The 121,896-nt window shown below is 49.1% G+C and overlaps 1 protein-coding gene across 2 annotated transcripts; it reads left to right on the forward strand.

Annotated features, from left to right (window-relative positions):
• Positions 1–54,140: 54,140 nt before the first annotated feature.
• ei24 (EI24 autophagy associated transmembrane protein) lies at positions 54,141–121,379 on the forward strand. Of its 2 annotated transcripts, XM_072486764.1 has the most exons (12): positions 54,141–54,222; positions 59,799–59,983; positions 68,346–68,473; positions 71,665–71,813; positions 74,843–74,903; positions 82,989–83,055; positions 86,008–86,132; positions 99,464–99,583; positions 104,784–104,895; positions 108,784–108,895; positions 112,661–112,735; positions 113,424–121,379. In XM_072486764.1, the coding sequence occupies exons 3-12, from the start codon at positions 68,432–68,434 to the stop codon at positions 113,584–113,586; spliced, it is 1,026 nt and encodes a 341-aa protein (XP_072342865.1). In that variant the 5' UTR covers positions 54,141–54,222; positions 59,799–59,983; positions 68,346–68,431; the 3' UTR covers positions 113,587–121,379. The 2 variants fall into 2 exon arrangements, with proteins under 2 accessions (XP_072342865.1, XP_072342864.1); XM_072486763.1 differs by lacking the exon at positions 59,799–59,983 and having other exon boundaries at positions 54,164–54,222.
• Positions 121,380–121,896: the final 517 nt, after the last annotated feature.

Genomic DNA, 121,896 nt, shown 5'->3' on the forward strand with positions numbered 1-121,896 from the left:
ACCACCAGCAAAATTCCGAACGAACACTGGGTCACCGGGCGCAAACTGCTGAATCGGCCGATGACAAGAAAATCCCTGTCCCTGCCGTTCTTGTGTGCGGCGTACTTTTGCGCCAATGTCCGGGAAAACCATACTAAGGCGGGTGCGAAGTCTCCGGCCCATTAGGAGTTCTGCGGCAGCTACCCCAGTCATCGCATGGGGGGTGGTCCTATACGTAAACAAAAAGTGAGCCAGTCTCGTGTCCATTGATCCGGAAGGCTGCTTCTTTAGGCCTCTTTTGAATGTCTCTGCACTGCGCGCTCTGCCAACCCATTTGAAGCCGGGTGGTAAGGGGCAGTGCGGATATGGCGTTCATCTTCGTGAACCTCGCAAACTCCTCACTCGTGACCAGCACCTCGGGGAGGCCATGCGTACTAAACGACAAACGCATCTTTTCAATTGTTGCGCAGGACGTTGTCCCCTGCATCTTATGCACCTCTAGCCATTTGGACTGGGCGTCAATTAGTAGAAGGAACATGGATCGTTGAAAAGGGCCTGCGAAATCTGCATGCAAGCGTGCCCAAGGCCGCCCTGGCCAATCCCAGTGATGTAGGGGCGCGGCCGGCTGAAGCTTCTGATGCTCCTGGCAAATGGAGCAGTTTTGGGCCACCTTCTCAATGTCGGTGTCGAGGCCTGGCCACCAGACATAACTCCGGGCCAACATTTTCATTTTGGTCACACCTGGATGCCCATTGTGCAAGTCTGTTAGTATCAGCTCCTGGCCTTTTTCTGGGACAATCACACGCGTCCCCCACAAGAGGATGCCGTCTTCCACGCTGAATTCTGACAGCTTGGAGGAAAATGCCCGCAACTCGCCTGGGAACTGTCTATGCTGCCCACCATACAGGACTATGTGCCGAACCTTTGACAGGACTGGCTCCATCTGGGTCCACTCACGGATCTGTGATGCCATGACAGGCAAGATGTCCATAAAATTTAGGGTTGCAACCACCTCACCGGTCGTGGGGGTCGACATGGGGCCGGTCGATAAAGACAATCGGCTCAGTGCGTCGGCATTTGCTATCTGCGTACCTGGTTTGTGCTCCAGAGAATACTCGAATGCAGCAAGCAACAAAGCCCAGCGCTGGATCCGTGCGGAAGAAATGGGCGGTATTGGCTTATCCTCTCTGAAAAGTCCCAGCAGAGGCTTATGATCAGTCACGATAGTGAAATGGCGGCCATACACGTACTGGTGGAAGTGTTTCACCGCAAAATCCACTGCCAGGCCCTCCTTCTCGATCTGCGCGTACTTTTTCTCCGCTGCAGTCAATGTGCGGGAGGCGAAAGCTATCGGTCGCTCGGCCCCGTTCTCCATCTTGCGGGACAGGACGGCCCCAATACCATACGGGGATGCATCACATGTGACGAGCAAAGGCTTTCCAGGATCATAGTGGGTTAGTAACCCAGACGACGACAATTGTTGCTTTATCCGCCGGAGAGCGGTTTCTTGCGGCTGACCCCAAACCCAGGTGTGATTTTTCTTTAGCAGAAGGTGCAAAGGGGCCAGCATAGTTACCAGATTGGGAAGGAACTTCCCGTAATAGTTTACGAGACCGAGAAAAGAACGAAGATGCGAAGTGTCAGTCGGGGCGGGGGCATGTTGAATTGCACGCATCTTCTCTGCGACGGGGTGCAAACCTTTGCGGTCCACCCGATAACCTAGGTAGACTACTTCCTTTGCCTGAAATACGCACTTTGTGCGACGTAAACGGACTCCAGCCTCCGAAAGGCGTCTAAGGACAGCCTCCAGATTTTCCAAATGTTCCTGCTCCGACGTCCCTGTAATCAAACGTCATCTCAGTAGACAGCAACACATGGTAAACCTCTTAAAATGCCCTCCATAACACGTTGACAAATTGCGCAGGCAGAGGATACTCCAAAGGGCAACCGTGTATATTCATACAGGCCCCGATGTGTATTAATCGTTACATATGGTCGGGAGGCAGGGTCCAGCTCCAACTGCAGGTAGGCGTGACTCATATCTAATTTTGTGAACGAGAGTCCACCTGCAAGCTTCGCGTAGAGATCCTCTATGCGAGGCATTGGATATCGGTCGATCGGGAAGCCGTATTCACTGTAAGTTTATAGTCGCCACAGAAGCGAACTGTGGCACCTGGCATCATTACAGGTAAAATTGGTGCTGCCCAGTCAGCAAAACAGATGGGCCTGATAATACCCAAACTCTCCAAACGAGTGAGCTCCCCTTCTACCTTCTCGAGCAAGGCGTAAGGCACCGGGCGCGAACGGAAATAGCGCGGCGTGGCTCCTGGTTTGACTTGGATACGGGCTACGGCCCCTTTTATTTTCCCCAAACCAGGCTGGAATACATCTGGGTATCGTCCTAGCACCTCAGTCAACCCTTCAGAAACTGTTTGGAGGATGTGCTGCCATTGCAACCGCAAATGGCACAACTAATCCCGACCCAACAGGCTGGGACCATGGCCGCGCACCACGATAAGTGGGAAACGCCCCTCCTGGCGTGCATAAACAACAGGGGTCATTGTAGTTCCTGCAATGTCCAGTGGTTCCCCCGTGTCGGTGGCCAACCTGGCCTGTGAGTCGGTTAATGTAAGGGTCTGTATACCCTACTTGATGCGGTCGAATGTCCTCTGGGGCGATCACAGAGACCGCTGCGCCAGTGTCCAACTCCATCTCAAGCGGGTGACCATTGACCCGTACTGTCACCTTAATGGGGGCCACACGGGGAGCTGCCACACAATGCAGCTGCAGGCAGTCGTCCTCTGTCTCCACGTCCTCAGGAGTAGTCGCCGCAGGTTCATCCACATGGAAGGTACGGCCCCTGGGCTGGTCCCAGTTACGGCCCCTGGGCTGGTCCCAGTTTCGGTCAGAACGACGGCGCCTCTGGCGCCCCCAGGACCGCCGTCCGCGATGGGGTCGGCGCCTACAAGTCTGACACGGACATGGCTCCTCATCCATTGGTTCTGGAGAAGGCTCCCTTTGGGGAGGAATGTCCGATGGCCACTGGCGTCGGTCCGGACGTTGCCTCGCCCAAGGTACCGCAGGAGTGCGGGGGGACGTTTTCGGACGGAAGGGGTTGCGCCCCAAGACATGCACTTCTATTCCCTGTAGCTCCTGCACTCCTCGTTCTGCGCTCTCTCCGGACAATACTATTTGAATGGCCTGTTGAAAAGTCAATGTTGGCTCAGCTAACAACTTTCTCTGGGTGGCCGCATTGTTAATACCGCAAACCAAACGGTTGCGTAACATTTCTGACAAGGTCTCACCATAGTCACAGTACTCCGCAATCCTGCGTAGCCTGGATAGAAAATCGGCAAGGGATTCTCCAGGGGTCCTCTCAGCGGTATTAAACCGGTAACGCTGGACTATCGTGGACGGGGTTGGGTTAAAATGTTGCCCCACTATATTCACAAGTTCATCAAACGTTTTGGTGTCCGGCGCAGCTGGGTACGTAAGGCTCCTAATCACCCCAAACGTATGCGGGCCGCAGGCGGTGAGCAATATGACCGCCTGGCGCTCGTTTTCGGTGATATTGTTTGCCCGGAAATAGTAACGCATCCGTTGTGTGTACTGGTTCCAGCTTTCCAGCGCAGCATCAAAAACATCCAAACGTCCGTACAGAGGCATGGTATAATAGAAAACAACTTCCAACCTGTATCCAACAAAAATCCAGGGAGGTGGCTTCAGCAGTGTAGACAGCTATTCACTTTAACCTTCATCGCCAGTTTTGTGAGGGCCACGAACAATCCAGCACGAGTTTTAAGGATACAAAGTAATAACATTTATTTACAATAACATATACATATAACAGCAGCAGCAACTTCCCTTGCTGCACACTCCTTTCTGCTGGTTCCTGAACTGGCCAGCTTTATTTATACTAGGAGTTTACTAATGGTTTCTCCGTCCCCCTCATTGGGGAAGCTCATACTCCCACAGGATTGTGGGATTGTCATTAGTCCCCAGCCAATGGTAAGTAGGCAGGTTATAACAGTTTCATATCTCACTTTCTCTTTGAAATTAATGTTTAATATTATGCCAATTCTTATCTTTCTGAAATTTTCTGATCGAGCCCTTGAGGGAGAAAAAAATTGAATTGTAACCCCTTGAGCAGAAAGGGTGGACAAGCCTGATAGATATGTAGCCTGCGTAGAAAAATGAATTATCTTTGTGGAAAACTGATTTAAGGGAAAATGTGAATAAAGCAAGTGATTGGACGAGGTGTGACATCTTATTGTAAATCAGATGAATAAATTGAAAGAGTGATGGAGTGGTAATGTCACTAGACTAGTAATCCAGAAGCCCAGGCTAATACCCATAGACATGGGCTCAAATCCCACCATAGTAGCCTTTCCCATGTGGGAGAGTCTAGGACCAGAGGGCATAATCTCAGAGTAAGAGATAAGGAGGAATTTATTTCCTCAGAGTGTAGTGCATCTGTGAAATTCTTTACTGCAGAGAGCTGTAGAGGCTGAGTCGTTAAGTATGTTTCAGGCTGACTTCCGGTGGCGTGAGCGAGCAGGGCGGCCGCAATAACAAGAGCTCCCGCCGGTAGCCGCGATTCGCGGCAATTTTGGGGAAATCCCCGAGTCCTCACTCGGTTTAAAAGCCGGCGAAGAACCCCGCGCGGATGTCGGGCGGCGGGGGCTGAGGCGCCGGGCCCGGCAGGTCAGAGCAGCGGGGGCGGAGCTACGCAGAGGCCGAGGCGGCAGGCCCGAGGCCAGTGTGCCATGTAGGGAGGGTGCTCCACGTCGGATGGCTCCCACCTAGGAAGAAGAAGGTTGAAGCCTGGTCCCAGGTGAATGTAGAGGAGAAAGAAAGAAGATTTAAGGAAGTTTGGTGAAAGTTTTTTTCAAAGAAGAATGTCAGATTGATGAAGGGCAGGAGGGTGAAGGGAGAGAGAGGAGAAAGGAAAGAAGATAAAAAACAATCAGCCGCTAAAGGATGCGAAAAGCAACGTCAAAGAAAGGAGGAAACGCGGGTTCGCCGCTCAAGGAGAAGACGAGCAAAAGTGTTGACAGGATGGCGGAAGCCGAACTGCAAGGCAGGGCCACTTACGGTGGGGAAGATGACCGAGGTGATGGTGGTGGAGCTGGAAAAACGTTTGGTGAGGCACATGGAGGTCCTGAGGAAAGCGATGGTGGTTGTGTTGAGGTCATTGTTGGAGGAGGCAATCGGCCCGATGAGGGTGGAGGTGGCAAAGGTATCGGCCGAGGTGAGAGAGCAGGGCGAGAAGATGAAGGAGGTGGAGGAGGCCGTGACACGACACAGCGACCAGGTCACCTCGATGGGGGACGAGCTGCGGAGGGTGGTGGAGGTTAACAGAGGGCTCTGATCAAAGCTGGAAGACTTGGAAAACCGCTCAAGGCGGCACAATATGAGAATTGTGGGCTTGCCCGAAGGGGCAGAGGGCCCAAGGCCAACGCAATACTTTGCTAAGAAGTTGGCAGAGCTGACGGGGGAGGGTGAGAACCCCACCCTGTACGAGCTATCCCGAGCTCATCGGTCATTAAGGCCGAAGCCCAAAGTGAACGATCCGCCAAGGGCAGTAATTATCTGCTTCCATAAGTTTTGCATAAAGGAGAAAGTATTAAGCTGGGCGAAGCAGAAGCGTGAGGTGCTGTGGGATGGTACTGCGGTTCGGATCTACCAGGACTGGACGGTGGAGTTGGCAAAAAGACGAGCGGCGTTTGGGCGAGTGAAGGCGGCTTTGTACAAGGAGGGGGTGCGATTTGGTGTGGTGTACCCGGCGAAGTTGAGAGTAACATAGAACACCAAAGACTTTTATTTTGAGACAGCGGAGGTGGCTGAGGCATTCGTGAGGGCAGAAGGCTTGGGACAGACATGAAGAGCGGAACTGGAAGAGAGACTATGGACTGTGTTTGAGCGGCTGGAAAATGTACAAATGTTACAACTTTCTTTTTACTGATTTGTATTGAAATTTACTTCTCTTTGCATTGTCACAGAGTTCAAGTTAATGGCATTCTGTGTTGCGACGGTTAAATGTTATGTTAGTGAATTGTAGGGGTTGGATTGTTGGGTTTGTTTTGGTGTTTCTTTCTCTGGGACTGGGCGGAAGGGGGCGAGAGGTCTTGGCAGGGGGAGCCACCCGCGCTAGCTAACTAAAGTCAGTTAGTGAACGGGGGTGAGGTGAGAGGAGGACTGCGGACGTTGGAGCCTGGATAGCAGGCTTCAATGGGCCTACGAGGCGAGCAAGAGGGAGTGGAGGGATGGATGTTGGGGGATGTTTTTGTAGGGGGGGTTCTTGGGAGGGGGGGAAGGGGTTCGATGTTAACAATGGACAGGGGCTGGTCAGGCTTATGGGGCAGGGCCCGGTGGTATGGTGATGATGGATAAGAAAGGTGGGGGGGGTGAGAGACCCCCAATAAGGATAATCACGTGGAACGTGAGAGGGCTAGGAGGTCCGGTCAAGAGGTCAAGGGTGCTTGCACATCTTATAAGTTTGAAAGCCGATGTAGCAATGCTGTAGGAGACTCACTTAAGGGTGAAGGACCAGGTGAGACTTAAAAAGGGCTGGGTTAGTCAAGTGTTTCACTCCGGATTTGATGGAAGGGCTTGAGGGGTAGCGGTGCTGGTCAGCAAAAGGGTACGCTTCCAGATGGAGAATGTGGTGGCAGATCAGGGGGGTAGATATGTGATTGTGACAGGGGCATTGGAGGGGAGATTAGTGGCGCTGTTAAGTGTATACGGTCCCAATTGGGACGATGTGGGATTCGCGAGGAAGGTGTTTGGGTCTATTCCCGACTTAGACACGCATGAGCTGATTGTGGGGGGGGACTGGAACTTGGTGCAGGAGCCAAGGTTGGACAGATCACGGCCGCGCTCGCTGGTCCCATCAGGGGGGGGGGCGAAGGTGCTGGCTGGGCTAATGGTGGAAATGGGAGGGGTGGACCCTTGGAGGTTCCTGCACCCAAGGGAACGGGAGTATTCGTTTTTCTCAGCAGTCCATAAGGTATACTCGCGGATCGACTTTTTTGTCGTGGAGAAGGCTTTGCTGGCTGGAGTCAAGGTGTCAGAATACTCTGCAATTGCAGTGTTAGATCACGCTCCACATTGGGTGGATATGGTGCTAGAGAAGGGGGCAGCGCAGAGACCGGGGTGGAAACTGGATGTTGGGCTTTTGGGGAACCAAGTATTCTGTGAGAAAATTGAAAAGGTAATTAAGGAATATGTAGGTTTCAATTGTACGGGTGAGGTGTCGAAGGCAGTCGTCTGGGAGGCTCTAAAGGCGGTGGTGAGAGGTGAGGTAATTTTGTTTAAGGCCAGGGTGGATAAAGAGGAGAGGTTGGAGCGGCAGAGGGTAATAGATGAGATGTTGGAGGTAGATAGGAGGTATGCAGAGGATGGGGACCCAGCGAAGCTGGAAAAGAGGAACTACAGGCTAGCTTCGGCCGACTGTCCACCAGGAAGGCGGTGTGCCAACTGAGACGAGCAAGGGGTGCAGTTTATGAACATGGAGATAAGGTATGTTAGCAGGTCAGCTCCGGAGGGAGACAGTGGCAAGGGAAATTCTTCAGGTGAAGGATAGGGCAGGGAGGTTGGTGGTGGCTCCAGTGCTGATTAACAAGGTTTTTGAGGAGTTTTATGAGAGGTTGTACAAGTCAGAGCCACTCGGGGGAGACCGTGAGATGCAGGAATTTCTCGATGGGTTGGAGTACCAGAGGCTAGGGGAGGGGGACAGGGCTACATTAGAAGGAGCAATAGTGGAGCAGGAGATAAAGGATGCGATTGGGAGGATACAGTCGGGGAAGGTGGCAGGGCCGGATGGGTTTCCGGTGGAATATTATAAAAAGTTTAAGGATAGGTTGGCACCCCTGATGGTGGGGATGTTTGAGGAGGCGATAGGGAAGCGGGTGTTGCCGCAAACCTTGGGGCAAGCATCAATTTCCCTGTTACTAAAAAAAGATAAGGATCCGACGGAGTGTGGGTCGTATCGGCCCATATCACTTCTGAATGTGGACGTAAAAGTGTTGGCGAAGGTACTGGCGGGTAGGCTGGAGGAGTGCCTTCCGAAGGTGATAGGGGAGGATCAGACAGGGTTCGTGAAAGGGAGGCAGCTGTTTTTGAACATTAGGAGGGTTTTGAACGTTGTTATTGCACCGGCGGAAAGGAAACAGAGGTAGTTGTGGCATTGGACGCCGAGAAGGCGTTTGATCGGGTAGAATGGGGGTACCTGATGGCAGTGCTGGAGCGGTTTGGGATTGGACCAAGGTTTGTGAACTGGGTAAAGCTATTATATAAGGAACCGAAGGCGAGTGTCCGCACAATAACATCAGTTCGAGATATTTCTCTCTCCACCGTGGGACGAGACAAGGATGTCCTATGTCCCCCCTGCTGTTTGCACTTGCGATTGAGCCGTTGGCCATCGCATTGAGAAGTTCGGGAGCATGGAAAGGAATAGTGCAGGGGGGGATAGAGCATAGGGTGTCCTTATATGCCGACGACTTGCTGCTGTATGTGTCGGAGCCGAGTGCGTCGATAGGAGGAATACTGTAGCTACTGCGGGTATTTGGGTCTTTCTCGGGGTACAAGTTGAACTTGGACAAGAGTGAGTACTTTGTGGTGTCTCGGCCGGGGGTGGGGGGGCTGCCATTCCGTAGAGCAGGCACTCATTTTAGGTATCTGGGGGTGCAGGTTGCCCGGGGGTGGGGGAGGCTTCGCAGGTACAACATCACTAGTTTGGTGGGGAGAGTGAAAGCCGATCTGGCAAGGTGGGGTGGCCTTCCTCTGTCACTGGTGGGTCGGGTACAGGCGGTTATAATGCGTTGCCGCGATTCCTGTTTATTTTTCAATGCCTACCGATTTTCCTGCCAAAGTCTTTTTTCAGGGAGATTGAGGGAAGGATTACCTCATTCATATGGGGAGGGAAGGTGGCCAGAGTGAGGAAGGTGCTGCTACAGAGGGGAAGGCAGGCAGGGGGCTTGGGTCTCCCGAACCTGTTGTACTACTACTGGGCGGCGAATGTGGAGAAAGTGCGGAGCTGGGTCAGAGGTGTGGATTCTCAGTGGGTCAGAATGGAGGAGAGTTTGTGCAGGGGGTCGGGGCTGAAGGCACTTGCAACAGCGCTGCTCCCGATAGCTCTGGGGAAATATTCAGTGAGTCCGGTAATAATAGCTTCATTGAAAATCTGGAGGCAGTTTCGCCAACACTTCGGGTTATGTTTAAGGTCAAGGGAAATGCCGATTCGGGGGAACCACAGATTTGAGCCAGGGAGGTGGGATGGAAGTTTTCGGAAATGGGAAGAGAAGGGGATTAAGACGCTAAAAGATTTGTTTCTTTGGGGTCGGTTTGCAGGATTGAGGGAGCTGGAAGCGAAGTATGGGCCAGAGCAGGGAGAAGGGTTTAGGTACATGCAGGTTCGGGATTTTGCCAGGAAGGAGATACAGAGCTTCCCAGAGGAACCGGCCGCCACAGTGCTGGAGGAGGTGTTGACGACAAGGGGACTGGAGAAGGGGGCAGTGTCAGCGGTGTACGGAGCTATTTTGGAAGAGGATAAGGCACCACTGGAAGGGATCAAAGCAAAGTGGGAGGAAGAGCTGGGAGAGGTTATAGAGGAGGGGGCATGGTGTGAGGTGCTCCGGAGAGTGAATGCCTCCACCTCATGTGCGAGGTTGGGGCTGATACAGCTGAAGGTGGTATATAGAGCGCACCTCACGAGGGCGAGGATGAGCCGATTTTTTGAAGGAGTAGAGGATGTGTGTGAGCGTTGCGGGCGGGGGGGGGGGGGGGGGGGGGGGGGGCGGCGGCGAATCAGGTTCATATGTTTTGATCCTGTCCAAAGCTAGGGGAGTACTGGAAGGAGGTGTTTAGGGTAATTTCCAAGGTGGTGCATGTGAAACTGGACCCGGGTCCCCAGGAGGCCATATTCGGGGTGTCGGACCAGCCAGGGTTGGAAACGGGAGCGGAGACAGGTATCATAGCCTTCGCCTCATTGATCGCCCGAAGGCGTATTCTGCTGGGATGGAGAGCAGCCTCTCCACCCAGTGCCCTGGCGTGGCGGGGGGAGCTGTTGGAATACTTGACTCTTGAGAAGGTTAAGTTCGAACTGAGGGGAAGCTCGGAGGGGTTCTACAAGTCATGGGCACTATTTATCATGCGCTTTCAAGAACTGGATAACATCGAACATTAGTTTGGGGGGTGGGTGGGGGGGGGAGGGAGCTGTGTAGATTAAGGGTGACTACGGGTAATCCCTGATTCCTTTTTGTCATTTGTTTATGTGAACATGCGGGCTGATGTTTGGGGGTTGGTGGGAGGATGAGATCGTTGTTATTATGGGGATTGACATATCTTGCTGATTATTGTTTATTGTTGATGGGTGTAAATGTGGGAGAAAATGTGACAAAGGAGAATTTTAAAAAATTAATTTAAAAAAAGTATGTTTCAGGCTGAGATAGACTGATTTTTAATGAGTAAGGGAATCGAGAGTTATGGGGATAAGGTGGGAAAGTGGAGTTGAGGATTATCAGATCAGTCAGGATCGTATTGAATGGTGGAGCAGATTCGATGGGTCGAATGGACTACTTCTGCTCTTGCGTCTTACGGTCTTAAATTAGTTAACAACAAACTTAAATATAAAGCTAGTCTCAGTAATGGTGACCATGACAGCTATCATTAATTGTTGTAAAAACCCATCTGGTTCACTAATATCCCTTTTAGGGAAGGAAATCTGCCGACCTTACCCAGTCTGGCCTACATGTGACACCAGACCCACAGCAATATGGTTGACTCTGAACAACCCTCTGTAATGACCGAGCAAGCCGCTCTGTTCAAGGGTAATTAGGGATGGGCACAAATGCTGGTCTTGTCAGCAATACCCACATCTCTGGGTGAGTGCACACCTCTTTAATTACTCCTGTCCCTTTTTCAAAATAAATAATATTTGAATGCAGTTTCCCAGTCCTGTCTGGTGTGCTTTATGCACCCATCCAAATCTATGGCCTGTGCATCATAAGTACTAAAGTGGCAAATTGAATGCTATTACCACCTGAATGAGACAGGCACCCATTCTCAACTACTGCAAACTGGTGTTCACAGAACTCGAGAAATAGCCTGCTGCATTGTGCATATAAGGTTTCTCTTTCATCGATGTGAATGTAATTATGAAGCATCAAGATTTTTTATTTATATGATGGACTGAAAGAAAAAATACCTGAACAGATTATACAATTGCATTATATAACCTGCATATATAATCACGAGATAATGCTGTCAAGTTGATTCACAACATGTTTTTAAGAAAACAAAGAATAAATGCTGAAGTGCATTTGCTTGTTTCTCAAGTTTACTGAAAGCCCAACTCCATGCATAATCGTGATAAATGGAGCACAGGAGATAGGAGTTGGATAAATACATTTATATATATATTTAAGTGTAATTGAATGATATTATGTATCTAAAAAGCAAACAAACTTGTATACTAAGTACATGCAATGCATATGATAAATGATCGATTCATCATCAGTGCAACATTTTGACAATGCAATTGCGTGGAGCGATTGCACTATCTCAGTATTGCTCTTTGGTGTATACAAACCATAAACATGGTAAAAAAATAATAGTCTTGGTAGAAGAAAATGTATCTTTGAGGGTATTCTGACATTTGGAGACTGACTGGCAGAGTGCCTTCTCCGGTAGTGACAAGGCTCCTCTCCGATAAAGCTGGATCGCGAGCCATTGGGCTCCTGAACCAGCTCCTCTGAGACCACTATATTAATCTGACATTTGCCTTTAGAGAGCTTCCTCAGTTCCATATCCCGAGGAATTGGTTAGTGTGTGCACAACTCAAGTTATCGGATCTCTATTTACATATTATGAGTTGTCCAACACCTAACACAGCTAGGCCACTCCAAAAGGAGCCAGATGCATTATATTGATGTGGTGGCAATGCTATCAACTCCATTATGAGGCTGTTGAAACCAGGCAAACACAGTGAATATCCATATCGTATGTCCCTTAAGATAGGACTTAATGAATAAATAGATGTACATTTAGATTTAGATTTATTGTCACATGTACCGAGCTACAGTGAAACGTATTGTTCTGCGTATAGTCCAGACAGATCGCTCCATACATGAATACATAGAACATATTATAAATACACAATGTAAATACATAAATATAGACATCAGGTGCAGCATACGGAATATAGTTCTACAACTGTAGAGAAGATGCGTAGAAAGATCAGTTCAGTCCATAAGAGGGCCATTCAGGAGTCTGGTAACAATGGGGAAGAAGCTGTTGTTGAATCTATTGGTGCATGTTCTCAAACTTTTGTATCTTCTGCCCGATGGAAGAGGTTGGAAGAGAGAATACCCGTGTGGGAGGGGTCTTTGATTATGCTGCCCGCTTTCCAAAGGCAGCGGGAGGTACAGACAGAGTCAATGGATTGGAGGCAGGCTTTTTATGTCATTGAAGATCTTGATCAACTATTTTTAAAAATAAAGGTAGGAAAAGTCTCAGTTATAAAACACTGGGCTAAACTAAGTAAGGCATTTAATTCCACCCCCCCTCACTTATAAAGAAGAGAATTTTTGGTTCTTTACCTCTTTATAATTTTCTATCTGTGGTGACCATTTTTGATTTTTCAGTAACTGGTTCGAAGTAGATTACGGAGAAATTGCACAATTGCTTTACACAGTATTGACGCATAGTTCAGAGCTGGGGAACACAGTTCCTCACCATGGCTCAACATTTGTTTAAGACAGCATCAGATGTACTTGATGTCAGTCCCTTACAGCAGATGGAGGGGTGGTGTGGGGAGGAGTCGGGAATGGTAGGGGAGTTGAGGAATATTTTCTTACATCAGGATTGAAGCAATATTCAGACCGAGGTTCTAAACTCTGCTAACACACTCACAGTCTCTATGGGCAGAATGTTTTGGCCCCATCGTGGGGGGACACAGAAAATGTGACGAGCTGAACAAAAGCTGACTGACAACCGATGCTGCTGGCGGGATTGGCCATAAAATTCCGCCCAGTGGCTCTGTTACAATTCAAAACTAGATTATTCTATTTTGTGAGCTCAGGTTCTTCACAATTAGATTTCACCAACAAAACTCAAAATGCTATTTTCCTATGCAGAATAAAAAGAAGCCAGAGGATAGGAACAAAACAGCACTGAGGGGAGAGGTAGTGAAAAATAAACCTGTGCATTATGTCCTCATAAATTGCAGAGCAAATCCGTGGGATTCATTAGCTCCCCTCATTTTAAATATTCAGTTTATAGCCAGCTATAAACACTTCCAACGTTTATAAAAGTACTTGTGAGATCATATGATAAATACATTTGTGTGTGTGGAAAATATATTGATTCTAAATAATCCGTTAGGTGTATAAGGAAATGTTTTGAAGGTTGATCATTTGTATTATTGTGGATGTAAGTATTAATGAAGGGTAGATATGGCAAGCACTAATTAAACCAGAGGACCAGAGCCTTTAACACATCAGGGGCCAGAGAAATGACAACATCACGTCTCAGTAAGCATGCAATGGAAATCCCTTCCCTTCCCTGGTTGGCAACAGCAGTATGAAAAAGCAGAAAGAATTACTTTTATTGATGGCCTGTTAGTCTATAAATTGCAATATTAATTGTCTTCAGAATAAAATAGGTCTGTATTTTTTAGCCAGAGTGAAAGCGGAAGGGCATCCATTCATTTTACAACTTGATACCAAAATTTACAAATGTGAAATGCTTTCTTTTTTAAAAACCTGCTACTTAGTAGTGCCAGGCATATATTTACAGCATGTCTATTCAACAACAGATGCTGAATAACTCAACAAAGAGTTTGAAAAGCCATTTTTAAAATGTGCACCACCAGCTTGACAGTCATATTTGCTCAGATGCAGTGTCGCGCATTTATTATATTTTACTGAGCGCCAGGCGGAACAGCATTCCATAGAATCCCTACATTGCAGAATAAGGCCCATCGAGTCTGCATCGACTCTCTGAAAGAGCACTCTGCATAGGCCCACTCCCCCGCCCTATCTCCATAATCCAGTGAATTGATCATGGCCAATCCACCTAACCTGCACATATTTGGCATGTGGGAGGAAAGCGGAGAACCCGGAGGAAACCCACGCAGACCCGGGGAGAACGTGCAAACTCCACACAGTCACCCAAGGCCGGAATCAAACACCGGTCTTTGGCGCTGTGAGGTGGCAGTGCTAACCACTTGCCACCGTGCTGTCCCTTTGCCCTTGCTAAATTGGTAAGATTTTGAGATAAGCAGTCTGTGCAATAGATCTGGCTTTTTTTCACTTTTAATCGCTATTCATGCTTTTCTTTAAATTAATAATATTTCGGAAAACGTCACATCACATTTTCGAACCTTTTTGTTAATAGCTCAATGCCTTTTGATATTGTTCAATCTGTTTGCTTTGTTGGCGATTGTTGTGTAAACTATGCATTGCTTGTTTAAGCAAATTCAAATAAATCTATACATTTTGATCTCCAAATTTATTTGTATCTGGTTTTATCATCTGCCACCCCTCAATCCTGGTAGAATAATTTTTTCCAAGTCTTCCGCATAGATCTTCCTCCCAGCTGAACCTGCAACCTCTCTTCTTTGAATATTGCCGAGGAGCTTTTTTTGTACATTGACCAGGGAGCCTTCAGTTCAACATTTCTTCTGACGGCCTCGGAGACTCCTTTGTGAATCTCCAGGATTTTTGGACCCCAAAGTCAGAGGAAAAGGTAAAACGAAACTAACATTGGATTCTGATTTTACACAGGGCAGATTTTGTGATGTGTGGAACCCCTGGAGCAGTAAAAGTGCAGCTGTTTTCAAGTTAATGTTCCACATGCCCGGTCAATGTCTGCCATGCCTCCTGTGTCCCAGTCAGTGGACACCGTGGCTTTGAAAACTTGGTAGGAATTGAATAATTCCTCGGGGAGGTAATTTTAACCTAAACTTCCAACACAAAACTGATTGAGTCTGACACCCTGCCCATTAATTTCAATGCAAAGTAAAATCAGACAGGGACTCAACTTTGTTGCTTTCTTGTTCTTCATTTAATGTCACCATTTTGTAGGGGCCAGGAAATCTATTTACATAGACTGGCTTCCACATATCTGTAGAGTTGAACCATGGGAAGGGCTGCTGCTGTGAGGTGACTGGAGTGGTGCAGGCATTGCAATCCCTGCATGCTCCGCAAATAGGTTGAAGGAGCAAGTTCAAATAAACAGATTCACTGCACAAACACCAACATTGGCTAGCAGATGTGTAGCGAACGGTTTCCTATTCACTCATGAAAAGCGTGGGCTTGCAAGCAAGGTGGGCCCTGTTCTGGGGCTACAGAAGTTATTCGCTTAATGCATTCCTGAAAAGTGCAACTTGAAACGTTAATCGAATCAGATATTCCCATTGAACCATGTAAAAGTGGTGGTTAGGTTCTGTGGGATCTTTCTCATGAGAAAAAAAACATTAAAACATTAGACTCTGTAAGCTTAAAAGTTGTACATTACGATATTCGTAAATTAAACAAGTTTAAAAATAAAATTTTAAGGAATTCTTGGACTCACTACGTCTCAGCCTCTCCGGCTCCCTGACTTGCCGACTTAGCAGATACATTAACGGTGTTCAAAAGGCACCTCGACAAATACATGGATGGGTATAGAAGAATATGGCACTAGGAAGTGCTGAGGGTTTTGGCCAAGGGTGGTATCATGACCGATACAGGCTTAGAGGGCCGAAGGTACTGTTCCTATGCTGTGTTGTTCTTTTTTCTTTTGCCACTGGTCATGCTCCCCAACCCTCCTGCTGGCAGACCCTCCCACTCCATAACCCTCTCCCAGGCCCACTCTCCTGCTCTCCTGTTCGCTGTGGCTCAAAGGCTCAGGAGATGAGCGTCAAGGAGCAAGACCTATGGAATGAGAACAACTTTGAGTTGCAAGGCTGTGGAGGTAAGGGACAAAATAGATTGCGAGTGGGAGGGTTAGGGAACCATAGAGGCTGTTTCAAAATGGCAATGATCAAGGCCTTCAACCCTATGTCAGACACGGTTCAAAACAATGATATTGCGAATCCACAACACTAAACATAAATATCGACGGCATTAAAAATACATTAAATTGAAACAATTTAAAATGGGGCAACATAAAGTGAGGATGTAGTGGATTTAAAGGGGCCATTAAAGTAGCTAAGCTGCTTGAGCTCAAGCAAAGTTGGTGGAAGCACTGTGGTGCGTTACTGGAGGAGTTTGGTTTCTGCTGACCTGTCTTGTATATGACATTAGTTGCAGTGCCACTTGCTCTTCGACATGAGCAGAGGGGAGAGAGGGAACTCTGTAAAGAGGGAGCAGGGCTCTTCGTAGAAGGCACACCTGGGTTTTCTGGGATGGGCCAAGAGTAGTACTTCAGGAGCTTCACATTACTAAGGATGCAGTTAGGCAATTGTCACCTCCTTTAGGAAGACCTGGGGTCAGGAAAGCAGGCATGGTCCCTTCAAATAGGGAGAGGTGCCATCAACAACGTACCTGTCAGTTGCCCGCCCACCCCCGCCCTTGCTGCAATTTAACAAACAATGGGAGAGACCTGCGCACAACATGCAGTCTGGCAGGTTTCATTCTTGGGCTTCTGGTTAGTGAAGGGTGGTCGTGAAGCGGGCAGGAGGAAGAAAAAGGATGTTGATGTCACCGTTCTAGGTCTTGTAGCCATTTGAGATGGCCACCTGCAAAGGACCATGGGAATTGTGGCCAACCCAGGACTCGGACAGATACAGAGCTTGTGTGAATTTGCATCCCAGATAGCTAGACCTGATCGAAACTCCTGCTCGTTTGCATTCTAATGGCCCATTCCCCAGAACAATAGGACTGCAATCAAGAAACCGGTACAGCCACAGACTGATCGGCACCACCCCCCTTTACTGAGAGAGCCCAACCGCCAAGGTCAATGACAGCTAAGAACCCGCCCAGCCACCAAGGCAACTGCCCCTTTATTGGCCAAAATCGAAGGCAGTGATCGAAGCCTGTCGAACTATTGGGTCCAAGATTAAGGACCGTCCCAAAGAGCGAGAAACCCCAGAGGGATAAAAAGAGACATAGCCATGTGTTCAGTCCCTTTTGGACCCGGCCTGTGCCAGCCTCTTTTGGATCCGGCCTGTGCCAGCCCAACTGTAGCAGGAACAGCCAGCCAAGTTCAAGACCAACGATCGCTACCTGACGGATGAGCCCAGCAGAGACAGAGCCACTTCTTCAAACCAGCCATGTGAGATCAAGATAAAGGCCTTATCAATCTGCACAGCGCCGGTCGCCCTGAAGTTAAGTATAGGTTATTGTAGTTGATAGGTGAACTTTAACTTGTAGTATATTGTGCTTGCACGTCGAAGTAACCCGTGTGTGGAAATAAACCATCTTTGAACTTCAAATGACGAACTGGTTGTGTGGTCATTTGACCGATATAGGGGAAAGCCTTGTGGTTCAGTAAGAGAAATAGAAACACCCACCGTATTGGCGAAGCTGTTGGGAAATAACATATCATAAATAACGCCTCAACACATTAAAGAGCAACAGTCTGCGTGCCAAAGACTGCCCTCCCCAGTTCTCCCTGCCTACGTCCACTCTCTTCCCTTGCCTTGCCCCCCGACTTGCCTCACAAGGGTCTGCCAGTCTAGCCAATACAAAAGCAAAGGACTGCGGATTTTGGAAATCTGGAAAACAAAAACATAATGGGAGGACTCGGCAAGGCTGGCAGCAGTTTTGGCGAGAGTAACAAAGTTAACATTTCAAGTCGATCAGCTTGTGTCAGAAAGGTTTGATATTAGGGCGGCATGTGGCGCAGTGGATAGCACTGGGACTGTGGCGCTGAGGACCCGGGTTTGAATCCCGGCCCTGGGTCACAGTCCGTGTGGAGTTTGCACATTCTCCCCATGTCTGCGTGGGTTTCACCCCCACAAACCAAAGATGTGCAGGTTAGGTGAATTGGCCACGCTAAATTGCCCCTTAATTGGGAAAAAATAATAATTGGGTACTCTAAATTTATTGAAAAAAAAGAAAGGTTCGATATTTTGATGAAAGATTATCAATCTGGTACATTAATTCTTTCTCTCCACATATGCTTCCTGACATGTTGAATATTTCCAGCATTTTTATGTCTGTTTCAGATCCCTGACTGACCTGGGTTCCAGGGTATCCATGTTTGCCCTTCCTCCCAGGTCGCCTGCAGTACTGGCAGTGGCACAGTTGGTACTGCAGCGGTGACAGCCTCTGATTGGCCGACAGCTCCATGAAAAATAATGGAAGTATCACCTAATAATAATGAAAGACCTGTTGGTTGAAAAATTAAAAGTGGGGTAAGCCGGCCAAGAAAAGGCACGCTCGCCGCCAACATTTGCACTAGGGTGAGGGAAGCCCACCTCATCATAAATTCCAGCCTTTGGACCCTGTTGCTCTTATTAGCCTTAGTTTTATTAGCTCTAATTCTGTCACCTTTACTCACGAGTCGCCAGGTATCTTTCTGATACTGCCACGTGATTCAAGATCTAGTTATGATTAATAAGACAGCACACCACTTAGTAAGAGTTAAAACGATCATTTATTATATCCAGCAATAAATACTTATACAATAATGCTACTTTCTAGACTACCACCTACCACTACTGGCCAATACTTAACTTTTGGGAATGGCCCACCAGGTGAGGGAAACGAATGGCTTATCGAATTGGGTCTGGCCTGCGGGATTCAAAGGCTGATACAGGTCGATGGCTAGGAGTCTCTATCGGGCAGCGATCGCTGGAGTCAAACTTACGGTTGTTGGTCGATGGTTCTTGCGACAGTTGCGAGCAGGAGAAGAAGGGAGAGAAGGGTCGATCTGAACATGGCCCCTATCTTTGTAGGTCCCAAGGGCTTCCCGCCTCTCGGGGCGGACCTTGACCCTGGGTCCAAGTGATTGGACTTGGTCCCAATCACTTGGTTCGATGTGCTCCAATAATGGGGCCGATTCCTTGATCGGGGGGTGGTCGTACACCTTTCTTTGGCTCGGCCACTGCTGGCGCCGAGAGGTCTGGATCGGCATTCAATTGCTAATATGTTGCAATTGTTCCCGGGGATAGCCGATTAAACTGCAGATGTCTGGGTTGATGAGCTGCTAACGGTCGCAGGTATCGATCTGGGCCGACTTCCCCAAAGTCGAATATCCTGTTTTGTCTGCAGCTGTCCGTTTGTGCCCTGTTGGCTGTTTTTCCCATCAGCCTTTTTGGTTAGCCATTTTACATCGGATTTGGCCAAATTAATCGGGAAACAGCCATTTTAGGTGGCTACATTCCCTACTTGTGATCCTAACGCGAAGCGTTACATTCCCTACATGTGATCACCTAAATTTTGTCTTTTCCGTTCCCTGACCGGGGGTGGGAACACCTCCTACATGGCCACTACTCTGACCCTAGCTATGCACAAAAATTGTTTTACCTAAACAATTCTAAGGGCGCTATATCAGGCAGGGGCATGCATCTACAAAAATAAAAACTTGGAACCTCTAATTTTACCTAAATACACTATACTCACCAAACATTGCATTATCCTATCTTCTTAAAACATACAACAACAATCATAACATTCAATATACTCTTTCCTGGCTTGGCAGTCAAGCTCAGGATCATACATTTTTTTTGTATATGGAGGTTTTGTACATCTTTTATTTACAGAAAAACGCAAGTGCAGGTTCTTTATTATTGTATTATAGGTCGCGGGGGTCGGGAGTCTGGTCATACCCGAAATATAGGGGATCGGATCCGATATACCGGGGTTCGAGCGGGGTACGCTCTCCTTCTCCATTTGCGGAGGCACATAGTCTGCACTACACAGCAGAGTATCGCCAACGCTAACAGTGCTTCAATTACGTAAGACAGGGAGTACCAGGTTATGAATCTGGCACACCAGGAGGATGCAGTGTCGCTGGTGACTGGGCTTTGGGTACTGCGGGGCAGTGAAACATTAACGGCAGGGAGGTTTGGGGTGATGGGGTCCGCGTTCCCGCGCAACCAAATGTTCAGTAGAAATATTTTGAGCACGATGAAAGAAGTCCTCATGGCTGTCCTCTTTCTTTGTGTTCTGTTTTCTCCGGTCCTGGAGCTTCTGGAGTTCTGTAAAACAAACATAGTATCTGTAACTACCTTGGTATAATATCCGGTATGTTAGTGTGTCTGTCCTTCGGGGCCAATTATTCCCTTATAATTGGTCACTCTATGTGACTCCCTCATTTTTTGTTTTTCAAAACAAATGTTAGGACACGGCACACTTCCCAATGGTGGACCAGTGCTAAGTTTATCATCCAAATGTTTCTGGATGTAAATAGCATATGGCAGCAACCCAAAGGTCGCCTAAATAAATAAACTGTTTTGAAAGGAAAAGGTCGAATGAGGTGCGTATGGGCCGCGACGGGTAAGATTTGGATGGAGTCCCCGGGTAGGACAGCTACCAATGCCATATCTCCCCTACCCGAGCGTTTTAGACCAAGCGGGGGGGGGGGGGGGGGGTTCCTAGGCAGGGCGGGTCTCACGCCGTTTCTCCACTGCCTGAGCAACCAAAGAAAGAGCAAAAATGTATTCATCGTGGTGGGGTTGATGATGTGCTTCTACCCTCGAACCAGAACGGGCGTCTGGTACCCGATCAGGTATCAGCTAAAGTGTCTGCAGACAAGCTAGTTCCACTGAACAGGCGTCTTGTCTGCTGACCAGGTATCTGCAGATAAGCTAGATCCGCTGAACAAGCGTCTGGTCTGTTGACCAGGTATCTGTGGACAAGTTGGTACCGCTGAACAAGCGTCTGGCCGCGCGCGGTGGGTCTCTGTTGGGAAGAGCTCAAAAGTTTCAGGTGAATGGGTGTGTGACAGTGAGAAAAATTCTCCTGTCGGACGAACAACATAAAACAACCGTACAAACAATATAAAACATCCTACAGGTTCCATCAGGAAGGACAACACTTCTCCCAAGTGTCTCCTTTAAATCATCATGTGGACACCTCAGTTCTCTGTTGCGAACAGGGTCGCAAAGGGGTTGGCGGCTTGGGAGTCAGACCCGAGGTCGTCACCTTTTCCCGGGTGCCAAACTCTGGAGTGAATTAGGGCGGAAAGGGCTGTGTGGTGTGAGTTGGGGTCGTTCTCGTCGTTGCGGACGAGTCTGTAGGAGTTGTCGCGGTGCCAATGCGTATTGTCGAGTTGGGTGGGGACAAAGTCGGGGTCGTCCGTGTGGTTCGGTGGTGTGGTTTATTTAGAAAGGTGATCATGAAGGGATCACTGGAGTCGAAATCGGAGTCGCTGGGTGTGGGTCCGGTTGTATGGGGATAGTAGGGAGGCATGCTGTGGCTATCGTTGGAGTCACAGTCGCTGTCTCTGCTGCTGCAGTCTGTGGGCGTTCCGGGGCGGGTATAGATTTTGGGGGTGGAGTCGGGGGCGAGTCCGTGTCTGGGCTGGACGTGGTGGGGGTTGGTCTGGTTACGTGGGCTGTGGGCGGGGTGTGGTCTGCTGCGTCAAGCATGACGTGGTGGGCGTGGTTTGACTGAGCTCCATAAACCTTCAACTGGTTAATATGAAACCAGGCCGCCTTACCATTTGGGTATTTTATTTTGTATACCGATGGGCTTAATTTATCCATAATGGAGTACGGACCTGAGTATTTTGGAGACAGAAATGTGCTGGGATTGTATACCGACAACATCACTTGCTATCCTATCTCATATTCCGTTGTATGCACTGCCTTATCAAAGCAGGCCTTGCTCGGTTTCTTTTTGGTGCCCAATTTAACTGCGGCTGCTAACTGAGCCGTTTTTACATTATCTACTAATTGCTCCACGCTTTCTCGTGGGTGAGGGCCGTAACTTCAGGGCTGGTGAGGTCTAAACCTAACAAGAATTCTGTCCCTTTCATGGGGCGTCCGGTCATGAGAGTGTGTGGGGTGTAACCTGTGGAGGTGGAAACAGTGTTACGCAGAAACATAAGCGCAAAGGGGAGGACAGAATCCCAAGTGGTGTTGTTCTGCTGGACCATTTTTCGGAGGGTGGTTTTTAGGGTCCGATTCATGCGCTCCACTATACCACTCGACTGTGGGTGGTACGCAATGTGAAATTTTTGGGTTATGCCAAATATCGTGAGGACGTTCTGCATGACCCGTCCCGTAAAGTGAGAACCTTGGTCCGATTCAATACTGCGGGGGAGTCCCCATCTTATAAAGATGTGGTGTGTTAGGATCTTGGCTGTGGTCTTCGCGGTGTTGGTGCGGGCTGGAAATGCTTCCACCCACTTTGTAAAGGTGTCTATGACCACCAGAACATATTTATGGCCATTCCTGCAAGGGGGCAATGGACCTATAAAATCGATCTGGAGGTTAGTTCAGGGGCCGTTAACGGGTCGGGTGTGGCTGAGTTGTGCCTTTTTGGCATATCTATCTGGGTTGTTCTGTGCGCAGATGAGGCAATTCTCAATGTAATGGGATACATATCCCTTGAGATTTGGCCACCAACAAAGCTGTTTGAGGTGGGCTGTGGTGGGATCGATTCCCTGGTGTCCATGACCATCATGGAATAAACAGATTAATTGGCTCCTATCCTGCTCAGGAACTACATAAAGGGTGTCCTTTAGCACCACACCGTCATGTGTGGTTATCGTGTTTCTGTACCTCTCGTATGAGGCTGGAAACTTCCCTTTCATGATCTCAGTGAGAGCGCTATCCTGCTTCTGGGCCTCTACTAGATCCTCGATCCCAGTCTGCGTGACCTGAACTGCACTCACTGGCGCACTCACTGGCGCGCTTTCAGGGGGCTTCCAAAAGTACCCATGCCTGGATCCTGCCTTAGCCAGTGCGTCGGCTTTTACATTTCCAGGGGGGGAGGAACGATGGTGGCTGGGAACTTTTAGAATGCCAAAAGTCCTGTCCTTGGCTTTTTGCAAAATATGGCGGAGTAAGGGGGCTGAGGGGAGGGGTTTCCCATCCGCGGAAACAAATCCTCTTGTTTCCCAGAGGGGCAGAAAGGCGGTGAGGCTGTTGCAGACGTATAGGCTGTCTGAATATATGTCTGCTGGGCTGGGGAAGGAATCTGGGTGGTCTACGATGTAAGCGATGGCCACAAGCTCTGCTGCCTGCGCACCCAAGTGTCCGGGGAGTTTTAAGGCTATCTCCTTGAGGGCGCGTCCCTGCGCGTCCTCAACATAAATCCCGCAACCTGTTATGCGTTGCCCATCCAGGACTGTGGAAGATCCGTCCACATGGATCCTAATGGGGTCACACTTGTCCGGGTGAGAGGGGCTCTGAGATGGAGTGGCTAGTTTTCTGGGGGGTGTTTTAGCTATAAAGGGGCCTGTATTATGATGGGGCGAGATGATTTCACACTCATGGGGGGTTCCGGGGTACTGTAAATTGTCCGCTAAGTATGTGTGAGTCTTTGTCCGTTTGACTGTGATGTCCCGTCCTTGTAAGAGAAAGGTCCACCTAGCTGCGCGGATTTGGCTGACGGTACCGTCTTTAAGTCGTCCGTCCAGTAAAAGTTGGGTGGGGGTGTGCTCGGTCAAAATGGTGATGGGGTTCAGTCCGGTAATGTATGAGAAGTACTGGATTGCCCAGAAAACTGCGAGCAGGTGCCTCTCACAGGCTGATAATCACTTCTCCACAGCATCTAAAATTCGGGAGGCATAAGCCACGGGTCTTAGCTGGTCGTGCCGTTCCTGTAGGAGCACGGCTGAAGGGGTGCGGTCTGTGGTCGCTACCTCTGTTGCGTATGGGGAAAGCGGGTCTGGAACTTGTAGTGCGGGGGCGGCTATGAGTGCCTGTTTTAGTGATTCCACAGCATCCGTATGCTGCGGAAGCCACTCCCAGGGGGCTCCTTTCTTTAAGAGGTCTGAGAGGGGCGCTGCCTTGCTGGCGAAACCGTCAATGTGGTTTCGGCAGTAGCCAACCAGTCCTAAAAATGACCGGAGGGCTGAAACGTTTTGGGGAAGGGGCAATTTAGCGATCGAGTCGATTCTTTTGTGCTCGATCTCGCGTTTGCCGTGTGTGATAATAGTACCCAAATATACCACTTTCTTTTCCAATATCTGGGCCTTTTTGGGGTTTACTTTACAGCCAATGGAATGTAACAATTCCAGGAGTTCGGACAGAAGCTCAATGTGCTCTTCCTTTGTGTCTGTCTGCAGTAGTAGATCATCTACATACTGTACCAGACATTCGGGGCGAGAAAATTTCGCTAGTCCATTTGCCAGCTGTCGGTGGAAAATGGAGGGGGAGTTGTGGAGGCCTTGTGGCAGGCATGTCCACGTGTACTGCTGCGCTCTGAAAGTGAAGGCAAATTTATGCTGGCACGCCTTTGCCAATGGAATGGACCAGAATCCATTACTGACGTCCAAAACCGTGAAATATCGGGCATGGAGTCCCTGTTTGAGCATGGTCTCGGGACTTGTTGCGACGGTGGGGGCTGCTGCGGGGGTGACTTTATTGAGTTCCCGATAATCAATGGTCAGGCGCCATGATCCGTCGGGCTTTCTTACTGGCCAAATCGGGGCATTATTAGTTGAGGCTACCGATCTTAGGATGCCCTGCTCTAATAAGCTCTCTATAACTTTTAGGATTTCTCCCTCTGCTTCTAGGGGGAATCCGTACTGTTTTGTGGGTCTAGGGTCTGGTCCTGTTATTTGTACGGAGCCAGTCATCCGTCCACAGTCGTGCTTGTGGGTCGCGAATGCTGCCCTGTTCTTTTGCAGGACTGCCCTAACCTGTCGGTCCATGCTGAGTGTGGTGGGGTTGATCCAAAACTCGCCTACTGCGCTAATTTTGTTCATGTAGTCCCCTATGGTGAGCGTTGCGGGGGCTCTAGCAGACTTAGCCATCTTCCAGACACACTGGTTGACTGGATCGAATGATAGGTGGTGGGAATTCATAAAGTCGTTTCCCAGGATGTGTTCTGCTGTTTGGGGCAGGTCTACTAAAACTACGGGGTGTTTTGTGCTAATGGTTCCGATCTGGATGGGTACAGGGGCTGTAATGTGTCCTTGCTGTGAGTGGCCTGTAAAGCCGCTGACAGTGATAGTGGCTGTAGTGGGCCACATGTCCTGACAAAGGGTGGAGGAATTTATGGTGGTGCGGGACCCTCCTGTGTCCCAAAGAAACTCGATGGGCTGTCCCCGAATCTTCGCTGCGACTACGGGTCGTCCTGACCTATCCCAAAGGGTATCACAGACCCAACTGGGGGAGCCTGTACACCGTCAGTCCGTTCCGGTCAAGTCTGTCTGATCCGACCGGGCGCTAACGCTATGTATGGGCTCTGCCTTTTTCTTACTGAGAGTGCCTGTCTGTTGGGCTCTCTTTGGCTTTTTTGGGGCATTGCACTCTTTGGCAAAATGTCCCAACTGTCCGCAGTTGTAACATTCTTGCGGTTTTGCTGGGGGGCTGCCCTTTCCCTCGTTTACCCAGGTGGGGTTGTGAAGAGTGATTCTCACAGCCTGTATGTCTGCGGCGGCTTGCTTTTCCTCAGTGGTTTTAGCGGCAGGTTTATTGTGAGCAGACTGTTCCCAAACGCGGGACAATCTTTTTACCACCCACTTCTCATTGTGAGCCTCCTCCGAGGGGTCATAATTACTACAGGCATTCTGTCCTGCTTCTGTGGCATGGGAGATAAGGGTGCGGGTCCATTTGGCTATATTATCTGGGGACAAATGGGCACGGTCTACGTTCCCGAAAACGGCCTCAAAGTGAATCCACAAGCGTCCTGCGAACGCTGTGGGGTGTTCAGGCGTCTTCTGTCTGCACTTATTTAGGCCATCTACGGGTTCACCCCGGTTATACCCGATTGCATCCAGGATCGCGGTATGCATTTCTGCAAGGGTGCCTCCTCCTATGTTCTGTGGGTCGGGAAGGGCTGTTGCTACCGATGGGTCTAAGCTTAGAACCATGAGCTTGACCTGCTCTTTCTCATCCAGGCCGTACAAGGTCGCCTGGTGTTTGACGGTGGCAAAGAAATGGTGTGGGTCTGAAGCGGGGCGGAACGGTGTGATTTTCGCACACGCGTCCCGTAATTGGGTCCCTGTGAGGGGGGTGGAATATAGGAATTCCGCCTCGTCTGATGTGGCTGTGCGGTGGGTTGTTACAGGGTTCATGGGAGCCTGAACTACCTGCTGTGTGGGGGGTGGGGGTGCTTTTCTCCTTTGGGGCTTCCCCTGCGCACATGTTCCCTGAACATATCTCTGCGCTGTCTCCTGTAATTCTTCCCAATCAGGGCCGTCTTCCTGTTCTAAACTTTCCCCAAAGGTTTCTTGGAATCCCTTTTGGACAGAAAGCAGTGATTGCAGGTCTGCAGTTTGCTTTCGGCACTTCGCATGGTCTATGGTACTCTGCCTTTGTTCCGTGGTTGCAGCGTGGAGCGCTCCCAAGGCATGCTTTGAGATCACTACATTGCTTCTATAGCGTCTCCACCTGCTTCTCGGTTTCTTTCTTTACCAGGACTGCACGCTGCGTGTCCTGATAAGCCTTCTCATGCTGGGACTGGAAACTACTCAAATGCGCCAGACAAGACTGGTGACCCCGTTTGGCGTCAGCCACCTCTTCGTCCTTTGCTGCTAATTTTCGTTTTAATTCCAGGTTCTCTTTCTCAACCTCGCATACATCAACTTTACTCATACGATGTAAGCCTTCTATTTCTTTCCGGAGCGTCCTGACAACCTCCTCTGTGCCTCGCAATTGTGCCAGACAGGACACAATTGCCATCGGCTTGCGCGCTTTTGCTAAGCCCTTTTTATGGATCTCACTCAGGTTCTCCCACCAAGTATGCCCTATACTTCCGGGACCTGAATCGTCATTATTGCAGAAATCATTCCACATCCTTTGCCCTGGAGAAATTTCCGAATTTCCACTTCCCAAATGGGACACTGTCCCACTTTAATGCTGCTGATCGCTGCGACCGCAAATTCTTCGGGATTCATGAGGCGTTGCATTGCCTGCATGGCCATCTCTCCTATCTGCTTGCTTTGGTCGAATTTGGAGCAGGGGGTTAAGGTGGTGTCGTAGATGCGGGTTCGGCTTGCGCTAATTTCCGAAAATACAGACATCTGACAGTTTTGATGCAACAAAAATCTATCAGTTTTACCTTATAACCCTGTTAGTTACGCATGCATACACACACTTCCGAATTATGAATTATTAATCAGAACGGCTCGAACACGTGTGTTTTTTTTTGTTTCCAATTGGATTCTATTCAAATTTCTTGGGTTCTCCCGGAGTGGTTTTCCACTTCTAGATCGGGTCCCGGCGGAGTCGCCAATTATGTTGCTCTTATTAGCCTTAGTTTTATTAGCTCTAATTCTGTCACCTTTATTCACGAGTCGCCAGGTATCTTTCTGATACCGCCACGTGGTTCAAGCTCTAGTTATGATTAATAAGACCGCACACCACTTAGTAAGAGTTAAAACGATCATTTATTATATACAGCAATAAATACTTATACAATAATGCTACTTTCTAGACTACCACCTACCACTACTGGCCAATACTTAACTTTTGGGAATGGCCCACCAGGTCAGGGAAACGAATGGCTTATCGAATTGGGTCTGGCCTGCGGGATTCAAAGGCTGATACAGGTCGATGGCTAGGAGTCTCTATCGGGCAGCGATCGCTGGAGTCAAACTTACGGATGCTGGTCGATGGTTCTTGCGACGGTTGCGAGCAGGAGAAGAAGGGAGAGAAGGGTCGATCTGAACTTGGCCCCTATCTTTATAGGTCCCAGGGGCTTCCCGCCTCTCGGGGCGGACCTTGACCCTGGGTCCAAGTGATTGGGCTTGGTCCCAATCACTTGGTTCGATGTGCTCCAATAATGGGGCCGATTCCTTGATCGGGGGTGGTCGTACACCTTTCTTTGTCTCGGCCACTGCTGGCGCCGAGAGGTCTGGATCGGCATTCAATTGCTAATATGTTGCAATTGTTCCCGGGGATAGACGATTAAACTGCAGATGTCTGGGTTGATGAGCTGCTAACGGTCGCAGGTATCGATCTAGGCCGACTTCCCCAATGCCGAATATCCTGTTGTCTGCAGCTGTCCGTTTGTGCCCTGTTGGCTGCTTTTCCCATCAGCCTTTTCAGTTAGCCATTGTACATCGGGTTTTGGCCAAATTAATCGGGAATCAGCCATTTTAGGTGGCTACAACCCTCAAACCAGGACGCCTCTCACAGCTGCTGTGCTGAAGGTCACCGTCACCTTTCTTCAGAATTGGTTCCTTCCAGGCGGCAGCCAGTGACATTTACCACAATTTTGTGTCCACGGAAGTATCCAAAGATTTCATCCTCTTCTCTCTGAGGAGTAAAGGCCAGGATTATGAAAGCCTAGGATTCATCAGGATAGTGGCCTTCCCAATGTTGCAGGGCACCATTCATAGCATACACACAACTCTGCGCATCCCCCCACCCCCAGCATAACACACCAGCCGTCAAAGGTTAATGATACTGCAACCACAAAGGTAACCACTCAATCAATGTGCACATGGTGTGTGACAATAGCAAGAAACTCAGTTGTTGTGGCAGTTTCACACTGTGGCAAGCAGGAAGTCCTGTCCAGTCCTCAGAAACAGACAACAGAATAGCTAGATGATGAAATCCCCCTTCCACACGTGGCTCATGATCCCCATCAGACATTCCATCACAGGAGGTCAAAAGACCTTTAGTGAGAACACACAAAATAGGAGCAGAAGTAGGCCATTCAGCCCCTTGGAGCCTGCTCTGCAATTCAATAGGATCTGTTAATGTTTGGAATTCCTCATTCCCATCTTCCCCCAATTTTGATCCCCTTGCCTACCAAGAATCTGTCTACCTCTATCATAAAAATATTCAGTGATCCTGCTTCCACTGCCTTCTGAGGCAGAGAGTTCCAAAGTCGCACAACCCTCTGAGAAAACATTTCTCCTCATCTCTGTCCTAAAAGGGCGATCCCTAATTTCAAAACAGTGCCCCCTAGTTCTGGACTTACCTGCAAGAGGAAACATCTTTTCCACGTTCACCTTGTCAAGACCATTCAGGATTTTATAAACTTCAATAAAGTCACCCCTCACTCTTCTGAACTCCAGTGGAAACAAGCTCAGCCTTTCCAACCTTTCCTCATAAGACAACCTGCTCATTCCAGGTATCAATCCAGTAAACCTCTTCTGAACCGCCTTCAACACATTTACATCCTTCCTTAAATAAGGAGACCAAAACTGCACACTGTGTTTGAGATGCGGTCTCACAAAAGCCCTGTATAACTGAAGTATAACATCCTTACTTTTATGTTCAACTCTCTATGTAATAAAGGATACTATACAATCAGCCTTCTGGATGACGTGCATGCTAACGTCTTGTGACTCATACATATGACCCTGCACTTTGGCATTCTGCAGTCATTCGTCATTTAAATAATGCTTTACTTTTTTATTCTTCTTGCCAAAATGAACAATTTCCCACTTTCCTACATTATACTCCATCTGACAGACTTTTGCCGACTCACTCGCTTATCTACCTCTATCCGTCTTCCAGACCATGACACTAGACCAAATCATAGATTATCATAGAATTTACAGTGCAGAAGGAGGCCATTCGGCCCATCGAGTCTGCACCGGCTCTTGGAAACAGCACCCTAACCAAGATCCACACCTCCACCCGATCCCCATAACCCAGTAACCCCACCCAACACTAAGGGCAATTTATCATGGCCAATCCACCTAACCTGCACATCTTTGGACTGTGGGAGGAAACCGGAGCACCCGGAGGAAACCCACGCACACACGGGGAGGATGTTCAGACTCCGCACAGACAGTGACCCAAGCCGGAATCGAACCTGGGACCCTGCAGCTGTGAAGCAATTGTGCTATCCACAATGCTACCGTGCTGCCCCAAGGTCATTATTCGAAGGTCATTAATTAATCCTGTCACATTACACAATCCTAAGTCTAAAATAACCTGCTCTCTGGTTGGTTCCAGAATGTCCTGCTCTAAGAAATGATCCTAGAAACATTCTATGAAGTCTTCATCCAAGCTATTAATGTCAATCTGATTTTAGAGTTTGCATGTAGATTAAAGTCACCCATGATCATTGTCGTCCCTTTATCACAAGCACTCAATGTTAGTTATTTGTCCTACATTGTGGTTACTGATAAGGGCCTGCAGAGCACTCCCATTAGTGACTTATTTTCCCCACTATTCCTCATTTCCACCCACACCGATTCTACATCCTGATTTCCTGAACCAAGGTCATCATTAACTATTACACCAATGCCATCCTTGATTAACAGCGCTACCCCTCCACCTTTACCTAGCTTTCTATTCTTCTTGAATATCAATATATCCCTCAATACTGTTAGTGGCCAGGGTTTAGAAAACTCCAAAGTAGATCATGGAGTTCACCTGACCTACAACTGTTTATTAATTTTGGTTACGAGGAGCACAAGGGCCTACTCTCCAGGTTGTATTTAACAGAGGCCTTCAGCACTTTTAAACAAAACAAAATTTATTCTACGAGTTCAGTTAACATTTTATAAACACACACAGTAAGCATTTTTTATCAACTACAAACATAAATTCCCCACACAGCTACAATTCTCTCTCTTATATAACCCTTAATAACTTCCCTTTCTGCTTTTCAACTTGATAACAACATCCAATTAAACCAGGAAAACCCTTTTAACAAAACAGTAGGTTTGAATTCTTTACAGAAAACGGTTATCACTTCTAAATTATTAAGTGATCTGGACACCTTTTAACATAGAGAGAGAGAAAGAAGAAGCCTTCTTTTCTGAATCCAGCTTCCAACAGTGTAAACCGAAAGTAAAACTCAGAGCCACAGCCCAGCTCCCAGCTCAAAACAAAAGTAAACCCAGAGCCACAGCCCAGCTCCACCCACACAATTGCATCACTGAGGCCATGTGATAATACAAACATTTCTTAAAGGGACACTCGCATGACACCTCCCCTCAAGAATAAAAAATAAACCACCAACTTCAAAGATGGTTTCATTTTTCACATTTTCACTTTCCTTTAAGAAAAAGTGACAGTAATGTACTTTTCTTTTTAACAAATCAAAACAGGCAATCATTCATAATAATACAGTCCATTTTACTTCTTCTGCTTCTTCCACCATCGAACCTGCTTCTCTTCATCACATTCGTGACAAAGCATCGGCTATCACGTTTTCTCGTCCCGCCACATGTATTATTTTTAAATGACATGAATGTAACAATAAACTCCATCGAAACAGTCTTGCATTGTTATTCCTGCGTTGTTTATACAGCCTTCAGGCCGTCAAATGTCTGTTGACACTCCGCCATCCACTGAAATTTGCAACATTTCTTCAGCAAGTCCATCAATGGAGCAACCACGCTGCTAAAATTTGGTACAAATTTCCGGTAAAATCCACGCATGCCAAGAAATCACATTATTTCCCTTTGCGTCAAGGGTATTGGAAACTCCCCAATAACTTTTGTTTTCACATCCCGTGGGACGATTTGATCCTGTCCAATTGTATGACCAAGGAACGTAACTTGAGCTTTTCAAAATTCATTTTTGGCTAGGTTTACCGCCAAAGCTGCCTCCTGAAGTTGATCGAATAACGCTATCAAATATTCATAGAATCATAGAATTTACAGTGCAGAAGGAGGCCATGCGGCCCATCGGGTCTGCACCGGCCCTTGGAAAGAGCACCCTACTTAATCCCATGCCTCCACCCTATCCCCGTAACCCAGTAACCCCACAAACCTTTTTGGACAGTAAGGGCAATTTATCATGGCCAATCCACCTAACCTGCACATCTTTAGGCTGTGGGAGGAAACCGGAGCACCCGGAGGAAACCCACGCAGACACGAGGAGGACGTGCAGACTCCACACAGACAGTGTCCCAAGCCGGGAATCGAACCTGGGACTCTGGAGCTGTGAAGCAACTGTGCTAACCATTGTGCAACCTTGCTGCCCATCATAGAATTTACAGTGCAGAAGGAGGCCGTTCGGCCCATCGCGTATTCACTGACCCATGGAACGATCACCCGATCTAAGCCCACATCTCCATCCTATCCCCACAACCCAGTAACCGCATCTAATCTTTTTGGACACTAAGGGCAATTTAGCATGACCAATCCACCTAACCTGCATATCTATAGACGTTGGGAGGAAACCGGAGCACCCGGAGGAAACCCACGCAGACACGGGAAGAACGTGCAGATTCCGCACAGTAACCCAAGAGGGAATTGAACCTGGGACCCTGGAGCGGTGAAGCAATTGTGCTAACCACTGTGCTACCATGCTGCCCATGTCTGACTAAAAATCACCAGATCGTCGATGTAAACCGCTCATTTGGGTAATCCTGAAACAACTTTGTTAGTTAACCATTGAAATGTGGCTAGGGTGTTTTTCATGCCAAATGGCCTAACTTTGAATTGGTATATACCATCTAGAGTCACAAAAGCTGAAATCTATTTCGCCCTTTCGTATAAAGGTACCTGCCAATAACCATTAATTAAATCCAGTTTGGAAATAAAAGCTGATTGTCCCACCTTCTCAATGTAATCCTCCAAGCGTGGGATTGGATAAGAGTCTGTTCTTGTAACTGCATTAACCTTTCTATAGACCACACACAATCATTGGGTACCGTCCGGTTTTGGTACTATCACTATGGGTGAGCTCCATTGAAAGCGTACTTTCAATTTCTTTGTTAACCTGTGCGAATTTTAAAGGGTTAAGTCCATATGGATGTTGTTTAATTGGAACAGCATTTCCCACATATACATCATGTACAGCCATTTTAGTACTTCCCAACTTATCTCCACAAGCTTGCCCATGTGATATTAATAACTATTTCTGGTCAGTTCGTTTTTCTCCTGGAAGATAATTCAACAATTTATCCAAATTTTTAAGAATATTCTCGTTATCCAATTTAATTTGATGAATGTCAAATTCACAGTCATCGGGATTCGGTTCGTCACTTTGAGTTAGAATCATTAAAACCTCCTCCTGTTGCTCTCCTTCCCTTTCAAAGTACCTTTTAAGCATATTCACATGACACACTCGTTGAGTTTTCCTTCTATCTGCGTTCTTACCACATAATTCACCTCACTTCATTTCCTTTCAATCTGATAAGGTCCATAAAACCTTGCTTTTAAAGGTTCACCTACCACTGGTAACAATACTAAAACTTTATCTCCACTTGCAAAACTACAAACTTTTGCTTTCTTGTCCGCTACCCGTTTCATCACCTGTTGTGCAACTTTCAAATGTTGTCTAGCCAATTCACCTGCTCTATTTAATCGTTCCCTAAAATTTGACACATAATCCAATAATGTCATTTCAGACTGTTCACTCACCAATTTCCCCTTAATCAATTTAACTGGTCCTCTTACCTCATGACCAAAAATTAGTTCAAAAGGACTGAATTTGGTTGACTCATTAGGTGCATCCCTAATTGCAAACAGTACAAATGGAATTTCTTTATCCCAATCCTATTGATAATCTTGACAATAAACGCTCAACATTGTCTTTAACGTCTGATGCCACCTTTCTAACGCTCCCTGCGATTCTGGATGGTACGCAGTTGATTTAAATTGTTTCACTCCTAAGTTATCCATAACTTCTTTGAATAACCTTGAGGTAAAATTTGATCCTTTATCCGATTCTATTTTTGTGGGTAGTCCATATCTAGTAAAGAATTTAAGTAACTCCTCCACAATCGTTTTAGCTGTAATATTGCGTACTGGAATGGCCTCTGGAAACTTAGTCGACACATCCATCATAGTCAAAAGATATTCATTCCCACTTTTAGTTTTAGGAAGCGGTCCTATGCAATCAATTAAGACCCTTGTTAAAGGTTCCTCAAATGCTGGAATGGGTATTAAGGGTGTTGGTTTTATCACCACTTGAGGATTCCCTATCAGTTGACATGTGTGACATGATCAACAAAATTTAACTACATCTTTATGTAGTCCAGGCCAATAAAAATGTTTTTGTATTTTAGCTTGAGCTTTCCTTACTCCCAAATGACCTCCTACTGGTACCTCATGTGCTACTCGCAACACCTCCTTTCTATACCCTACCGGCAATACCACTTGATGAACTTCTGCACACTTTTCATCCGCCTGCATATGTACAGGTCTCCATTTTTGCTTCAATACATGATTTCTAAGGTAATAACATTCTGGTATACACTCAGATTCCTCTTTGTGTATGCTTTCTGATACATCAGTTTTATTTCTATATCTGTTGTAACTCCGCCAGTTTTCCTGAACTAAAAATATCCACCACATCCTCCACCTGTTCTTGTTCTTTTCCAACCATCTGATCAAAAATGGTTTCTGATAATTGAACTTCAACTTTATCTTCACTCTTTGATTTCTCCTCGTCTTAACCTATGAATTTGCAATCTTGTTGCTGCACAATCCGGAACAATCCCAGGATATTCGTCCTCCAACACTTCAATTGTTTGATTTTCCACTGGCTTATCAACCACAGTAGGCATCACTCACACCTGCAATCCAGCTATATCGTTACCCAAGGTAAACTGTATTCCTGGACAAGATAGTTTATCTATTACTCCTGCTACCACTTCACCACTCTTCACTGGACTTTCCAACCTTACCTTATATAATGGAACACTACTTTTCTCACCCTGAATTCCACATATCACCACCTTTTCTGGCAATATTCCTCCCAAACTACATAACTCTTCATCTCTTCCCATTAAAGATTGACTAGCTCCCGTATCTCTTAAAATTCTGACTTCTTTAACTACTCCTCCCAGTACATACGAGTAAACTTTACCCACATAAGTAAATTCTTTAAAGACAACTGGCACCTTCTTATTAATCACCTCTTGATCAGGCTGTACAATCTTTTGCACCTCCTTCGCTTCACTTGGGCTTTCCTTTACCAATTTTAACAAACCTACTGGCTTATCCTGGTTTACCACATCAGCCTACCCAGTGCTTTTCTTCAACCACCAACACTGTGACTTTACATGGCCTAGTTTATTACAGTGAAAACATTTGAAACTTTTCATTTCTCTTCCACCATCCTGGATTTCTTTTTTAATCTGAGGTACACTCTCTTTATTATCTCCCATCAGATCACCTTTACCGTTGCCACTTGAGTATTTCTCATGTCCCCAGTTTCTATCCCTCACTGGCTGAAACTGATGTTGGAAACCAAGTCTTGAGTTATGAACTAATTCATAATCATCTGCCATTTCTGCTGCTAATCTTGCAGTTTTAACCCTCTGTTCTTCCACATGAGTTCTCACTACATCAGGAATTGAATTTTTTAACTCCTCCAAAAGTATAATTTCTCTGAGAGCTTCATACGTTGGGTCTATTTTCAAAGCCCTTATCCTCCTATCAAAATTACTCTGTTTGAGCCTTTCAAACTCCATGCATGTTTGACCAAATTCTTTCCTTAAATTTCTAAACCTTTGTCTGTAAGCTTCAGGCACTAGCTCATATGCACCTAAGGTGGATTTTTTTCACCTCCTCATACGTTCCAGATACCTCCTCCGGTGGTGATGCAAACACTTCATTAGCTCTACCTACCAGCTTTGTTTGAATCAGTAATACCCACATGTCCTGTGGCCATTTCATTTGTTTAGCTACCTTCTCAAATGAAATGAAAAAGGCTTCTACTTCCTTCTCGTCAAACCTTGGCAATGCTTGGACATATTTAAATAGATCCCCACCACGTCTTCGACTATGACGCTCTGTCTCACTATCCTCATCAATCTCATCCAACTGTATGTTTCTCTTTGCGTCTGCCAATTTTAACTGACTTTCATGTTTCATAGCCATTTTATGAAGTTCAAACTCTCTCTCTCTTTCCCTTTCCTCTCTATCTCCATCTCTTTCTTTGTTTCTTTCTTCTCTCTCCTTTTCATTTTCTCTCATTACATATTCAAGCTGCTTTAATTATTTTTCATGTTCAAATTGCTTAATCTGCAACTGGAGCTTTGCCATTTCTAATGAGTCAGAATGTATCTCAGGCAAATTTAAATGCTCAGCTACCGCGGTAAGTACCTCAACTTTTCGCATTTTGCCAGGCAATGTTAACTGCAATGCTTTTGCCAAATTCATGAAGATCTATTCCAGTGGAATCTGTGTATTCTTGGCTGGAATCTGGTCTGCTTTTAGTCTCTGTCCGTAAGGTATTGCATGTTACCGCGTCCACCCCCAAAAACTTCTAAGCCTCTGAAAGAGCCATTGTCCACAACACATTCCCCACGTAAACTAAAATACCACACCTGAAAAGCAACCACAATATGCTCACCCCTCACTGTCTTTCAGTTCGTTAAGCCAATCCAATCGATAGACTTTTATCCCCTCGAGCCCCCAAATGTTATGGGTCCGAGTTTACAGAACCCCAAGTGTTTCATGGAGTTCAACCGACCCACAACTTTTAATAGATTGTGGTGTGGGAAGCACACGGCGTACTCACCAGGTGTGATACAGCAGAAATGGACAAATGGTTTTTAAAACAAAACAATGTTTATTCTATGAACTCAAGTTAACCTTTTAAAAACAAACATTGAATATCTTAACACCCATTACTTCAAAGATAACCCCAAAAGACTACAACACTAAATAATCCTTCAAACTGGTCTTTTAAACATCCAAAAGACTTCAAACCTTCAAATACTGACATTAGGTTACATTCAATATATTTATAGTCTTTGGATTGCAGACATCAACAGACCAGCTCTGTGTTTCATCCTGCAGCTCTCAGCAAAACACACAGACACTCCCAGCTGCCTTCTCAAAATGAAACTCAAAACAGCAGAAGTGAGCTCAGCTCCCCCGACCCTCTGACATCACTTCAGTAATATGATCAGCTCCATTTCTTAAAGGTACATTGCTTAAACATCCATTTCTTAAAGGTATTTTCACATGACACACAGGATAGAGGTATTGTTGGCAAGGTCAAATTTGCTGCGCATCCCTAACTGCTCTTGAATTGAGTGGCTTGCTAGGTCTTTGCAGAGGAAGTTAAAAATCAACCATATTGCTGTGGGTCTGGAATCACGTATAGCCAGACCAGGTAAGGACTGCAGATCTCTTTCCAATAAAGGACATCAGTGAACCAGATGGGTTTTTACGACAATCGATGTTATGTTAAGAACCCCACTGATGTTACCTTCGAAAGTGTCTCAAAACGCCAGAGGTAACTTGAAACACTGGTTCCTAGTGGTGTATTTATGTTTGGAATAATGTGAGGAACCATGTGCAACCCAGTGGGGAACCAGTCCAGACATTGTGTAAACAATTATTAAAGAATATTTATTAAAGTAAAAGAAAAGAAAATACACTTCGATGAAAGAATATACATATACTATGACATTTAAGTATATAAATAACTAAACACACCGCGTTTTCTGAAGTTACCTCTTGTTCCCAAAATATACCCATGTTCCCTGAACTATCTACGACACCCCTTTTCCCAAACAACATAGTAACTCTGTCAGTCAAATCCAGTTAATAGTTACCACACAATGCTGCTTAAGTGACAAGTCTGGAAAAACGTCTCCTCTTAGTTCAGCAAAGGCACAAAATTGCACCATTTGGAGGAGAATATCTACAATCTGCTGTGGTTCTAAATGTTAGCTGGAGCAGGACTCCGTGGCTAGGATCACAGATGGAACTGGCCTGCCTGGCTGTTGGCTGGAAAACTAGGTTGCTAATCCAACCTCTTTGATATTTCCCTCTGTGAATTTTGCTCTCTCTACCTTGTTCAAATTCCTTGGGCGGGATTCTCCGGGCGGCGATGCCGAATCGCTTTTGCCGATCAGCCAGAGAAATGCCATTTGTGCCAAAATTGGGGACGGTGCCGCTTTTGCAATGCTCCGCCCCCTCAAAAACAGCATATTCGAAGAGTATGTCGAGCGCCATTGGGACGGCCTCAGGACATCACCTGAGGCCCTCCCCCGATGCTCCACCACCGATGGGCCGAGTTCCCGACGGCATGGAACACTTCTGGTATTTTTTTCCGTGGACCCCGCGTGGCGGCTGCGGACTGTGTCCAGCGGCGCCAAAGTCGGGGGGAGGGGGGGGGGAACATTGCCGCTGGCGGGTGGCGGGGGGGTGCTTCAGCGAGAGCTGGGGGGATGGCCCGGGGGTGTCAAAGGCTGGTTACAGGGGGGCAGTTTTTGGCAGGCCGGGTCCGCGCATGGCCGGTGCCATGTTGCACAGCGCGGCTGCCATAGGCCACGGACCCGGCCATTCTCCGGCTGTATCCGCAGATGAAGCCGGGCGTTTTACGCTGTGTGGCTGCTAGCCCCCCAACGGGTGGAGCATCGGTGCAGCTATTGTTTTTTCTGGCGTAAAACAGCACTGTTCCCACGCTGGCGTCAGCACTTAGTTGTCATGGTCACCATTACTGAGAATTATGTTCCAAATGTATTAATTGAATTTAAATTCACCAGCTGCCATGGTGGGATTTGAACACATGGCCCCAGAGCTTTCGCCTGGATCTCTGAATTTCAAAGCCAATAATTTTTCAACTGCACCATCATCTCCTCCAGATTATTCCACCATTCAGTGAGATCATGGCTGACCTCCACCCTGACTCCAAATACCTGTCATTTAAAAAATATATATGTATTTATTCAAATCTTTCAACACATTTTTAACAAACCCCCCCCCCCCCCAACAAGAAGAAAAAAACAAGAAAACAAGCAGAAATTATACATTGGATTTCCCCCATATACAATAACACCCCACATAACATTTAAAAACACAAATAGGGGAAAAAAAACACCTTCACCCAAACGCCACTCGAAAAGAACCCCCCCGCCCTTGAGCTGCTGCTGCTGACCTCCTCCTAACGCTCCGCGAGATAGTCTAGGAACGGTTGCCACCGCCTGAGGAACCCTTGCACAGACCCTCGCAAGGCAAACTTTATCCTCTCCAGCTTGATGAACCTTGCCATGTCATTGACCCAAGCTTCCACACTAGGGGGCTTCGCATCTTTCCATAGTAGCAAAATTCTCCGCCGGGCTACCAGGGACGCAAAGGCCAGAATACTGGCCTCTTTCGCCTCCTGCACGCCCGGCTCGTCCATTACCCCAAATAATGCTAACCCCCAGCTCGGCTTGACCCGGGCGTTCACCACCTTCGACATAGTCCTCACAAAACCCCTCCAAAAAAAATCCAGCGCCGGGCACGACCAGAACATATGGACGTGATTTGCCGGGCTCCCCGAGCACCTCCCACATCTGCCCTCCACCCCAAAGAACCTACTCAAACTCGCCCCTGTCATATGCGCTCTGTGAATAACTTTGAACTATGTTAGGCTGAGCCTGGCGCAAGAGGAGGAAGAATTAACCCTACTCAGGGCATCAGCCCACAGACCCTCATCTATCTCCTCCCCGAGCTCCTCCTCCCACTTGCTCTTTAACTCCTCCACCGAGGCCTCCTCGTCCTCTTCCTTCAGCTCCTGGTAAATCGCCGAAACCTTACCTTCTCCAACCCATACACCCGAAATCACCCTGTGCCGAATCCCACGTGACGGAAGCAGCGGGAATTTCCTCACCTGCCACCTCACAAACGCCCTCACTTGCATGTACCTGAAAACATTTCCCGGGGGTAGCCCAAACTTCTCCTCCAGCGCCCCATCGCTCGCAAACGTCCCATCGATGAACAGGTCCCCCATTCTTATAATCCCTGCCCGATGCCAGCTCCAAAACCCCCTATCCATCCTTCCCGGGACGAACCGATGGTTCTCCCGAATCGGGGACCAAACCGAGGCTTCCACCTCGCCCCTGTGTCGCCTCCACTGCCCCCAGTTCCTCAGCGTCGCCGCCACCACCGGACTCGTGGTGTACCTTGTCGGCGAGAGCGTCAGCGGTGCCGTCACCAGCACCCTCAGGCTCGTGCCCACACAGGACGCCATCTCTAGCCTCTTCCACGCCGCCCCTCTCCCTCCATTATCCACTTACGGATCATCGCATCATTGGCTGCCCAGTAAATAGCCACACAAATTCGGCAGCGCCAGCATCCCCCCCCCCCCGTCCCTGCTATGCTCCGGAAACACTCTCTTCACCCTCGGGGTCTTATTCGCCCACACAAATCCCATGATGCTCCTGCTTACCCGCTTGAAAAAGGCCTTGGGAATCATAATGGGAAGGCACTGGAACACAAAGAGAAACCTCGGGAGGACCGTCATTTTGACCGACTGCACCCTACCCGCTAGTGAGAGTGGCAGCAGAACCCATCTTTTAAAATCCTCCTCCATCTGCTCCACCAACCGCGTCAAATTGAGCTTGTGCAGGGCCCCCCAACTCCTAACTACTTGGATCCCTTGGTACCGAAAGCTCCTTTCCGCCCTCCTCAGCGGTAGCTCGTCTATCCCCCTTCCCTGGTCCTCTGAATGCACCACAAAGAGCTCACTCTTCCCTATGTTGAGTTTATACCCCAAAAAGTCCCCAAACTCCCGAAGGATCTGCATGACCTCCGCCATCCCCGCCACTGGATCCGCAACATACAACAACAGGTCATCGGCATACAACGACACCCGGTGTTCCTCTCCCCCCCCCGGACCAGTCCCCTCCATTTCCTGGACTCCCTCAGTGCCATGGCCAGCGACTCAATTGCCAGTGCAAACAAGGGGGACAGGGGGCACCCCTGCCTCGTCCCCCGGTACAGCCGAAAGTACTCCGACCTCCGCCGGTTCGTAGCCACACTCGCCACCGGGGCTCTATATAGCAGCCTGACCCAACTGTTGAACCCCTCCCCGAACCCAAACCTCCGCAACACTTCCCAAAGATACTCCCACTCCACTCGATCAAAGGCCTTCTCCGCGTCCATAGCTGCCACTACCTCCGCTTCCCCCTCCACCGAGGGCATCATAATCACATTGAGGAGCCTCCGCACATTTGTATTTAGCTGCCTATCTTTCACAAATCCCGTCTGGTCCTCATGAATCATCCCCGGGACACAGTCCTCAATTCGCGTAGCCAACACCTTCGCCAGCAACTTAGCGTCAACATTGAGGAGCGAGGTCGGTCTATACGACCCACATTGCAATGGATCCTTGTCCCGCTTCAAGATCAAGGAAATCAGCACCCTGGACATTGTCGGGGGCAAGGTCCCCCCCTCCCTCGCCTTATTAAAAGTCCTCACTAGCAACAGGCCCAGCAGGTCCACGTATTTCCTGTAGAATTCAACCGGGAACCCATCCGGCCCCGGAGCCTTCCCTGCCTGCATGCTCCCCAATCCTTTGACCAGCTCCTCCAGCCCAATCGGCGCCCCCAGACCAGCCACCTCCTCCTCCTCCACCCTCGGGAACCTCAGCTGATCTAGGAATCGTTGCATCCCCTCCTCCCCCGCTGGGGGCTCAGACCTGTACAGATCCCCATAGATGTCCCTAAATACCTTGTTTATTCTCACCGCACTCCGCACCGTATTTCCCCCTCTATCCTGAACTCCACCAATCTCCCTCGCTGCCTCCCTCTTACGAAGCTGATGTGCCAGCATCCGACTCGCCTTCTCCCCATACTCATACGCCGCCCCCTGCGCTTTCCTCCACTGTGCCTCTGCTTTCCCCGTGGTCATCAGGTCGAATTTCGTCTGGAGGATCCGTCGCTCCCTAAGTAGCCCCTCCTTGGGGGCCTCTGCATAACTCCTGTCCACCCTTAAAATCCCCCCCACCAACCTCTCCCTCTCCCTCCTCTCTCTCTTCTCCCTGTGGGCCCTAATGGAGATTAGCTCTCCCCTGACCACTGCCTTCAACGCCTCCCAGACTACCCCCACCTGCACCTCCCCATTGTCGTTGGCCTCGAAGTATCTTTCAATACACCCCCGCACCCGCCCGCACACCCCCTCATCCGCCAACAGTCCCACATCGAGGCGCCGGTCCCTCTCCTCCCCCAACTCCAGCTCCACCCAATGCGGGGTGTGGTCCGAGATGGCTATGGCCGAATATTCCATTCCCTCCACTTTCGGGATTAGCGCCCTACTCAAAATGAAAAGATCTATCCGGGAGTAGGCTCTATGGACGTGGGAAAAGAAGAAAAATTCCCTGGTCAGCGGCCTGGCAAACCTCCATGGATCCACTCCCCCCATCTGGTCCATAAACCCCCTGAGCACCTTGGCCGCAGCCGGCCTCTTACCCGTCCTGGACCTAGAACGGTCCAGTGCTGGGTCCAGCACTGTGTTGAAGTCCCCCCCCATTATCAAGCTTGCTACCTCCAGATCAGGAATCCGGCCCAGCATGCGTTTCATAAATCCGGCATCATCCCAATTCGGGGCATATACGTTCACCAGTACCACCCGCACCCCCTGCAACCTACCACTCAGCATCACATATCGACCTCCATTATCCGCTACAATATTCAGTGCCTCGAACGACACCCGCTTCCCCACCAGTATTGCAACCCCTCTGTTCTTCGCATCCAGCCCTGAATGAAAGACCTGCCCTCCCCCATCCCTTTCTCAGCCTAACCTGATCTGCCACCTTCAGATGTGTCTCCTGGAGCATAACCACATCTGCCTTCGGTCCCTTTAAGTGTGCGAATACCCAGGCCCTCTTGACCGGCCCGTTCAGGCCCCTCACATTCCAAGTTATCAGCTGGATTTGGGGGCAACTCGCCCCCCCCCCCCTTGCCGACTAGCCATCTCCTTTTCTAGGCCAGCCACGTGCCCGCGCCTCCTGCACCCTCCAGTTCCCCAGGCGGCGGACCCCCGCCCCGACCACCTCTCCTACTTCCAGCTCCCCTTTGGCCAATGCAGCAGCCCCCCCTGCTAGATCCTCATCTAGCCATTTTGCTCCCCCCATGACACTCCCGTAAGTCAGCTGACTCCTGCTGACCCCGGCCTCTCCCGCCATTCCATCGACCCCCCAGTGTGAGAATCCCCCCACCCCTTGGCAGTCAGTGTGAGCTCCTCTCCAGAACCGCCTTTCCCCCCGGCCCCGCCCCCATCCTTCCATCTTGAGCCGGCCCCGCCCCCTCTGGCGCAGCTCCTTTTTTGCGGCCTTACCGCAACTCCCCATCCCCGGGCCTCCACCCCCCCCCCTCTTCCTCCGCGGGGCCCTGCCCCTCCAACACCGACGCCCACACTCTCCCACAGCCCCACATCAAATCCATTCACCCATCCCCACCCAGCACCAAAACAAAAGGAACATTCCCCAAACGCAGTAAACATCCCCCCACAACAAACCCGCAGTTTGAGTCCAACTTTTCAGTCTGGATAAAGTTCCATGCCTCATCAGGCGTTTCAAAATAGTGGTGCCGATCTTGGAACGTGACCCACAATCGCGCTGGCTGCAGCATCCCGAACTTCACCCCCTTCCGATGGAGCACCGCCTTAGCCCGGTTAAAACCAGCCCTCTTCTTAGCCACCTCCGCACTCCAGTCCTGATAAATTTGGATCTCCGTGTTCTCCCACCTACTGCTCCGTTCTTTTTTGGCCCATCTCAGGACACACTCTCTGTCCATGAAGCGGTGGAACCTCACCACTACAGCCCTTGGCGGCTCGTTGGCTTTGGGTCTCCTTGCCAGGACCTGATGAGCCCCATCCTGCTCTAGGGGCCTCAGGAAAGCTCCTGCACCCATCAGCGAATTGAGCATCGTGCTCATATATGCCCTGGCATCGGGCCCCTCCACTCCTTCAGGGAGACCCAGAATCCGAAGATTCTTCCTCCTCGACCTATTCTCCAGGTCCTCAAATTTTTCCGCCCACTTCTTGTGCAGCGCCTCGTGCACCTCCACCTTCACCACCAGGCCCAAGATCTCGTCCTCGTTCTCCGAGGCTTTTTGCCGCACCTCCCGGATCTCCGCCCCTTGAGCCTTCTGGGTCTCCACAAGCTTCTCAATCACCGCCTTCATTGGCTCCTGCGACCACTGCGCCCACGCTGCTTGGTCTCCACCCGCCGCCATCTTGCTTTTCCTCCCTCGCGCTTTCCGCTGCACCAGGATCACTTTTTTAACCGCTCCACTCCTGGTCCAATCCATATAGTGTCGGGGGAACCTTGCTGTCACCTTCCCACACTGGAAGCAGTCGAACAATTGCCGTTGGGGCCCCTCTGAAGATCCCAAAAGTCTGTTCCCGGCGGGAGCTGCCGAACGTGCGACCTACCTAGGCATAGCCGCAACCGGAAAGTCCCAAATACCCGTCATTAACCCATATCCCTTAATACTTTGGAAAATGAAAATCTCAGTTTTAAAATTTACAATTGATTTGGCATCAATTTCAGTTTATGTAAGAAAGTTCCAAACTGGGAAGAAAGTTTCAAAGGGTGGGACAGTGACACAGTGGTTAGTATTGCTGCCTCACAGCACAAGGGACACGGGTTCAATTCCAGCCTTGGGTGACTGTGTGGAATTTGCACATTCTCCTCGTGTCTGGGTGGGTTTCCTCCAGGTGCTCGGGTTTCCTCCCAGTCCAAAGATATGCAGGTTAGGTGCGATTATGGGGATAGGTTGGGGGAGTGAGCCTGGGTAGGGTGCTCTTTCAGAGGTACGATGCAGACTCGAAGGGCCGAATGGCCTCCTTCTTCACTGTAGGGACTCTATGATTCTGCCACCATTTGTATGTAGAGCTATTTCTGAATTTCAATCTTGGAAGATCTGGCTTTTAGACTATGTCCAATGGAGCTAGATTCTTCAAATAACGGAAATGCTTCTCTCCAACCAGCTTACCTGTTTTCCGTACTGTCTTGAGAGCTTCAAGCAAATTACTAGGTCACTTTGTAACCATGGGCGAGATTCTCCAACCCCCCGCCGGGTTGGAGAATCGCCGGGGGCTGGCGTGAATCCCGCCCCCGCCGGTTGCCGAATTCTCCGGCACCGGATATTCGGCGGGGGCGGGAATCGCGCCGGTTGGCGGGTCCCCCCCGCGATTCTCCGGCCCTAATGGGCCGAAGTCCCGCTGCTAGAATGCCTGTCCTGCCGACGTAGATTAAACCACCTCTCTTACCGGCGGGACAAGGCGGCGCGGGCGGGCTCCGGGGTCCTGGGGGGGGCGCGGGGCGATCTGGCCCTGGGGGGTGCCCCCACGGTGGCCTGGCCCGTGGGCGCACTCTTTTCCTTCCGCCTTCGCCACGGTCTCCACCATTGCGGAGGCGGAAGAGACTCCCTCCACTGCGCATGCGCGGGGTGCCGTGAGCGGCCGCTGACGCTCCCGCGCATGCGCCGCCCGGAGATGTCATTTCCGCGCCAGCTGGCGGGGCACCAAAGGCCTTTTCCGCCAGCTGGCGTGGCGGAAATTAGTCCGACGCGGGCCTAGCTCCTTAAGGTTGGGGCTCAGCCCACCCAAGATGTGGAGGATTCCGCACCTTTGGGGCGGCGCGATGCCCGACTGATTTGCGCCGTTTTGGGCGCCGGTTGGCGGACATCGCGCCGATACCGGAGAATTTTGCCCCTTATCTTTCTTATAGTTAGAAGATCATACTTATTTCTAATTGTGCCATTAATTCATTCATCCTGATAGAAATGCTGTGCACATTCAGGTGAACAGACTTTCATTTTGATTATTTTCCACTATTTTTCCCTACTCTGACCCTATTTACTGGTACACTTGCGGTAAGGCCGCAAAAACATTTTATTAAGGAATTTGTGGTTTTATAACAATAAAAGATACAAATACAAATGGAAACATATTTCAGTGCGTAACACATCCCTCCATCTCCCATTGTTCCCCCTACTCTAAACAAAATATAGCCTAACTCCCCCCTACCCCACCTTATTGCATTGAATCTGCTGACAGTTTAGTTTTCTCCAAAGAACTTGATAAACTGCTGCCACCTCTGAACGAACCCTAACATTGATCCTCTCGGGGCAAATTTAATTTTCTCAAGTCTAAGAAACCCAGCCATGTCGCTATCCCAAACCCCTGGTTTTGGGGGCTTTGAGTCCCTCCATGCTAGCAATATCCATCTCTGGGCTACCAAGGAGGCAAAGGCCAAAACGTCAGCCTCTCTCGCCCTCTGGACGCCCGGATCTTCTGACACTCCAAAAATTGCCACCTCTGGACTTGGCACCACCCTCGTTTTTAGTACCGTTGACATGGCATCCGCAAATCCCTGCCAGTATCCCCTAAGCTTCGGGCATGCCCAAAACATGTGGACATGGTTTGCAGGCTTCCCTACACACCTCTCACACCTGTCCTCCACCCTAAAAAACCTGCTCATCCGGACCACCGTAATGTGTGCCCAGTGAAACCACCTTGAATTGTATCAGGCTGACCCTGGCACATGATGAGGACGTGTTGGCTCTGCTCAACGCATCCTCCGACAGACCTGCTTCTAACTCCTTACCCAGCTCATCTTCCCATTTACGTTTTATCTCACCTATCTGGGTTTCCTCCCACTCCATAAGTTCTTTGTATATTTCCGATACCTTCCCCTCCCCCACCCCCGTTCTAGAAATGACCTTGTCCTGTATCCCCTGTGACGGTAGAAGCGGAAAGGTCGAAACCTGCCTTCGTGCAAAATCCCTTATCTGCAGATATCGAAACCCATTCCCTCCCGGCAATTCAAACTCCTCCTCCAAATCCTCCACACAGGGAAAGCTCCCATCAATAAATAGATCCCCCAGCCTTTCAATCCCTGCTCTCTGCCACCTCCAAAACCCCCCATCCATCCTCCCCGGTACAAACCGGTGATTACAACAAATTGGGGCCCACACCGATTTGTGTGTGTGGCCCCCCCCCCCCCACCCCCCCCCCCCCACCCCCCCCAACTCCCGGCTCCTCTCTAACAACACTTTCTTTACTCGCGGGGTTTTACCCGCCCACACAAACCCAGAGATCACCCTGTTCATCCGTTTTAAAAAGGCCTTCGGTATAGAAATAGGGAGGCATTGGAAAACCATCAAAAATCTCAGGAGGACCACCATTTTTGCAGTCTGTACCCTCCCCGCCAGTGACAACGGGAGCATGTCCCATCTCCGAAAGTCCTCCTTCATTTGTTCAACTAACCGGGCCAAATTTAATTTATGTACCTGCTCCCAACCCTGTGCCCCCTGAATACCCAAATATCGAAAACTCCCTCCCACCATTTTAAACGGCAACTCCCCCAGTCACTTCTCCTGACCCCTCGCCTGGATCACAAAAATCTCACTTTTACCCATATTCAATTTGTACCCCAAGAACCGGCCAAATTCCCCTAAGATCCGCATAAACTCCCCCATCCCCCCTAACGGGTCAGAAATATATAGGAGTAGGTCATCTGCATCTAACGAGATCCTGTGTTTCAACCCCCACCAACTAGCCCCTTCCAGTCCTTTGACGCTCTCAGCGCCATCACCAATGGCTCTATAGCCAAGGCAAACAACAGTGGGGAGAGGGGACATCCTTGCCTTGTCCCCCGTGCTCTCTAAAGTAGTCCGAACTCACCCGGTTCATCCGCACACTCGCCACCGGTGCCTGGTACAGCAACCGAACCCAGTCAATAAAGCCTTGCCCAAACTCAAACCATCCCAGGTCCTCCCACAAATAATTCCATTCCACCCAGTTGAAGGCCTTCTCCACATCCATAGCGACCATTACCTCCGCCTCCCTCCCCTCGGAGGGCATCATGATCACATTTAGGAGCCTTCTACATTGACCGTTAGCTGCCTGCCTTTAACAAACCCTGCCTGGTCTTCCCCTATCAACCCCGAAACACAGTCTTCTATCCATGAGGCCAAAGTTTTGGCCAGCAGTTTGGCATCGACATTCAGTAGGGAGATTGGTCTGTATGATCCAGATTTCTCTGGGTCCTTCTCCCGCTTCAGGATCAATGAGATCGAAGCCTGTGACATTGTTGGGGGAAGGACACCCCGCTCCCTTGCCTCATTAAATACCCTCACCAGCAGCGGGCCCAGTATCCCAGAATATTTCTTGTAAAATTCCACTGGGTAGATGTCCGGTCCCGGGGCCTTGACTGACTGCATGGCCTCCAATTCCTCAACTACTTCTACAATCCCGATCGGGGCTCCCAACCCCTCCACTGGCCATTCCTCCACCTTCGGAAACTCCAACCCTTCCAAAAGCTGCCTCATCCCCTCCACCCCAGTTGGGGGTTCCGACTCATACAACCGACTACAAAACTCCTTGAACACCCCATTCACCCCTGCTGGGTCCAAGACTGTGTTCAGGTGCTCTGTCCTTCATTCTTCCTATCTTCCTGGCCACCTCCCTTTTCCTTAGCTGATGTGCTAGCATCCTACTGGTCATCTCCCCATACTCATACACCGCACCCCTCGCCTTCCTCAACTGCCCCACTGCCTTCCCTGAGGATAGCAGACCAAATTCCATCTGCAGCTTCTGCCGCTCCTTCAACAGCCCTGCCTTGGTCGGGGCTTCAGAATACCTTCTATCCACCTGGAGTATTTCCCTCACCAGCCTATCCATCTCTGCCCACTCCACCTTCCGCCTATGAGCCCGTATCAAAATTAGCTCCCCCCTAACCACTGCCTTCAGCGCTTCCCATACCGTTGCTGCTGAAACTTCCCCCGCATAATTTATCTCCAAATAGTTCTGGATGGCCTCCCTCACCTGCCCGCACTCCCCCTCATCTGCAAACAGTCCTAAATCCAATCTTCATTGCTGACCCCCCTCCTTGCTCACCCGTAAAACCACCCAGTGTGGGGCATGGTCCGACACATCAATCGCCGAGTACTCAGCATCCACCACCCCGCCAGCAAAGCCCTGTTCAAAATTTAAAAATCAATCCGTGAGTACACTTTGTGTACATGGGAGAAAAAAGAAAACTACTTCCCTCTTGGCCGTCAAAACCTCCACGGGTCTACCCCCCCCCCCCCAATCTGTTCCATAAACCCCTTTAGCTCCTTCGCCGCGGCTGGCACCCTTCCTGTCCTTGAACTCGACCGATCCAACCTCGGATCAATGACCGTATTAAAGTCCCCCCCCCCCAATATGATCAACCTATGCCTGTCCAGTCCGGAATGTTCCCTAACGCCTGCCTCATAAACTCCTCGCCGCCCCAGTTTGGTGTGTAAATATTAGCGAATACCACCGGCATCCCCTCCAGCTTCCCACTCACCATAACATACCTACCCCCCGAGTCCGCCACTATATTCCCTACCTCAAATGACACCCGTTTATTGATCAAGATCGCCACCCCCCTAGTTTTAGAGTCTAGCCCCGAATGAAATACCTGCCAGACCCATCCCTTCCTCAGCCAAGTCTGATCCACTACCCTCAGGTTTGTCTCTCGTAACATTGCCATGTCCACCATCAAACGCTTCAAATGCGCGAATACGTGAGCTCTCTTGACCGACCCATTCAGCCCTCTCATGTTCCATGTGATCAGCTTGGTCGGCGGCACCCCACCCCCACCCTATGCCAATCAACCATCACCCTTCTTAGGCCAGCCTCCAGCTCACGCCCCGCGCCTCCACAGGCCCGCCCTAGGCACCCACCATCCTCGACCTCCAATTTGTCTCCTAACGCCAGTCCCTCCCGTCAGCAGAACAATTCCCCGCCCCCACTAACAAAATAACAATCCCAACCCCCCATATCAAACTAGTCACCTGCTCACCTCCCACTGCGCTTCTGTGAGCTAGCCCGCCCAGTTAGCCTGGTAACCCCGCCCATGGCACCAAGCATCCTCCCCACACTCAAACATACATATGCAAAACATAACAATCCCCAACAAACCCAAAGATGAAAATTCCACCCACCATCCCCCCACAAGAACAAAGTTAACCCGCATACAAAACTGAGCAACGGCCCAAAGATTGGTACAAAAACACTACATACACAGCCCAAAAAGAAAATAAAGTTTAGCAGCATAGACACAGAATTACTCGCCCCCAAGTTCAATGTCCTCCATCACCTGCCAGTCCCTTGTCCTTAACAAAGTTCATTACCGCATCCGGCGATTCGAAATAATGTTCTTGACCCTCATAAGTGACCCACAAACAAGCTGGGTACAACATGCCGAGCTTCACCCCCTTCTTGAAGAGGGCCGATTTAACTTTGTTGAAGCTCGCCCTTCTTTTGGCCAGTTCAGCACCCAAGTCCTGGTAAATGCGCAGCTTGTTATTTTCCCATTTACAGCTCCTCGTCTGCCTGGCCCACCTCAAGATCTGTTTCTTATCCATGAACCGATGCATTCGTACCATCATCGTCCTCGGTGGGTCATTCATCCGCGGCTTCCTTGCAAGTGTTCTGTGCGCCCTGTCCACTTCCAAGGGTTGAGTAAACGCACCTTCGTACAGCAGCTTCTTGAACATACGTGCCACATATGCCCCTGCGTCCGATCCCTCGATGCCCTCCGGGAGGTCAACGATCCTCAAATTCTGCCTGCGCAACCTGTTCTCCAGATCCTCCACCTTCTCCGGCAGCCTTTTTTGGTAGTCCTTATCAGATCCATTGCCGCCGTCATCGCGGTTAGCTGGTCCTCATGCTTGGTCACCGTCTCTTCCACCTTCTGGATCGCCTGTCCCTGGACTTCCAATCTTTGCTCCACCTGATCAATCCCCATCTTAATCGTGTCCAGGTACTCCTGTCTTTGCTTGGCAAAACTCTCCTGAAGGAATTTCACCAGCTGCTCCATTGACCACTGGGCCTGCAATCCCAGTCCCTGAGCCTCCGCCATGTCTTCCTGTGTTGCAGACTCCACTCCCTTCTTTGCCCAAAAATCTCTCCTTTGCAGACCACTTCTGGTCCACGACTCCATAAACTGGTGGGGGATTCTCCTCCTCTACCTCACCAGTCTCCAATTTTACCGATCAAATCCCCCATAAGTCAGGGAAACAGGTCCCAAAGGTCCACCACGAGTGGAGCTACCAAATAAGCGACCTCTCACTCCATGGCAACCACCGGAAGTCCATCACTGGTACACTTTTATGTTTGTACATTCTGTCCCCTCCTGTCACACTCTGGTTATCGTTACCCATATCATCACCCTGCAGTTGCCTTGCCCTTTAACTTCCTAAATTTCTGCTTATATGAACCCCCACTCTTTATGGTACAAAGGCCTACATATATGATTTACTCGGACTCTGGACCCAGCACAGTTCAGGTGAAAACCATCTCAACGGTACAGCTCCCACTATCCCAGTGATGGTACCATGGCCCATGAATTCAAACACATTTCTCCCACAGCAATCTCAGAGTCTTGCAGTCATATCTCTGACCTTATTGACCCTATGCCAATTTGCGTTTGGGTCAGGTAGTAATCCAGAAATTATTACTTTATGGTTCTGCTTTTAAAATTTAGCCCCTAAATAATATTACACCCTCTGCAGACCAAATTCTTAGGCCTCCCTACATCATTGGTACCTATGTGGTCCATGACAACTGGATTGTTCCCCTCCCACTTAAAGTTCCTCTCCAGTCCCAAGGAGATTACCTTAAATTTGTCAATAGGAAGACAACACAGCCTTCAGAACACACGCTGTTGGCTGCACAGACAGTATCTATCCCCTACACGATGCTGTCCCCTACTACTTATAGATTTGTTTTCACTTCTACTCCAGTCCATGCAAGCTGCACAAACCTAATGCCTGCGAACAAGTGTTGGGGTGGCACGGTAGCACAGTGGTTAGCACTGTTGCTTCACAATGCCAGGGACCCGAGTTCGATTCCCGGCTTGGGTCACTGACCGTGCGGAGTCTTCACGTTCTCACCGTGTCTGCGGGGTTTCCTCCGGGTGCTGCGGTTTCCTCCCACAAGTCCCAAAAGGTGTGCTCATTAGGTGAATTGGATATTCTGAATTATCCATCAGTGTACCCGAACAGTCTCCCCATGTCTGCGTAGGTTACACCTCCAAAACCCAAAGATATGCAGGTTAGGTGGATTGGCCACACTATATTACCCCTTAATTGGAAAAAAAATAATTGGGTACTCCAAATTTATAAAAACAAAGTGCACCCAAACAGGCACCGGAATGTGGCGACTAGAGGATTTACACAGTAACTTCATTGTAGTGTTAATGTAAGCCTACTTGTGGACTTCCGGTGGCGGCATGTAAGAGGAGGTCGCAAATTGGAGGGCTCCTGCTTGAGGCTTGATTTTTTTTAGAATTTAATGCCCGGTCCCAGGGGCAATTTTTGATTAAGTAAGTGCAGGAAGACATAAGGAAGAAAGATGTCCAAAACCCAAAGGAAAACGGCCATGAAGAAGGGGGTAAATGAAGGTTCGCCGTCAAGTGGAAGGGTCGGCTCAGGAACTGGAAGGAAGGAGGCTGGGTTGCCGGGTGAGGCCGCACTGCTCACGGCAGAAAATATGACCGAGGTGATGGTCGTGGAACTTGAAAAACAGTTCACAAAGCACATGGAGGTGATGAGGAAGGAGATGGTGGCGGTATTTAAGGTGTTGGAGGAGGAGGCGATTGCCCCGGTATCGAGAGCATCGGCCGAGGTGCAGGGTGAGGCACTGAAATAACTGGAAGAGGCATTGTTGCAACACAGTGATCAACTCACCTCGATGGGTAAGGAGCTGCGAAGGGTGGTGGAGGCTAACAAGGGTCTGCGAGCCAAAATGGAGGACTTGGAAAACAGATCTAGGCGGCAAAATCTGCGGATCGTGGGTCTGCCCGAAGGGGTGGAGGGCCCGAGGCCGACGGTGTATTTTGTCAAGATGTTGGCGGAGCTGTTGGGGGAGGGGGAAGATCCCTCTCGGTACGAACTGGCTCGGGCTCATAGGACGTGGAGGCCTATACCAAAGACGAATGAGCCGCCAAGAGCAGTGACTATTTGTTTCCGTAGGTACCGCGTGAAGGAGAAGGTTCTGTGTTGAGCAAAGCAGAAGTGGAGTGGGCTGGTGCACGTATATACCAGGACTTTTCTGTGGAGTTGGCAAGGAGGCGGGCGGCCTTCAGCCGTGTGAAGACGGCACTGTATAACAGCAGGGTGCAGTGCAGCATAGTGTACCCAGCTAAGTTGAGGGTGACCCACAAATCCAAAGACTTTTATTTTGAGACTGTGGAAACGGCGGAGGTGTTTGTGAAGGCAGAAGGACTGGGGAAGAATTGAATAATGGGACTGAGGACTGGTCTTGTCCTGAGGATAGGGGGTTTGTCGGAGTGTATGTAGCTTTATTTTTTCACTGCATGTTGGTATTTGTGCTAAAGAGTCGACGTTGTCTATTTGGACAAGGTAAGAGTTGGGATTTTCCTTTGTAATGATGGTTCTTTGAGGTTTGTGTGTTTACACTTGGGTTGTGTGTTAAAGGGGATTTCTTTGTTCTCCTGGGACCGGGCAGGGGGGAGGGGAAGTGAGGCCTGGTCAAATTTGAACTGAGGGGAAGGATGGAGGGGGTTCTACAATTCATGGATGTCATTAATTGTACACTTTCGGTGATTGGATAGCCTTGAATATTAGCAGGGAGGTTGGTGGGGGGTGGACTATATATATATTAATGGTGACTATGGGCAATTCCTGATTCCTTGTTTTTTTGTTTGATGCTTATATTGTCATGCGGGCTGTTGTTTGGGGGTTGGTGGGAGGATGGGACCGTTGTTGTTAATAAGGGGATTGACACTGTACTCATTACCGTTTACTGTTTGTTAGGGGTGTAAATTTTGAAGAAAATGTGAAAAAGGAGAATAAATTTTTTTTTAAATGTAAGCCTACTTGTGACACTAATAAAGATTATTATTGTTAGAAGTCCAATGGTTGGGTGCTACCTAAAGCCCCAGAAAGGCCTGACCACAAACTAAATCAGAAGGAGTGAACCCAAGGGGTGTGACTGCCAAAGCTCCAACTCCAGCTCATCTTCTCTGGACTGATGTCCCTCAAGCTGCAGGCAGTCACTGCAGCTATAGTTCCCATGGATCATATTGGTGCCCACATGCAACACACCACCTGCCATTTCATTTGATTAACTAATTAGGTTTTCAAGTTTCGAAATGTCACTTACTTGCCTAGTTCTGCTCATCTAAGTGCACAGTAGCTGAAATGGAGAATGTGTTAATTGACTTGGCCTGTAATCATTCACAATTATAAGAGTTGGTTATAAGTCTTCACATGTGCCTATTGACCCAGGGAATGGACGCCGGGAGTTGTCGTTCTCGGCGCGGTGCCTGCCGGGAATTGTCGTTCCCGCCGTGCAGCGACTACTGGGCGTTGTCCCTCCAGTCGCGCCGCGCCCGTCGGGAGTTGTAGTCCCAGCCGCGCAGCGCCCGCAGGAGGTTGTAGTTCTAGTCGCGCCGCGCCTGCCGGGAGTTGTAGTTCCCGCCGCACATGGGTAAACTACATTTCCCAAGGGCCGGCTGGCGGCGCGTGCGCGCATTCATCAGCTACGACCGGGCCTCGACTGTGGTGAGCGTCCGTCTCTTGAGGCGGGCGGGTGAGTATTGATGGATCCCGGGCGGGGGTGGGTAAGGAAACCGAGCAACTGCCAAGTGCTTGTGGTGATGGCACTTGAAGGGATGGCAGAATGTCGTCTTCTCTGTCTGGGGGTGGATGGGTGAGCGGCGGGGGGCATTGTCTAGATGCTGTGAGGGATTAGCAGGGGGAGCATCTCTCTCCCTGCTCCAGGGAGCCAGAACCCTGTCATCAATGGAGCAGAGTCACTTTGAGTTAATGGCAGAAGCCGGGGATCGAACTCGATCCCCTGTATTGTTAAAGGACATTGTTTCGATTGGGGCGGAAGGGGATGCATACAGGATTTGGATTGGATTTGTTTATTGTCACGTGTACCGAGGTACAGTGAAAAGTCTTTCTGCGAGCAGCTCAACAGATCATTAAGTACATGGGAAGAAAAGGGAGTAAAAGAAAATACATAATAGGACAACACAACATATACAATGTAACTATATAAGCACTGACATCGGATGAAGCATACAGGGTGTAGTGTTAATGAGTTCAGTCCATAAGAGGGTCATTTAGGAGTCTGGTGACAGTGGGGAAGAAGCTCTTTTTGAGTCTGTTCGTGCGTGTTCTCAGACTTCTGTATCTCCTGCCCGATGGAAGAAGTTGGAAGAGTGAGTAAGCCGGGTGGAGGGATCTTTGATTATGCTGCCTGCTTTCCCCAGGCAGCAGGAGGTGTAGATGGAGTCAATGGATGGGAGGCAGGTTCGTGTGATAGACTGGGTGGTGTTCACGACTCTGAAGTTTCTTGCGGTCCTGGGCCAAGCAGTTGCCATACCAGGCTGTGATGCTGCCCGATAGGATGCTTTCTATGGTGCACCTGTAAAAATTGGTAAGGGTTAATGTGGACATGTCGAATTTCCTTAGTTTCCTGAGGAAGTATAGGCGCTGTTGTGCTTTCTTGGTGGTAGTGTCGACGTGGGTGGACCAGGACAGATTTTTGGAGATGTGCACCCCTAGGAATTTGAAACTGCTAACCATCTCCACCTCGGCCTTGTTGATGCTGACAGGGGTGTGTACAGTACTTTGCTTCCTGAAGTCAATGACCAGCTCTTTAGTTTTGCTGGCATTGAGGGAGAGATTGTTGTCGCTACACCACTCCACTAGGTTCTCTATCTCCCGCCTGTATTCTGACTCGTAGTTATTCGAGATCCAGCCCACTATGGTCGTATCGTCAGCAAACTTGTAGATGGAGTTGGGACCAAGTTTTGCCACACAGTCATGTGTGTGTACAGGGAGTAGAGTAGGGGGCTAAGTACGCAGCCTTGCGGGGCCCCAGTGTTGAGGACTATTGTGGAGGAGGTGTTGTTGTTCATTCTTACTGATTGTGCTCTGTTGGTCAGAAAATCGAGGATCCAGTTGCAGAGTGGGGAGCCAAGTTCTAGGTTTTGAAGCTTTGATATGAGCTTGGCTGGGATTATGGTGTTGAAGGCTGAGCTGTAGTCAATAAATAGGAGTCTGATGTAGGAGTCCTTGTTTTCAAGATGCTCTAGGGATGAGTGTAGAGCCAGGGAAATGGAGTCTGATGTGGACCGGTTGCAGCGGTATGCGAATTGCAGTGGATCAAGGCGTTCTGGGAGTATGGAGGTGATGCGCTTCATGATCAACCTCTCGAAGCACTTCATTACGACTGAAGTCAGGGCCACTGGACGGTAGTCATTGGGATTGGATTTGGACAAATTTCTCTTGTGTTGGAGAGTTATTTTCATCACCTGCAAAAGCACAGTTGAGGTGTTTCAACCAAAAGTGCGAAAGCAAAATTGCCAAAATATAAAGGGCGAGTGCTGCTCCTTTAAGGTACCTTTGTTGACACTGGTGTATTTGGTGTTGTAGGTGTGATGATGTGTCACCCTTTCAGGATGAACCACAGGGAATGAGCCAGTGTTGGCACAGTCTTCTTGATGCTGCGACACCCCATTGAGTTTGGAAACGTTATTGTAGGTTTTATGTGATAGCTTAATATTTATAACAAAGTCTTTCTGGCGGATTGCATGGATATAGCAATAAATGCAAGTCGCACTGGGAGATCTCATTGAGGTGTATAAAATTATGAGGGATGTAGATAGGGTGGACAGGAAGGTACCTTTCCCCTTAGTGGATGGGTCAGTAAGCAGGGGGCATAGATTTAAGGTAAGGTTCAGAGGAGATGTGAGGAAAAACGTTTTTACCCAGATGGTGGTTGGAATCTGGAACTCACTGCCTGAAAGGGTGGTAGAGGCGGGAACCCTCACAACATTTTAAGAAGTATTTAGATGAGCTCTTGAAATACCATAGCATACACAGCTACAGACCAAGTGCTGGAAAATGGGATTAGAATAGATACGTGCTTGATGGTCAGTGTGGACATGATGGGCCTCTTTCTGTGCTGTAGAACTCTGACCGTCTTCCATATTTCTTAGGAACTGTGTCTAAACTAATAACTTCCTGTGCCAGCAAGTTGCTTAATTTGACACAAACTGTCTGAACTATGCAGTGATATTGGCATAAAACAGATATTCAAGGATAAATCTTGAACTGATATGAGCAGCGAACCCTAAATCTATATTGTAGTACCAGGGCTTGTCCGTGAACCCCTGTCTATTGGGGTAATTGCTAGGCAGTGACTCAGCTGGGAACTAAGTGTAGGGTGTAGAACAGCAGGAGGAATCCCTTACCTACTCCCTCAAACATAGTGAATTCCTCTGAAAGTAATCACTGTCTGCGGTTACACACGAAGAAAAGTAATATTTTCAGGTATGATGCTAGTGACATTCCGGAATGGATGAATATCATACAGCTAACACAAACTCATGAATGTTTTGGGAAACTGAGGGAGAAAACTGGAAGGGGAAAAAATGAAATAGCCTTTCTCTTTTAAGTTGCCATGGCACATGTGATACTGAACAGCAGATATATGCAACTGATGATTCATCGGAAAGGCGTTTTTGAAACAGCACCATCCAAAAATAACGATCACTGTAAATTACAACACTTTACAAATAAATCTTTTTTTAAATAAATTTAGAGTATCCAATTATTTTTTTCCAATTAAGGGGCAATTTAGTGTGGCCAATCCACCTATCCGACATATTTTAGGGTTGTGGGGGTGAGGCCCACACAGACACGGGAGAATGTGCAAACTCCACATGGACAGTGACCAGGGGCTGGGATCGAACCCGGATCCTCAGCGCTGTAAGGCAGCATTGCTAACCACTGCCCCACCGTGCTGCCCCTTTTTTCCTATAAATTTAGAGAGCACAATTATCTTTTTAAAATTAAGGGGTAATTTAGCATGGCCAATCCACCTATCCTGCACATCTTTGGATTATGGGGGGTGAGACCCACGCAAACACGGGGAGAATGTGATTTATGAAGAGAGATTGAGCATTTTAGGCCTATTCTCTCTCGAGTTTAGAAGAATGAGAGCCAATCTAATTGAGGTATAAAAGATGATAAAATGTATTGATAAAGTAGCCGTAGGGCAAGTGCTTCCTCTTGTGGGGCAATCTAGAATAAGAGGTCACAGTTTTAGGATAAAGGGTAGCAAATTTAAAACTGAGATGGGGAGAAATTACTTCTCTCAAAGGATCCTGAATCTGTGGAATTCACTACCCCAGAGTGTGGCAGATGCCGGGACCTTGAGTAAATTTAAGGAGGAGATAGATAGATTTTTAATTAGTAATGGGTTGAAGGGTTATGGAGAATGGGCAGGACGGTGGAGTTGAGGCCGAGAGAACAACAGCGATGATCGTATTGAATGACGGAGCGGGCTCAAGGGGGTGAATTGCCGACGCTGCTCTTATATCACTATGTTGCACCCAGTGACATCAGGGTATCTTTGATCTTTTCCTCGAAGCCAGGCCAACACATCTCAAGAAAAAGGGGTTCCTGGACAGAAGTCTTGAAGCTTTAAGTCTTGAAGTCTTAACTCAAAGTGCCTCTGCTCCACAGCTCCATTGAGGGGGGGGGGGGGGGGGGGGGGGGGTGCAAAGCTGGGCTTGAACCTTGTTTTCTATGGCTATCGATAGTGCCATTATAAAGCCCTGCTCACCCTGTATACTGTCCTTGAAGATGACTGCTGTACCTCCTATCACTGAGAAGTGAATGGAGCGACAGCGAGGGAGATGAATCTGTTTCATAGAATTTACAGTGCAGAAGGAGGCCATTCGGCCCATCGAGTCTGCACCGGCTCTTGGAAAGAGCACCCTACCCAAGGTCCACACCCATAACCCAGAAACCCCACTCAACACTAAGGGTAATTTTGGACACTAAGGGCAATTTATCATGGCCAATCCACCTAACCTGCACATCTTTGGACTGTGGGAGGAAACCGGAGCACCCGGAGGAAACCCACGCACACACGGGGAGGATGTGCAGACTCCACACAGACAGTGACCCAAGCCGGAATCGAACCTGGGACCCTGGAGCTGTGAAACAATTGTGCTATCCACAATGCTACCGTGCTGCTGTTGGAGCTTTTGATGTTTCACTGTTGGCCCAGAAACTGTGCACGCAAATGCTAGTACCACATTATTGAGACAATAGTGTATATTTGTGAATGTAGGGTGAGAAGTGAAATCTGAGGGTGATTATAGAATCGTAGAATCCTTACAAGTTTAGAAGGAGGCCATTCGGCCCATCGAGTCTGCACCGACCCTCCCTAACTGGGCCCATTCCCCCGCCCTATCACCGGAACCCCATCTAACCTTTGGACACTAAGAGGCAATTTAGCATGACCAATCCACCTAACCTACACATCTTTGGACTGTGGGAGGAAACCGGAGCACCCAGTGGAAACCCAGGCAAACACGGTATAGCGTGCAAACTCCACACAGACAGTTACCCAAGGTCGAAACCATACCGTGGTCTGTGGCACTGTGAGGCAGCAGGGCTAGCCACTGTGTCACCTTGATAAGAGGGGTCTAAACAAAGTGCTGGGCACAATGTTATATGAAAGCTACTTTATTGTGATAGCGTGAAAATAAGCTGTTGAACAATATTATTGAAACTCTCCCCAGCATCTGTACTGAATGAACAAAGAAAAGTACAGCACGGAACAGGCCCTTCAGCCCTCCAATGCTTCAAAAGTACATACTGGAATCTACAATAAAAGATCTGTTTTTGTGAAATACCCTCTGCCATCTATATGGCATAATTAATGGGTACAATGAATGGCCCACAGCTCTACCACCAGGCTTGGGGTACTGTAGCACTCCGTCATTGCCTTCGGTCGAGAAAGTGTTGAGCAGTCAGGAGAGAACACCCACCACCCCATGCAGTCGTGTAGTCTGTGTTTAATTTGAATGCTAATTCAAATTGTAATCATACTTAACAAGTCTCCTGGGTTTTATTAAAATTACTTAAATCATGCTACTGGATAATTCGATTATTCTGAAACAGGAAAAAGCAGTTTTGAATTTGCAAGACAGGAATAGACTAGTCTCCAGCTGAAGGTCTAAGTCAATGTCCATGTGGGAATTCTAGCCAGTGTCCAAGTTTATCACGCACCAGGATTGTAGGTAGAGTTCTTGTTTAAAAGTAAATGTAAGATTTGTTCCTTCTATCTTGTTTCAGCCCACCAGTTCCTGGAGATGTATCTCTTTCCACATTGTCCATTCTTTTATGCCCCCTACAATGTATGAATGAGAATAGTGATGTTACCACAATATCATGTAATTATGAGCTTTTGGAGACTTGAGAAGTGAAATCTGAGAGATCTGAGGCTGATCAACAAGAGGTTACTAAGCAAAGTACTGAAGGCATGTGAAAGCAACCTTTGTTTGTTTATATGACATGAACCAATGGTTTTTAATAAACTATTGCCCATCCCCTCGCACAGTGCTGTTTGCTTTAAAACGTTCATCAAGTGCAAGGTGGAGAGTTTATTTGTTTCGTTTTTTTCTTTTTCCCCCATCGCACTTCCTTTGCGCTTTCTCTTTTACACTTTCTCCCGCTCCCCCTCTATCTCGTGTTCCTCCCTGCCTCTCGCTCCACCCAATCTCTCAGTCCTTCTTGTTCCCTCTCCTCCTCGTTCCCTCTCGCTCCTGCCTAATACTCCCTGCCCACACCTCCTTCCCCCACACCCCCTCTACCCCGCAAACCCTCTCCCCCGCAACCCCTCTCCCTCCACCCCTTCTCCAGCACCACCTCTCTCCCACACCCCTCCTTGCCATCCCTCCTTGCCATCCCTCTCCCGCCATCCCTCTCCCGCCATCCCTCTCCCGCCATCCCTCTCCCGCCATCCCTCTCCCGCCATCCCTCTCCCGCCATCCCTCTCCCGCCATCCCTCTCCCGCCATCCCTCTCCCGCCATCCCTCTCCCGCCATCCCTCTCCCGCCATCCCTCTCCCGCCATCCCTCTCCCGCCATCCCTCTCCCGCCATCCCTCTCCCGCCATCCCTCTCCCGCCATCCCTCTCCCGCCATCCCTCTCCCGCCATCCCTCTCCCGCCAGCCCTCTCCCGCCAGCCGCCTCTTTTCCCCCCCGCCGCCTCTTTTCCCCCCCGCCGCCTCTTTTCCCCCCCGCCGCCTCTTTTCCCCCCCGCCGCCTCTTCTCCCCCCCGCCGCCTCTTCTCCCCCCCGCCGCCTCTTTTCCCCCCCGCCGCCTCTTTTCCCCCCCGCCGCCTCTTCTCCCCCCCGCCGCCTCTTCTCCCCCCCGCCGCCTCTTCTCCCCCCCGCCGCCTCTTCTCCCCCCCGCCGCCTCTTCTCCCCCCCCGCCGCCTCTTCTCCCCCCCGCCGCCTCTTCTCCCCCCCGCCGCCTCTTCTCCCCCCCGCCGCCTCTTCTCCCCCCCGCCGCCTCTTCTCCCCCCCGCCGCCTCTTCTCCCCCCCGCCGCCTCTTCTCCCCCCCGCCGCCTCTTCTCCCCCCCGCCGCCTCTTCTCCCCCCCGCCGCCTCTTCTCCCCCCCGCCGCCTCTTCTCCCCCCCGCCGCCTCTTCTCCCCCCCGCCGCCTCTTCTCCCCCCCGCCGCCTCTTCTCCCCCCCGCCGCCTCTTCTCCCCCCCGCCGCCTCTTCTCCCCCCCGCCGCCTCTTCTCCCCCCCGCCGCCTCTTCTCCCCCCCGCCGCCTCTTCTCCCCCCCGCCGCCTCTTCTCCCCCCCGCCGCCTCTTCTCCCCCCCGCCGCCTCTTCTCCCCCCCGCCGCCTCTTCTCCCCCCCGCCGCCTCTTCTCCCCCCCGCCGCCTCTTCTCCCCCCCGCCGCCTCTTCTCCCCCCCGCCGCCTCTTCTCCCCCCCGCCGCCTCTTCTCCCCCCCGCCGCCTCTTCTCCCCCCCGCCGCCTCTTCTCCCCCCCGCCGCCTCTTCTCCCCCCCGCCGCCTCTTCTCCCCCCCGCCGCCTCTTCTCCCCCCCGCCGCCTCTTCTCCCCCCCGCCGCCTCTTCTCCCCCCCGCCGCCTCTTTTCCCCCCCGCCGCCTCTTTTCCCCCCCGCCGCCTCTTTTCCCCCCCGCCGCCTCTTTTCCCCCCCGCCGCCTCTTTTCCCCCCCGCCGCCTCTTTTCCCCCCCGCCGCCTCTTTTCCCCCCCGCCGCCTCTTTTCCCCCCCGCCGCCTCTTTTCCCCCCCGCCGCCTCTTTTCCCCCCCGCCGCCTCTTTTCCCCCCCGCCGCCTCTTTTCCCCCCCGCCGCCTCTTTTCCCCCCCGCCGCCTCTTTTCCCCCCCGCCGCCTCTTTTCCCCCCCGCCGCCTCTTTTCCCCCCCGCCGCCTCTTTTCCCCCCCGCCGCCTCTTTTCCCCCCCGCCGCCTCTTTTCCCCCCCGCCGCCTCTTTTCCCCCCCGCCGCCTCTTTTCCCCCCCGCCGCCTCTTTTCCCCCCGCCGCCTCTTTTCCCCCCCGCCGCCTCTTTTCCCCCCCGCCGCCTCTTTTCCCCCCCGCCGCCTCTTTTCCCCCCCGCCGCCTCTTTTCCCCCCCGCCGCCTCTTTTCCCCCCCGCCGCCTCTTTTCCCCCCCGCCGCCTCTTTTCCCCCCCGCCGCCTCTTTTCCCCCCCGCCGCCTCTTTTCCCCCCCGCCGCCTCTTTTCCCCCCCGCCGCCTCTTTTCCCCCCCGCCGCCTCTTTTCCCCCCCGCCGCCTCTTTTCCCCCCCGCCGCCTCTTTTCCCCCCCGCCGCCTCTTTTCCCCCCCGCCGCCTCTTTTCCCCCCCGCCGCCTCTTTTCCCCCCCGCCGCCTCTTTTCCCCCCCGCCGCCTCTTTTCCCCCCCGCCGCCTCTTTTCCCCCCCGCCGCCTCTTTTCCCCCCCGCCGCCTCTTTTCCCCCCCGCCGCCTCTTTTCCCCCCCGCCGCCTCTTTTCCCCCCCGCCGCCTCTTTTCCCCCCCGCCGCCTCTTTTCCCCCCCGCCGCCTCTTTTCCCCCCCGCCGCCTCTTTTCCCCCCCGCCGCCTCTTTTCCCCCCCGCCGCCTCTTTTCCCCCCCGCCGCCTCTTTTCCCCCCCGCCGCCTCTTTTCCCCCCCGCCGCCTCTTTTCCCCCCCGCCGCCTCTTTTCCCCCCCGCCGCCTCTTTTCCCCCCCGCCGCCTCTTTTCCCCCCCGCCGCCTCTTTTCCCCCCCGCCGCCTCTTTTCCCCCCCGCCGCCTCTTTTCCCCCCCGCCGCCTCTTTTCCCCCCCGCCGCCTCTTTTCCCCCCCGCCGCCTCTTTTCCCCCCCGCCGCCTCTTTTCCCCCCCGCCGCCTCTTTTCCCCCCCGCCGCCTCTTTTCCCCCCCGCCGCCTCTTTTCCCCCCCGCCGCCTCTTTTCCCCCCCGCCGCCTCTTTTCCCCCCCGCCGCCTCTTTTCCCCCCCGCCGCCTCTTTTCCCCCCCGCCGCCTCTTTTCCCCCCCGCCGCCTCTTTTCCCCCCCGCCGCCTCTTTTCCCCCCCGCCGCCTCTTTTCCCCCCCGCCGCCTCTTTTCCCCCCCGCCGCCTCTTTTCCCCCCCGCCGCCTCTTTTCCCCCCCGCCGCCTCTTTTCCCCCCCGCCGCCTCTTTTCCCCCCCGCCGCCTCTTTTCCCCCCCGCCGCCTCTTTTCCCCCCCGCCGCCTCTTTTCCCCCCCGCCGCCTCTTTTCCCCCCCGCCGCCTCTTTTCCCCCCCGCCGCCTCTTTTCCCCCCCGCCGCCTCTTTTCCCCCCCGCCGCCTCTTTTCCCCCCCGCCGCCTCTTTTCCCCCCCGCCGCCTCTTTTCCCCCCCGCCGCCTCTTTTCCCCCCCGCCGCCTCTTTTCCCCCCCGCCGCCTCTTTTCCCCCCCGCCGCCTCTTTTCCCCCCCGCCGCCTCTTTTCCCCCCCGCCGCCTCTTTTCCCCCCCGCCGCCTCTTTTCCCCCCCGCCGCCTCTTTTCCCCCCCGCCGCCTCTTTTCCCCCCCGCCGCCTCTTTTCCCCCCCGCCGCCTCTTTTCCCCCCCGCCGCCTCTTTTCCCCCCCGCCGCCTCTTTTCCCCCCCGCCGCCTCTTTTCCCCCCCGCCGCCTCTTTTCCCCCCCGCCGCCTCTTTTCCCCCCCGCCGCCTCTTTTCCCCCCCGCCGCCTCTTTTCCCCCCCGCCGCCTCTTTTCCCCCCCGCCGCCTCTTTTCCCCCCCGCCGCCTCTTTTCCCCCCCGCCGCCTCTTTTCCCCCCCGCCGCCTCTTTTCCCCCCCGCCGCCTCTTTTCCCCCCCGCCGCCTCTTTTCCCCCCCGCCGCCTCTTTTCCCCCCCGCCGCCTCTTTTCCCCCCCGCCGCCTCTTTTCCCCCCCGCCGCCTCTTTTCCCCCCCGCCGCCTCTTTTCCCCCCCGCCGCCTCTTTTCCCCCCCGCCGCCTCTTTTCCCCCCCGCCGCCTCTTTTCCCCCCCGCCGCCTCTTTTCCCCCCCGCCGCCTCTTTTCCCCCCCGCCGCCTCTTTTCCCCCCCGCCGCCTCTTTTCCCCCCCGCCGCCTCTTTTCCCCCCCGCCGCCTCTTTTCCCCCCCGCCGCCTCTTTTCCCCCCCGCCGCCTCTTTTCCCCCCCGCCGCCTCTTTTCCCCCCCGCCGCCTCTTTTCCCCCCCGCCGCCTCTTTTCCCCCCCGCCGCCTCTTTTCCCCCCCGCCGCCTCTTTTCCCCCCCGCCGCCTCTTTTCCCCCCCGCCGCCTCTTTTCCCCCCCGCCGCCTCTTTTCCCCCCCGCCGCCTCTTTTCCCCCCCGCCGCCTCTTTTCCCCCCCGCCGCCTCTTTTCCCCCCCGCCGCCTCTTTTCCCCCCCGCCGCCTCTTTTCCCCCCCGCCGCCTCTTTTCCCCCCCGCCGCCTCTTTTCCCCCCCGCCGCCTCTTTTCCCCCCCGCCGCCTCTTTTCCCCCCCGCCGCCTCTTTTCCCCCCCGCCGCCTCTTTTCCCCCCCGCCGCCTCTTTTCCCCCCCGCCGCCTCTTTTCCCCCCCGCCGCCTCTTTTCCCCCCCGCCGCCTCTTTTCCCCCCCGCCGCCTCTTTTCCCCCCCGCCGCCTCTTTTCCCCCCCGCCGCCTCTTTTCCCCCCCGCCGCCTCTTTTCCCCCCCGCCGCCTCTTTTCCCCCCCGCCGCCTCTTTTCCCCCCCGCCGCCTCTTTTCCCCCCCGCCGCCTCTTTTCCCCCCCGCCGCCTCTTTTCCCCCCCGCCGCCTCTTTTCCCCCCCGCCGCCTCTTTTCCCCCCCGCCGCCTCTTTTCCCCCCCGCCGCCTCTTTTCCCCCCCGCCGCCTCTTTTCCCCCCCGCCGCCTCTTTTCCCCCCCGCCGCCTCTTTTCCCCCCCGCCGCCTCTTTTCCCCCCCGCCGCCTCTTTTCCCCCCCGCCGCCTCTTTTCCCCCCCGCCGCCTCTTTTCCCCCCCGCCGCCTCTTTTCCCCCCCGCCGCCTCTTTTCCCCCCCGCCGCCTCTTTTCCCCCCCGCCGCCTCTTTTCCCCCCCGCCGCCTCTTTTCCCCCCCGCCGCCTCTTTTCCCCCCCGCCGCCTCTTTTCCCCCCCGCCGCCTCTTTTCCCCCCCGCCGCCTCTTTTCCCCCCCGCCGCCTCTTTTCCCCCCCGCCGCCTCTTTTCCCCCCCGCCGCCTCTTTTCCCCCCCGCCGCCTCTTTTCCCCCCCGCCGCCTCTTTTCCCCCCCGCCGCCTCTTTTCCCCCCCGCCGCCTCTTTTCCCCCCCGCCGCCTCTTTTCCCCCCCGCCGCCTCTTTTCCCCCCCGCCGCCTCTTTTCCCCCCCGCCGCCTCTTTTCCCCCCCGCCGCCTCTTTTCCCCCCCGCCGCCTCTTTTCCCCCCCGCCGCCTCTTTTCCCCCCCGCCGCCTCTTTTCCCCCCCGCCGCCTCTTTTCCCCCCCGCCGCCTCTTTTCCCCCCCGCCGCCTCTTTTCCCCCCCGCCGCCTCTTTTCCCCCCCGCCGCCTCTTTTCCCCCCCGCCGCCTCTTTTCCCCCCCGCCGCCTCTTTTCCCCCCCGCCGCCTCTTTTCCCCCCCGCCGCCTCTTTTCCCCCCCGCCGCCTCTTTTCCCCCCCGCCGCCTCTTTTCCCCCCCGCCGCCTCTTTTCCCCCCCGCCGCCTCTTTTCCCCCCCGCCGCCTCTTTTCCCCCCCGCCGCCTCTTTTCCCCCCCGCCGCCTCTTTTCCCCCCCGCCGCCTCTTTTCCCCCCCGCCGCCTCTTTTCCCCCCCGCCGCCTCTTTTCCCCCCCGCCGCCTCTTTTCCCCCCCGCCGCCTCTTTTCCCCCCCGCCGCCTCTTTTCCCCCCCGCCGCCTCTTTTCCCCCCCGCCGCCTCTTTTCCCCCCCGCCGCCTCTTTTCCCCCCCGCCGCCTCTTTTCCCCCCCGCCGCCTCTTTTCCCCCCCGCCGCCTCTTTTCCCCCCCGCCGCCTCTTTTCCCCCCCGCCGCCTCTTTTCCCCCCCGCCGCCTCTTTTCCCCCCCGCCGCCTCTTTTCCCCCCCGCCGCCTCTTTTCCCCCCCGCCGCCTCTTTTCCCCCCCGCCGCCTCTTTTCCCCCCCGCCGCCTCTTTTCCCCCCCGCCGCCTCTTTTCCCCCCCGCCGCCTCTTTTCCCCCCCGCCGCCTCTTTTCCCCCCCGCCGCCTCTTTTCCCCCCCGCCGCCTCTTTTCCCCCCCGCCGCCTCTTTTCCCCCCCGCCGCCTCTTTTCCCCCCCGCCGCCTCTTTTCCCCCCCGCCGCCTCTTTTCCCCCCCGCCGCCTCTTTTCCCCCCCGCCGCCTCTTTTCCCCCCCGCCGCCTCTTTTCCCCCCCGCCGCCTCTTTTCCCCCCCGCCGCCTCTTTTCCCCCCCGCCGCCTCTTTTCCCCCCCGCCGCCTCTTTTCCCCCCCGCCGCCTCTTTTCCCCCCCGCCGCCTCTTTTCCCCCCCGCCGCCTCTTTTCCCCCCCGCCGCCTCTTTTCCCCCCCGCCGCCTCTTTTCCCCCCCGCCGCCTCTTTTCCCCCCCGCCGCCTCTTTTCCCCCCCGCCGCCTCTTTTCCCCCCCGCCGCCTCTTTTCCCCCCCGCCGCCTCTTTTCCCCCCCGCCGCCTCTTTTCCCCCCCGCCGCCTCTTTTCCCCCCCGCCGCCTCTTTTCCCCCCCGCCGCCTCTTTTCCCCCCCGCCGCCTCTTTTCCCCCCCGCCGCCTCTTTTCCCCCCCGCCGCCTCTTTTCCCCCCCGCCGCCTCTTTTCCCCCCCGCCGCCTCTTTTCCCCCCCGCCGCCTCTTTTCCCCCCCGCCGCCTCTTTTCCCCCCCGCCGCCTCTTTTCCCCCCCGCCGCCTCTTTTCCCCCCCGCCGCCTCTTTTCCCCCCCGCCGCCTCTTTTCCCCCCCGCCGCCTCTTTTCCCCCCCGCCGCCTCTTTTCCCCCCCGCCGCCTCTTTTCCCCCCCGCCGCCTCTTTTCCCCCCCGCCGCCTCTTTTCCCCCCCGCCGCCTCTTTTCCCCCCCGCCGCCTCTTTTCCCCCCCGCCGCCTCTTTTCCCCCCCGCCGCCTCTTTTCCCCCCCGCCGCCTCTTTTCCCCCCCGCCGCCTCTTTTCCCCCCCGCCGCCTCTTTTCCCCCCCGCCGCCTCTTTTCCCCCCCGCCGCCTCTTTTCCCCCCCGCCGCCTCTTTTCCCCCCCCCCCCCGCCGCCTCTTTTCCCCCCCCCCCCGCCGCCTCTTTTCCCCCCCCCCCCGCCGCCTCTTTTCCCCCCCCCCCCGCCGCCTCTTTTCCCCCCCCCCCCGCCGCCTCTTTTCCCCCCCCCCCCGCCGCCTCTTTTCCCCCCCCCCCCGCCGCCTCTTTTCCCCCCCCCCCCGCCGCCTCTTTTCCCCCCCCCCCCGCCGCCTCTTTTCCCCCCCCCCGCCGCCTCTTTCCCCCCCCCCCCGCCGCCTCTTTCCCCCCCCCCCCCGCCGCCTCTTTCCCCCCCCCCCCCGCCGCCTCTTTCCCCCCCCCCCCCCCGCCGCCTCTTTTCCCCCCCCCCCCCGCCGCCTCTTTTCCCCCCCCCCCGCCGCCTCTTTTCTTCCCCCCCGCCGCCTCTTTCCCCCCCCCCCCCGCCGCCTCTTTCCCCCCCCCCCCCGCCGCCTCTTTCCCCCCCCCCCCCGCCGCCTCTTTCCCCCCCCCCCCGCCGCCTCTTTCCCCCCCCCCCCGCCGCCTCTTTCCCCCCCCCCCCCGCCGCCTCTTTCCCCCCCCCCCCCGCCGCCTCTTTCCCCCCCCCCCCCCGCCGCCTCTTTCCCCCCCCCCCCCGCCGCCTCTTTCCCCCCCCCCCCCCGCCGCCTCTTTCCCCCCCCCCCCCGCCGCCTCTTTCCCCCCCCCCCCCCGCCGCCTCTTTCCCCCCCCCCCCCGCCGCCTCTTTTCCCCCCCCCCCCCCGCCGCCTCTTTTCCCCCCCCCCCCCGCCGCCTCTTTTCCCCCCCCCCGCCGCCTCTTTTCTTCCCCCCCCGCCGCCTCTTTCCCCCCCCCCCCCCGCCGCCTCTTTCCCCCCCCCCCCCGCCGCCTCTTCCCCCCCCCCCCCCCCCCCCCCCCCGCGCTTCGGTCACTGTCTGTGCGGAGTCTGCACGTTCTCCCTGGGTCTGCGTGGTTTTCCTCCAGGCACTCCAGTTTCTTCCCTCAAGTCCCGAAAGACGTGCTTGTTAGATGAATTGGTCATTCTGAATTCTGCCTCCGTGTACCCGAGCAGGCACCGGAGTGTGGCGACTAGGGGATTTTCACAGTAACTTAATTGCATGTTAATGTAAGCCTACTTGTGACAATAAAGATTATTATTATTATCTTGCCTCCATCATGCCCAGTCCAGTTCTGGTAGTTAATGTGATTGACCTAGTGATGTTTCTCCTCATCAGGTGTCTGACCTTACTGCCAGCTCCTACAATGAGATGCTTCTGTGAAGCTGCTGTTGCTATGGTGTACAGTTGATGCTGCTCCGGTTATGGCTGATAGCGTTAGGACGTTCCTTCTGGATGTAGCTAAGGTGAGTGCCCTTCATATTGTTAAGACTGTTCTGAGACACCAGGTCTGAGGAAAGACCTCACAACACCAAAACTGCAGGTTGCAGATGAAATACAGGAAGATGAAATTCCAAATCTCTGGTCCATGCTTGGCTTGTGCAGTGTGAGTCTGTTTTGAACATTATGTTTGATACACTTTCTATCTGGATTTGTATGTCACCAATCTGGTAAATTTTATGTGAAAAGATTGGTCTTCCTGTGTTCAGAACTCTTCGTGCCACCCCAAGAGCTTTCTTCCCAATCTCTCTTGGAGGTGCTGACTTTTAAAAAATGTTTTATTCCATTACAAAGCCAATGCACAGAGTGGGCAGGGCAAGACCTTAATCCATCTTGTTGCTTGCTCCAAAAAACAATTCAAATTGAATCCAATTCATGGTCTCTACAAGAGAGACATACAACATCCAAGCTGACGAGAAAAGGCAATGCACCTCATCTTGGGCTTGATCTTGGGCTTGAACATCCCGTCCTCTGCATAATGCAATGGCATCTTTAACAAGCATCTGAATAGGCAGACAGGGAGGGTTTTAGTTAACACTGTCTTGATCTTAGCCAAAATCATGGCAAAAAGCGATCAGAAAATGCTGACTCTTTAGCTATGTGTTTCCACATCTGTTCTCAACTGGCTGGAACCTCACCCAGACAGCTGGTTTTAGTAGAAATTGAGACTTTGTCCACATCATTCATAGCAACAAAAGAAGGTTGTTCAGCCCGTTAAACCTTTCCTGCCTCCACAGAGTTAATGGCTGGCATGTGTGTCTGTTCACCTCCATTTACCCCATATCCCTTAGTGGGGTCTGCACTGAGATTTTTTTTAAACTTTCTATTTCACTGAATGCCATCCGTCGTTTACTCAATTTTTCCATTGAGGTGATGTCTGTGTCACCAACATGTTCAATTTACAGTGACATCTGACTTTGAAAGAGGTGTCTTACAATGGGGTGTGTTTGGAACCTCCCAGTTCATAAACAGGGAAGTGTTTACATTTCTACAGCATCCTCCAGATGACAGAAAATGCTTCATGGCCAATGTATTATTTTGAAATATTTTGACCCTATTACATGGTCATACTTGGCAGCCAATGTATGCGCAGCACAATCCCACAAATAGCAATCAAGGCAAAACCAAGAGCTTCTATTTCTATGATGTCTTCAATGTAATAAAGATCCCAAGGTGCTTCACAGGAGCGTTATAAAACAAAGTGTGACACCGAACTCCATAAAGAGATATTAGGTCAGATGACCGAAAGCTTGGTCACGGAGATAGGCTTTAAGAAGCATCTTGTAGGTGGAAAGTAAATTAGTACGACCTGGAGATTTGCGGATGGGATTCCAGATCATGGTGCCCAGAGCAGCTGAAGGCTACCAATTGTGGAGCAATTAAAATCAGAGATGCTAAAGAAGCCAGATTTGGAAAAGTGTAGACTTCTCAGGTGGTTGGAGGACATTTCCGAGATTGGGAGGGACAAGACCATAGAGAGATTTGAAAACGAGAATGAGAATTTTAAAATCAAAGCATTGCTTAACCAATGGGAGCCAGTGTAGGTCAACAAGCAGTGGCGTGATAGGCAAACAGAACTTGGTGTGAGTAAAAATGTGGGCAGGAGAATTTTGTGTGACCCCAGTTAACTGAGGTAGACTGTGGAAGGCCAGCCAGGCATGCATCGGAATAGTCAATTCTGAAGTTAACAGAGGCAACGATGAAGGTTTCACCTGCAGCTGAGCTGAGGTGGGAGAAATTGGACAATGATAAGGAGATGGATTTTGGCAATCTCGGTGTTAAAATGATGTTGGAAAAGCTCATCTCGGAGTCAGATATGACAAAATGGTTGCAAACAGAGACTGGTTTAGCCTCCAACTATTGGCAGGGACAGGGATGGAGTTGGTAGCTTGGGATAAGAGTTTGTGCCGGGATCAAAGACAATGGCTTCAGTCTTCCCAACTGCTGCTCATCCAGAACTGGGTGCTGCATAAATGATCTGACAGTTTAGAGAGAGGAAACCAGTTGAGCTTGAGGGAAGGATATTGGCCAAAACGCCAGAGAACATACAGTCCTCTGCATAATGCCATGGCATCTTTAACAAGCACCTGAATAGGCAGACAGGGAGGGTTTTAGTTAACACTGTCTGAGAAATAATACTCCCGAATTACTGCCATTAGCCGCCCGACCAAATGAAAGTTTGAACCTGAATTTCCGTTAATTGGAATTTTAAGTGGCCCAGAATATTTTTGAGTGGATAAAGGCTGTTTCACAAAAGACACTGGGGATGTTATCGTACTGTAAGTGCCCTCTACGTATCCATAGAAACAAAGAAAAGTTACAGCACAGAAAGGGCATTCAGCCATCATGTCTGCGCTGACCAAAAAGATGGAAAAAGGAAACTATCCGCTCATTTCAGTCTCACTTTCCAGCACCTGGTCCATAGCTACGCAGGTTAAATATTTCAGGTGCCTTGCCCCCAACCAAGCTTTTCCGTACAGCTAAAACACTGACATCTACCCAGCAATGTAGAAAATTGCCCAGGTACGTCCTGTACACAAGAAGCAGGACAAACCCAATCCGGCCAATTACCGCTCCATCAGTTTATTCTCAGTCTTCAGGTAAAGTGATTGAAAGGGTCATCAACAGTGCTATCAAATGGCAGTTGCTTAGCAATAACCTGCTCAATGACGTTCAGGTTGGGTTCCGCCAGGGTCGCTCAGCTCTTGACCTCAGTACAGCCTTGGTTCAAACATGGACAAAGCTGAACTCCAGAGGTGAGATGAGAGTGACAGCCCTTTACATCATGGCAGCGTTTGACCATATGTGACATCAAGGAGTCCCAGCTAAACTGAATTCAATGGGAATCGGGGAACTCTTCACTGGTTGAAGTCATACCTAGCATAGAACAAAGGAAGATGGTTGTGATTGTTGGAGGTCAGTCATCTCGGCTCCAGGAGTTCCTCATCATAAGGTCAGAAGTGCGAATATTCACTGTGCAATCTTCAGTGTTCGGCACCATTCATGACTCTTCGGATTTCGGCCTGGGGAGTCACAGTGTCACGGTAAAACACCACATTTAGCATCGTGTTATGGAGGAAAGCTGACTGATTAGTTAAGAGTCAGAAGAGATAGAAAAGCTTTCAGTGCTCAAGAAGCCCACCTATTTTTATTTCAGGGGATAAAAGATTCTGTCTTCGGAATACGAACCATCTCCAAGCTCGATGAGCGGATTCACCAGAAGCGGGAAGAACAGAGGAGGAAGAAGGAGCAGCGTAGCGTACTGGCACATCGGAGGGCCCAGATTGAGGATAAGAGAGAGGAAAAGTGAGTAGACACTGGCTTCCTAATGGCAAAGGATTTTCAATATAGAGTGAGTGAGAAGCCTGCATGTTTGAGTGGTCATGTTTACCATGCTAACACTGAGTTTAGTTTTGTCATTAGCATTGGACTAATGCAATAAGGGCAGAAAGCTTAACTTCAATATTCGTTAAAAGGTGTTGAAATTATACTTGATGTATTTGTCTGAAATTCCGGACTGCTCTTTTACCAGAGGTGCTTTTATTTTTAGCAGGTCAATGTCTCCTCTAAAACATGAAGCAATTTGAGAGGAGCACATTAAGTCCATTTGGAACTCGCAGCATAATTTCAGGGCCTGAATATTTCCTTTTACATTCACTGCCAGTATAGAATCCTTACAATGCAGAAGGAGGCCATTTAGCCCATCAAGTCTGCACCGACTCTCCGAAAGAGCACGGTACCTAGGCCCACTCCCCCGCCCTATCCCTGTAATTTATCATGGCTAATCCCCTAACCTGCACATCTTCGGACTGTGGGAAGAAACCGGAGCACTCGGAGGAAACCCATGCAGACACGGGGAGAATGTGCAAACTCCACACAGACAGTCAGCAGAGGCCGGAATTGAACCTGCTGTGAGGCAGCAGAGCTAACCACTGTGCTACCATGCTTCACAAAAAGTCCAGATGAAGATTAAGTGAAACTCAATATGATAGGAAGTTCAACACATTTAAACACTGCATGTTATGAACTATTTGGCTCGAGTATAAAGCAGGAAATGCTCACATTAGGGAGCAGAGGAGAATGTAATCTTTGTTCACTGGAGTGAAATTCTTCCATTAGTTCAACAAAGAAAATCCAAAGGAATCCCATTTTGTGTTTGCACCAATGTTTTTACTAAAATTATTGGTGAGATGTATTTCACCTCTTTGTGTCTCGTTCACTGCTTTCATTCTTCCTAATACTTTAAAACTAATTACTGATATATTTGAATAAAACTTCAAGTATAAAGTTCTTTAAACAAGAAAGATGGTAATTATCACTGTTGTGACTTACTTTCTAAAGGCATACTGGAAGAGGTGACAGGAGGACGAGTACAAAACATTTTTCTCTATAAATGAAGGAACCATCTCATAAATTCCATCATGTGTCTCCAAGAATCCTTACAGTGCAGGAGGCCATTCAGCCCATCGAGTCTGCACGAATCTTTGAAAGAGCACCTCACCTAGGTCCATGCCCCACCCCACCCCCGCAACCCCACCTAACCTTTTGGACACTAAGTGTCAGTGTAGCATGGCCAATCCAGCTAACCCACACATCTTTGGACTGTGAAAGAGACCGGAGCTCTCCGTACAAAGCAATCCAGGCACACTGCCAAATATTTGACTGAGTAACAATTGATAAGGGTAAATAATAAAAAAGTTTGAGGAACCCAGTATAAAATGGAAACAAGAACTGAAACTGTGAAACAGCAAGGGCGCTTTGAACTGACTCCATAGTTGCAGTTTAAATATAACCTGAACCCAGAATTGGGGTCTGGTCTGAAACTGGAACAGTGTCAGCTCAGCAGATGGGGCTTCACTGCGCTTTGTTTCAGAGTCAGTTTGGAGCTGAACACCCCAAAATGCAAGTGTCGCAGTTGCAGTTAACTTCAAAATTTCACTTTACCCAATATTGAAGAGGATAATATCTCAAAAAAATGGGAGTCTAGGATTAGCAATGTGAAAAATGAATAGAGTGAGAGCGACCGACAGGTCTTCATGAGTAGGACAAAAACTACAGCATTGGTGTCTGTTGCTGCAACATCACAGATACAGGACAGTCTGTATCATTGGTGTCTGTTGCTGCACCTAGCAGTCTTCAGTTTGCCTGTTACTTTTATGGAAGACATATCAAACTGAGATATTTGTTGCTTTGTTCCACTATGGTGTGAAGAAAGGTTGGTCTGCAGCAGAATTTCCAGCAATCCCCACTGTCCTGTTCAACCAGCAATAAGCCTTCAGCTTTATTCAATAATTGCTGGGGGCCACAGAAGCCAGCAAACCAATTTAAACGCCCAAGCTGTTTGTGCGAGGGTTAGTCACTGCTATATTGACCCAGCAGATATTGTCTAACGTGGCCCGTATCGACTCTATAATGAGCATAGAATATTGTGATAAAGCAGGAATGAAAGTTTGAAAGAATAAGCAACCCAGAATGAGAGACACCTGGAATAAAGAGTGCAGGAAAGATCGAACCGGGAATTGACATTGGGAGGCTCCGCAATCGTATTATTCCTGCTTTTTGATATAAACACATCAATATGGAAGGACTTCATTTCCTACATTCACTAATTTTAACGCATCAGTTAACATGTTTGTACTAAATTCCTGTCTACAACCCTTACATGGGTTGAAGATTGCATTAAGATAGCACCTGATTGGAAGTCGGTGTGAATGAGTTAAATTGATAAAGTAACAGCTGCAGACACTGTAGGAGGAGGGATCTGCAAAGATGTAGTCTCTCATTCTCCCATCAAAGTGGCAACGGTCAGTAATTTGACTTTGTCCACTCCTGCCCAGGGGTTCCTCGGGGCTACAGGTTAGGACTTTAAATAACCTAGGTAACAATGATAGAGGGGTGTGTAGTGGGATTGGAAATTCAATTGATGATTCTAGGTTGTTAACAATGAGGCATAGCTTCCAGACTAGTACCAGTAGGATCAGCAAAGAGATAAGATGACATTTTTACACAAGATGTGAAGATTCAGAACATTTTACCACTGCTTCAAATGCAGGATTTAGATTTTAAAAGGTTGGAGGAGCATATAGAAGAAACCAGGAATGAGTATGGAAGTGCACTCCTGCAAGACCGTTCCATTCTGGAAACCAGTACAGAGCCTGACTGGCCTCACTATTGAAACTTTTATGATTTGCGTGGTAAACACTGGGTGGCACGCGTGCAATGTACAATGTGTGTGCATAGAAGTAAAGTTTGTATGCATCTGTCTGTCGGAATAAAGACCAGCCTCACATGCAGTTTTTTCTATCTGACGAAAGACATCTGCTACTGTTTTTCAGTGAGCCCCGAATAGCACACCGGATCGTGCAGTGCTGTGCCTGGAATGGAGGAATATTCTGGGTAAGGCCATTGTATTACTGTCGGGTCATCCAAAAGGATGGTGCTTCCAGAATGTGGTGAGCTTGACTTGGTTAACTTCCTTATTTTTACCTAAACCACAGCTGATTGAGCAACAAAACCTATATTTATCCACCAAAAAGTCTATCTAGTTTAGTTTAACAAAGCTCAGCAACCTCTGTTTTATAAATGGTAAGAAATTGAGGACATTTATGTCCTGTAATTGTTGATAGCTGATAAAAGAAGGGGTCTACTCTCTCTGCCTTAGTTGTTAACTACGCCACACCACCACCTAGCAGCTGACATGTAATTGAAGAGAAAAGTTATGTCAGAGGTACAATATTTCTATTGCAGCCTGTAATTGCAACTGGCTGCTGGCTGTATTTGCAACTTTCTGTTACCGACGGTAGCATTGTGGATAGCACAATTGTTTCACAGCTCCAGGGTCCCAGGTTCGATTCCGGCTTGGGTCACTGTCTGTGCGGAGTCTGCGCATCCTCCCCGTGTGTGCGTGGGTTTCCTCCGGGTGCTCCGGTTTCCTCCCACAGTCCAAAGATGTGCAGGTTAGGTGGATTGGCCATGATAAATTGCCCTTAGTGTCCAAAATTGCCCTTAGTGTTGGGTGGGTTAATGGGTTATGGAGATAGGGTGGAGGTGTTGACCTTGGGTAGGGTGCTCTTTCTAAGAGCTGGTGCAGACTCGATGGGCCGAATGGCCTCCTTCTGCACTGTAAAAAAATTCTATGACCGTAATTGGGGATTGCTCTGTTACCGGCTGTGATCGAGCAATGCTCTGTTACCGGCTGTAATTGCGGATTGCTCTGTTACCGGCTGTAATTGCGGATTGCTCTGTTACCGACTGTAATTGTACAACACCAGGTTAAAGTCCAACAGGTTTGTTTCAAATCACTAGCTTTCAGAGCACTGCTCCTTCCTCAGGTCAATGAAAAGGTACGTTCCTTTGTCTATATATATATATATATAGACAAAGTCAAATATGCAAGACAATGCTTTGAATGCGAGCATTTGCAGGTAATTAAGTCTTTACAGATCCAGAGAGCGCGGTGATCCAGGTTAAAGAGGTGTGAATTGTCTCAAGCCAGGACAGTTGGTAGGATTTCGCAAGCCCAGGCCAGATGGTGGGGTGAGAATGTAATGCGACACGAATCCAAGGTCCCGGTTGAGGCCGTACTCGTGTGTGCGGAACTTGGCTATCAGTTTCTGTTCGGCGATTCTGCGTTGTGCGTTCCCCGACTGGAAGGGAACATTCCTGCCTGGCAATTGTCGCGTGATGTCCGTTCATCCGTTACCGCAGCGTCTGCATGGTCTCGCCAATGTACCACTTTGGGACATCCTTTCCTGCAGCGTATGAGGTAGAAAACGTTGGTCTAGTCGCAAGAGTATGTACCACGTACCTGGTGGGTGGTGTACTCACGTGTAATGGTGGTACCCATGTCGATGATCTGGCACGTCTTGCAGAGATTGCCATGGCAGGGTTGTGTGGTGTCATGGTCGCTGTTCTGAAGGCTGGGTAGTTTGCTGCAAACAATGGTTTGTTTGAGGTTGCACAGTTGTTTGAAGGCAAGTAGTGCGGGTGTGGGGATGACCGTGGCAAGATGTTCATCTTCATCGATGACATGTTGAAGGCTGCGCAGAAGATGTTGTAGTTTCTCCGCTCCGGGGAAATACTTGACGACGAAGGGTATTCTGTCGGTTGTGTCCAGTGTTTGTCTTCGGAGGAGGTCAGTGAGGTTTTTTGCTGTGGCGCGTTGGAACTGTCGATTGATGAGACGAGTGCCATATCCCGTTCGTACGAGGGCATCTTTCAGCGTCTGTAGATGTCTGTTACGCTCCTCCTCGTCTGAGCAGCTCCTGTGTATACGGCGGGCTTGTCCATAGGGGATGCCTTCTTTAATGTGTTTAGGGTGGAAGCTGGAGAAGTGGAGCATCGCGAGGTTATCCGTGGGAGGTGACCATCCTTGATGGAGATGAGTGTGTCCAGGAATGCAACCGATTTTGGAGAATAGTCCATGGTGAGTTTGATGGTGGGATGGAACTTGTTGATGTCATTGTGTAGTCGTTTCAGTGATTCCTCGCCGTGGGTCCAAAGGAAAAAAAGTCATTGATGGATCAGGTGTATAATGTCGGTTGAAGGTTCTGTGCGATGAGGAGGTCTTGTTCAAACTTGTGCATGAAGATGTTGGCATATTGAGGTGCGAATTTGGTCCCCATGGCTGTTCCGTGTATCTGGATGAAGAACTTGGTTGTCGTTGGTGAAGTTATTGTGATCCAGAATGAAGCGGATGAGTTGCAGAATTGCCCCTGGAGATTGGCAGTTGTCAGTGTTGAGTACTGAGGCTGTTGCAGCAATGCCGTCGTCATGGGGGATGCTGGTGTAGAGTGCCGAGACGTCCATTGTGACGAGGAATGTTCCTGGTTCAACTGGTCCATGGATGCTGAGTTTCTGTAAGAAGTCTGTAGTGTCGCGACAGAATCTGGGCGTTCCTTGTAGGATGGGTTTCAAGATGCCCGTGATGCAGCCAGAGAGGTTCTCACACAGGGTCCCATTGCCTGATACGATAGGACGACCTGGTGTGTTGGCCTTTTGTATTTTCGGGAGGCAGTAGAGATCTCCAACGCGGGGAGTTTGCGGGATGAGTACGGTGCTCTGAAGGTCTGAATCCAAGGTCTTGATCAGTCTGTTGAGTTGGCGGGTGTGTTCCTTGGTTGGATCTGCGGGTAACTGTCTGTATTGTTCCTGGTTGTTGAGTTGTCGGTACACTTCTTTGCAGTAGTCCGTTCTGTTCAGTAAGACGGTGACCCCTCCTTTGTCTGCTGGTTTGATGACGATGTTGCGGTTGGTCTTGGGAGCGTGGATGACGCGCTGTGCTTGGGTGATGTTCGGGGCTGTCTTGTGAATACGACTCATGAATCTGGCATTGACGTGACTCCTGGCAGCTTGAGCATACATGTCGAGTCTAGGGCAGTGACCTTCATCTGCAGTTGACACACTGCAGATCTCTCAGTCTGCTGCTCAGGTTCATTGGTTGTCTCATTGGGTTCGCTGTCGGCCTCTTGTGGTCTGTGGAAGAACTCCCGGAGCCTCATTCGCCTGATGAATTCCTCCGTGTCTGCCGCGAGACTGATGGGGTCCATTTTGGTGGTGGTGCAGAAATTGAGCCCTTTGCTGCGGTCTTCGATTTTGTCTGGTTGAAGGGTGTAGTCTGACAAGTAGACAATAGATTTCCCTGTATTGTTTTCTACTGTGGTACTGGGGGAGACTTTGTTGCTGCTGGTGGTGATGCCGAGTTTCTCAAACTTCCTGTTCTTGGTGTGCATATAGGTGGCGTAGTATCGTTGTCTCATCTGTTCGGCGGTGTTCCGCAGCTGGTCTGCTGCGTCCTGAACGCAAGTTGAGAATATGGACTCTATCTTGATTTCCAGGTTGCAGCGTCTGCTGTAGAGCTGGTGTACGAGGTAGTGGAGGAGTGTAAGAGAGGTGCGAAGGTAGAGTATCTCAGTCTAGCCTGTGTTGTAGGTCGACTTGAGTGGGTTTGTGATCTGTAGCCCTTTCGGGATCTTGTTTGCTTTCTTGCATCTTTGTAGAAACGTAATGTCAGTGTCTGTATGCGCGATCTTCTTGGAGATCCTCTCCACTTTGAGCCGGCAGCTTGCGGTGTCAATGGTAGCCATGATGTGGAGATGCCGGCGTTGGACTGAGGTGAGCACAGTAAGAAGTCTTACAACACCAGATTAAAGTCCAACAGATTGTTTCAAATCTCTAGCTTTCGGAGCACTGCTCCTTCCTCAGGTGAATGAAGAGGTAGGTTCCAGAAACATATATATAGACAAAGTCAAAGATACAAGACAATGCTTTCAATGCGAGCATTTGCAGGTAATTAAGTCTTTACTGATCCAGAGAGAGGGGTAATCGCAGGTTGAAGAGGTGTGAAGTGTCTCAAGCCAGGACAGTTGGTAGGATTTTGCAAGCCCAGGCCAGATGGTGGGAGGTGAATGTAATGCGACATGAATCCAAGGTCCCGGTTGAGGCCATACTCGTGTGCGGAACTTGGCTATAGGTTTCTGTTCGGCGATTCTGCGTTGCCGCGCGTCCTGAAGGCTGCCTTGGATCTGCTCAGACGAGGAGGAACGTAACAGACATCTACAGACGCTGAAAGATGCCCTCGTATGAACGGGATATGGCGCTCGACTCATCGGTCGACAGTTCCAACGCGCCACAGCAAAAAAACGCACCGACCTCCTCAGAAGACATACACTGGACACAACCGACCGAGTACCCTTCGTCGTCCAGTATTTCCCCGGAGCGGAGTAACTACGACATCTTCTGCGCAGCCTTCAACGTGTCATCAATGAAGACGAACACCTTGCCAAGGTCATCCCCACACCCCCACTATTTGCCCTCAAACAACCGCGCAACCTCAAACAAACCATTGTTAGCAGCAAACTACCCAGCCTTCAGAACAGCGATCACGACACCACACAACCCTGCCATGGCAATCTCTGCAAGACGTGCCAGATCATCGACATGGGTACCACCTTACATGTGAGAACACCACCTACCAGGTACACGGCACGTACTCGTGCGACTCGGCCAACGTTGTCTACCTCATATGCTACAGGAAAGGATGTCCCGAAGCATGGTACATTGGCGAGACCATGCAGACGCTGCGACAACGGATGAACGGACACTGTGCTACAATCGCCAGGCAGGAATGTTCCCTTCCAGGCGGGGAACACTTCAGCAGTCAAGGGCATGCAGCCTCTGATCTCCGGGTAAGCGTTCACCAAGGCGGCCTTCAGGACGCGCGACAACACTGAATTGCCGAACAGAAACTAATCGCCAAGTTCCGCACACATGAGTACGGCCTCAACTGGGACCTTGGATTCATATCGCATTACATTCATCCCCCACCATCTGGCCTGCGAAATCCTACCAACTGTCCTGGCTTGACACAATTCACACCTTTTTAAAAAAAAAATATATATATATATATATTTTTAATTTAGAGTACCCGATTCATTTTTTTCCAATTAAGGGGCAATTTAGCAATGCCAATCCACCTACCCTGCGCATCTTTGGGTTGTGGGTGTGAAACCCACGCAAACACTGGGAAAATGTGCAAACTCCACACGGACAGTGACCCAGAGCCGGGATCGAACCTGGGACCTCGGCGCCGTGAAATTCACACCTCTTTAATCTGGGTTTACCCCTCTCTCTGGATCTGTAAAGACTTAATTACCTGCAAATGCTCACATTCAAAGCATTGTCTTGCATATTTGACTTTGTCTATATGTTTCTGGAACCTACTTCTTCATTCACCTGAGGAAGAAGCAGTGCTCCAAAAGCTAGTGATTTGAAACAAACCTGTTGGACTTTAACCTGGTGTTGTAAGACTTCTTACTGTGCTCACCCCAGTCCAACGCCGGCATCTCCACATCATGACTGTAATTGGGGATTGCTCTGTTACCGGCTGTAGTTGGGCATTGCTCTGTTACCGGCTGTAATTGGGGATTGCTCTGTTAGCAGCTGTAATTGGGGATTGCTCTGTTACCGACTGTAGTTGGGGATTGCACTGTTACTGACTGTAATTGGGCATTGCTCTGTTACTGGCTGTAATTGGGGATTGCTCTGTTACCGACGGTAATTGGGGATTGCACTGTTACTGACTGTAATTGGGGATTGCTCTGTTACCGGCTGTAATTGGGCATTGTCTGTTACCGGCTGTAATTGGGCATTGCTCTGTTACCGGCTGTAATTGGGCATTGCTCTGTTACCGGCTGTAATTGGGCATTGTCTGTTACCGGCTGTAATTGGGCATTGCTCTGTTACCGGCTGTAATTGGGCATTGCACTGTTACTGACTAATTGAGGATTGCTCTGTTACCGACTATTATTGAGGATTGCTCTGTTACTGACTGTAATTGGGGATTGCTCTGTTACCGGCTGTAATTGGGCATTGTCTGTTACCGGCTGTAATTGGGCATTGCTCTGTTACCGGCTGTAATTGGGCATTGCACTGTTACTGACTAATTGAGGATTGCTCTGTTACCGACTATTATTGAGGATTGCTCTGTTACTGACTGTAATTGGGGATTGCTCTGTTACCGGCTGTAATTGGGGATTGCTCTGTTACCGGCTGTAATTGGGGATTGCGCTGTTACCGGCTGTAATTGGGGATTGCGCTGTTACCGGCTGTAATTGGACATTGCTCGGTTACCGGCTGTAATTGGGGATTGCTCTGTTACCGGCTGTAATTGGGGATTGCTCTGTTACCGGCTGTAATTGGGGATTGCTCTGTTACCGGCTGTAATTGGGGATTGCTCTGTTACCGGCTGTAATTGGGCATTGCTCGGTTACCAGCTGTAATTGGGCATTGCTCTGTTACCGGCTGTAATTGGGCATTGCTCGGTTACCAGCTGTAATTGGGCATTGCTCTGTTACCGGCTGTAATTGGGCATTGCTCTGTTACCAGATGTAATTGGGGATTGCTCTGCTGCACCAAATCTAGTGTAGCCTACTCTCTGGTTTGTGCTCGAGTGCGCTGCTCTAAGAAACTGTCCCAACAGCACTCAGAGTTCATCATCCAGGCTACCTTTTCCAATCTCATTTGTTCAATCTTTTTGTAGATTAAAACTGCCCATGATTATTGCTGTATCTTTCTCACAAGTTCCCAATATTTATTCCTTATACCATTTTAAGGGCCTATATACCACTCATACAAGTGACTTCTGACTGTTACTAATTCTCATCTCAATCCAAACTGATTCTACGTCTTGATCTCATAATTAAGGTCAACTCCCTATTGTACCAATGCCATCCTAAGTTAACAAAGCTGGACCTTTATGTTATTGCTGGGCAAAAATTGGCTAACATGTTTTCTTCAACCAGTGGCTACACTGCACTGTCTTGAGGTGGTAAACAACCAGTGGCTACACTGCACTTGTCTTGAGGTGGTAAAACCTGTACAGAGCATGAAATTGTGCTAAATGCATCTGAAAAAATACCAAATTCACATTCTACAGTAATATGTAATACAATGCATAGTTCATTACAAAAATAGCAAAACTGCGATTAATTAATTGCCGAGCAAAACGCTCCTCCTCACATTTGTGTTGGGTAATGTATTGCTGAACAGGACCCCGGATCGTTCTTCTGCGGTCTTTATTAGATTGAATGTCATTGTAATCGTAGTTCGGGTTGTTTAATTTTCACAGGATCAAATTCCCTTCTCCATTTCCCAGCTGTTAAGATTGATGTGGTCTATAGCAGTTAACACACTAATGTTCTTCAATTAAACTCTTTTATCGATGGTTTTAACCTGTTCTAAACAATTGTTAAACTAGCAAACAAGAATTTTGCATAAATATTTTAAACGATTCAATATGAGAATCGTGCAGTTGGTTTTCAATCTCTTTCTGCATTTCGTCTCCGTATGGTTATTCTAATAGTTCCTTGTGTAAATGCAGTGTTGTCCTGAGTCCGATGGGACAGAAAACTTCCACTTTTGCTCCGCTAGTCTTTGAGGAATTGGCCCATCTCAGCTAGGGTGGACATTGAGTTAGAAGGGTATAAATCAGAAAATGCTTCTTGTTCAGATGAGTTTTAAGGTTGGGCGGTTGGTGTTGCCTATAATGTGCTCAGGAACAGCCGGCTGACACTTGCCCAGAATCACCCATGCAGAATGGCCATTGAAAATGTAAATCGCTTATTGTCACAAGTAGGCTTCAAATGAAGTTACTGTGAAAAGCCCCTAGTTGCCACATTCCGGCGCCTGTTCGGGGAGGTTGGTACGGGAATTGAACCCACATTGCTGGCCTGCCTTGGTCTGCTTTAAAAGCCAGCTATTTAGCTCAGTGTGCTAAACCAGCCCCACGGGCAAGGTAACTCGATGGCTGCCATCATTGCTTGAACCGAGAAAACTGGACTTTTAAAGTTGGAAAAGTATGCACTGTACTCATCTCTTCCTGTCGGGGCAATGGGCAGCAGAAACTCGTGTAGCGTGCATTTTATTGCAGTAAATATGTCAAGTAATGCTGTAACACCTGTGTGTCTCGTTCCCTCCACACAGCTGAGTATCCTGGTCTTCTACCGAGTCTTTATCCCTCTGCTTCAAGCCATCACTGCACGTATTATTGGTAAGGAAACTACTACCGTGAGAGAGAAGGAAAGTGTGTGGAGGTATTTCATGAATCTGGGACAAGTAACTGTTAGCATCCCATGAGGAACTAAAACTTCCAACAAAGCTCCCTGGTTACTTCAGTAAATGCATTGTGTGGAACTGACTGTACAGACCAGGAAGCCCAGGTTCAACCTGTTGGCTGTGCCGAGTTATCTGAGCAATAGATTTTGGTAGTTAAGGATGTTAACAGATATGGGCCAAAGTTTGTACATGAAGGTGAAGTACAGATTGGGAGTAATCTAATAGAATTGTGGAACGGAACTGAATGGCCCAGTCCTGTTCCCACCTGATCGCAGTAAGAGAGGTAAGAATTCAATTTCAAGCCCCGTTTAGAGTTATAAGATTAGAGAATGCACCGTCGTGTTTTTTTTTAAATTTAGAGTGCCCAATTCATTTTTTCCAACTAAGGGGCAATTTTAGCATGGCCAATCCACCTACCTTGCACATCTTTGGGTTGTGGGTCGAAACCCACGCAAACACTGGGAGAATGTGCAACTCCACATGGACAGTGACCCAGAGCCGGGATTGAACCTGGACCTCGGTGCCGTGAGGCAGCAGTGCTAACCACTGTGCCACCGTGCTGGACCTGACTGCACCTTCAAGTTTGTTTTCTTAGAAAATATTTTATTGAGGCATTTATAATTTTCCCGAATGCACCATCATGTTAATGGATAAAAACAGTTCAGTCTGTTTGACTGGGCCATGTTGTTTGTAATTGGGCAGAATGAGGTAATGGTAAAATCTTCTGCCAGTCAACTGCCCAATGCCCACTACTGTTGCAACAACAGCTGCTAGTGCGGCCCGAAGCCCACTTCCCACAGCTGCTAGTGCAGCTTGTGGGGCAGCCTGAACCTCGCTCTCAACAGCCGCAGCATTAATATCATTGTCTCCAAGAACAAGGACTACACAAATGGTTTCAAATACACTTACCATCTTTGGAAAGGATCTGGTGGGTGGGTTACACAAGTGCTAGTTTTAGGCTACCTTTTCTTTATATATAAATTTAGAGTACCCAATTATTATTTTTTTCCAATTGTTATGGGCCAGGGTTTAGAGAGCCCCAAAGTGTATCATGGAGTTCACCTGACCCACAACTTTTAATAGATTGTGGTATGGGGAGCACACGGCCCACTCTACAGGTGTGGTACAGCAGAAATCAAAAAGTATTTTTTAGAGCAAAACAATGTTTATTCTATGAACTCCAGTTAACCTTTTTAACACATACAGTGAACATCTTAGCAACCATCAATTCAAATACAACACTAAGTAATCCTTAATATCTTCCCAAACAACATCCAGAAGACCCAAGAAACACCTTTTAACAGAAGCACATTAGGTTTACATTCACTACTGAGAACATTTATAATTCTGAATTCACCAAATGATCAAGTGATAGTCTTTTCATGGCAGAGAGATCAACAGTACACCTGCTCTGTCTGGCTTCAGATCCAACACTGAAAACAAAACTAAAACACACCCTGCAGCAAACAGCCTAAAACGAAAGTGAAAAGCTGACACAGCCCAGCTCCACCCACACTCTGACATCACTGCAGTAAAATGAGCAGCCAAACATTTCTTAAAACAACATTCTCATGACACAATTAAGGGGCAATTTAGCATGGCCAATCCACCTATCCTGCACATCTTTTGGGTGTGGGGGCGAAACCCACGCAAACACTGGGAGAATGTGCAAACTCCACACGGACAGTGACCCAGAGCCGGGATCGAACCTGGGACCACTGCGCCACCATGCTGCCCAGGCTACCTTTTCTGATACTGCAAGTTAGAAGGGTGATCTTAACTGGGCAAACTTAGCCAATGCTCTGTGCTTTAGAACATAGAACATGTTGTAGTTTTATTTCTCATGGTACTGGTCAGATACAATAGATTTCAGCAATCTTGCCACAAGAGTGTTTGTCACCAAGTCTTGGCTATGACTAGTTCATAGAATCCCTAGTGCAGAAGGAGGCCATTCGGCCCATCGAGTCGACACTGACCCTCTGAAAGAGCAACCTAACTAGGCCCACTCCCCCAGCCTATCCATAACCCCACCTAACCTTTGGACACTACGGGCAATTTAGCATGACCAATCCACCTAACCCGCACATCTTTGGACTGTGGAAGGAAACCGGAGAACCCGGAGGAAGTCCACGCAGACATGGGGAGAACGTACAGACTCCACACAGACAGTCATCCGAGGCCGGAATTGAACCTGATGTGAGGCAACAGTGCTAACCACTGTGTCACCGTGCCGCCCCTACATCAATTGGACAGGGTCTGTCGCTGTAAAAGATGGGGTGTGGAGAGAATTTAATTTCATAGTGGGCAATGGTAACTGGCCGGAGTTTACCAGATCCCCCTCGGCGAGTTTTCCCACGGTGGAGACAGTCCAACAATGGCCGCCAGCTGGGTCCTCGGGTGTCACCAAAGTCAATGGCAATTTGCATGGCTTGCCCATCCCACTAACGGGGAACCTGCAGTGGGGGTTGACTTCAGTGGGACTGGAAGATCCTGCCCTCTATTTTCGGATATTTCAGTAGTTTGGGAACTCAAGCTTGATTATAGCTTCCATATATGTCAGGGGAAACGCTATTTTTTTTGATGTCATTATTTATTAGTAGGGTCTTCTGCTCACCTCCACTCCCATGTTCTTGATTCTTCCTGGAGCTATGTGATTTCTACCTTATTTTAATAGTGTATGGTTTATTTGGGGAAATACTCGACTGGTTAACTCATTTCTCTGTTCCACATTGTTTCCGAACTTGAAATTATGTAAGTCGAGCATCCACAAACTAAAAGCCAAGCATCAGGCACCGTTGGCCATTAGTAAGAAATCTCTCTGTTTTATACTGAGTTGAAGTTGCTGATTTTTGGCTATTTATGTAAAGCAGTGTTTTTGTCTGAACAGGTGACCCCTCATTACATGGAGATGTCTGGTCCTGGCTGGAATTCATCCTGAACTCCACTTTCAGTGCATTGTGGATATTGCCCCTCTTTGTCCTCAGTAAAATAGTGAATGCCATCTGGTTTCAGGTAAGTAACTCTCAGCCATAGAGCAGACTGTCACTGCAGATTGTTTAATTATAATCTTGATATTGTGATTAACAAGCCTTCAATATCAACTGCCTTTAATATCGGTAACCTAAGGTACTTCATGGAGGCTTGGGGAGTACAGACACCAGGGCTGGAACAATTAGGTGGGGTGACATTAGTCAGAGGTTGGTTTTCAGGAGGGTTTTTAATGAGGAAAAGGTGGCGGAATTTCGGTGGGGGTGGGGAGGGTCTCACCAAGGATCAATTTGATAAAGGTGTAACGGCAATCACTAGATGCCAGCATAAAGATGGTACTAGCACTGAATAAAGCCCATCTGAAAATAGAACAGTACATTTATAAATCCGTACCAGGAATTTATTTAAAAGGTATGGGTAGAAATTAAAACTGCAGCACCAAATTTAAAGGAACAATCCCAGAATATCAGTCTCGCTACTTCTTTATTGAACAATTCAAAAGTGTTACAAACAAAGATTTATTTTGACAAAGGTTTATGGAGTTCACTTGTTTGCAATAACCCCTCCAATTGTAAATCACACCAGGTTCTACAAACTTAACTATATAGCAAGAAAGAAAACTAAATGATGAATTCAGAAAGTTTGTTAACCATTAAAAGGCAACAAGTCAAAAAGTGAAGTGTCAATTAACAGTAAGAGGAGAAAGCTTAACTTTTAACAATTAAACAGACTGCTCACCACCCTGCACAGACCAGGACATGAAGTGACAACTCTGAAAACATGGATAGCATGTAAAAACTACACCCCCAAATATGGCTTCTCGAGGCCCTTTTGTTATACCTTAAAGATGTTGAAAGCAGTCAACTGTTGGAAAATAGCCAACTGGTATATACATTGTCAATAATGAAATCTGTCAGCCATTGGTTTTTACCTAATTATGCACATTGTTTTAACTTTAAAATAATTGTTTCTCTTAGCCTAAGTGTCGACTAATAATTGCTTAACATAATTGTCTATCATTTATAATCGACACATAGGGCGGCACAATGGATCTTCCAATTCTCATGACATTTAAGAATCATATTAAAATCAAGTTTCAAATTATTAAAGTTATAAACTTTTTGTGTTACAAATTACATTACCAGATTTACAAATACATTTATCAATGAATTAGTTATTCTTTAATTGCCTCACAACTAAGGCTATCTACTTAACTAATTTGGCTGGTTTCCAATAATGCCGGCTTAGTTTTGTTTTAATGGCTATTGTCAGTTTGACACAAAATGTTAAATAACATTAACTCAGACTACGAAATGGTAGTAACACTAAAACAATTGACAAAACTGACGTTGGATATTAATTTTCCAAAGACGCTAGATGAGTTTCCGTCTTTGAGCTGTAGGAAACACCAACTAATTGATTTTTTGGTGTCGAGAACTACTGTGTATTTTAGTCATCCTAGGATCCGACTCATTTGAGTCTCCAAAAGAAGCTACTGAGATATTTACGCCAGCTTCTGTTTATCCAATATCGAATGTACATCACACATCCCATCACGCCAAAGTCAGGTTAGATCGAGTTCATGAATGGCACTCCATGTCCAAGTCAAGATTGATGTTCCTTCAAAGCTGTGCAGCTTTGCAGCACCCAGTGCAGAATGGTAACACAGTGGTTAGCACTGCTGCTTCACAGCGCCAGGGGCCCGAGTTAGATTCCAGCCATGGGCTACTGCCTGTGTGGAGTTTGCATGTTCTCCCTGTATCTGCGTGGGTTTCCTCCTGGTGCTCCGGCTTCCTTCCTTAATCCAAAGATGTGCAGGTTAGGTAGATTGGTCATGCTAATGTCCAAGGCTAGGTGGGGTTACGGGGATATGGCAGAGGAGTGGACCTAGGTAGAGTGCTTTTTCAATGCATTGGTGCAGATGGGCCGAATGACCTCATGCACTGTTGAGATTCTATGATTCTAGATATTTCAGCTCAGGCTGAGAATACATCATCCCCTTTAAGCCACTACATGCACGCAGTCACGCAAAAAAATTGATGGCCCCAAGCATTTAAATCAAAAGGCTGCACACAATAACCAAATAAGCTAGGATCTTGGTCAGGATGATGTGTACGTTGGAGGTGAATTTGTTTGCATGAATATTGTGTTGGGTGGTGGAAGTTGTGGGTTTGGGAAGTGCTGTTGAAGAAGCCTTGTTGAGTTGCTATAGTTCAACTTGGAGATGGTACAGACTGCAGTGACTGTCGTGGAGGGCTGGATCTTTGAGGTGTTGCATGGGCTGCCAGTCGAATGGACTGCTTTATTCTGGATAGTGTACAGCTTTTTAAGTGTTGAAGTGGAGAAGTGAACAATATTCTGTCAACCTCCTGACTTGTGGCTTGTGTGTGGTGGACAGGCTTTAAGGAATCAGGAGGGCGAGCCACTTGCCACAGAATACCCAGTCTTAGATATGCTCTCGCAGCTAACGCTCTAGTTGAGCTTCTGTTCAAGGTGCCACCTCCCTGCCTCAAGGTTGTTGATAACCCTCAATTCCAGGAGCTGGCGACTGCTGTCCCAATTGACCTTGTTGCCAAATGTAAAAGCTGCGAAGTTCAACAACCACTCGGCAGGTGAAAGTTAATTAAATTGTTTATTTGAATTAATCTATATACAATGGAGTACATCAAATTTCACCTTACTCCTGACTCCCTGGGGATTGACTGAACAGCCGCTCCCGCTCCGCGAGCTTGGACTCGTGCTCAGCTACCACTTCGTGCTCAACTACCACTCCGTGCGCTCTGCTGAGCAACCATGTTCATCCTTGTTTTCAAATCTTTCCATTACCTGTAATTTCTGTAATCTTCAGCCCCATGACCCTCTGAGACTCATCTTATTCTGGCCTTTTGTGCACCTGCGATTTAAAAAAAAAAAAAATCAATAAATTCAGTGTACCCAATTCATTTTTTGCATTAAGGGTCAATTTAGTGTGGCCAATCCACCTATCCTGCATATTTCTTTAGGTTGTGGGGGCGAAACCCATGCAAACTCCACACGGACCGTGACCAGAGCCGGGATCGAACCTGGGACCTCGGCGCAGTGAGGCAGCAGTGCTAACCACTGCACCACCGTGCTACCATGCTCCTGCGATTTTAATCACGCCAACATTGGTGGGCAGACTATCAGTTGCCAAGGCCCTAAGCTCTGAAATTTCCCCCCTCCACCTCACCACCTCCTTTTAAGACACTCCTCTGATGTAATATCTCCTTACGTGGAGATATTACTTCAATAAAAGATGCTGTCTAACTTAAATTAAAGTTGTTGTTTTACATCTGAGGCCGTTATTGAGTTTGTGAATGCAAACAAGCTGAATCAAAAAGAATTTGGGCATTAGTCCAGGATGTAGGATGCCTCCGTGTCATGTGTGCATGTGAGCGTGCATGTGCTTGCTTGTATTTTGATTCGGCTCCCATGTGCTGAGTCAGCCATCTCCCAACATCTCAAGTCCTTTCCTAACGCTGTAGTCCAGTGATATTATTCTATCATCAGTATTTGTGGTTTCCTTAGAGGAAGGAAAAGAAGAACGTTGACGGAATTCCAATACTTTAGTTTTAGTTTTAAAGGAATCCCGATGGTGATATTCTGTACGTCATTCTCTGGAAACATTTCTAAGTTAATTTGTGGTGTGTTTTTCAGGAGGTTTCCCGCCGGCTCTGCCGGTGAGTTCCCCTATTCAATGACACTTAGCCATTTTTTTGGGGCCCTGTGGAGTTTCTCACCGGTTTAGTCCATACTTAAAATATTCTTTAGCACTGGGGAGCTGAACTCTGAGATCGGGCTGCCATTTTGAAAGGGTGCCATGATCTCTACGTGAGCGTGTGGGTCCCAGGGGTGGGGCCAGGGAGCCACCCTGCACAGATCCTGACCACTCGGGGGTCTCTGATAGCCCAGGAGACCCACCCCGGGTGCCGTACCGTCTGGTCCACGTTTGTGTGGACCGGTGCTGAACGACGCCCAGGTGCGGCCTCCCTGGGGAGACCATAGAATCACGGGAGGCCGGTGGATGCTGGGTAAGATCGCTGAAGTCGGTTTAAACCGGCTTTGCCGCACCTTTTGGTCCCGTCCCTTGTGGGCAAGATTTGGACTCCAACGCCTCACGCGACTTAGGTGAATCCCGTAAGACGTGAAGACTATCGGAAAGACCATGAGAGGGCTCTCCCGGCATTCACTGGTCGCATTGTGCTCGAGGGAGAATGCAACGCGGCCGGTGGATCGCGACCTCTGTTTCACTTAAATTGACTGCTGTTACCAATCATCTGATCAATTTAAGATTCTCACCAGTTATGTTTACAGCAATTATTTTTTTTTTAACAAACAATTTTAATGAGGTATTTTTGGCATTACAAACAACAGTATAAAAACTGTACAAAGAACAATAAACATAGTACAAACACCGACACCCGACCTTTCAAGGTCCGCCTATTTAACCCCCTACTCTACGCTACCCTAGCCCCCCCCCCGCCCCCCTGCTGATGATTAATTATCCGCGAAGAAGTCGATGAACGGTTGCCACCTCCGGGCGAACCCTAACACTGACCCTCAAGGTGAACTTAATCTTCTCCAGGCCGAGAAAGCTCGCCATGTCAGTTAACCAGGCCTCCGACTTCGGGGGCTTTGAGTCCCTCCAAGCTAATAATATCCGTCTCCGGGTTACCAGGGAGGCAAAGGCCAGAACATCTGCCTCTTTCTCCTCCTGGACTCCCGGACCTTCCGACACTCCAAAGATCGCCACTTCTGGACTCATTGCCACCCTTGTTTTCAATACTCTGGACAAACCCCTGCCAATATCCCCGAAGTTTTGGACAAGCCCAGAACATGTGGACATGGTTCGCTGGTCCTCCCGCACATTTTACACACCTGTCCTCCACCTCAAAGAATCTACTCATCCAGGCCACTGTCATATGGGCCTGATGGACCACCTTGAATTGGATCAAGCTGAGCCTTGCACATGTAGCGGTCGCGTTGACTCTGCTCAATGCGTCCGCCCATAAGCCGTCCTCCATCTCTTCCCCCAAGTTCCTCCTTCCACTTACGCTTCAGCTCCTCGATCTGCATCTCCTCCACCCCCATTAGTTCTTTGTAGATGTCCAAGATGCTCCCCTCTCCCACCCATCCCCTAGACACTACCCTATCCTGGACCCCCTTAGTGGCAGGAGCGGGAAGGATGATACCTGTCTGTGCAGAAAGTCCCACACCTGTAAATATCTGACGTTGTTCCCTCTTGCCAACCCAATCTTCTCCTCCAGCGCCCTCAAGCTAGGGAAGCTCCCTTCCAGGATCAAGTCCCCCATCCTCTCAATTCCCGCCCTTCGCCGTATTCGAAACCCCCCATCCAGGCTCCCTGGGGCAAACCGGTGGTTGTCACATATTGGGGACCAAACAGATGTTCCCACTGCTCCAACGTACCTCCTCCACTGACGCCAGATCCTCAAGGCCGCCACCACCACGGGGCTGGTGGAGTATTTCCCTGGCGGGAACGGCAGAGGTGCCATTATCAACGCCCCCAAGCTGGTGCTCCTACATGGAGCTGCCTCCATCCGCTCCCAAACCGATCCCGCCCCACCACCCACTTCCTTATCCTAGCAATATTGGCCGCCCAGTAGTAATTACTGAAGTTTGGCAGGGCAAGCCCCCCTCCCCCCGATTCCTCTCGAGCATCGTCTTCTTCACCCGCGGGGACTTACCCGCCCAGACAAAGCCCAAAATGATTTTATTAATCCTCTTAAAAAAGGACCGCGGGATGAAAATGGGAGGCAAATAAAAATCTCGGTAGGACTGTCATCTTAACCATCTGCACCCTCCCAGACAGCAGTAGCGCATCCCACCTCCGAAACTCGCTCATCATATGATCGACCAACCGGGACAAGTTCAACTTGTGTAAATGCCCCCAGTTGCACGCCACTTGGATCCCTAGGTACCTAAAACTCCCCCACTAACCTAAACGGTAGCTCCCCCAGCCGACCCTCCTGTCCCCTTGCCTGGACTACAAACATCTCCGTCTTTGTCATGTTCAGTTTATATCCCGAAAACCGACCCGAGACCCTATGTTCCACTCCACCACCACCCCCCCCCCAACACCGAACCAGCCCCCTCCACCCCCTTGAAGTTCTCAGAGCAATTGCCAGCGGCTCTGTAGCTAACGCAAACAGCAGTGGGGAGAGGGGGCATCTCTGTCTTGTCCCCCGGTGCAGTCTAAAATAATCCGAGGTCGTCCTATTCCTCCTTACACTAGCCTCTGGGACCTGGTACAACAGCCTAACCCGTCGATAAAGCCCCTACCGAACCCAAATTGTCCCAACACCTCCCATAGATAGTCCCACTCCACCCGGTCGAATGCCTTCTCCGCATCTATGGCCACCACTACCTGAACCTCCCTACTCTCCGGGGGCATCATAGTCACGTTGAGCAGCCTTCTTATGTTGGCCACCAACTGCCTGCCCTTGACAAACCCAGTTTGATCCTCCATAATCACATCCGGCACACAATCTTCAATCCTGGAGGCCAAAACTTTCGCCAGCAACTTGGCGTCCACATTAAGCAGTGAGATCGGCCTATGAGACCCACATAGCTCCGGGTTCTTGTCCCGCTTCAAATTAACGAAATAGTGGCCTGTGATATCGTCGGGGGCAGCACCCCTCTATCCCTCGCCTCATTGAAAACCTTGACCAACAACGGCCCTAATATCCCCGAGAATGTCTTGCAGAATTCCACTGGCTACCCGTCCGGCCCCGGGGCCTTACCCGGCTGTATTGCCTTCAAGCCCTCAGCTATTTCTTAGGCCCTGATTGGGGCCCCCAGCCCATCCACTAGCTCCCTGCCCACCCTTGGGAAGGTCAGTCCGTCCAAAAAGCGCCTCATCCCCTTGGGCCCCGTGGGGGGTTACGAGCGATAGAGCCTACTGTAAAAGTCCCTGAATGCCCTGTTTAGCCCAGCCGAGTCCCCTACCAGATTCCCGTCCCCATCGACCACCTTTTCTATTTCCCTGGCCGCTTCACTCTTCCTAAGTTGCTGTGCCAGCATTCTGCTGGCCTTCTCTCCATATTCATAAAACACCCCCCTCGCCTTTCTGAGCTGCTCCGCTGCCTTGCCTGTGGACAACACCACAAACTCAGCCTGCAGCCTCCGATGTTCCCTTAACAGCTCCACCCCCCGGGGTCGCCGCATGCCTCCTATCTATCTGTAGGATCTCCTCAACCAGTCGGTCTGTCTCTGCCCTATCCGTCCTGTCCCTATGAGCCCGGATCGAATCAGCTCCCCTCTCACCACTGCTTTCAGCACCTCCCAGACCATCGCTGCTGAGACTTCCCCCGTGTCGTTGACCTGCAGGTAGCTCTGCATGCACTTCCTCACCCTCTCGCACACTGCCTCGTCCGCCAACAAGCCCACGTCCAATCTCCATTGCGGGCGCTGGAAGCTCTCCTCACTAACCTGCAGTTCCACCCAATGTGGGTCTTGATCCGAAATAGTGATGGCCGAGTACCTCGTGTCCACCACCCCCGCCAGCAAATCCCTGCTCAGAATGAAAAAAATCAATCCGGGAGTAAACCTTATGCACATGCGAATAAAAAGAAAACTCCCTCCCCGTCGGCGGCCTAAACCTCCATGGGTCGACCCCCCCCCAATCTGCTCCATGTACCCTATCAGTTCCTTTGCCATTGCTGGCACCCTCCCCGTTTTCGGAAACGACCGGTCCAGGCCGGGGTCGATGACTGTATTAAAATCCCCTCCCATCACCAACTTGTGCGAGTCCAGGTCAGGTATCTTCCCCAGTACCCTCTTTATGAATTGTACATCGTCCCAGTTTGGCGCATACACGTTAACCAAGAGTACCTTCCTCCCCTCCAGCTTACCGCTCACCATGACATAACGTACGCCCCCCCCCCCCCGATACTATACTGCCCACCTGGAATTGCACCCGCTTATTGATTAAAATCGCCACCCCTCTCGTCTTGGTGTCCAGCCCCGAGTGAAAGACCCGACTGACCCAACCCTTCCTTAGCCTAACTTGATCCGCTACTTTCAGGTGTGTCTCTTGCAACATCACCACGCCGCCTTCAGAGCCCTCAAATGTGCGAACACACGTGCCCTCTTGACCGGCCCATTCAGTCCTCTTAACATTCCAGGTGATCAGCCTGGTTGGGGGGGGGCATGGCGCCCCCCCCCCCCCTCCGCCGATCAGCCATCCCCTTTCCTGGGCCCGCCCCCCAGCCCATGCGCTGCGCCTCCATCGGCCCGCCTCTTGGCAGCCCCAAACCCCGACCTCCTCTCTGCCCCAAAGTCCCTCCCTCGTCAGCAGAGTAACTCCTCCTTCCCCCCCCCCCCCCCAACCAGCAACACCACCTTGTAACCTAACCTCTGCCATATATTGAACATATACCCCCCCCCCCACTGTGCTTCTGTAGATTAGCTCACCCAGCTAGCCTGTTGGCCCTTGCATCCGGCGCCAAAACGTCTCCCACCTATTGTTCCCTACTCCCTCCCCCCCCCCCCCCCCCGCCTATTGAAACCACTTCCCTCCTCAAACCGAGATCGAACAATCTCCCAATTACCAAAGGAGACAACCGAAAACGAAAATCCCCAAAGAACCCCCCCAATAGAGCAAATCAAAGGAATAAAAAAGCAAGAAGCCCCCACCAGCCATCCCCACCAAAACACCGAAAACCCATAGAAACTGAATACTTCCTCATCTTCACCCAAACATAGAAGCAGCAGAAAAATGACAATCAAAACGTATAACCATCACTCTGAAAAGTTACAACTTAAACCAAAAGGTTCTCAGTTCTGCGCCAGCCCCTTCTTCTTGGCAAAGTCCATTGCGTCTTCGGGCGACTTGAAATAATGGTGCTGGTCCTCGTGCGTAACCCACAGACGCGCCGGGTAGAGCAGCCCAAATTTCACCTTCTTCTTAAACAGGATCTCCTTCACTTGCTTGAAGCCTCCCCTCCTGGCCACCTCCGCGCTCAGGTCCTTATAGACACGCAATATGCTATTGTCCCATTTGTAGCTCCTAGTACGCTTAGCCCACTGGAGAACACACTCCTTATCCAAAAATCTGTGGAACCGGACCACCATCGCTCTTGGGGGGGGGGGTCCCCTGGCCGCGGCTTCCTCGCCATCGCCCTGTACGCCCTGTCCACCTCCAACGGTCGGGGAAAATCCCCCTCCCCCAGAAGCTTCTGGAACTCGCCTCAAACGTGCCAGCATCAGCCCCCTCAGGGAGACCGACAATTCTTAGGTTCTGCCGGCGAGCTCTGTTCTCCAGATCTTCCACCTTCTTCAGCAGCCTCTTTTGCTGATCCTTCAGCATCCCCACCTCCAGTTCGACCACCGTTTGGTGCTCCTCCTGGTCCGCCAGCGCTTTCTCCAACTTCTGAATCGTCTGATCCTGGGTATCCAGCCTGCGCTCCAGCCGATCGATCGACTCCTTTATCGGGTCAAGACAGTCCCGTTTCTGCCTGGCAAAGCCCTCCTGGATGACCTGCATCAGTTCCTCCGTCGATGGCTGGGCCGTTGCAGCAGGGGTCCGAACATCAGCCATGTTGTCTCCAGCTGCCACCTCCACCCAGCCCTTGCTTATCCTTTTATTTCTTCGTTTTCGGTCCCTTGGGGTTCTCCGTTCCATGCACCACTGTGTGGATCCAGAGCCTAATCGTCTACGCCTTCAAAGCCAAAACTCAAAACCATGAAAAAGTCGTGGAAAAAGGTCCAAACGTCCAGCCAGAACGGGAGCCACCAAACGTGCGACTTACTCCCTCATAGCCGCCACCGGAAGTCCCTGTTTACAGCAATTATGTCACATTGCTTGATCCTTCAGTGAAGATCTCCACAGATTCCATGATTTTACTGAGTTCCCAATCTTAACCATTTTATACCAGGCAGTATGTAGAATTAGGGAGCCTCCCTTTCTCAGTGGGCACTGCAGGGTCTGAGGTGCTTTATTGACCTTATCAATCACATTTTGGATTGATTTTTTTAAGCTTCTTTTGCCCCTTGTTTTTGTTTAAGCAGTATCCCTTTAAGCGGCTGTCCGTTTTACTTTGTCCCTCAGTTTGCTTAATTTAGTTTAATTCTTTCAATCAAAATAGTTGGCGGGTTAAGCAGTTCCTGCAGCAGGCACACTGCAAACACATGGCAGACACACGGCAGGCTACAGCCATAAACCAAGCCCCCAGGTCATAGTGACATTGGCAGAGAAATAGCAAGGAAAAACTGAAAATGCACACTGGTTGTTTTAAGGTTGCATGCCCTTAAATAAATAAATAACCTTTATTGTCACAAGTAGACTTACATTAACACTGCAATGAAGTTAATGTGAAAACGCCCGTAGTCACCACATTCCGGCGCCTGTTTGGGTACACAGAGGGAGTATTCAGAATTCTCAGCTGGTACGGGAATTGAACCCACGCTGCTAGCCTTATTCTGGATCACAAACCAACTGTCTAGTGTTTTGTTATGCTCTTGACGTAGCATAAGCTACTTCCTTGATGTGCACTCTGTCAAAGGAAGGTTCAGACTTGGAGATAGATTTAACACATTTATTAAACTATTAACAATTCTCCTACTTGGATTTGACGCTACTGTTAATCCTGCTATAGCTACTCGGACTGACAAACCAGTCTGCTACAATCCACGTGGTGGGTGTGATGTTCAATCAACCCTGTGTCTGTATTCATTGAGTGTCTCCACTGGAAAGAGACTGAGCATGTGTGATGTGTCCTTTTATATGGGTTGGTGTAATGCCCTCCTGTGGTAGTGTCACCTCTGTGTGTATCGTGACTGCCCATTGGTCGTGTCTTATCTTACTGACCTATTGGTTGACTGCCTGTGTGTCATGTCTCTGGTGTTCCCTCTAGTGTCTAGCTAGGTGTAGTGTATGTACATTAACACTTTGTGTACTTACAGTGATGTACATCACCACATCCCCCCTTTTTTCGTGTTACATATTTTCTGTACAGTGTTAAAGAAAATTGAACAAATTAGGTATATGAGTGATACTCTGTACAAGTTATGATAACAGTGATCATTGAACAATAAGTCCAAATCATATGCATGAGTTCAAAGTTATTTAATTATTATGGTCGCGTGGCTTTCTTGTTTGGTTGGTGAGTTGGTGATGTTGATGGTGGCATTGCATTGTAAACGCCATCAGTGTCCCTGTGCTGAAGGAACCAAAAAGTGGTCAAATCACTTCGTTGTCGGATTTGGACTCTTTTTTTTTTTTTTTTCTTTCGATGCTTGTGGTAGTAATTCTTGATTGCATCTGGCCTGAAAGCCAGGTTGCCTGTTGGTAGTGCAGCAAACGTGAATTGGTAAGATGCATCGTCCTGCCATGGTATGTCATTGTACCGAGCTGAGCAGTAACAGTGTCCCTCATTTGCAGAGTTGTACCAGTCGTAGTTCCATTGGTGTTGTTTTTGTCGTGCTTGTTGTCGACGTTGTTGCCTTTGGTACGTTTCTTGCTCTTGTCTTTGATGTTGTTGTTGTTGTGGTGGTTGGTTTTGTTGCCGTGTTTGCTGCGCTCAAGGACCACACTCTGTGAATAATACGAGTCCTTCACACAGTTACTCGTGTTAGTGTGCTTTGTGGCATCTGCTGTCTCCTTGAGCGTGCCGTCACTGAGTTTGCGGTGCTCCCCGTCTGGAGTCATTTCCGGCTTACTTGAATCAGCTTTGGCTTGTCGATGCTCCCCGCCTGGAGCCCTTTCTGGTTCATCTGAATCAGCTTTGGTTTCTTGACGCTCCCCGTCCGGAGTCACTGCAGGTTCACCTTGAGTCAGCTGCGATTTCTTGATGCTCCCGTCCGGAGTCATTTCAGGTTCACTTGAATCTTCTGAGGTTTCTTGATGCTCCACGTCCGGAGTCAAAACAGTCAGGAATGCATTTGCTTGTGGAGAGGCTCGAGTGGATGAGGTTTGAATTAACGTGGTGTCACCGGAGATACCAGTAGTCTTACTGTGATTGTCGAGTGCCTCTGTACATTCTAGCTGAGGTCTGTCACGTTGCACATCTGGTATGGGAAGTGGGGTGCCGTCGTCACTTGTCTCACATACAGTGGGTAGAGCCTCAGTGTCGTCTTGTCGTTCACTTCAGCTGAGTAGACCGTCAGAGTCTTCTTCTGGTTGCTCAAATAATCTGGGTGGACTGTCATAGTCTGCTTGCTGTACACATGAGCGTGGCAGACTGTCATAGTCTTTCTGTTGTTCACTTGAGTGTAGCAGACTTGCATTGTCTGCTGCTGGTTGCTTAGAGGAGGTTGCTAGACCCTCATGGTCTTGTTCATGCAAGGATTGCGCTTTGGAGTCTTGCATTGCTTCTGTCGCGGAGGCTGCCCACGAGCTCGCTGTGGACGCTTGTGTCACTCCCTCTGTGGAGTCCTGCAGCGTTCCTTGTGTGGAATCGTGCATTGGTCTCTCTGTGGAAACTGTCATCACTTCTTGTTCATGCAAGGACTGCGCTCTGGAGTTTTGCGTTGCTTCTATCGTGGAGTCAGTCCACGATCTCTCTGTGGAGGCTTGTACCGCTCTTTGTCTCTTGGTGTCAGGCCGCAGCATAATCCTGCACTCACGAGTCGGGATGTCATATGTGCTGGGCTGAAGATCCTCAAATCCGAACAACACATCCGCGTCTGTGTCGGATTCTTCACTGTAGAACACATCTCGTTGCGGTTCAGATTTGGTACTGGGGTCGCCATCTCCAATGATGAAATCATCGTCTGAGTCGTAGTCTTCTAGGACCATATCATCACGTTTTGTGTCGGAGCTGGCATTGGGCTTGCAATGTCCAAAGAAGAATTCAAGATCTGAGTCATAGTCTTCAAGGACTGTATCATCACTTTGGGCGGTGCTTACTGCTTGTTGCAGGGTTCTGCGGAGGTTACTTTCAGCTACTGGTCGAATTTCAGGCGTTGTGCTGTCATTCCAGGTGAAAGAATCTGGTTTTGAGGTGTAAAATTTTTTTTGCCTTGTTTTGGGACATTTCCCCTTTAAGTGGGTGTGATCCGGGGCCTCTGACATCACGACGCTTGTGACGGGGAGCGTAGGAAGTGATTGCCCATGCGCAGATCGCTGTTCCTTTACTTTGCGCATTTCTCTCAACTGCGCATCTAGCCCACTGAGCTAAACCAGCCCTTCATCAGTGGCATGGGAGCAAGTTAAATACCTGTGGAAATATGTTTAAAAGAAAATAATAGTGTGAGCAGGGGGGGGGAAGGGGAAGGTATATACTCTCACTGTTACGCCTCTTACCTACCCACCCCCGCTTTCAAAAACAAACATTAAGGCAGTTTTCAATAATTGTTTAAAACACTTTTTGTTACAGGACATTGCAGACCTAGCATTTAAAGTGTCTGGGAGGAAAGCACAACCCTTCCCCAGTATCAGCAAGATTATTGCAGACATGCTGTTCAACCTGCTTCTGCAGGCCTTGTTCCTCATTCAGGTATGTATGAAGCACAGTGCTGCATGAGAAGGTAAAAGGATCAGGCTACAGCTGAAGTTGCAGAGCAGCTGCAGTTCCAATTGATTTCTTTTGTTTTTGACCTGACTCCCATGGATTACTTGAGCCCTATGCTGTAATATTAGGAGGAAAACACAGACTGGGCAGTCAGTGAATGAGAAAGCAGGGCAGAGAGAAAGGGAAGCCTAGATTAAACTGCATTTATTTCAATACAAGAGGCTGACAGGGCAAAGCAGATGAACTCAGGGCATGGGTGGGTACATGGGACTGGGATATTCTAGCTATTAGTGAAACATGGCTAACGGAGGGGCAGGACTGGCAGCTCAATGTTCCAGGATACAGATGCTATAGGAAAGATAGAACAGGAGGTAAGAGAGGAGGGGGAGGTGCATTTTTGATTAGGGAGAATATCACGGCAGTACTGAGAGGGGATATATCCGAGGGTTCGCCCACTGAGTCTATATGGGTAGAACTGAAAAATAAGAAGGGAGAGATCGCTTTGATAGGATTGTACTACAGGACCCCAAATAGCGGGAGATTGAGGAGCAAATATGTAAGGAGATTGCAGATGACTGCAAGGGAAAATAGGTGGTAATAGTTGGGGACTTTAACTTTCCCAACATTGACTGGGACAGCCATAACATTAGGGGCTTGGATGGAGAGAAATTTGTATTCAGGAGGAATTTCTCATTCAGTATGTGGATGGCCCGACTAGAGACAGGGCAAAAGTTGACCTCCTCTTGGGAAATAAGGAAGGGCAGATGACAGAAGTATTAGTGATGGATCAGTGACCAAATATCCATTAGATTTAAGATGGCTATGGAGAATGATTGGTCTGGCCCAAAAGTTAAAATTTTTAATTGGCGAGCTGCACGGTGGCGCAGTGGTTAGCACTGCTGCCTCACGGCGCCGGGGACCCAGGTTCGATCCCGGTCCTGGGTCACAGTCCGTGTGGAGTTCGCACATTCTCCCCGTGTTTGCATGGGTCCCACCCCCACAACCCAAAGATTTGCACGGTAGGTGGATTGGTCACGCTAAATTGCCCCTTAATTGGAAAAAAGGAATTGGGTACTCTAAATTTAAAAACAAATTCTAAATTGGAGCAAAGCCAATTTTGATGGTATTAGACAGGAACTTTCAAAAGTTGATTGGGGGAGTCTGTTGGCATGCAAAGGGATAGCTGGTAAGTGGGAGGCTTTCAAAAGTGTGTTAACCAGGGTTCAGGGTAAGCACACTACTTTTAGAGTGAAGGGCAAGGCTGGTAGAAGTAGGGAACCCTGGATGACTCGGGATATTGAGGCCCTGGTCAAAAAGAAGAAGGAGGCATATGACATGCATCGGCAGTTGGGATCAAGTGGATCCATTGAAGAGTATAGAGATTGTCGGAGTGGAGTTAAGAGAGAAATCAGGAGGGCAAAAAGGGGACATGAGATTGCTTTGGCAGATAAGGCAAAGAGCTTCTACAAATACATAAAGGGCAAAAGAGTAACGAGGGAGAGAGTTGGGCCTCTTAAGGATCTACAAGGTCATCTATGTGCAAATCCACAAGAGATGGGCGAGATCCTAAATGAATACTTCTCATCGGTATTTACTTTTGAGAAAGGCATGGATGTTAGGGAACTTGGGGAAATAAACAGTGATGTCGTGAGGAGTGTACATATTACAGAGAACGAGGTGCTGGAAGTCTTAAAACGCAGCAAGGTAGGTAAATCCCTGGGACCTGATGAAATGTATCCCAGGACGTTGTGGGAGGCTAGGGAGGAAATTGTGGGTCCCCTAGCAGAGATGTTTGAATCGTTGACAGCCACAGGTGAGGTGCCTGACGATTGGAACGTAGCAAATGTTATGCCTTTGGTCTTGGAGACCTTGGGCAAGTGTCATTCACCGGCACTGGTCTCCACAAATGGGGACCAGGTAGAATGGCACTCATGGGAGTCTCCCAAGCGATTGGAAATCTCCAGCTAGGGGTGCCTTGGCACTGTTGGTGCCACCTGAGCATTGTGATGAAGGTACCTTGGAAGTGCTAACCTGGCACCCTGGCAGTGCCACTGGGAAGACAGCCTAGCTCTGCCAATGTGCCCAGGTGGCATTTCCAGCTGGCATCGGGACTGCCAGGGTGCCAAGCTGGCATTTTGTGCATGCATGCGATTGGGCCGGGGGGTGCCCTGTATAGTTTTGTCATACTTTGTGGGGGGGGGGGGGGGGGCGGGGGGTTTGCTTCTGGGACCTCGGGGATCAGGATGGCGTCCAAAAAAATTCATGTTGCAGCTGTACAGAACCTTAGTTAGGCCACACTTGGAGTATAGTGTTCAATTCTGGTCGCCACACTACCAGAAGGATGTGGAGGCTTTAGAGAGGGTGCAGAAGAGATTTACCAGAATGTTGCCTGGTATGGAGGGCAATAGCTATGAGGAGCGGTTGAATAAACTCAGTTTGTTCTCATTGGAACGACGGAGGTTGAGGGGCGACCTGATGAGGTCTCCAAAATTATATGGGGCATAGACCGACTGGACAGTCAGACGCTTTTTCCCAGGGTAGAGGGGTCAATTACCAGGGGGCATAGGTTTAAGGTGCAAGGGGCAAGGTTTAGAGGAGATGTACGAGGCAAGTTTTTTTACACAGAGGGTAGTGGGTGCCTGGAACTCGCTGCCGGAGGAGGTGGTGGAAGCCGGGACAATAGTGACATTTAAGGGGCATCTTGACAAATACATGAATAGGATGGGAATAGAGGGGTACGGACCCAAGAAGTGTAGAAGATTTTAGTTTAGACGGGCAGCATGGTCGGCACAGGCTTGGAGGGCCGAAGGGCCTGTTCCTGTGCTGTACTTTTCTTTGTTCTTTGTTTAAGAAGGGCTGCAGGGAAAAGCCTGGGAACTACAGACCGGTGAGCCTAACGTCTGTGGTGGGTAAGTTGTTAGAAGATATTCTGAGAGACAGGATCTACACGCGTTTAGAGAGGCAAGGACTGATGAGGGACACTCAGCATGGCTTTGTGAGTGGAAAATCATGTCTCTCAAATTTGATTGAGGGGGTAACCAAGAAGGTAGATGAGGGCAGTGCAGTCGACGTTGTCTACATGGACTTTAGCAAGGCCTTTGACAAGGTACCGCATGGTAGGTTGTTGCATAAGGTTAAATCTCACAGGATCCAGGGTGAGGTAGCCAATTGGATACAAAATTGACTTGACGTCAGAAGACAAAGGGTGGTTGTAGAGGGTTGTTTTTCAAACTGGAGGCCTGTGACCAGCGGTGTGCCTCGGATCAGAGCTGGATCCCCTGTTATTTGTTATTTATATTAATGATTTGGATGAGAATTTAGGAGGCATGGTTAGTAAGTTTGCAGATGACACCACGATTGATGGCGTGGTGGACAGTGAAGAAGGTTATCTCGGATTGCAATGGGATCTTGATCAATTGTGCCAGTGGGCCGATGAATGGCAGATGGAGTTTAATTTAGATAAATGTGAAGTGATGCATTTTGGTAGATCGAATCGGGGCACAACCTAATCAGTCAACGGTAGGGAGTTGGGGAGAGTTATAGAACAAAGAGATCTAGGAGTACAGGTTCATAGCTCCACCAAAGTGGAGTCACACCTGGACAGGGTGGTGAAGAAGGCATTCGGCATGCTTGGTTTCATTGATCAGAACATTAAATACAGGAATTGGGACGTCTTGCTGAAGTTGTACAAGACATTAGTAAGGCCACACTTTGAATACTGTACAGTTCTGGTCACCCTATTATAGAAAGGATATTATTAAACTAGAAAGAGTGCGGAAAAGATTTACCAGGATGCTACCGGGACTTGATGGTTGAGTTATAAGGCGAGGCTGGAAAGACTGGGACCTTTTTCCCTGGAGTGTAGGAGGTTTAGGAGTGATGGTCTATAAAATAATGAGGGGCATAGATAAGGTAGATAGTCAACATCTTTTCCCAAAGTTTAGGGAATCTAAAACTAGAGGGCATAGGTTTACGGTAAGAGGGGAGAGATACAAAAGGGTCCAGAGGGGCAATGTTTTGACACACAGGGTGGTGAGTGGCTGGTACGAGCTGCCAGAGGCAGTAGGAGAGGCAGGTACAATTTTGTCTTTAAAAAAGCATTTAGACAGTTCTATGGCAAAGCTGGGTATAGAGGGCTATGGGCCAAATGCGGGCAATTGGGATTAGTTTAGTGGTTAAAATCTGGGCGGCAAGGACAAGTTGGGCTGAAAAGCCTGTTTTCATGCTGTCATGACTCTGAGTCAAAAAGTGTTTCTCCCTCTTTGCCTCAGCAGGCCAGGGAATTTTCCTTCACAGCACCGCCTCTTTGTTGGATTATATATTTTTTAAATGTAATACAAAAATAGTTCTGTTAATTAATAAAAATCTCCAGTGTGAAAGTAAACTGTAGGGAAACATCAGAAGTTTCAGATTCAGTCCCAGTTGTGGTGTTAGCTGATCTCAGCTGGAACAGTGTAAGGGACATGAAAGCAAGACTGGCATTTATACAGTGGTTTTCACCTCGGAACATCCCAAAGTACACAAAAACTAATGAGGCACTGTTGTAATGTAGGAATTACGGCAGCCAATGTACGCACAAACAGCAACGTGCTAATCTGTTTTTAGTTGGCATTGATCCCTGTTGAGGGATAAATATTTGCCAGGACATCAGGGAAACTTTGCTCCTATTCAAAATAGTGCAGTGGAAATATTCACATCCACCTGAGAAGACCGACGAGGCTTTGGTTTAACATCGCATTGAAAGGCAACGCTCCCTCAATCCTCTACTGCAGTGTCGGCCAAGATTTCTGTCTCTGAGGTGGAGCACGAACCCGTAACCTTCTGATTCAGATGAGTAGTCTATCATGGAGAATAGCTGATGTTCAGATAGGTTAATGCCCATGAACTAGGCTGAGGAAAATTAAGTCCAGGTTCCTACTGCTGACTGCACGGTAGCATTGTGGATAGCACAATTGCTTCACAGCTCCAGGGTCCCAGGTTCGATTCCGGCTTGGGTCACTAAGAGCCGGTGCAGACTCGATGGGCCGAATGGCCTCCTTCTGCACTGTAAATTCTATGATTCTATGAAAAGCCTCTGTTGGAAGATGCAAGTGTGGAGATTCAGCAAGGACTGTACCAGCTTAGCTATTGTATGCTATTCTTATCATGGAACTCTCGTCTCGTTTACTTCATTTCTTTTCCTCAGGGGCTAATCGTGAGTCACTTTCCCATTGAAATCATCGGACAGCTGGGCAGCCTGTTCCACATGTCAATGCTGTATTCTCTCTACTGCTTTGAGTACAAATGGTTCAACAATGGTGAGTAAAGTCTGTGCCAGTGACACCTACCGAATGAGACAAATGAGTGAAAATGTGCCTCAACACACATAATCCTGAAGCACGAGGAAGGGACAGCTTGTCTCATCGAGCCTGTTCCACACTGCCATGATGCAGTTTTTGCATGCTTACCTTCACCTGCCCCTTCCTGCTCCTGCATCCACACACCCCCCCCCCCCCCCCCCCCCCTTCCCCACTAATCAGGCAATTCACCAGGAGAAGGAAAGTATTCTGGGGGAAAATTCTCTCTGACCCATAAAAGAGTTCAGGTAACTTCCAGGAGACCACTGTGCCTGCATTAAATCAACACTCACAACTCAAGTTGGCAACATGCAACAAACCCTTTAATCTCACCTAGTTCTGTTCTGAGGGGGTAATGTAGATTGGTCCACCTGGAGTTGGCTTGGTGCCTGCTCCACAAGACCACTACTCTAAAAAGGGTCTCCGTTCACTGCTGAAACATGAGAGATCGCTTGAATTCGGACTGGCAACACAAACTGCTAAACATTTTAAGCACGGTGGCACAATGGTTAGCACTGCTGCCTCATGGCACTGAGGATCCGGGTTCAAACCCGGCCCCAGAACACTGTCTGTGTGGAGTTTGCACATTCTCCCCGTGTCTGCGTGGGTTTCACCCCCACAACCCAAAGATGTGCAGGGTAGGTGGATTGGTCACACTAAATTGCCCCTTAATTATGGAAAAAAAATGAATTGGGTATTTTAAATTGAAAAAAATAATAATAAACTTCTAAAACCATATGCATATGGTGAAGATGACGGTCTTCCCGAGATTCCTGTTCGTGTTTCAGTGTCTCCTCATCTTTATTCCGCAGTCTTTTTGTAAACGGGTCAACAAAGTGATCTCTGGCTTTGTTTGGGCAGGCAAGACCCCGCGGGTAAGGAAGGTAATGCTTGAGCGGAGTCAGGGCGAGGGCGGGCTGGCGCTGCCAAATTTTAGTAACTATTATTGGGCGGCGAATATAGCCATGATCAGGAAGTGGGTGGTGGTGGAGGGGTCGGCATGGAAGCATTTGGAGGCGGCTTCATGCAAGGGCACCAGTTTGGGGGCGTTGGTAACTGCGCCTCTGCCATTCCCGCCGGCACGGTACTCCACCAGCCCCATGGTGGTGGCGGCCCTGAGAGTTTGGGGGCAATGGAGGAGACATGTGGGAGCAGAGGGAGCATCGATCTGGTCGCCAATCTGTAATAATCACCGGTTTGCCCCGGGAAGTATGGATGGGGGGTTCCAGATATGGCGGAGAGCAGGGATTGAGAGGATGGGGGATATGTTTATAGAGGGGAGCTTTCCGAGTGTGAGGGCGCTGGAGGAGAATTTTGGGTTGGCGAGGGGAAACAAATTCAGGTATCTGCAGGTGTGGGACTTTCTACGTAAACACGTGTCAACCTTCCCACTCCTACTACTAAGGGGGATTCAGGACAGGGTAGTTTCCAGAGGGTGGGTAGGAGATGGTAGCGTCTCGGACATTTACAAGGAACTTATGGGGTCAGAGGAGACGCAGACTGAGGAGCTGAAGCGCAAGTGGGAGGAGGAGCTGGGAGGAGAGATAGAGGATGGTCTATGGGTGGACGAGTTGAGTAGAGTCAATGCATCTGCAACATGTGCCAGGCTCAGCCTGATACAATTTAAGGTCGTTCACTGGGCTAACATGACAGTGGCCCGGATGAGCAGATTCTTTGGGGTGGAAGACAGGTGTGCAAAATGTGCAGGAGGACCAGCGAACCATGTCCACATGTTCTGGGCATGTCCGAAGCTTAGGGGATTTTGGCAGGGCTTTGCAGATGTCATGTCCATGGTGTTAAAAGCAAGGGTGGCGCTGAGTCCAGAGGTGGTGATTTTTGGGGTATCGGAAGACCCGGGAATCCAGGAGGAGAAAGAGGCCTTTGCTTCCCCGGAGACGGATACTATTAGCTTGGAGGGACTCAAAGCCCCCAAAGTCGGAGACCTGGCTATCGGACATGGCTAGCTTTTTCTGTTTGGAGAAAATCAAGTTCGCCTTGAGAGGTCACTGTTAGGGTTCGCCCGGAGGTGGCAACCGTTCGTCGATTTCTTTGCGGAAAATTAATCGTCAGCAGGTTTAGCTTAGAGTAGGGAGTTAATAAAGGTGGGACCTGTAAGGGAGGGAGATGGCTTTTGCACTATGTTTATAGTTTCATGTACATTGTTTATTGTGTTGTTATAACACCAAACAATACCTTAATAAAATGTTTATTAAAAAAAAACACTTCTAAAACCGTAAGACATAGGAGCAGAAGTTCGGCCACTTAGCCCATCGAGTCTGCTCTGCCATTCAATGAGATCTGATATAATCCTCAACTCTACTTTCTTACCGTATCCCCATAATCTTTGATTCCCTTGCTGATTAAAAACCTGTCTATCTCAGCCAAGAACATATTTAATGACCCAGCCACTACAGCTCTCTGCGGTGAAGAATTTTACAGATTAACTACCCTCTGAGAGAAGAAATTCCCCCTCATCTCTATCTATCTTGGGGCGGCACGGTGGCACAGTGGTTAGCGCTGCTGCCTCACAGCTCCAGGGTCTCGGGTTCAGGTCCGGCCTCGGGTGACTGTCTGTGTGGAGTCTGCACATTCTCCCGTGTCTGCATGGGTTTTCTCCGGCTACTCCGATTTCCTCCCACAGTCAAATTAGAAGGTTAGCAGATTAGGTGGAGTGGCCATGCTAAATTGCCCTTTAGTGTCTGAAAGGTGATGTTGGGTTACAGGGATAGGGTGGAGGTGTGGGCTTAAGTCGGGTGCTTTTTCCAAGAGCCGTTGCAAACTAGATGGACCGAATGGCCTCCTGCACTCTAGATTCTATTATTCTATAAATGGACGAACCCTTACTCTGAGATTATGTCCTCTGGTCCTAGACTTGCCCACAAGAGGAAACATCCTCTCAGCATCTCCCCAGTCCTGAGAATCCTATATGTCTCAATCAGGCCACCTCACATTTTTCTAAACTCCAGTGAGTACAGGTTCAACCTACTCAACCTCTCCTCATAAGAAAATCCCTCCATAATTGGGATCAACCTCTTCTGGACTGCCTCCAATGCCAGTATATCTTTCCTTCGATAAGGGGACAAAACTATTCACCGTATTCCAGGTGTGGTCTAACTAGTGCCTTATATAGTTTTAGCAGGACTTTCCTATTTTTATACTCCATTCCTTTTGAAATAAAGGACAACATTCCATTTGCCTTCCCAAGTATCTGCCTAACGTGCGTGCTTGCTTTTTGTGATTAATGTGTAAAGACCCCCAAATCCCTCTGTGCTGTAGTGTTCTGCAGTCTTTCTCCATTTAAATAATATTCAGCTCTTTTATTCTTCCTACCAAAGTGCATAACTTTATATTTTCCTACATTATATTCCATCTTCCAAGTTTTTACCCACTCACCTAACCTGTCTATATCTCTCTGTGGACTCTTTGTGTTGTCCTCACAGTTTGCCTTCCCACCTATTTTTGTGCGATCCGCAAACTTGCCAAAAGTACATTCACTTCCCTCGTCCAAGTCATTATGTCTATGTCTATGTCTATGTGGTTGTATTTCCTTACTGGGAATGCCACTAGCCATCTCAGCAGCCCAGCACAAGGCCCACCAAGGTGGTTGGGGCAGGGGGATTTGGCCATTGTTGCCTTAGGTGCAGCACACCTCAGATATACCTTTCAGCGCTCGAGGATGAAAGTCTGTATCCTACAAGGCTCCATAGTTGCTGGATATGTAATATAGATGACAGTGATCAGATTGGTGTGATTGTCACAAATGAGCTAATTGAATTGTATAGCACCACCTGATGACTGAAAGCTGCTCCAGATTCACATTATTAACTTTGTTCTCTTTGCTACATACAGGGGTGGAGATGCATCAGCGCTTGTCCAACATTGAAAGGAATTGGCCTTATTATTTCGGTTTTGGCTTGCCTCTGGCTATCCTCACTGCTCTGCCATCTTCCTATGTGATCAGGTTCGTCCTATGCAGCACCAGCCACACAATAGCTTAATGGCTGTTTTAAATAAAATCTACAGGTGCCTTGGCTTTATTAAAAGAGGCACACAGTATAAGGGCAAGGAAGTTATGCTGAATCTTTATAAATCATTGGTTAGGCCCCAGCTGTAACATTGTTCCCAACTGGGTGCCACACTTCAGGAAGGATGTCATTGAGGAGAGGGGATGCAGGGGACATGAACTTGAGCAGGATCAGTGAAAAGTTATGTGGAAACGCTGGAGATGCTTGATGTGTTCTCCTTAGATCAGAGAAGATTAAGGAGAGATCTAATGTATGTCTTAAATTATGTTGGATTTGATGGAGTAAAACAGGAGAACCCATTTCCATTGGGAAGAGGGTGGGTAACCAGGGGACATGGATTGAAAGTGATTGATAACAGAACTGGAGGTAAGATGAGAACATCTTTGCTCTGCTGATCTATTCTGATCTGGAGTGCACTGCCCGAAAGAACAGTGGAAGCAGATTCAGCAACTTTCAGAAGGAAATTGGAAAAATACTGGAACAGGAGCAAAATTGTAATACTGTGGGGAGAATAGCTGGGGATTGCAATCTAATTGGGCCAGCTCGTCGAAGAGCTGACACTGACATGATGGGCATAATGGCCTCTTGTGTTATAAAATTCTATGATTCTGTATTAGTATAGCATCCCCTTCTAAAACCATTGTCATCACCTACTCCTCAAATAAACATCCTGCACTCTTCTGCCCTTGCAATCTGCTGCAGCATCTTCTCCCTACCTTTTCAAAGTTCTTGAATGTCTCGTTGCCTCCTAAATTTGTAAACTTTGCCACTGCACCCTATTTGAATCTTTCCAGTCAAGTTTCCACAGTTTTTTAAATAATAAATTTAGAGTACCCAATCAATTTTTTTCCCAATTAAGGGGCAATTTAGTGTGGCCAACCCACCAACCCTGCACATCTTTGGGTTGTGGGGGTGAGGCCCATGCAGACACGGGGAGAACGTGCAAACTCCACACGGACAATGACCCTGGCCAGGATCAAACCCAGGTCCTTGGCACCATGAGGCAGCAGTGCTATCCACTGCGCCTCACTGCTGCCCCAGGTTTCTTCACTTAACCAGAGCACCATAATGGGCACAGTGTTTGATGCATTATCCATCTTGGCTTCTGTAACTTTTGACCATACAATTCCTTCTCCAACCCCACTCCTCCATTGTTAAAATCAGTAGGAATAAAGATTGCACACTTATCCAATTGTAGCAAGAGCATCTCCAGCAATGACTTATCTCCCCATTCCCCCACTGTTACTTCTGACGTTCCCCCAAAGACATATTCTTGGCCTCCTCATCTACAATCAATACTTAGTGGCATCATCTGCAGACTTGGGGTAATGTTCCATGTGTCTGCTGACCACATCCAGCTCTCTATCCCTCCACTGACTCATCTTGTCAGACTCCGGTCATGGATGAGAGCAGTCTTCTGCAGCTAAACATTGATAAAACCGAAGCCATTTTCTACATTCCACCTCGACCCCTGTATCCTTACCACTGGTTCCATCCCCCTTCATGACCATTTCCTTAGGGCAAGCATGGAATCTTGGCATTTCTGTACACCCATTTCTTCTCCATAAGAAAGCTCTCCACCGTCCACCTTCGTCACATTGTCCACTTGCCCCGCTTAAACCCATCTTTGTCAGAAATTCTCATGCCTTTTTGACCTCCACACATGGCTATTCCGTGGTCTCTTGGTTGTCTTCCTATCCTGTAAACTTCAGATCATCCAAAACTCTGCTATCCATATCCTATCCCAGACCAATTCCTGCTCACTTATCATCCCTGCCCTCATGCCCGACATCAGCTCCCAGTACCCAATTCTTGTGTTTAAATCTCTTCAGAATCATCAATGCTTGCCCTGTCTGTTTGACAACACATTCTTAGAACCATAGAAAGCTTACAACACAAAAGGAGGCCATTTGGCCCACCTTGTCCATGCCAGCCTGAGGACACCCAGCTGTCCTTTCTAACCCCGCCTTCCTGCACCCAATCCCTAGCCCTGTAGCTTATAGCACATAAGGTGCAGATCCAGGTACCTTTTATAAGAGTTTACGGTCTCTGCCTCCACCACCAACTGGGACAGTGAATTCCAGACTCTCACTACCCTCTGCGTAAAAAGGTTCTTCCTCATGTCCCCTCTACACCTTCTATCACTTACCTTGAATCTATGTCCCCTGGTTCTAGAATTCTCCAAGGGAAACCGTTTTATCCTGCCACTCTGTCTCTTCCCCTCATAATTCTGTACACCTCAGTTAAGTCACCCTTCAGCCTTCTTTTTTCCAAGGAAAATAATCCCAAACTATCCAATTGCTTCTCATAGCTACACTTTTCTAGCCCTGGAAACATTTTTGTAAACCTCTTCTGCACTCTTTTCAGAGCAATTACATCCTTCCTGTAATATGATGACCAGAACTGTGCACAGTACTCCAGTTGTGGCCTCACCAGTGTTTTATACAATTCCTACATTATATCCTTACTTTTATAGAACATACAGTGCAGAAGGAGGCCATTCAGCCCATCGAGTCTGCACCGACCCACTTAAGCCCTCACTTCCACCCTATCCCCGTAACCCAATAACCCCTCCTAACCTTTTTGAACACTAAGGGCAATTTAGCATGGCCAATCCACCTAACCTGCACGTCTTTGGACTGTGGGAGGAAACCGGAGCACCCGGAGGAAACCCATGCAGACACTGGGAGAACGTGCAGACTCCGCGCAGACAGTGACCCAGTGGGGAATCGAACCTGGGACCCTGGCTCTGTGAAGCCACAGTGCTAGCCACTTGTGCTACCATGCTGCCCATTCTATATTCTATATATTTTATATTCTATACCTCTGCCAATGAAGGAAAGCATTCCATATGCTCTCTTTACAACTTTGTCAATTTAAACTGCTTTTGTCTACTTTATTCCCAGCTAGGTCACTGTCTGTGTGGAGTCTGCATGTTCTCCCCGTGTCTGCGTGGGTTTCCTCCGGGTGCTCTGGTTTCCTCCCACAGTCCAAAGATGTGCAGGTTAGGTGGATTGGCCATCCTAAATTGCCCTTCGTGTCCAAAAAATGTTGTGTGGTGGTTACTGGGTTACGGGGATGGGGTAGATACATGGGCTTCAGTAGGGTGCTCTTTGTAGGGACCTGTGCAGACTCAATGGGCCGAATGGCCTCTTTCTGCACCGTAAATTCTATGATTATGCAAACCTGTCATAATCCTGTACACCTCTATCAGATTACTCCTCAATCTGCTTTGCTCCAAGGAGAACAACTCCAGCTTCTCTAACCTAACCTTATAAGTTCCCTCAACCCTGGAACCATTCTGTTCAATCTCCTCAGCAACATCTCAGACCCTGAAATATGTCCTAACTAGAACTGGATTCTAGATATAACAAAGTGTGTGCGAATTAGACAGATAGAGGGAGGGGACAGACAGAAAGAATGAAAGAGAGAAAGGGAAATTAAGATGTGAAGATGCACCAGTGGGCAGAGAAAAAGTTACAGAAAATGAAACATTTGTATCTGGTATGAAAAATTGACCAGTTTTGGATTAAAATTGTGTCATAAAAGTTAAACCAATTGGGTTTTATCAATGAGTCCAGAGGCCCGAACTTAACATAAAATGTGCTACTGGTGTACTTCCTGTGGTAGAAGTGTACTGCCTGGAGCTGAATACTAATACTATCGCTTTATAACAAAGAATGTCACTTTTTGTTTTACAGTGGCTGTTTGTTCTCCATTCTCTTTCCTCTATTTATAATAAGTGCAAATGAAGCGAAGACCCCGATGAGATCGTTGTAAGTACAGTTTAGTTCCTATCTCTCATACTGTGAGGGAAGAAACTCGAATGTGCTGGTGAATTGTGTTTGGGGAATGGGGAGGGTGGGTTGAGGTTTGATGGTGCCATCTCACAGGCACTGTGCACCAAGTAGGACTGAGGTTGTTGATGCCACATTGTGACCAGCAGCTTTATCCACAACATCTCTCAGGGTGGGTGATATTTCCCTTCAGCGTTCATGTTTCAATCCTTTTGCAAACTAGAAGAATATAAAAATGTGAAGAGACCGGGATGGTCCAGCAACTTCAATGTTGTTATTTCAATTTGTCTGTTGCATAACCACATTTATTTGCCTAAATTTCATACACCTTACAACAGGGTGAATACAGTGAAAAATCTTTAAAAATAAAAATGTTCACGTTGGAAATATTTTAAAATACAACCAAGAATTAATACAATATCCTAAAACATGAGAGGGTATAACATCTCAAGTATTGCAGAAAAATACTCAAAAACCTTGCTAATTGGAATTACTGCATCACAGCAACTCCAATCAATTGATTCACAATAATACAAACTTTCACAGTTGGAACTCTCAAGACAAGGGGGAATGGGACTTTTAAAATGGTTGTGTTAAAATGAGAACTGCAGCTAAGGGATGTTACTAATGCACAGGTATAACTGTAAATGTTCTCCTTCTCTTCCAGTCATTTCCAGCTACATCTCTTCTCCTTCGTGATCATGCTCAGCAATAAACTCTTTCACAAGACGGTTCGTATTCAGTCTGCCATGACAACAACAGGGTCATCTGAGCATTTGCCATCTCCTCATCCGTCCCCTGCCAAACAGAGACCTACAACGCAGCAGTAAACTCCGGTTGAGGGAAAACCACTTCTTGGTCCCCTCCCTTTGCACACCGCACACTCAAAAATTCATTTCCCAAGGAGGCAGGTTGGTTCGACTGGGGACTTAATTGAAGAGTAGCCACAATTTGTCTCTGTTGTGAATATGGATTGTACCTGGTACTCCAAACCTGCGCCACCTGTCCAGCCCCCCTCTCTGAACCTGTGTAGAATTCACCCACGTGTTACCAAGCTGGGAAGTAGAAGACTTAAACTTCCACCTGATTCTAAAGTGGTACACCTTTATGTACAAAGCATTTTATAGAATGTGAGTGAAAGAGAATTCACAGCTGAAATACTAGCTGACTTGTGCCTGAATGTTACTTTTTGTACACATTTGTGCCAAGTATGTGACTAACAGAACATAGTGCGTTTCTTTTTGTTGTTTTGTGGGGGGGGGGGCGGAAGAGGAATGGTGTGTGAAGTTGTCAAATGTAACCGTGCTTGTGTCAGTATTAGTCTCAGTCCAGATAACCATCAGGGATTTCATAATGAAAACAGGAACTTGTGTTCTGGTTCAATATTAAGCCAGTAATAATTATGGTCAGAGTATTTGTGATCCCATTATTTAATGAAGAAGCCTGATTTTTTTTTTTCTTTGAAAATTCAGTGATTCTTTTCGAAGAGGAGGGATGGAGTACTGCAGTTGAGTTTACAAAATCTTGTTCCTTAGAGACTGACAGATGAAGCAATTCTCAATATAAAATTGTGCTCTGTTTAAACTGCCCCAAGCCCCAGATGTTTTAGTCAGGAAGCGCTCTGAGGCGGATTTGATAGTGTTCATACCTCTAACGTTTAGGTATATGGCTAAATTTCAGACTGTCTTTGACACTCTTGCTGAATAAAAGTTAGTTAAATAACATTCATTGAGTAGTGTGAAAACTGTTCAAGCAAATTGTAGATGGGCAGAATGACTGAAAGAAAAATGGTCAAATCTGTTCATCTTCCCATTTAGTAAGATCATGCATTCGTGCTGTCCAAACTTTGTGGTTTGTTTCAGTGGTTTGTTTCAGTTCTTTACTGTGTGACATTTGCTAACATATTTACTGAATTAGTTACTGGTCAATGCCCCCTGCTCTTCCACCCCAAAGTTGTTGATGCTTGAATCTGGCCATTTTAAGATATTCTTAGTTGGCTTTCATTTCATTGTTGAAAAATGAAAAAATGAATGAAATGAAATGAAAATCGCTTATTGTCACAAGTAGGCTTCAAATGAAGTTACTGTGAAAAGCCCCTAGTCGCCACATTCCGGCGTCTGTTCGGGGAGGCTGGTACGGGAATTGAACCGTGCTGCTGGCCTGCCTTGGTCTGCTTTCAAAGCCAGCGATTTAGCCCTGTGCTAAACCAGCCCCTATCCCAGTGTGCTAAGTCAGCAATCAAGTCCACTGCAAATGTGTTGAGTTCCGACAGGTCTGGGTTGCCTGTACAATTGGAAGCGCTGGGGGAAGAGTGCACGAAGGATGAAGAGAGGGAGTTGATTGTTTTGTGCAGAATGGCACCTGTGGGGGAAATGCAGGAGGCCTCCAGAAATGGGAGTAAGGACAGAAAGCATGTTTACAGTGACAAAAGGGACATTTGAAAATACGCCGCTTAATCTTGGCAGTTTCTGTGTCAGTTAGTAAGGAACAGTTAGAAACTCTGATGACAGACAGTGGAACAGACTATTTTCCTTTCATCTTTAGGATTTGAGGTTGAATATGTGTGGATGGGGGAGGGGCTTGGCAGGGGATGAGTGGATGCACAATTCTATTCTTACTGACAGCTGCTTAAAGTCCATTGCGAAATGAGTTTTGTGTGCGTTGATCCAACCATAGATCCGCCTCCCCCCCCTGCCCCACTCCAATTTCACATCTTTGAATTGATGTATTTGCTTTTTCTATTGTTTCTTTCACCAATTTTCTTGTCTTGTCTCCCCAAAACCAATGACTCCTTGATGAGGTGCAGGTTCACAGGTAGCATCTAACTCCTTATCCTGGGAATAGAGATCACAACACATTTACAAATAAAGGTAATTTGTCCCATTGAGAAAGCTTACAAGACCCTATTGCACCATGAAACCATTCCAGGGTTTTCATCTTCACTGTGCTATCCTTAAACCCATTCTGCAACTTCACCTGAAATTCTTGAAACAAATCCTAAGTTTGCCTTTGTACCTATACTGCCTTGTCCTGCTGTCACTTTTTTAGTTTGAAATTGTGTTCCAGATTTCTCTGTGCTTTCCTGTGTATTTCTATAAGATCACTGGTCAAGTCCACTCCTTTCCAGACTGAAACGGCCAAGTTTCTCTTAGTTTTTTTGCCTAATTCCGTATTCTGGTGAGCCTCATGGCCTTTCTCTCAGCTGCTTCTGGGGCTTCAGTGTTTACCGTGTTTCTTGGTGACCAGGACAAGTTTAAAGCAACTGTCTAAGGCAAATAACCCATGGTCTGGTGGTGTAAGGAGAGTTTCACCTGATTTCAACTGGTTGATGAAAGGTGTTTAAAATTCTTCCATTGTTGAATGTGTTTAATGCATTCGAATTTTTAAAATCATCAACCATTTTGTGTGTCTCTAAAGAAACAAAATGACTGGTTTTATGATCTACTATAGTTCGCACCATTCTCTAGGTTCACCAAACTCCTGTGATCAAGGTCAAGATACCTTCCTTTAGCCTGTGCCTCCCTGTCACCAACAAATGTGGAGAATAATGATACCTTTCCAACTGACTTGTTGTGGTTAGAATATCTTTGATTAGTGCTAACAGACTGGTTTTGGTTCACAAGTATGATTAGAGCAGTGTATTGATAAGGCGGCGAGTTCCTTCCTCCTGCCCTGAGGTGGAATTCACCAATACCATAAGCAGCAAGCAATTCTGCTGCGAATAGTACATGCACCAAAAAAGGGGACATCAATGTGGGGGAGAGATTTGTCTTTTTGTCCACCTGAGATACCAGATGGTGCTTCTAATTGAGAACTTAAGTTACCATGTGTCTGAATGTCAATATGTATATAACAAAGAAATTACTTCTTTAAAGCAAGCTTTCAAAAACCTCCAAACCTCGCGAAGAGAAACCAGAGTAGCCAGCACTAGAATAGCATCCACTATTGTGCATTACTTACCAAGTTATTTTGCACTGTGCTGATCTGAGCCTTATTATTGCACCAAACTGATTAGGCAACATTGAAAGTGGATCTTAGCAAGATTTCTTAACCCTGAATATATAGAACTAGATCCTCTGCTAAAGGACATGATGATTCCACAGACCTCCTAACAGGATGCTGACCATCCAGGAATTATTGCACTATCCAGGAAGTATTTCCGGAGTTTCATATGACACTTTGTTTTGAGGGTACACCGCCCATGAAACGTTGAAGTGAACTAATTGTTAATGTTCTGCAGAAGTTGCCATTTCCAGAGTGGCACAGTGGTTAGCACTGCTGCCTCACGGCGTCGATGACCTGGGTTTGATCCCGGCCCCGGGCCACTGTCCGTGTGGAGTTTGCACATTCTCCCCATGTTTGAGTGGGTCTCACCCCCACAACACAAACATGTGCCGGGTAAGTGGATTGGCCATGCTGATTTGCCCCTTAATTTGAAAATAAAAATGAATTGGGTACTCTAAAAAAAAAAAAATTTTTTAATAAGGTGTTGCCATTTCCATTTTAGAACTGCTTGATCCTGCTTGAGAAATGGGTATATCATCTCTTTGAAAGTGCGTTGTGTAGAATTGATCCGTTGAGTCTCTAAGTTTTAGGCTGCAGTAAAGGGCCACACTTTATCCAGGCCAGGCATAAAAACAAGGACCCCTTTGTTTGCGTTCTGTTTCTCATTAGAAACCTTTCCCCTCTCTTTTCCCCCCCCCTCTCTCCCTCCCCCTCTCTTCCTCTCCCCCTGCGTCTCTACCCCCCAAATCCCCAGCCTTTCTGTCTCTTATTTTCCTCAGTTGTCACACTGATTTTCTTTATCAGCCAACACAATGGGACCTCTCTGAAATGCCTTCAATAAATTCCCCCTATGATTAGATCCCTGGGATTTATTATTCTTTCTGTAAGCTATCTGAGTTCCTCACTTAGATTCCAGCCTCTAACTCATTCTTCGGCATCCTTTATTATTCTATATTCTGTAACAATGGAAATCTAATCCAAAAGAAGGTTGCGGTTAATATATCTTTGATTACCAGCGGTACCCCAGCAACAGACTAGTTTTGGTTCACAAGTATGATCTGCAATGTATTGTAAATGGGGTTGTTGGCAGAGAGCATCTACATCCAACCAAGAACTAAAATCATAGGTTGTTTTAATGTGTTGTTTTAATGCTGTGAAGCTGTTGCTTGCATCAAGTTATTTCCATACTAATTGAAGAGATGCTGCCTGAAGCTTTGTATTTAGTCGATAATGCTCGTGGGAAGGTATCCACAAGGAGCATGCAGGCTGAAGTTAACCTCTTTGCATTTAAAAGTTCTGTCATTTAAGGAGTGAGATGCAACTAACGAATTTTAATTTCCAATAGGGAGCAATAAACAAGGCAGGTTTTGTGGGCATTCTTGCCAAAGTCATTATCCAATAAAGACAGATGTGATATCATTTAAACTGGTAGTGATGGATGTTCACTGTTAATGGAGTGTGCCAGGTTAAGTGAATAAGCCATTCAGAAGGAAATTCATATTTTCAAATCAAACCTGGAACAATGTGATAAGAGCAAAACAAGAGCGGTTGGCATTGTGCCAAGCACAGCAAGTACATTAAGACCAAAGGGCTGAAATTCATCTCAGTCCTACTATTTGCATGTTAAAGTCATAAGAGTTTTACAGCAAAAAACGAGGCCCTTCGGCCCATCATGTTTGTGCCAGCCATCATGTTGGTTAGGGCATAAAATTCCTCTGAATACTACCTGGATGAAGCTGTAAATCTGATGCCTCCATGCATGCTGCTGTGAGCAGGAATCACTGATAATCAGGAGTATGAACCCCTGCTGATTTTACCCCATCACCCTCCATGTGGCCACCTCCAATTCATAACCTTGTGCTGAAGCCAGTTGTAGTATTCCCATTGTCACCTGATCATTCAGCAAATGAACAGGTATTGTTGACCCTGGGGATTCTCTCCCCCTCCCTCAGTCTGTGTATCATGCCAAATATCGCTTCTACCCTACTGCATACAATTTAAACCTACTTGTAATCTGCTACTCCCAAGCTCTCCCTACACTAGGTTTTATCAACTTTGGCAGAAAAGCTTTTTTAAAATAAATGTATAGATCCTGCCCAGTGAGCTCAAATTAATATACAAAGTTCTTGCCTTTAGATTCAAAGCTTTAAAACACCAAATGGAACTTTTGAGGTTTGTTTCGATACAAGCAAGAGAAAAGGTGAAGTCCTATATCTGACTGTTTAATCTATATTTTAAATGTTTCTTATATATAAAATTGCCACAGCAGTGCATGCTGGGGCTGGCATTCATTCAGGAACTTCCCAATCCAGGCGTGATGATAATGTTTCACATTTGTTTTACCCAATTTTATTTTGGTTTTTCAGTGCTTCTGGATTTTATTTAAAATAAAAAGAGTTAACAATTTAATTAAACACTAAAATTCATTTTAAAAGTAGCTCTGGATACTCCAGTTATGTTGTGGCACGGTCCACCGACATAGAATTTGATGACACACATACCTACTTTAAAACTTACCATGGATTTCACACCCACAATCTTCAAACTTATTAACTCATTGCACGATCGGCAGCACGGGGGCACAGTGGTTAGCACTGCTGCCTTACCGCGTCGATCTCGGCCCCTTGTGGAGTTTACACATTCTACCCGTGTTGCGTGGGTCTCACCCTGCACATCTTTGGGTTGTGGGGTAAGTGGATTGGCCACGCTAAATTGCCCCTTAATTGGAAAAAAAAAAAAGAATTGGGTCATTTTTTCCCAAATTTTTTTTTTTTAACTCATTGCATGATGACAGAGAAAAGGGTTCACTGGAGCTTTTGAAAATATGGAATGGTGACATTTTCCCGCAATTGGCACAGTTTGAACCAATTACAGGCTGAAGAATCTTAAATGCCAACAGATGCAATCCTCCCGGCCCAGTTGGAAGGCATTTGTCTCTGCTGGAAAACCTTTCTTTTATTGTAAAGAATTCACACAGTGGCAATTGTAGCTGTGTTCGCTTCAATATACCGTACAGGGAACTCACCAGGACTCACGGTTATAGTAGTATGCATTGCTCCAATGACAGTGAATGCTGCTTTTGATTTGAGTTAGTCCCAGGCTGTGTTGTGTTTGCCTCAGAAAACCATCCGTACCATGGTAAATTGCACATCCGTACTCATTGTTTCAAATATATTTTGGGCGACTTGTTGTGGACTCCGAATATTGTGGTGTAAGTGAATTGTTAACCTTTCATAGTGTCAGCCATCGATGGGTTATTAATATCTCTCTGGCTCTTTTTCTCTGCTTTTTAAAATGTATACTTTAACTCTCATCCAGAGAGCTCCCCCCACTGTGAGGCAGGATTCAATTCATGAAGTTACCTCCAACTATGAATTCAGATTAGGAGAATGCAGCCTATAGACATAACTTTATTAAATGCAGCTTTTCAGGCAATTCGCCAGGAGAGACAGGAAGGGAGCAAGCAGTCTCCACCGCCCCCCCCGTGCACATGTGCCGAACTGACTACCCATTTTGTTCAGTCAAATCTAGGATTTGGTTTCCACTCTCCTGACAGTAGCACTGTAATTAGTAAATTACTAGGTTTCCAGCATTCCCTTGTGTAATGTGACATTAAATTCACTGGGATCCCATGTGCAATGCCCTATTTAGATAGCAAAGCTCTCTTTCATACTTGCAGACTAGCATCCACAGAGCTCCTCAAGCATTAGGAGTGCTCTGCTGTGTGATGTACCATTATATTTTTACTGGTCTGTAATGAGGGCAGATTGCAACTGCCTTGATTACCGAAAATGTTGCCTTCCTGACTGCTGAGATCTTTGAGCAACAGAATTACTGAGGTGGACAGGGCTAAAAGCTATTTCATCACCCCTGAAGGTTAGGTCAGGCAGGAATGGTTCCAAGTGGCACTCCTCAGTGTGAGCTTAGATGCTGATTATCAGCAGGATGTTTAACTGTGAGGGTATCACCTCCAAAATGATGCCAACATTCATCACATGCAGCAGGGATCACTGAACATTAACCATTATGCTCCAACATTTGCTCAGGCTGATATCAGCTAACTCAACACAGCTTGGACTGTGGACCTGGGACCTCTCTGGTTGGTCTGTGTCTATTGCACCACATGCAGTATTAACTCACTGATTATTCAGGGGACTGCCCTCTTTTCCAAATATTCTAAATGGTACAGCACTTCCTATAACCAAAAAAAAGGGATGTAAAATATTATTTTGTAGTTAGAGGGTGCTAACGGACAGTGTCCTGAGGTTTCAAATCAAGCTGCTTTTAATCCTTTGTATGAAGGACAATATTCAACTTTATTGTAATGTGCATTTTCAGATTTCACATGAAGCATGTTGTTTTCAAACTGCAGCAAGCTTGAGCTGTTCAACTTTCACTTTTTAAGAAGGAACAACGTCATACTTAACGTGCTATGTTTTGTGAACTTGTACAAATTAATTTTAAAAGTCGTGTTTGACACATTGTATGCTTTTGTAACAAGGACTTGGTCTTCAGCCCCTGTCATGGACTGAAGACTACAAAACAAAGGAGCTCAAAATGTATTTGATATTTGTCAGTGTATACACCACTAAACGTGAAAATAAAAGCACTTGTACAAGTTGGGGTGATGTTTTCTGAACGAGGCACTGAGAAACGAGTATGTTTGTCCAACTCGATGCAGAAGCTGAATTGCAATGCTGTCACTGCAGTATTAAGTGGTGTCAGGCTCGATGGTGAAACTTGTACTTGCTTCAATACTTTAATTGAACGACTCTCAGATTAAAACTTTCATCTGCACTGTGGCAATACTCACACCCATCAAATTGCCCTTATTGAAATGTGAGTGATAAAGGCAAACTGTACGTAGAGGCAATAATTTTAAGCCACAACATTGACTGGAAATCGCTGCACTTAAAATATTCTAGATCGCACCAGCATAACACGGTGGGGCAGCATGGTAGCATTGTGGATAGCACAATTGCTTCACAGCTCCAGGGTCCCAGGTTCGATTCCAGCTTGGGTCACTGTCTGTGCGGAGTCTGCACATCCTCCCCGTGTGTGCGTGGGTTTCCTCCGGGTGCTCCGGTTTCCTCCCACAGTCAAAAGATGTGCAGTTTAGGTGGATTGGCCATGAT

The sequence above is a fragment of the Scyliorhinus torazame genome, chromosome 21, assembly GCF_047496885.1.
Source record: "Scyliorhinus torazame isolate Kashiwa2021f chromosome 21, sScyTor2.1, whole genome shotgun sequence".
Classification (NCBI taxonomy): domain Eukaryota; kingdom Metazoa; phylum Chordata; class Chondrichthyes; order Carcharhiniformes; family Scyliorhinidae; genus Scyliorhinus; species Scyliorhinus torazame.

What these genes read in the sequence shown, in the direction of transcription:
- ei24 (XM_072486764.1), top strand. Translation starts at nt 68,432, where the DNA reads ATGGCTGATAGCGTTAGGACGTTCCTTCTGGATGTAGCTAAG. An exon ending in GGAATGGAGGAATATTCTGG is followed by an intron (nt 74,904 to 82,988) that starts GTAAGGCCATTG and finishes CCCTCCACACAG; the next exon opens with CTGAGTATCCTGGTCTTCTA. An exon ending in AGGCCTTGTTCCTCATTCAG is followed by an intron (nt 99,584 to 104,783) that starts GTATGTATGAAG and finishes TCTTTTCCTCAG; the next exon opens with GGGCTAATCGTGAGTCACTT.